Source organism: Typopeltis vanoorti, chromosome 8 (assembly GCF_054136105.1).
Source record: "Typopeltis vanoorti isolate ZY-2024b chromosome 8, IOZ_Tvanoo_1.0, whole genome shotgun sequence".
Classification (NCBI taxonomy): domain Eukaryota; kingdom Metazoa; phylum Arthropoda; class Arachnida; order Uropygi; family Thelyphonidae; genus Typopeltis; species Typopeltis vanoorti.
Window position 1 is genome coordinate 95,925,699 of NC_143556.1, and position 144,179 is coordinate 96,069,877.

At 34.7% G+C, this 144,179-nt stretch overlaps 1 protein-coding gene across 2 annotated transcripts; it reads right to left on the reverse strand.

Moving 5' to 3' along the window:
* Positions 1-293: 293 nt before the first annotated feature.
* LOC150104206 (receptor expression-enhancing protein 5-like) lies at positions 294-58,786 on the reverse strand. 2 transcript variants are annotated; one of them, XM_090396830.1, is made up of 5 exons: positions 58,661-58,786; positions 29,009-29,069; positions 23,583-23,721; positions 12,434-12,604; positions 294-547 (listed from the first exon to the last, which is right to left on the reverse strand). In XM_090396830.1, the coding sequence occupies exons 1-5, from the start codon at positions 58,671-58,673 to the stop codon at positions 533-535; spliced, it is 399 nt and encodes a 132-aa protein (XP_090252956.1). In that variant the 5' UTR covers positions 58,674-58,786; the 3' UTR covers positions 294-532. The 2 variants fall into 2 exon arrangements, with proteins under 2 accessions (XP_090252956.1, XP_090252957.1); XM_090396831.1 differs by having other exon boundaries at positions 294-559.
* Positions 58,787-144,179: the final 85,393 nt, after the last annotated feature.

Sequence of the window (144,179 nt, forward strand, 5' to 3'; positions counted from 1 at the left end):
TTTAGTGTTGAATACTATAGCTACTCCTTTTTTTTCCTGAGCTATTGCCTGAATATAATGTCTTATTTAAATCTCATAAAGATCTCACCTGTTTTTGTCTTGTTTGGATAACACCTATTATATCAATCTGGTTCTAATCCAATTCTTCTAACTAGTTCCATTTCTTTTCCATTGATGCTTATTATGCTGATAATGCCAATCTTGAACTCTGCTGATATTGCAAAAGAAACTAACTCAACCAAACTAAACAAAGCAAACAAAAATTTTAAATGAACAGTTTTCTTTTTCAAAACTCAGTTGAATATACATTTTATTTATATGTACAGGTCTCTTTGGCAAATAAGCATCAAATTCACAGTACTTATGCTTATGGATATTAGAATTCAATGGGAAAATTATTCAAAATTAAGCTTCGTATAACAAAATATTTTAACAGATATACTTTTATGACATTTTTAATGGTCAAGTACACAGTATAAGAATTCTTCATTTCTCTGATGAATCATATCATTTGTCATGTTTCTCTGTGGCCTCAGATTAAATTTTCCTAAAAGACATCCTAAAAGATATAAGTAACTAATCTTTTTATTCAAGCTCTAAATGATTATTTCTTAAAAAAACAAAAAAAAGTAAACACTGAATATGATTACTCTACATATAGTTCAAGTTATGACAATCACTATACACAAAAGTAAGGTGAAGAATAAAGCAAGAAAAAAAAAATAGCTTGCATTTAGCCCTTTCTCTACTTTGGCATGAAGTTTCATAGTTCAACTACTAGAGGTTATAGCAAAGAACATGCCATGATGTGAGAAGATCATTGGTAAAGTAAATGAGTTCTGACTCGGAAAACATTCCATTAAATGAATCTGTCAATGAAATTTGTTTATGGGGGGATGTGTAGACATCAGCTCCACACAAGTTTATGGCGTGTGTGCATTTTTTTTAAAAATTTTTTTTTCTACTATGTATACGTTGGTAAGTTACAGAGAAATTTACCATGGATAAGATACTGAGAATGCATTAATTAATCAGGAAAGTACGAGACCTTAACTAGACTGTTTTTACATCTCTCTCTCTCTCTCTTTTTTTTTCTTGATTTTTAATACAACAGTACCCATACACACATTCTTTTTCAATTGATAAAAACATGTCTTCTGCTTAATAAGCTTTCTGAACAGAAAATTAAGTCACCTAAATGACAGAAATGAAACTGTGGATCAAGCTCCAATGGATTATGCTTGGAAAATATGATTCTGTTCACTAAACTATACTCAAGAAGAAATTTTGTATCAAATTGCCACAGTACTGTCTCTGTATACAAGTAGCTTAGTTGTGAAGATAACTTTCCATGCAAACTTTTAAAAGTTTGCTCATGCTCTGGTAAAGATAAAAACAATAATGCCATTTCTTGTGATGTAATGTTCACTTTCTGATCCAATGAGAAAACACACAACTATCACTCAAAGTATTTTAATAATAAGAATGATACACACCATTTTGCTGTTTGTGTATGGAAATATCATATGCCATTGATTTAGCATTCAGACATCTTTACAGACCTAACTGCTACTAGTGTGACATTTTTCACAGCTTTCATCCAGAGGGTGGGTATCCTAATAGCAGAGCGATTTCTGATAATGTAGTCATTGGCTTGACTCTGTGCTGAAAGTTGGACTGCCACCATTTTTTTTTTTTCAATCTCCCATGGTCTGGGATGCAACCCTACCCATAATGTATGCCAATGCGTCTGAAGTGCACTATGGATCCTGAGATACTGGGACAAATTAGCAACTCTCATCCATTCACCCAAGGACAGCATCCCTCCTTTATCACATCCAAGAGTCTATGAAGTACGCTGCTCGTGTGATTAAGCTTACTATGGTCAAACAGGAACCGTGGACAACCGCATCAGTGAACATAATGGATACATCCGGCACTATCACTATGGCAAGTTGGGTCTAGCAGACTATGCTTTGGATACCCCTGCACACAGGATCAACTGGAAGGAAACAAAAGTACTGCACAGAAGCTTTTACAAGTCAGAGAGATTGTTCTTAGAAGCAACAACAGCCTTGAAACATACTCCAAATTTCAACAAATATGGCTGTATAAATTTGCCTAAGATTTGGGAGACAGTCATCTTAAGACATAAGTAGTACCTGCTTTCTCTCTTTTTTTTTTAGATAGAGGGTGCCTAATTAGGACTTTAGTCTTTGTTGCTGCTACAATTTTGTTAAACTAGTCCCTTTGTTATACCATGTTGTTGTCGTCTCGCATACTGTGACAAACTGTGTTTTGAGCTCTGAAAATGCTGGTTATAACACCATTGAAATATCAGTAATAAGTCAATAAATAATTATTCACTTATAATTCTGTGTTCGTCTGCACAGTTAGCCTAGTGGCTGTGCGCTTCGCAACCATATGCCTGGGAAAGGAGTGTCCTAGGTTTGATTCCTATCGGAGACGTGAAGAGCTAAAGGATCTTCCTCAGCCATAGCCAAGTTAGTTGGTCTTGGGCGTGGACAGTAGGGTTTTTCTCCCCAGTTTATCTGGGGTTTTTCATCCTGCAAAGCAGGCAAACCGGCTTTGAGAACTCAACACTACGGACATAGATACACCGGGGCTTAGGGCTGACCACCTTATCCTGTGAATGGTTTGAGGTCCGATGATTAATAAACCCTTGACACCGCAAGGTATAAGAGGGGGGGGGGGGGGGAAATGAGATGAGATGATCTGTTTTTTGATATATACAATCAAAACTAAACAACATGTACAATGAACACATAAGCCTTTTTACACGTTTGCCACCAAGCAGAACTGAGGTTTAACAAATAGTGGGTTTTGCCTGCCAGTGTTAAGACTTGGCAGTGATTGATGTGCCTGTGTGGTGCTCAGCAAAGAGACTCCTAGAAGATCCTAGAAATGATTGAAGTTTAGAGGTATGAGAAAGTGATTTTTTTTTTTTTCCCAATCTCCCATTGTCTGGGATGCAACCCTACCCATAATGCATGCCAATGTGTCTGAAGTGTACTATGGATCCTGAGATACTGGGGCAAATTGACCCCACTATCTCAGGATACGAGTTACTATACGAATTGCCAACCGGTTACACCAGTTGGCAACTCGTATAGGTAAACATGACCTCTCCATTGCTTCTGCCTTAGTATCACCACTCTGGGTCTGCCTCCCACTGACGAGACCTCAATAAAGGTCGAAACCGGTCTGGGTAGTGGCCCTTCCCTTAATGCATAGCAGTATACATGTCCGCAAGGAGATGTGCTTTGTATTTTGGGAGATACTGAGATGAGTGATGAGAGCTTGGTCCACCTTTGCTTCGAGTTGCCAAGGAATGTACCACCTTACCTCAGTCCTGAAGATATTTTCAGGCACAAACTTTGTTTGCTTACACTTAGATAAAGGATTAAACTAAATTTATTATAGTGTGATTAGTAGGGGCGTGAGGCTGATTTTTCTATCCTTACAGACAACCTCACTGCATGCCTCCCTAGCTGAATCAATGTTTTCTTCAGGGTTTGCCATCAACTCTCCAAGGTTTGGTTCTTGTTGTCAAACTCTTTTATTTTTTCTTTAATGATGTTTGTATATTTGAGTGTGCAGTTCACCACTGAAAGCTTCTCAACTTTAATTTGTTTTAAAACTTTCTTACACTCTTCTTTTCAATGTGAAATTCAATTTAATCCTGCTCAAAACCAGATAGCGATCACTTCCTATTTCAAATCCCCTGTATACTCATGTCCTGATACAGATGTTTTCCCAAGCGGGAAAACATTGCTATCAACAATAATATAGTCATTGAGACTTATTTCTTGAATCTTCTCTCCATGTGAATTTGTACATATTTTTATGTTGGAACATAGTATTAGTAATAACTAATCCATATCCTGAACTGAAATCCAACAGACATTTACCATTATTATTAGCTTTGAGCTATTCTGCAAATTTTACCAAAATATTTCTGTCTGGCAATCATTTCCTGTTCTGCTGTTTAGATCTCGAACAAGGACCAACTTTTTCTTTTTCATTGTATCAGCTGCCTTCTCTAATGCCTCATTTCCCAATTTCCCATTCTGATATTTGCCCAAATCTCTCTTTTCCCTAATTATTATTGCCTGCATATAACATTTCGTAATTGTTCCTTCTGCATGATTTGTTCCAGTAACTAACTACTGGGGTTTAACTGGGTGACATCCCAGCTGGCAAGATATTCTCTCGCTGAATGTTGTACCATCATGTTACATTGTGGTTTAAGCCAATAAGAATGCAATTTGGTCAGCTAAATTCCAAATTGCTAGCCCATCCTCGTTCGTTCAGTATCTGGGTTGTTACCGAACAGGGTGCACCATGAAAAGGTGAGGATTGGTGAGAAGGTTCAATGACCAGCACTTCTGACCTGGTTAGTTCTCTGCATTCCTTAAAAGGCTACATGAAGGTCTCCTCCCAATTATATAGCTTTGACCCATAAGCATCCCTTCACTTTATTATAAAAGGCAAGTAACTGCTGAAAGAAGAATGCCCTTTAACAAATCCATGCTATTACAGATGATATTACCCTCCTCAGCCCAATTTTGTATATGATTCTTTACTAATTTCTCCAAAACCTTAGCCACCACATGAGAAATACAAACTGGTCTATCTATAGTTTGATGCCTACATTCTAACACCACTCTTGTGCAATGGCACTATCTTATCCTACTTCAACTCATTAGAGACTTTCCTAGTAGCTAGCAATGAATTGCCAGGTCAATAGAGCTGTCAGTTCCTTAGCACATTTTCTCTCTCTCTTAAAGTATGCAGTGAAATCCCATCCAGCCCCAATGCCTTACTGACCAGAGTACTTGGTATTTGAAATACATTCTCCTCATGTCCTTCTTTGCAATATGTGCACTAACTAAAAATTTTTATCAACAATCACCACAAGTCTTCCAGGAATAAACCTACTTTTCCTAGATGAAATGCCTCAATGAACTAATTATTAAACAACTTCACTATAACATCTGCACTGGTCACTTTATATCCTTTTTCATGTAAGAGGGTTATTCACTGACAATCATTTTTCCTCCTACTGGCCATATAACAAAATTCATTGAACTATAGAGCTAATCTCTCCTTATATTCAATTTTCGTCTTCCTTACTAGTCACTTTCCTGGCCTGAATCTTATAATCCTCATGCAGCTGCTCTCCACTTCTCTCTCTCTTTATGCTTTTTCTGCAACCTCATTTTCATCTGCAGTCCATGTTTGTTTCAATCAGTCATCCACTTTACACCATTGTTTTATTGTTCTATCTTTTTCACTTGAGGAAGGTGTTTTTCATTACTGTTGATAATTATTTCTTCATAAGCCCACATATACTAGTTACATCTCTTACTTGGACTTCTTCCATCCATGAAATTGCCCTTAGCTTATTTCTAAGATTATTATAGTCACCTGCCTTCTAATTCCACATACAAAGGGGTCTGAAAGGTTCTCAGCCTCGACTATAGATGGCAACACTATCGGCAAGAGAGTACCTGATTTTTTTTTTTTTTTGTAAGTTGGTACATCTGTTATAAGCATCCATGTGAAATTGCAAGTCATTCTATCAAGTAGTTTGTTTTATACAGCTGTCTGCAGCAAAAATGTTGTCTGTATCCTTTGAAATGGATAAAATTGAGTATCATTCGGTTATAAAATTCTTTGTAAAAGAAGATTTAATGGCAAAAGAAATTCATTTGAAGTTCATAAAACTTTATAGGCACTCTTCCCCTTTGTTTTCAACAATTAAGAAAAAGCCAAGTTTAAAAGCTGGTACTTCTTCAAAACGGATCTTCTTCAAAGCTGGTACAGGTGGCTGTACCAGCCTTGAAGAAGATCCACATGAAGGACATCCAAAAAGTGTAACAACACCAGAAATCATTGATTGAGTGCATGATATGGTATTAGATGACCGGGAAGTCAAAGTGCATGAAATTGCTGAGACTATAGAAATTTCAAAAGAACATGTAAGATATATTTTGCATGAAGAATTGCAAATGAAAAAGCTTTGCACAAGATGGGTGCCGTGCTTCCTAACAGCAGATCAAAAACGCACTTCCATGAAAATCTCTGAACAGTGCATGGAGCATTTAACAAGAATAAAATTGATTTTGGATATCGATTTATTACTATAGATGAGACTTGGATTCAACATTACATACGAGAATCCAAACAGCAGTCAAAACAGTGGACAGAAGCCGGTTGTTTAGCACCAAAGAAGACAAAGTCGGTTCCATCAGCAGGAAAGGTCATGGCATCGGTGTTTTGAGATGCTAAAGGCATTTTGTTTATTAATTATCTTGAAAAGGGTAAAACAATAACTAGGGAATATTATTCCAATCTTTTAACCATACAAGATGAAAAACTTCATGAGAAAAGACCCGGTTTGCAGAAGAATAAAAATCACCTTTTATCAGGACAATGCACCTACCCAAAAACGTGTTTTGGCAATGGGAAAATTAAGGGATCTGCACTATGAATTGTTGGAACATCCACCCTATTCCCCAGATTTGGCTCCCTCTGACTTCTATCTCTTCCAAAACTAAAACTCTTCTTTGCTGGTCAGTGTTTTTTTTTTTCGAATCAAGAGGTGATTGCAGCTGTAGAGGGGTATTTTGCAGATCTTACTGAGAACCACTACAGAGATAGGATAATAGCAATGGAGCATCGCTGGAATAAATGTATTAGTCTTAAGGGAGATTATGTTGAAAAATAAATATAATTATGAAATTATAAATTCATTTTTTCATCGTTAGGCTGAGAACTTTTCAGACCACCCTCGTAAATTCCTTTCTCCTTGAAACTTCTACACGTCTGTTCAACATCCTGGTCAGGACTGCATTAGTAACTCTCTCTCAACAACAGGCAGAAAGATTGTAACTGAGATATCAATGAGCTCCTCTGATGCAAGGATCGAATCTAAAACACTCGATCCTCATGTTTCCTCTGCAACATGTTGTCTGAGACACTTGTCCCTCAAGAATTCCAGAAATTCCATTTCCCTACTGCAGTGTTTCCCAAACTTCTGGATGTCAGGGCCCCCTTTGCAAAAATTAAAATATTTCACGGTCCCCCTCGAAAAAAAATCGTAATAGAGAGATATATTATTATAATATTTATTGTATTTATATTCAATACAAAACATACACAGTGAATATTAATCGCAAAAATCAAATGCATATATTACATTTTTTGCCTCTTACCGTTTGGTTCTGAAGACAATGCGGGCTATTCTGGTAAAATATGAAATACTGCCCTTTTTTTTGAGTCTGTTTCTGCTTCTTCTGATTGTTCGTAGGAATTTTTTTATATTTTTTTTTTATCAGCCACTTATCCATCTCAGGGTTAAATTTTTTAACTTAGAATAGATCAAATAATCTATCGATCTAATATCACCACTTACCGATACTGGCACACCACAGACTGATAACATGAAATTAGTGAATATACCTGAATAAGGGAATCCCCGGACCAGGAATATTTTTCTCTTTTGTGACTTTTCTCCCTTTAAGGTAATTAAGCCTAACGCAAAACAGACAGCAAAGGCAGGTTATTAAAACGTGCATATGATTGGTGAGGTATTAACAAAAGATCGCGCAACCAAAAGATAAAAGCATAGCTGACAATTGAGTTGAAATGCTAACTCTCTTCAACCGAATTCCATATGTGAAACTGCCATAACATTCATTATATATATATATATATATATATATATATATATATTACTTAAGTTTTAAAAGAGGTAAACCGTGAGTAGACATAACTATACATAATAAATAACGGAAAAACTCCGTTATTTATTATGTATATATATTACTTAGTTTTAACACTTTTACGAATTTTAACACGTTCGGTTGAATTTTACTGCTGCCTTGGGAAATCGAACTCACACACATCTAATTAATAACAATAGTTTTTAGTTAGATACTGTGTTTGCCCATGCAACATATGGTTTTGTTTCAGTCTATACAACATAGTTTCTGTATGAGGGGACATGTGATTCATTTGCATAATTTGCCCTCTTTCCATCCCTTGGAATTCTACCAGAGCCAAGATTTAAATTAAAGAGCCTACTTGGAAGCATTGCTAGTTCCCTTGTACATTCGCACAAAACCCTAGCTGATATTCCATCCTCTATTTACATTGAGATTTGGCAATATTCTAACCTCTAATTCATCCACCTCTGTTCCCACATTAGTGTTTGTCACAAAGGTTAAAGCAGTAACACTTCACTAGGATGATATACCCTAGCAAAGTAGACAGTCAGTAATTTCGTGACCATCATCACTCATTAAGGTTAATCTTCCATAGTCATTCTTCCTTTTACTTGCCACATAACAAAAGAACTCTTTTGGATTTCCTTTGGCCTCCTTGGCTAGTTTCTTCTCGTAATCTGATTTTCCTTTCCTTACCATGCTGGTCATCTTTCTTTTTACATACCCTCCATAGCATTTTCTTCTTCTGAAAGCTTATGCTTAATGATATTACTCATCCATCTAATTATTACCCGATTAACCCTCCTTACTCTAGGTACACAATTTAATACTGCTTCCTCTAGATGATCCTTAACTATATCCGATGCACTGCTAACATCCTTACCCTGCAGTGTTTTATGCCATGGTACAGATTGAAGCTTTTTCCTAAGCATGTCATAATCACTTTCTTTATAGTTCCAGAAATACCCCTTCTTGATAGAATATTCCTCATGTTTTACAATCTTCCAAGTTTTAGAGTCTCCTTGGGAGATTGTTTTACAATCTCCTAAGTCCTTTCTTGACTTGGGAGATTGTAAAACATGAGGAATATGAGGAAACGAGAGATTGGGAGATTGTAGCCAAGGTGGTCACACCTTTGTTATGGATAGCTCTTCTGATCCTATGACCAAGTCCAATACTCTCCCACCCGTAGTCCTAGACATCACATGCTGCTTTAAGTAATTATCTCTTAGCAGGTGTATAAATTCTCTTTCCTTCTTGTCATGTGATCTTTCTTCTTTCCATTCTATATCTCCATATTTGAAGTTCCCCATAAAAATCACTCAACCTGTACTCAGATATCTGAGACTCTTACATATCAATAACACAGAACTCCTCCAACTGTCTACATTTCATGCACTCCCATATATCTTCCTTGCCATATTTTTAAATGACAGCAAGTGTACATGCCACATGTAAAGCTTGGTACAAAATCTTGTACTATGCATTGCAAAATTGATCATAAATGGTGGCATGCTGGGCGATAATGAATCGTAAGCAGAGGAATGGCAGCTGTGATAATTAAAAGAATAAAAATGTACAATACACAAAGAACACACTAATATACTGAAAAAAAAAGTATACTTCAAATTCAGCATTCCAAACACGGCACTCAATCACAACGAAACTAGACTAAAATTTACACTATTATATTGCTAATAATTAATATCCAAACTTTTTTTCTCAGACCATATGTAACAGGAACTGAACTGTTCACTACCTACTGGCAATCATCCTTGCAATAACAAAAAAAAGCTTAAATGCATGCTGTGAAATAAAACTTTAGTAGGTTTAATAAACTAGTTGTATGTCTAACTGCGAGTATGAGGACCATATTAAACAGTAAAACTGCAATGCAATAATGCTTTATTTAGTACAAAAAAGTACTGGTTTCATAAGCGACTTACTCTATATGTGGAAAAGGTGTTACATTAACTGTTTGAAAAACTAGAAATAATTACACAACAGTTGGGAGCTTCAAGAGTATAACAGAATGAAATTGAGTTTAAACTAATTAAACAATGTTCACATAAAGGAAAGAGAACTGTTGATGTTATCACATTCTTTAGCATAGCATGTCATAACTAAGGTTCAAGGATGTCAAATTTTTAATAAATGAACCAAACTTGGGTGCAGTAGTATCAAACATGGTTTTTGCTGCATGATGTCATAATGCAAAGCATTTCTAAGGAATCCCTGAATATTTCTTACACAACAATTATGAGCAATATAAGGAATTTCTGTTTTTGCCATAGCACCCAGTGGTTGGTGTTAGTTATGTGAAAGACAAATCCTGTTCTGTGTTCTCATTTCTTTTTAACATCCTTGACATGTTAAGATAAGTGAAATTCTCCAGGTGTCCTGTCTGGTCGATGTAGCAAATGCTGCAAAAGCAGTGAATTTTACAAACTCTCGGTTTTATTTTTAATTTATGGGCAGGTGTAGTGGCTTTGGAGGTTTAAAAACCTAAATCTTGTAAAGTAGGTGAAAGCTGTTTTAATGTCATAGCTACACAGCAGTGATGTGAATTTGTCAGTAAGATGGGGATGTAGGACAAGCATATCACACATCTTTAAATTAGCACAACAAACACAAGGGATAAGTAAATTAATTTAAAGAAACCTCTCATGGCACAAGTATCTCTTAAACAACAGTTATCACACTTTTGAATTCTTGCTTGTTGAACTTTGGAAGGGTGTCTAAAATTTTGTTGCTCATCTTAAGTCTATACCTGCTGAGAAGAAAGGATATGTTAGATTATAAAGTCCTTTGTTCCATTTATCCTTGAATTAAATTTACTGGAGATAGTGTTTATAGAAATTCAAGATGGAAAACTAATTTACATGAAAGTAAATTTTGTATGTAAAATTTTCACCTAAGTATCAAAGGCATCCTCCTTGTGTTAACAATGGAACACAAAATAAAATACAATAAAAGAATTAATTTTAAAAAAACCACTACAGCATAAGTAAGAGAGATTAGGAAATTACTGCCAGTCAATAAATTCCTAATTTAAAACAAAATAATAATAATAAAAAGATGATAAACTAAATAAAGAAAAATCAGGAATTTATAGAAGATTGATACAATAATATTTCTCATGAAATGTATAACCAAAGGCCATCTTTTTAAAATTAATTATTTTATTCCATTTTGTGTTAATATACTGAGGATGTCTTTGATAGTTGGGTAAAAATTTTATATTACCACATTTTTCGATAGATAACACACGTGTTATCTATACAAAAAAGTCTGAATTTGTTAAAAAATGAACATGCACGGTATACATTTGAAAGTTAATCAAATTTGAGAGGTAAATCAAATGTAATAACAAAACTAAAGTAGAAGTATTACTTTATTGAACATTACACTATTCAAATCTAAAAAATTCTTCATCAGACTCAATATTGAAAGAATCAATTGCGTTAAAAATTTCATTTAGTATTTCTTCAGCTTCCATTTCAGAAGATAGATACATCGTCATGTGCATAATCATTGGCACCAGACACCACTACATTCCCTTGTGCTTTAATGAAACCATTTCTTAAATTGTTAAAACACTTAAATTGTTTCTCTTCATAAATCCAAAAACCCAATTCTTTTTGATTCCTGCAACACACACACAAGACAGTAGATATTCTGATACCTTTAGCTCTTTCACTAACAACCCAATCAAACAGTTTTTTTTTCTATGGTTGGGCACAAGCACCTTCTCAGGACTGTTCAGCCTTTCGCCATTCACGAAACACTACTTTCTCCAACACTTAACAATCTACCAGCACCACGATTCCCTTTTTCCTTTGCTACTTCTACCACTTCAATCTTGAACTGTGCTCTGTAGGATTTTTTGGTGCATGCGTGTTATCTATACATCAAAAGGCATAATGAAAATGTTGCAGGTGCACGTTATCTATCGAAAAATACGGTAATTAAATTTACTTCTACATAAGTTTAAGTTTCCATCTTTAATTTTAAAAACATGACTGCTTATGTAGCTTTTTTAAAACAGTTATTATGGTTTTATGGAGATTTATCATACCTATCTTCTGTCAAGGATTGTGGTGAGAATAATGGTTGGCTTTCTGTACAATGAAAAATTCAGGCTTTTTTTGAAGATACTTCCAGGATGATGTCCAGGAAAGGTAATGTTTACATATTTTAAACTTTTTAGGATAGGTGCTATTGTTAAATCTTTAATCCTATAAATAAAGTGTAAAACAAAGACAAAATATAATAATATGGTCCGAATTAAAAACTTAGTACAAAATTAATGACAGAAAACTCATGTAAAAAGATTTTTTAATAGTATAATTTTCGCCCGTGTGTCACAGGCATCTTCAGTACATTTTAAGCTCAAATTAAACAATAACTGACAATTCCAAAAAGAGCCACCTAAGTAACTAGTGTAATTGTTTAATTTGAGCTTAAAATGTATTGAAGATGCCTGTGACACACAGGCAAAATTATACTATTAAAAAATCTTTTTATGTGAGTTTTCCATCATTAATTTTGTATTTATATGTCTACTCACGATACACAAGATGTCCTCCAAAGAAGTGATTAAAACATCTTTCTAAATTACTTACAAAATGTAATTTGCTAATTCAAAAACAATACAATAGTGAAATATAAATCCTTACCTGTTGGTGTACATAACCATGATCTTTAATCCTATATAAGTAATCTAAATACTGGCTGACATCACCATCAAAAATATCCCGTTCAAAATAAAATGGACGAATATAGTTTACATAGAGAAACAGTGATCCATTTCCTGGGCCGGGAAAACAACACCATGCCAAAAACATAAGCTATGAAAGAAAAGAATAATCAGCTAAACTTAAACGAAATTCCTATCCTTAAAACTTCATTCATAATGATATGTAAAGAATCTGAAATTTTCTTTCTAAGGAAAGTTCTGTGCAAACAAAATATATAGCAAATCATCTTAATAAAGCTAGTATCCTGTTATTAGTCAACATTTTAGCATAACATTGCAAATGATAACTATTAGTTATTTTAAGGTGATTCATGTGATGTTGATCTGTTAATACTGTGAAGAGTAACAAAAGATCAGCACTGCTTAACAATAATGATCAGAAGAGAATCAATTCCTGTGGATTAATCTACTCACTTATACACTGCTGACATCTGCCAGCCTGATTAGCTAAGTGGCCAGTATACTTGCTTTCCAATTAACAAGCTGTGAGATCAGAATCCAACCACAGGTATAAGAAAAACCTACAAACAACTTTCGGGTCCTGCAATGGGAAGCCCTCTATCTCCTCTTTGTGTGGACTTATTCATAGAAAACTTTGAAAAAGATGTCTTGTTCTACAAATCCTAAACCGTCACTTTGGTGAAGATATGTAGACGACATATTCATAATATGGAAACACAGTGTGGCTAAGTTACACGATTTTCTATTTTCTGTCATCTATTAATTTCCTCCACTATAAAATCAAATTCACTTTAGAACTTGAAAATGAAGGAAAATTACCTTTTCTAGACATTTCAATTACGAAAAAAGCAGATAAAGGCATTTCTCTTGGTGTGTATACTGTAAGCCAACTCAAACAGGTCATTATCTACATTTCTCTATTATAAAAAAAAAATGGCACAAAGAATACTATTCTCTAATCCCTCTCCACAACAGATCCATGACATTCATTACAGAGTTTCAGTTTCCATCCCTTTTATTGGTGAACTTTTGCTAAAAATTGCAAATCACCTGAAATCTCATGACATTAGAATGGCCTTCAAACCCATTATGACAGTATGAAATCCGTTATGCTCACCCAAGGACCACAACCCTTTCAACAAACATCCTGGAGTTTATAATATTCCACATTCTGGCTTTAATTACATAGGTCAAACATCGAGACGTTTAGAAATAAGACAAAAGGAGCAAATTGGAGATATCAATGACAACAGAGAAGACAGTTCAAGTCTGGCAATCCATTTCTCCCACACTCACCACAACAATGGGACAAGAGTTCCATGGCTGTACATAGAAGACAACTTCAATGTTGCAAACATCAAAGAGGAGTGCCTTGTACTACTCACAAGGCACTCCTAATAGAAATCAAGGAATGATTTTGTGGACATTTGGAAATCACTTATCAGATCTTTAAACACATTGGACTAAATTTTCTGCAAGCTATCAGGCACACCTGCTGAACAATGATCATATGCCAACTTCCATGCTCCATGTTTTTCTATTTTACTTGCATTTTTGTGCAACAGTTCCTACACATTCAATGTTTTTAGTTATGTAATGATTCATAGTTTAATGCTTGTTATATTTGTGTTCATCCTAACCCAGATGAAGCCACTAGCTTAAGTGGCAAAACTAGGAGGTTTTATGAAATTATTATGACCTATAAACCCAGTGTTAGTTATTTTTTATTACACAAGCATATATTTCTGTGAAAATCTTTAGGAAAACAAATGAATTTCATTAGCTGCTTTCATAGATGTGTCTGGGTATAGAGAAACATTTTTAGTAGCAATGCACCAAAGCAGAATTTGGCTGGATATTGAATATTCAGTTTGCATTTCAGCCAGAGCATACCGAATTAAATTTTTTAAATTCTGATTTAAATTTTACAAAAATTGCACTCAGGTATTTTTTTTTTAAATGTTCACGCTGAGCTATATTTTGCATGGCATGCATTTGGCATTGGCTCACTTGATTTTCTAAGATGTCCCTTTCACTGTAGGCAAGTTTTTATACATTGGCTAATGATATATACATTAAATTAAAGATGCCAAGAAATTACAGATAACCCTCGTATAATGCAGATATTAGGTTCCATAGAAATGGCGCGTTATATAAATCGCATTATACGAGACTTAGATCACATAGAAAAAGTAGGGTTAGGTTACAAAATCTTTTTTTTTTTTAAATTATATAAACAACAATGACATATCCAACAAAAACAATATTTTTATTTAATTCAGGTAATTCATGTAAGTTAAGAAAACAAACTATGAGACAAATATGTATTATAAAATTATAAAAATTACAAATTGTACATAAATTTCATTGCACATAATGCATAAATGTTTTACATCATTTGTATAATTCTCATTGCATACTTCGGCTGGTTTAGTCATCAAGAAGTCAGTAATAAGACTTTCCTTTCCACTATGCTGCAATTTTTTATTAAGTTCATAATATGGCGCTAAACAAATATCCAATTTTCTCGTGAATTTTCCCGAGCGCTCCATTGAGGGATCATTATCCGTAAAATAACTTCCTAACTTTCTTGCCAAAGTCCAATCCTTCTGCTAATTTCTTTAAACTGAATTATTTAACGGATTCATCACAATCAGGATCTTCGGAAGTTCCCCACCAATTGGTTCGACACCATCTATTAATTGTAGTTCCTCCTCATTTAAATCTGTTTCTCCATCAATTAATTCACTAATTTCATTTTCAACTATATCGCAAAAGCCCTCTCCACCAAAAATGTGTGCGATGTTTATTATAAGACGTAGCTTGGCATCCACTGGAGGTATGAAATTTTGTTCCAGAACGGCTTCAGGCCATTTTTTTTTTCCAGCAAGCATTCAGCGTAGAGGGTTGTAATTCCTCAATGGACAGAGAAATAATTTTTACATAATTCAATATTGAAAACTCTTTCCACGCTTGAGGCAGTGTCATGTTTGGATTAGATTCCATTTTTTCCAAAATTAATTGAAATATTCGCCGAATATAACGACTTAAATGTTGATATTATTCCTTGGTTGAATAAGTGAAGTAGTATTAGGCGCCAAAAAAGTTATTTTAATATTCGGATAGCTTAAATTTGTTGGATGGCCTGGTGAGTTATCTAAAATTCGTAGATTTTGAAGTCCATATTCTTTTTCTTTGTGCAATTTTCTACATCGGGTACAAAACACTTGAAAAACCAATTTTCAAACATGCTAGCTGTAACCCATGCCTTTTTGTTGGCCCGCCAATAAATAGGTAGGGTGGACTTGTCGAGCCCTTTCATCGCACGAGGATTTGCAGATCGGTTAATAAACATTGGTTTTGTCATGTAATCATCTGATGCATTACTACAAAACAGTAGAGTAATTCTATCTTTGGAAACTTTGAATTCATTTGAATCTTTCATTTTTCGAAATATAGGTGCATTTTGGCATTTTTTTCCAATATAACCCAGATTCATCTGCATTGAACACCTGGTCTGCACTGTAACCACCTTCTTTAATGATTTTTTAAAGTTCTGCTGGGTATTTCTGGGCAGCTTCAATATTTGCTGATGCTGATTCTCCCTGGATTTTAAGATTATACAAATAAAACCGCTTTTTAAAGTTTTTCCAACCCTTACTGGCACAAAGTCCATGCTGAGAGATTTCTTCTGAAGAATCTTGATCGAGTTCTTTTAAATGTTTATAAACTTTGAGAGCTTTTTGCTTAATAAGGTGTCCATCCAAAGGAATTTTCTTTTGAGTGCAATCTTCTATCCAAATCATTAGAGATTTCTCCATTTTTTTCTATTAGAATATCATGAACACGAGAAACGCGCTTTGCACTTACATTAACCCAACAATAACACTTTCTTGGATTTTATGTTCATTTTGTTTGATTGTTCGAATTGTTGATTCATTTAGATTCAGAGTCCTTGCAACAGCTCCTAGTTTTTTTCCAATTTTCAACCGATTCAAGATTTTAATTTTTTCTTCGAGAGAAATGAATTTCCTCTTAAATGTTGGTTTTTTCCCTTTCGTTGCAGTTTTAGGCCATTACGATAAAAATAAACTTTTACATAAAAAAAAGCATTAGATATGTATGTAACTCACCAGAAAATAAACTGCTCAGCTTGGGAATAGCACACATATGATTTTAAATGTACTTTCCTGGCAGAAAACGAAGCCAATTTTCAACAATAAACACTTTATACAGTAAACCTTAGATGGCGAACCTATGGCACGTCTGAGAATTTTGCTGGCATGTCAATGATTCACTGGTGATATCCTTTTATACGCTTTTAAATTATTCAAGTTTTTTTTTTAATTGTTACAATACATACAAGCTGAATTTTGTTTTACACAAGACAGCAGCTATAAAGACGTGCATATGATTGGTGCGGTATTAACAAAAGATCGTGTGACCCAAAGACAAAAGCAACCGACAAGTGTTGAGTTGAAATGCTAATTCTATTCAATCGAATTCCATAACATCTGAAACTGTCATAATAACATTCACTATTAGTTTTAACACATTCACGTCATTTATTGTTCCGATGGAACTTCTCTCATTACTGACTGGCTCAACTCAAACAAATGTTTCAACCCTTGGTTGAATTTTATGCCTTCTTGGCAGGCGAACTCACACATTCATTATATGGCATGTTTCAATTCTTGGTAATCTTTTATTTTAAGTTAGCCTTTGTGATCTGTCATAATGACATCGAGAATTTCAAATGCAATAAAATAAACACTTATTTCATAATTGAAAAATTGGACAATAGTTTTTAGTTAGATACTGTGTTTCAGTGCAACATATGGTTTTGCTTAAGTCTATACAGCATAGTTTCTATGAGAGGGGACGTGATTTATTAGCTAGTGCCGTTTTTATTACATCTGTCTCTAATTGCACTATTTGGAATGACACAGACTGCAAAAGCCTCTGTACAGTACCTTAGTCAGTGATACAATAAAACTAAATTCAATACTTAACTACTTGCGCGATACGGGCAGACACAAATTTAACGAAGATAAAATTTGATTTTTAAGTCCCCCGTGAAAAATATGAAAAAAAAAAATAAATAAAATAAATAAAGGGTTACTAGAAATTGTAGACTGCGTTATACGAGGGTTACCTGTATATTCTTGGTTTAATCCTTTATCCAAGTGTAAACAAAGTTTGGACGTAAAGTCACTTGACAACTGAGCTACTTGTATATGGAGGCTAATGACTTCACATCAATTGCTTTAGTATTTCATAATATAATGCACATCTCCTTACAGACATGTATAATGCTATGCATTATGAGAAGGGTCACTACCAGAACGGTTTTGACCTTTATTGAGGTCTCATGAGTAGGAGCCAGATCCAGAAGTGATACCACGTTTGAAGTAATACAGAAGTCATATTTCCATATACAAGTAGCCAAAAGGTGTCACACCTTATTACTAAAATACTCTGGATTAGATACAGAAGTAATGTATATAACCAAGTGAAAGTTCTTTCACTTGGTTATATACGATAAATTAAAGATGACAAGAAATTATATTCTTGGTTTAATCCTTTATCCAAGTGTAAGCAAACAAAGTTTGTGCATGAAGTCACTTCACATTAATTGCCTTAGTGTCCAGAGTATTTTAGTAATAACGTGCGACATCTTTTGGCTACTTGTATATGGAAATAAGTCTTCTGCATTACTTCAACCTTGGTATCACTTCTGGGTCTGGCTTCCACTGATGAGACCTCAATAAAGATCAAAACCGGTCTGGGTAGCGACCTTTCCCATAATGCATAGCATTATATATGTAATAAGGATATGTGCATTGCATTATGGGATAATAAGACAACTGATGCCAAGTTATCAGCCTGTATATACAAGTAGCCCAGTCGTGAAGTGACTTCACACACAAACTTTGTTTGCTTACAGTTGGATAAAGAATTAAACCAAGAATATAATTTCTTGGCATCTTTAATTTATAGTACAACCAAGTGAATAAAACTTTCAAAATCAACAAATGATATAACATCTCTTTACTTCTATCCCCTGCCCTAAAACAAAGCCCTTCAAGAAAGTCTCACATGCATAACAATAGTTCATAGGATGATAGGTAATTCATTGTTCACTAGGGTAACTTATTGTACTATCCCATAATAGCACAACTGTAAATTATTGGATATTTGTCTGACTAATAAATCTATTTACATTTATGCTTATTCTTTCCCTCAGATAGCCAGTTATTTGCAAAGAGTTCATAATTACTGATTTTTAAATTTAGAAATTTAGGTTTAATAATAATAAAATTACACACAATTCTAGAATTTGTCATAATGTTGGTGACTTATAATTTAAAAGCAACAAGTATTTTCCTTTCCGACATAAGTTCTGTTTTTCTGGAAAGCACACATAATGATACTCCATGTGCTCTAGTGATAATAAACTGAAACTGTAAGGTGATTTGTCCGGTATCCAGCACGAACATGTTAAAAATTGATTATACAAAAGGAATGAGAAAATATGCAATACGCAAAAATAAAATATGTGTGATAACATAGGGAGGACAGAAAAAGAAAATTAAACACCAAAATAAGAAACAACAAAGCATGGAATCAAGTAAGCTAGTGCATAATGAAAACCAGGTAAGTAACATTGATTGTAAAAAGAAGAATATTAAATAATATATTTCCATTTTACAATCAACGTGTTATTGATGAGTGGGTTACAACTTCAAGTTTTCCTGGAGAAGAGAAAAACAAAAGAAATCATAGTAAGAAAGAACAACTCAATGCTTATGACTGGTAATTAATTTACGGAATTAACAACGCATATAAAGTAAATTAATTAAAGATAACTTTAATGAATCACTTCTATATTTCGACAATGTCACATTGTCATATTCAGGAACATAAAGATATGGTATGTGCACTACAGGAACTAACAAAGCAAATGAGGAAGAAATTAAGACACTAATTTTGTTCCTTACCACTAGAATCAATGCTTATGAGAGAAGTATTAAAAAAATTGTTGGAAGCAGCAAGAGTGAAGAGTGAGAAAGTGAAAATCGATCGTAAGTATATTAAGTATATAAGTACCTAGATATGATAAAAATGAATTAAAGAGTATCAAAGTTCTTACACAGCTACGCATCAAGTTTTGCCATCATGGTAAAATTCGATGCATAGACCATGTAGAAGGAATAGAGGTGAGTTTTTGAGGAAAGAATGAATTTGTATAAGAAGGATGGCCTACACTTGAACATGTTTGGTATCAGGAGTCTTGAAAAATTGATAATTGGTATGAGATCTAACATAGAGAGTCAAGGAAACTAAAATATGATGGAAGGAATTGAGATTATGTGTGTAAGAGTGACAATGTCATGTAACTGTGTTAATGATGGGAACAGACTTTATCATGAAAATGATTATGAGAGAATAATTTGTGTTCATCTGGTTTGGACCTACGAAGCAAGTGGCTGTGGTATTCACTTGGGAAACAGCTACATTTATGAATGTTCAATTCAAAAAAGATTACATGATGAACTATAAAGCAAAAAAGTATGAACAACTGAGAAGTATGCTGGATTCTGCAGCACGGTATTGGTTGTTGAATGGGTAGGATATCGGCAGTGCATGGAAGCATTTAAAATACCTAAATAATGCATTATCAAAAGAATTGTGTTCCTAGAGTTCAAAGAATAAATAGGATAGGAGTGAAATGAATGTGTAATCTTATTAAGCTTATCAGTTATGAAAATGATAAGCAGCAGGCCAGAAGAATTAAAATGTTGTACAGAAAGCCAAGTCTGAATATGAAAAGAAACTGGCTCTGCAAGCTAAAGACAACCCAAAGACAATCATTATGCTGCAAGTAAAAGAAAGAATGAATATGAAAGAATAACTTGACTGAATGTAGATGGTGGGAGAGATGTAGAAGAACTGGTTGTTCAACTAATGAGCACCTATTTTGCTAAAAGCTATCACCTGGCATATGCAACATTCTGCATGCTGCTACCTTTTCAAATGGATGAAGAAACTCAGGTATGAGGAGGAGGTATTAGAGTTGTTGCACAAACTAAATAAGAATCTGACAATAGGGACCGATGGGATATCAGCACAGATATCCCATCTTTTCCCAGCTGAAAGAGTGTTTGGCTAAGCTGCCTATTCCTTTGACCAGACTATATAATTTTAGTCTCAGAACAGCGAAGATTCGCAGGAGTGGAAAGAATGTATGGTAATCCCATTGCACAAGGGTGGTGCAAACACTGATGTCTCCAATAGTTGACCCATCAGTATCTCTGGAGTGGGGATGAAGATTTTGGAAAAGTTGGTTAGGGCTTGCATACCAAAATGAATTGAAGAGAACCTATACTTTGCAATGAACAACAAGGGATTACTAAGGGAAGGTGATGTTTGAGTAACTTGCTCACATTCTATAATAAAGATACTGTTATCTAACTCAATGGAATGGATATACATCCTGATACTTTTGGACTTTGATAAGGGTTTTGACAGAATACAGCATGAAAGACTGTCACAATAAATTGGAGAATATGGGATTTGATTATAAAATATTAGCATGGATAAGAAGATGTTGACTGATATCAAAAAGTGGTATATAGAGGATGTCGGTCTGCAAGATTTAGAGGAACCAGTGGTATACCATAAGAATCAGAATGTCTCCTGTCAAATCCTTCCAAATGTCATTAATGTAAAGATCTGACAGGAGACATACATCTATTTGCTGATGATACAAAGAAAGGCAACACACACTCAGGAATGCCACTGATACGCAGTATTTGCAGAATGATTTGAGAAGGCTGGAAATGTGGGTATATGAAAATGGCTGTCAATTCAACATTAGTACAGAGTCATGCACGGTGTGATGAGATATCCAATGGAATATTATATTAATGGGATTATGCCAGAAGAAACTGGAATAGAGATCTTGGAGTTTTAGTAGATAGGAAGTTGAAGTTCATAAAGCAAAGAGGTACAACTCAGGGGGATAATTGGAATGGTGAAATGAACCTTGATATATAAAGATAAAGAAGTCATATCCAGAGGAGAGCAGTTTAGTTCATACATGATCCTTCCCTTAAAGACTCACTTCAACTTCTATCTCACAGACAAAATGCTTCAGCACTGCTTGCTCTATGGATACTTCCATGGCTGCTGCTCGAGCAAATGGTAATCATTATTCCTCTGCTTACAATTGGGCCTTTTAAAAAAAGAGCAGCATCTGCCTAACACCCACTTTTCATTGCAATTGTAAAACAAAAATGGCTTCTCCTCTTCCTCTTTTATTCCATCTAGCTCTGTCTTCTGGAACAGACTTCCTCATGAAGTTATTTCCAAACAACAACTGAAACTGTTCAAGAAAAATGTCAATAAACTTCTTTCTCAATCGCCACCTGATATCCTCAATCCTCTTCTTTCTCGACGTGCTTCTCACACAGCACTGATACGTTCTTACAGGTTGTTAAATTAAATAACATTACAGGTAATATTTCTGCAGCAGTGGTTAAGTTTATTAGGACTAGAGATGAAGTTTAGCTTGATGAATACAGGGTTCTCTATGAAAGTCAGTGTAGGTCTGACAAAAAGAAATTCGACTTTAGCAATTACTTTTTTTACTGAGTGGGGGAATTATCGATGCTATTTCATATGAACATTTGCCATGGAAATATTTATAGAATACAAATATTGCAGGAAACAAATGCCTGTGCAAAAGTGGAAGAAGTGAGTTGGTAAGAGATGGGTCATTAATCAATCTAATTGCTCATTTTGAGAGAGCTTAGGAATCCCACTGTAAATGCGAGAGCAGTTAATACAAAATTAACAGGATTTCCCTTTCAGTAGTTAGGCGGATTTGTGATTTGTATAAGATAAACAGCTGTTAGTTCAGAGGAGAAGTAATGTCTTTGAATGAAAGAGAAACCCTAGTTTTTTAGAAGCCAAGGAGGAAACAGTTGTGATGTGTTTATGCTAGAATGACTTGGCCATCCAGACTATCTTAGGATCTTCTGGATTAGTGTACATGCATATGAAAACAGTTTAATCAGGTTACAATGATGGAAACTAGGACTCATCCTGTCAGCCAGAAGTGCCCTAAGATTCGATCCCTTGGACAACTGCTCAGAGTCTGCCAGCTGAATATAAAAAGTATCAGCAAGGCTAAGAGTGAATGTCTTACTAGACTTCTTAATGACAACAGAATTGACATTGCCATTATACAAGAAACCCATGCAAGCAATGAGTCGAAACTATGCGAAAGCGTCTTCATTCTGGATTTCAATCTTATAAGGAGCAATATACCATCAAATGTATGGAGTAGCCACTATGCCCGAAATTCAGTTACTAAGGTCTCTTTCATTTCTGCTAGCTATGTTTCAAACATTACTGTTATTATAGAAGTTAATGCCATTAAAACAATTAATGTCTACAAGCCACCATCTACAAGCTGGCCTGATTAAGTTTTGCCAGCCTTAATGCACCCTGCTGTTTATATATATTGGAGACTTTAACAGTCATCATACCCAATGGTGTTATAGAGAAACGGATACAAATGGTGCCAAGTTAGCCAAGTGGGCAGAGGCAAACAACATACAGCTGATTTTCAATCCCAAGGATAATTGTTCTTTTAATTCAGCTAGATGGATTTTTGTTACAACCAATCAAAGGGGCCTCCCAATACAGACCAGCCATCATGTTTTAGGAAGATTCCCACACAGTCAACACTATCCTATCTTTATTGAGGTGGACCCTCAAAGCCCAATTACTGAAACTACATCAATGCAATGTTGGAATTTTACCAAGGCAAACTGGAACAGCTTCTCATCATATCTAGATAAGAATGTGTGCTGGATCCACTACAACTACTAAAGAGAAGAGGCTTGATGTCAGGATGATTCCAAGAAGGGAAATCTTGTCTGTTAATATGAGTGTTATCAAATGGTTCTTTTTTTTGTGAGAAATAAAATTTAAGTATTATATTTCATTTTTTTAAAGGTTCCAAAAATAACTTTTTCTAAAAAGGTTCATTATTTTATCAACTATTACCAATACAAACAATAATAAGAAAGAAATACCTTAGCACAAGAATATAAAGGAACCCAAAATAATAGTTTATCTGCAATTATTTCACATGCATGAAAGAGGCCAAACACAACCCAATATATTAGCCACAGAGTATCATCTACTTTGTCTGGCGTTTCTATGGCTTGAAGCCTAAAAATATATGCAATTACATAAATGACCATTTTGAATACATAAAAAGAAAAATAACAGCTAACATTATTCAATAACTAAAAAAAAAAAAAAAAAAAGATTATTTTGCAGCTTTGCACAATCAATTTATAAAAATACACCATTTTAAAATTAATATAACATACAATATCATCAACATGTAAAGGGATCTGATTTAAGAAGCTGAGCAAAACCATCATCAAATTCCTGATATGTACCCTCAAGAGGTATATAGGATATGATATTAAAAACTTACATAATTACTAACTTCCTATCTACAATTTTCCACCGAATTAATCTGTTACCTGTCAAGACTCCAACATTATCGGATCTTATATTTCTATCTTCTAAGGCACTTTTTACTGTATCAATTCACTCATATCTTGGCCTTCCTCTGGATCTTTTTCCTACCAACCTGGCAAAGAACATTTGTTTTACTAATCTTTCTTCTCTCATTCTGTTTAAGTGACCATACCACCTGAGATTAGCTTTACTAACACATTCCTGGATGCTAACAATGTTAAGTTCTTTCCTAATATCCTCATTTGTAATATGATATTGCCACTGATGCCATCTGTTCAAGCCTCTAATCTTTCTCAGGACTCTCATATCTGTCAAGTGTTTTACTTCTAACCCAGCTCTCAGATCCATAAGTTAAAATCAGTTTGAAACGCTGTTCTGTATACAGCTAATTTAGTGTTTTGATTTTTCTAATTTCTTTCTTATTCCACATAAGAATTTATTCGGTTGACTTCCTACCATACCAGCTTTGTTGATTCTTTTGTCTATTTCCATATTTCATTTACCATCTTCACTAAAAATCATGCCTAAGTAGTTGAAATATTTCACTTGTTCTATAGGTTCTCTATTGACAATGCAGTTGATATTTTCAATGCTTCTGCCTATTTTCAATGTCTTTGTCTTGTTATTGCTGATTTTCATACCATATCTATTACAACAGTTATTCAATTTAGTCAGGGAATCTTGCAGACTTGTACTGGATTTATTTAGAAGTATAACATCATCCACATAAAGTGAAGAGCTGACATTAACATCTCCAATTTTGATATCCGATTTAATGACATTTTCCTTCAGAATGTGATCCATATGGATAATGAATAACAGAGGAGATAATGTACATCCTTGTCTGATACCAGATTTAATATTAAACCATCTTCCTGTACTTCCTTCAATTCTAACCGCTGACTTACAATTCAAATAAAGGCTGAGTATTGCTTGATATAATGCCCCATTGACACATACAACTGTAGTGTTTTGAATAGCTTTTCTCTTGGCACCATGCCATATGCCTTTTCCAGATCCACAAAACTTAAATACAGATCTTTATATTTCCATGATTTCTCAACAATTCGTCGTAACATGAAAATTTGATCCTGACAACCTCTGTTTGGCCTGAATCCAGCTTGTTCTTCACCAAGCTTCCCTTCCACAATCCTTCTCAATCGTTCCTCAAGTATACTTGCATAAATCTTACCAGGAACACTCAGTAGGGAAACACCTCTGTAATTCTCACATTCAGTTTTATTTCCCTTTTTTTATATATGGGTACCATGAGAAGGATAAATTCCAATCATCTGGAATTTATCCCTCTGTCCAGGCCTTCTGAACTATACAGTGCAGCCACTGTAAGACTTTTATACCTCCATACTTCAACATTTCTGATTGAATATCATCTACTCCCACTGCCTTTCCACATTTCAGGCTTTTGATGACTTTTTCTACTTCGAGTATGGATATGTATTCTTGATTGCATGTCTGTTGAGTGTTTTTTACTACTATGCTCTCATCACTGCTTGTTTCATTTAGCAATTTTTTCAAAGTAATTACTCCATGCTTCAAGGATATCTTTTTCACCAGTTTTCATGTCAACTTTATCATCTCTAATTCCTTTTACAGAACTCTTTCCTCCATTTCTGAGCTTTTTCAACAGCCTCCAGAATATTTTGCCACCTTCTTCATATTTATTTTCTATGTTCTTATCAAAGTCTTCCCACGACTTTTGTTTAGTTAGTTTTACACAGTGTTTAGCTTTCTTACATTTGTCTCTGTATTCTCTAAGAGCATTTAGAGAATACAGAATACAACAAGCTGACTTATTGCCCAGGAACTTTTGATATGCTTTCTTCTTTTTCCTTCACTGCCTTTCTGGGGTTCTGATTTTCTATCCTTGCAGACAACCTCACCGCATGCTCTCTGGCTGAATCAATCAATGTTTTCTTCATGATTTGTCAGTAACTCCAAGGTTTGGTTCTTGCTCTCAAACCTCTTTCATTTTTTTCTTGAATAATGTTTGTCTACAGTTCACATCTGAGAGCCGCTTCTTTTATTTGCTTTAAAACTATCTTACATGTTCTTCTTTTCAGTATGAAATTCAATTTTATCCTGTTCAAGACTAAATGGTGATCACTTCCAATTTCAAATCCTCTGTAAACTCTACTGTCCTGCACCAGTGGAAAAACATTAGTATCAACAATAACATAGTCAACGAGACTTCTTATTCCTTGTCTCTTCTCTTCATGTAAATTTGTGCACATTTTTATGTTGGAACATTGTGTTAGTAATAACCAGTCTATGTCCTGAGCAGAAATCCAACAGGTATTTGCCATTATTATTAGCTTTGTTCTTTTCTCCAAATTTTCCCAAAATATTTTTGCATGTCTGATAATTATCAGTAGGAAATGATAATGATTATAATCATTATCATTTCCTACTCTGCTATTTAGATCCCCAACAAGGATCACCTTTTCCTTTTTCATCATGTCAGCCTCTAAAGCCTCAAAAAATTCCTCCACTTTCTACCTTAGTAGAACCATCTGTGAGACCATAGGCACAAATAAGCCTCATTGTCCAGTTCCCCATTCTGATATTTGCCCACATCACTTTACTTGATATTGCTTGCCATTCAAGAAGATTAGCCTCATATTTTGTGTTCAATACTATAGCTACACCTTCTTTTCCCTGATTGTCATTGCCTGAATATTAAATTTTGTATTTATTGCTCACAAAAATCTCACCAGAATTTGTCTTTTTTTTTTTTTTGTTTCAGTCACCCCTATTATGTCAATCTGGTACTTATCCAATTCCTAAGCTAGCTCCATTTCTTTGCCATTCAGGCGTCTTATGTTGATAGTATCAATTTTGAGCTCTGGTGATGAGTTGGGGTGTGTTTCTGGATTTGTTTCAGTAGCTCACTTTTCACTGTTCGCCCTGGGAGTAGCATATATCATAGGATAGAAGATAGGGTACAAGATATCAACATTCATAAAATGTATGATAGGTTTAAACCACCACTGTTCTTAAAAGTCACACTGTTATGTAATGACAGAAAAGTGATCTTACTGATATCAGAAGAATCTTTTGGCAATCCATTTCACTAATGCAGAATTCTCTTTAGAAGTGAAGTCAGCTACACAGAGCAGGAGAAATCATATAAAGCATTCACACATAACGAATTCTTCAAGTTTCACCATGAGCTTGGTGTAGATAAGAAATATTCTGTAAGTGCATATATTCTAAAAATTAACAGTAAAAACAGTTCATATTAAAAACTATCAATGATAATATGCGCGTCTTAAAGACTTCATGACTTATACACCAACTGACAGTTCACTCGTAAGAATCAACTTTGACATGGTAGGATTGCTGCATAGATGGGGGTTTAAAAGCAAGTTATAAAATTTTCTGATGGGACCCTTACTACTAATCCTTATAACAGGGATTAAATGAATTGCGATTAAAATTACTCAGGGCAATTTTCTCTGAGACCCTTCATTAACAGTAGCATTATATGCAGATATGCATATAATGCTACTGTTATTCAGTAGTTGGATAATGCACACAATGAAAATTATCACAGTCATAATAATTAAATCATAAATGTGCTTTTCATTGGAGATGGACTATGACAATGATACCATTTCCTTTAAAATCAAGAGATATGATACCCGTGCAAGACAACTAAGATGGATGTACTCCATAGCACATGCTTTTATCATGTCACTACTGTATGGTCCACTAGTTTTACTCTTTGCATCATAATGGTAATTGCGTTAAGTTCATAGCATCCCACTAAAAATGATCTTTGTGGAGATAACTAATTTCATATTCTTTATGGCATAGATATATGAATTGTTCCTCTACAAGAAACCCTTTATTCATAGTTACACAGTGATCATCATTTATTTTAATAAATTATGGAAACAACCAGCATGCTATAGCAATAACTTTAGTTTAATATACCAAAATAATCACCCGACATTTTGATCTTCATATCATGGTTGCATAAACATATATACATACAAAGAAACAAAGTACATTACAATACACATGGTATGCTTAGTCACACTAATTTGGTCAACTATTAACACTACTGGCTTGATCTCTGATGAAAAAAAAAAAAAGTATACCCAAACAATGCATTGCTTCAGCTGATAGTTTAATGCCACTGCCTCTAATTTTGTGAGTTCACCATGGATTTTTCTATCCTTGCAAACCTCAGCATGTGCCTTTCTGTATGAATGAATCAATGTTTTTTTCAGAGGGTATAGCACTTAATCTCCCAGTTGTGGTACTTGTTTTCCAACTTTCCCATTTTTTTTCTTCAGTAATATTTGTGTATTTAAGCCTATAGTGCATCTCTGAAAGCTGCTGAACTTTGACTATTTAAAATTTTCTTATATACTTTTTCTTCTTAACATTATAATCAATTTTATCCTGCTCAAAAATAAATCATATTTACATCCTACTATATATCTTCTATATACTCATATCTTGAACCAGTGTAAAGATATTGCTATCAACAATAGCAGTCAAGACTTTTCTTATTTCTTGTATCTTCTCTCCATATAAATTTATTCATTTTTATATTGGAATATGGTGTTAGTAATGATTACTCCATGTCCTGAACAGAAATCTGCAGGAGGTATTACCATTTTTTTAAACACAGCATTTAAGAATTCTTATGGTGTGATAAATGATAAGAATGTAGGGTGATAAGAAAGGATGTCCAACTTAAAATACCAGGTAGGCATTCTTTCTTTTAACTAAAAAGTTATAAACATGCTGTAACAGCCAATCATGACATGACTGACAGAAGAGTTAAGAATCCAAGTCATGTCAAGTTCTTGAACTATAAAAGTAACTAAGTATGGTATTGATGACAACATCATACTTGTCTGAAACAAATGTGTTAATAAAAATTGTTGAAGTGAAAATATAAAAGTAAAGCATAAAGCAAATAATTACTCACGAGTTAATTACTGGATAAATTATTCCAACAAGCACATATGGGACTGAATAAAAGAGCACACCTGTATATATTAAAAACAGTAATATGTTAAAAATTACAATACGATTTTTAAAATAATGCCTAAGTAATTTCTAAATGCCTAAATCACTTTAAAGTAATAATACATAAATTACATTAATTCACAAGAAAAACACAAGGAAATACACAAATAATATTTATTTAAAGCCATATATTTCAGCCTGAATGTTACATGCTGTTATCAGTGGCAACGATAGTTAATTACAAGGTAGAATGCAAACAATCAATTGATGTGAACAGTAGGACCACATGATGTTATACATAAAACATTGCAATGGTATAAATGAAGAAACACTATTATTAATTATTTAATATTTAATTATTAACTGTATTTAAAAAAAAAAAACTTTAGTGATGTGCAATTAGAATAAGTCTCTCCATATCATAGATAGTGAGAGGCAGTCATTCTAATTTAAGTTCAGATAGTGAAGTAAGGCCTCAGCACTTTCTTTAAACAAACATTCAAATTTATAGTGACACAGATGAAGTAAGATGTGTTTCAGAATACAGGATATTGTGGTCTGTATCTAGTGTGCTGTGCCAAGCCAAAGTTCTCAGATTTCCTGTTATTAGTGTAAGACTGGTATTCTTGTAGTCTCTTTTCTACTGAGTATCCAGTTTGTCCAAAGTAAGAATAAGAATGATGACAGTCACAAGGAACTTGGTAAAAACCAGGAAGAGCTAGATGATAACATTTATCTTTGGAAGATGGAAATCATAATGTTAATTTGTTAATATGAAGAAAACTAGCCACTAAACTGTATTTCTTAAGAATTCTGGAAATGGATTCTGAGATGCCAGAAATGTATGGGATTGAAACTCGACGTTGTGCCCTTGTTATTTGAACTAGGATTATAGGAATTAAAAAGCTGTTGTGTGGTTCTTTCTGAGAAACCATTGAGTTTCATATAGCACCTGATGTTTACGAGTTCTTCCTGTAAATTTTTCCTGTTGAAGCATACAACATATAGTGTGAGCAGCCATACCAAAGTTTTTAGAATTCCAGTCTTCTGGAATTCTAAAAGAATTGTTGAATGTAATGAGAGATGGTGAGCAGATTGATGTTGAATGTAATGTAGCATCCAGTGAAAGTGTGCTTTCAATAATTAGAAGTAATTTCAACTAATGGTGAGTGGAGGAGTAGGATATCTAAGAAGGATAACTTGTCTTTTTAGTAAATTGAATTCATGAATGTTGAATGCTTATATTAGATTAAAAAAAAAAAAAAAGTAGGTAATTTTTTTTTTCATTATGCGGCCAGATCACCAAAACATCATCTATATAATGAACCCAAAATGAAGGTTGAGGATGTATGGATGAGAACAGGATGTCTTCTAAACATTCTAAGTAGAAGTTTGCAAGAATGAGGAAGAGTGGACTTCCCATTGTGGTTCCTCCAACTTGAATGTAAAATTTATTTTTAAAATAAAATATCCACAGTCAATATTAGTGAAGTGATACAGTTTAGTGGCTAGTTTTCTTCATATTAACAAATTAACATTATGGTTTCCATCTTCCAAAGATAAATGTTATCATCTAGCTCTTCCTGGTTTTTACCAAGTTTCTTGTGACTGTCATCACTTCATGAGTGATGACAGTCAAGTACATTAGTGAAGAGAGATTTTATATCGAAGTTAACCATTAGATCAGTGAGTTGTAGAGAAACATTTTTCACACTATCTAGAAACTCTGATGAATTTTTTATGAATGAGCAGTAATTACCAATTTCAGCTTTCAATAGGCATGCTAAAATGTGGCTATTTGATAAGTAGGTGAATCTATACAATAGACAACTGGATGACGAGGAATGCTTCCCTGAATATCTTTCACATATCTGAGCGTGATAGACGTTGTCTATCACGCTCACGTGTAGGCATTTGGAACCGAAATCCTAAGGAATAGGTTGGTTAAAGTGCTGGTTTACCTGCTTGCGGGATGAAAAACCTCAGATAAACTGGGGGGGAGGGGGGGAACCTGCTGTCCACGCCCGAGACCAGCTCACTTGGCTATGGGTTCTAGCAAAATAAATTTTAAGCTTTTCTATAGCGTCTCCATCTTGGCTTGCCGTTCTTGGGATTGTGATTTCTGGAATTGGAATTGATCCCATAATAAGAATTTTTTTTTTTTTTTTATAATTTGCAGTATCCATAACTACTGTTTCCCATCGTCAGCTTTAGTATTAATAAGATGACTGTTGCATCTTAAGAATCGTAAAGCTTTCATTTCAGCTGAAGAGATATTTGTAAGTGAAAAAAATTGTTGCTTTGATTTTCAGCAAGAAACTTCCAAATGAAGTTTATTAGTATCCTCTCTAGAGAGAGAGTGAATAAATTTCGTTCTTAATGTTGAAAAGGAACTCAAAGTAAGGCATCTTTTTAGGAACTATGGCAAAATAATATCCTTTTGAAAGAATGAGGATTTCACTTTCAGTTAAAGGACATCATGAGATATTAACTACCCAATTTTCTGAAACAACATGAAGGGCACTTTGCTTAGTAACAAGAGCACTGAACTTATGATCTAAATGTCAGTGGTGTTTATTAAATGAACAGCGAAGAGATCACGTTGAGCATTGAGGATCGGTGGCAACACGATTCTGGAAATCAGAGATAAGATATTAATAGCTAATTCGTGTTTAGCAGCTCAAAGATGATAGTGAACAAGTGATAGGCTTGCATTGAAATTGATACTGTATGCACTGGGAGACCTGATGGTTTCTTTCAGCTTTATAAAGTTAAGAATAATCTTGAGATGTGGCATTTTTTGAGAAAGCTTATCTCACAGCTCACCTTGTAACACAGATAATTTTCCAATTTTACCAGTCTTCTTGGTTATTTCTTCTCCATGAATGATTTGTAATTGTTCTTTAAGAAATACTTGTGCCATGAGGTTTCTTTAATTCATATACACAAAGTAGTTACTTGTTTAAAGCTCAGGTTCATCCCATTTCCTAGATAAAGTGAAAAATGTTTTCATTCAATCCACTAAGATGATAGCAAACAAGCCTATCACTTGTTCACTATCATCTTTGAACTGCTAAACACATACTAGCTATTAATATACATCTTATCTCTGATTTCCAAAATCGTGTTGCCACCGATCCTCAATGCTCAACGTGATCTCTTCGCTGTTCTAAGCAATGTTGAATCTCTTCATTAATGTACCTTTTGAGGATACACTACATCTACTTTCAGATGCAGTTATCACTTATATGAGGTATAGTTATTATCATATGACTATACCTCAACAAAGGTCAGAAATAAATTAAATAAGGCCCAAATTCTTTAGGGATCTAACAATCATGCTAAATGTCTGTCAAAAGTCTAATCTAGTTGGAAGCAAACTTCAATATTTAACCTGGACTGGATGCAGCTAATACCACACAAACCATCGAGCAATCCATCTATCATTCCCATACTAAAAATGGAAGTGACTAGTGATGCCTAACGTTTAGCATGATATTTGATACATCCTGTCCATTTTGATTATTGCAATATATTCAGTCTTGATCAAAACATATTGATAGGTTGACTATCTTATTAACACATCCATGACAAGCAGTGGCTGCATGTGCTGAAACTGTCCACAGGAACTCCCTTAACCACATGTATGTCCCTTCTGCAATATATATATGTGCATCTTTATTTGCTGTACATAAATAGTCTGCTTTCTACACCTAATAGCTGATTATAAACAGTTGTTACCTCCCCTCCCATAGACAGCAGCATAGTGTTCTGTGGGAGGGGATGTTTTTCATTATGAAGGGTCATACCATTTGCTCTAATTACTAATTGTTGCTAAATATAAAATGATAAGCAAGGCTTTTATGAATATGGAGCTCTGTACAATAATGAACCATTTTGGGCTACAATTACTCTAAAATATAAACACTAGAAAAAAAAAAGATATTAATGAGAACAATGGTGTAAATATCATCAGCCTACCTTTGTGGTATTAACTCTTCTGGACAGCAAACCTTTGGAATTGAATGGTTTCCTCTGGTACTGAGATATATTTAAAGGTTTGTCAAAATACGAAGTTGAAAATATGCAAAAACCATGGTGTAAATAATGAATGTATTATCACAATAAAAAATAAATATAGTGAAGATTACAAGATGGGAATTAAAACAGCTGAAAATATAAAGCAATCCTAAAGCAAAATTAAAAAAGCAATTTTTTTTCTCTGAAGACAGCCATACTGAAATGATCATTCACTCCATAAATACATTCTCCCCATTTTTATTTAAGTCATTTCAAACAGCATTTAAATTGTATACATTTGTTTTATTATTATTTGAGATCTCTATGGAGTCAGATTCATCATGGGAGGCTCATCTAAAACAAAGTCTATCATACCATTCCTTAAACTCATTCACTATTTGTACTCTACCTTATCAGGCAATGCATTCCAAGGTCCATCCACTCTCCATGATTAAAAAGCTACTCCTCATCCTCTTACCACTTTCATTCATAACTTCCAGGGATGGCACCTTGTCCCTGCTCCTTCTTTCAAATCTACTATACAAAAGAACTCCATCTGTAACTACCTCTCAACAGTTTAAATGTCTCAATCATATCACCCCTCCTGTCGACCAAAACCCTGCAGTCTGCATATCCTCAGCTAACACTGTTCAGTCCAAACATCATTTCTGTAATCCATTTTTGCACCCTCTCTAAGCTTAATTTTCCCCTTAAAATCATGGCGACCAAATCTGAGAACAACAATCCATGTGTGGTCTGATCAGGGCTTTTCACAATGGAACCACAACCCATTCATCTTTGCTGTTTATTGTCCTTATCAGTATTTCAGCAATCTCCTTGGTTACCTTCACTACCTTTACAGCATGTCTCCTAAACTTCAAGTCTATCAATCACAACCTAAAGATCCCTTGTTTCTTCCACTTTCTCTAGCACAATTCCTCTAACTGAATATGCAGCTTCCCAGCTATGGATCCTAAACTTCAAGACCTTATATTTAGTTGCATTAAACTGATGCTCCCCCCCCCCTCAATTCATTTCCCATCATTCCTGCTTATTAATATCCTTTTGAAGGGTTACCACATTGGCACTATTACAAATAACCTTTCTCAGTTTCATATCATCTGCAAACAAGTGAATATTTCCATGCAATCCATTGACAGTATCAATGATATATAAAAGTTAAATCATATACTGTTGGAAGTTTTTTCACTTGGTTAGACTATAAATTACATATTTAGTTTAATTCTTTATCCAAGTGTAAGCAAACAAAGTTTGTGCCTGAAAATATCTTCAGGACTGGGGCAAGGTGGTACATCCATAGGCAAATCATAGCAAAGGTGGACCAGGCTCTCTCATCACTCCTTGTCTCAGTATCTCCCACAATGCAAAGCACATCTCCTTGCGGACATGTATGATGCAATGCATTAAGGGCTACTCCCAGACCGGTTTTGACCTTTATTGTGCTCTCGTCAGTGGGAGGCAGACCCAGAAGTGGTGATACTAAGGCAGAAGCAATGGAGAGGTCATATTCACTTATATGAGTTGCCAACAGGTGTACCACCTTCTTATTAAATTACTTCTATATTAATTATTAAATTAAATTACTTCTGGGTCTGCCTCCCACTGACGAGACCTCAAAAAAGTTCAAAACTGGTCTGGGCAGTGGCCCTTCCCTTAATGCACAGCATCATACATGTCCGCAAGGAGATGTGCTTTGCATTGTGGGAGATACTGAGACAAGGGGTGATGAGAGCTTAGTCCTCCTTTGCTACGAGTTGCCTACTGATGTACCACCTTGCTCCAGTCTTGAAGATATTTTCAGGCGCAAACTTTGTTTGCTTACACTTGGATAAAGGATTAAACTAAATTTGTTATAGTCTAACCAAGTGCAAAATAAACTTCCAAAACTAAATATGTAATTTATAGTTAAATCATATAGATCTCATTATTGGGTCCTGAGGGATCCTCACTTGTTACCTTGTCTCCTTGATATTCCTGTCGCATACACAACTCTGATATCTACCAGACAGCCAATTCCCAATTCAATTCACTAACCTCATATCCAAACCCATATACTATAACTAAATTATCAGCTTATCATGTAACACCCTGTCAAATGCCTCTGTAAAATTCCAAAATATGGCAGTATATGCCTTTCCCTTATCAATTTGCTCTTCTTACTGTATTATAAAAGACAATTAGGTTACTAAAACAAGAGTTTCCCTTAACAAATTCATGCTGATTATCAGAGATAACATTACCCTCATCTGCCCAATGTTGTACGATCTCATACTAATTTCTCCAAACTCTTAATAACTACAGAAGTAGTACAAACAGGCCTATAGTTTGACACTTCCATTCTACCACCACCATTATGCAAAGACAATAGTACCCTCCTTCCACCACTTGGGCACCTTCCCCATAGCCAGACTCTTATTGAAAATCCAAGTCAGTAGAGCGTTAGTTCCTTAGCACGTTCTTAAAACACGTGAAATGCAGAGAACTTGGTATTTGTAACACACTCTCCCCTTGCACTTCTAAATCTTGAACCCTCCCCATCCCTATAGCAACAAAGCCTTTTTTTTTTCCAGGATGAAATGACATAATAAAATGATCATTAAACAACTCTACTGTGTCTTCTGCATCAGTCATTTTACTCCCATTGTTATTCTTCACAATCATTTTTGCTCCTAATGGCTACATAATGGAAGAATTCCTTCAGATTTTCCTTCGATCTAAAGGCTAATCTCTTCTCATATTCAAGTTTTGCTTTCACACTAGTCACTTTCCTCACTGAATCTTACATTCCTCATGCAACTACTTTCAATCCCTCTCTTGATACTTTTTCCATAGTCTCCTTTTCATCTGCAGTTCCTGTTTGATATTATCTTCCACTTTACATTATATTATCATCCACATTACACCAAATCTTGCTGCCTTTTTTCAATTGGGGTATATACTTTTCCATTACTGCTAATAAATGTTTCTTCACTAGTTCCCATGCACTGGTGATATCTCTCCTTTCCAGTTCTTCCACCTATAGAACTGCCTCAAGCTGATTTCTAAGATTATTATAATCACTTGCCTTATAATCCACATAACTTCCTTTCTTCTTGAAAGTTTATTTTTCACTTGGTTAGAACTATAATAAATTTAGTTTAATCCTTTATCTAAATGTGAGCAAACAAAGTTTGCGCCTGAAAATATCTTCAGTACTGAGCTAAGGTGATGCAACACCAGGCAACTCGTTGCAAAGGTGGATGAAGCTATCATCACTACTATCTCAGTATCTTCCATAATGCAAAGCAGATCTCCTTGCAGACATGTATGCTGCTATTCTTGACATCTCTACTTATCCCACAAATCAAGATCACATGGTCACTCCTCCAACTGAGAGCAGGGATGACATTTCAAGTTATAATCAGTCCTCTGATGCCAGGACCAAACTCAAAACTCCTAAGCCTCTTGTTTATTTTGCTACATGTTGCCTGAGGCATTTATCCCTGCAGAATTACAGAAATTACTAAATTGTCAGCAAAGGTAGGTCGAATGGTAGAGCCTCTGCTACTAATGGCTCGCAAAAATGTTAAGCAAGTTTGAGCATGGTTAATAGTTGGAAGGGGTTCAATCATTCGATGCTGTTGGCACACTCTCCCTTGACGAGTATTTGAACTCCCTGAAGGTGTCACATAATAATAATTGTAGTAATCATAGCCAAAAACAGTTCATTATTAAGGGGGGTTTCATATTCATTAAAGCTTTGCATATCATATACTTAAGAGCTGCATGAACCACAGGTTCAATTATACTATGAAGTTGATAAACATTGTACACTATATTCAGTGATACAATAAAAGCTACTTTTTTTTTTTTTTTTTTCCTTTTGCAGTATAGTGCAGGGGTGTTCAACCTGTCGATCGCAGAGCGATTTTTGGTCAATCTCCTGTGTATTCCTCCTAACTTACAAATTTAATTAAAACTGAAAACATATTTTATTTATCATTATTTTGTATTATTTTTAATTCGCTTTAAGTGTAGTGCTATTGTTATTTATTTTTTGTTAAAATTGTCAAATCAGTAATTTTCTTATAAGTCCAGGTAAATGAATTAATTTGGATCAGTGGAAGTCAAATAGCGAGCCGAGTGAATATGATTATAAGTAAAGTGTAAAAACTCGATTGTAGCTTAAATATTAAATATTTCAAAGTGCATTACATAGATTTTTTTACTTAAGTTAAGTCCCATATGAATATTGTAAAAAAGTAAGCTTTGTTTGTCTCGGTATAGTTTGTATTAGATGTTTTTGTAAATAACTCTTTTGAAGCTAACTGTATATACTGCTTTAATAAGAATATGTTAGAGTCGCCGAAGCTGTACATGGCAGCATTAGAAAGATTGTTATTGAAACTTGTATGTATGAGAAAGGCTTGCAGGCCCTAAGTGTAAACATCTCCGAAGTCAGTCAGAAAGAGTTCAAACAACTTTCTGATGGCCGGCAACTTACAATCAAAAGAAAGCAAAGGAGAACAAAAGGCGTGCCAAACTTGAAACTTAAGATGAAAGACTCATACCGATTCTTTGGGGGTTGCCAAACTTCATGCGAGGTCTCAGAGGAGGCCTAATAAAAAGGGACTAAAGCAAGCAGAAGGGGTCCCGATTCCAGAATTGCTGTCAGAGAAGAGGCTGCCCGGTCCAAGAGTTGCCGTCAAAGATACTGCGCGGATCCACAATGCTTGAGAGAGGAGTTTCCAACTTCCAGAAAGGAGCTTCTCAGTTCGAGACGTCGCTAGAGAGAGAGACTACTTCTAGGCCACAGACAAGGTTTCAAATTGCCGAAAGGAAGAGTTCCAATTGTCGGAGAAAAGTTTCCAGGCAAGGTTAACGTCAGACAGTCAGCAGTGTGTTGCGTTTTCATTACAATTTGAACGATATTGCTCAGTTAATGACATTACAATCAAACGACTTCACTGATATTGCTCAGTTAATGGTATTTATTCGTATGGTATTTCAAGATTATTCAAATAAAGAAGAACTTTTGAAAATTATACCATTATTGGGAAGGACTAGGGGAGAAGACATTTTTTCAGCATTTGATGAATTTGTGAAACAACACAAACTTCCGCTTTTTAAACTTGTGTCTATTACTACTGATGGTGCTCTTGCAATGATAGGTAATAAATCAGGCTTCATTTCATTATGCAAAAACGATGACAAATATCCAGATTTTTTAACGTACCACTGTATTATTCACCAGCAAGTACTGTGTAGTAAAAGATTAAACACAAAAGATGTTTTGGATATTACATTTAAAATTGTCAATTCTGTTCGAGGAAAAGCCCTGCAACGGCGGTTGTTTAAATTACAGGCAGATGATGATAGGGAACTTCTGTTGTACAATAATGTTCAGTGGCTCAGCAGAAGTCAATTTTTAGAAAGATTTCTTGTATTAATTAATGATATAAAAAATTTTCTTGATGAAAAAGAAGATATTTATCCACAATTGAGTGATAAAAGATGGTTGTTACACTTATCATTTTTAGTAGATTTCTGTATGAAATTAAGCAATTTAAATTTAGAGTTACAAGGTAGAGATAAAAATTTAATTGACATGTTCAGTTCAATAAAAACTTTCCAATAATACTTACTTTTATTAAAGAAAAATATAAATGATTGCAAATTTAGACATCTCCCATATTTATTAAAATAGTTGAGGAAGAAATAAATTCAAGATTTAAAGATCTTAATAAAACTGAAAGTCAGCTACTGGAACAAATCTGAAAACAAACCCCAACTCAACATCACCAGAGTTAAAGATCGGTACTATCAACGTAAGAAGCCTGAATGGCAAAGAAATGGAGCTAGCTGAGGAATTAGATAAGTACCAGATCGACATAATAGGGGTGACTGAAACAAAAAAGACCAAAACTGGTGAGATCTTTCTGAGCAATAAATACAAAATGTTATATTCAGGCAATGACAATCAAGGAAAAGAAGAAGTAGCCATAGTATTCAACACAAAATACGAGGCTAATCTTCTTGAATGGCAGTCAGTCTCAAGTAGAGTAATGTGGGCAAATATGAGAATGGGGAACTGGACAATGAGACTTATTTGTGCCTATGGTCCCACAGAAGGTTCTACTAAAGTAGAAGTGGAGGAATTTTTTGAGGCTTTAGAAAAAGCAACTGACACAATGAAAAATGAAAAGTTGGTCCTTGTTGGGGATCTAAATAGCAGAGTAGCAAATGATTGTGAGACATACAAAAATATTTTGGGAAAATTTGGAGAAAAGAGCAAAGCTAATAATAATGGCAAATATCTGTTGGATTTCTGCTCAGGACATGGACTGGTTATTGCTAACACCATGTTCCAACATAAAAATGTCCACAAATTTACATGGAGAGAAGAGGCTAGGAATAAGAAAAGTCTCATTGACTATGTTATTGTTGATAGTGATGTTTTCTCCCTGGTGCAGGACACCAGAGTGTACAGAGGATTTGAAATTGGAAATGATCACTATTTAGTCTTGAGCAAGATAAAATTGAATTTCATATTGAAAAGAAAAACATGTAAGAAAGTTTTAAAGCGAATAAAAGTTGAGCAGCTCTCAGATGTGAACTGTAGACTAAAATACACAAAGATTATTGAAGAAAAAATGAAAGCGTTTGAGAACAGGAATCAAACCTTGGAGATTCAGTGGCAAACTCTGAAGAAAACATTGAGTGATTCTGCCAGAGAGGCATGTGGTGAGGTTGTCTGAGAGGATAAAAAAAATCAGAACTCTCTGGTGGACACAGGAAGTTAAAGAGGCAGTGAAGGAAAAGAAGAAAGCATATCAAAAGTTCCTGGCAAATAAGTCAGCTTTTACTATTACAGAATATAGAGACAAATGTAAGAAAGCTAAACAGTGTGTAAAACTAGCTAAACAAAAGTCATGCGAGGACTTTGGCAAGAATATAGAAAATAAATATCAAGAAGGTGGCAAAATATTCTGGAGGTTGTTGAAGAAGCTTACGAATAGAGGAAAGAGTGCTATAAATGGAGTTAGAGATGATAAAGGTGACATGAAAATGGGAGAAAAAGATATCCTTAAAGTATGGAGTAATTACTTTGAAAAACTGCTAAATGAAACAAGCAGTGATGACAGCACAGTGGTAAAAAACACTGACCAGGCATGCAGTCAGGAATACATATCCATACTTGAAGTAGAAAAAGCCATCAAAGTCTTGAAATGTGGAAAGGCAGCAGGAGTAGATGATATTCGACCAGAAATGCTGAAGTATGGTGGTATAAGAGTCTTGGCTGCACTGCATAGTTCAGAAAGCCTGGACAGAAGGACGAATTCCTGATGATTGGAGTAGAGCTCTCATAGTACCCATATATAAAAAGGGAAATAAAACTGCATGTGAGAATTACAGAGGTATTTCCCTACTGAGCATTCCTGGCAAGATCTATGCAAGTATACTTGAGAAACAGTTGAGAAGAATTGTGGAAGAAAAGCTTGGTGAAGAACAAGCTGGATTCAGGCCAAATAGAGGCTGTCAGGATCAGATATTCACTTTACGACAAATAGTCGAGAAAGCATGGGAATATAACAAAGATCTGTATTCAAGTTTTGTCGATTTGGAAAAGGCATGTGACAAGGTGCCAAGAGAAGCTATTCAATACGCTGCAGTTATATGGTCAATGGGGCATTATATCAAGCAATACTTAGTCTTTATTTGAATTGTAAGTCAGCAGTTAGAATTGAAGGAAGTACAGGAAGATGGTTTAATGTTAAATCTGGTGTGAGACAAGGATGTACATTATCCCCTCCGTTATTCATTATCTATATGGATCACATTATGAAGGAAAGTGGTATTAAACATGATATCAAAATTGGAGAAGTTAATGTCAGCTCTTTGCTTTATGTGGATGATGTCATACTTCTAAATAAATCTGCTACAAGTCTGCAAGATTCTCTGACTAAATTGAATAGCTGTTGTAATAGATATGGTATGAAGGTCAGCAATAAAAAGACAAAGACAATGAAAATAGGCAGAATCATTGAAAATGTCAACTGTATTGTGAATGGAGAACCTGTGGAACAAGTAAAACATTTCAGCTATTTAGGCACGATTTTTACTGAAGATGGTAAATTAAATATAGAAATAGACAACAGAATCAGCAAAGCTGGTATGGTGGGAAGTCAGTTGAATAAATTCATATGGAATAAAAGAGAAATTAGTCAGAACACTAAATTAGCTGTATATAAGACAGTGTTCAAACCAGTTTTAACTTATGGATCTGAGAGCTGGGTCAGAAGTAAAACACTTGACCAAAGACTAGAGACCACAGATATGAGAGTCCTGAGAAAGATTATAGGCATGAACAGATGGCATCAATGGCAATATCATATTAAAAACGAGGATATTAGGAAAGAACTTGACATTGTCAGCATCCAGGAATGCATTAGCAGAGCTAATCTCAGGTGGTATGGTCACTTAAACAGAATGGGCGAGGAAAGATTAGCAAAACAAGTGTTCTCTGCCAGGTTGGCAGCAAAACGACCCAGAGGAAGACCAAGATATAGGTGGATTGATACGGTACAAAGTGCCTTATAGACAATAGAAATATAAGATCTGATAATGTTGGAGTCTTGACAAGTAACAGACTGATTTGGAGGAAAATTGTAGATAGGAAATTAATAATGATGTAATTTTTTTCATGTAGTACTATCATATCCTGTACACCCCTTGAGGGTACATGGCAGGAATTTCATGATGATGATAAAACTGAAATGATTGTATCTTTTATCAATAATCCATTTCAAAAAACTTGAACATCCCAGAAATTTCAAATAAAATTAGTGGGCTGTTTGATATAAACCAAGCTGAAGTAGAACTTGAGATAATAAATATTCAGAATAGTTTACATTTAAAATCAATGAACAATGAAGTCATTTGGAAGTATGCATATGAAAAATCTATGAAAATATTGCAAGGTCCAAACAATGCCAAATTTCAAATCTCCATGTTTTCATGGAGACAATGCTACTGTCTGTTGCACAAGAATTGTTCAGCAAACATTACAGTAACTCCCACCATCTTTTGTGGCAATTACAAATCCTGGATCTGAACCCCATTGAGAATATATCGGACATGTCAGAAAAACAGATCCAGGAGCAAAATCCTCTTCTATCAAATCTGAACTAATTTAAGGACTATGTTCTGAATGCTTGGTATGCTGTAGATTATTATTATTATTATTATTATATAGGCACCACCACCATGGAGTCCGAAGACTAATCATGGGAGATCCAATCTATCATACCTCTCTTTGAACCCATTAACAAACAAAGTACTCACAACTGACTCTGGCAAACCATTTAACTCATTCACAACTTTCTGAGCAAAAAATATAGTCTTCACACCATTACTGACCACACCTTTATTCAACTTCCAGGGATGATCGCTTGTTCTGGTCCCTCTAGACAAGTGCTGAAACATTTTCCCTGCATCTATCATATAATACCCTTTAAGCAACTTAAATGTTTCTATCATATCCCCTCTTTATCTCCTATTAGCCAACTTCTGCAATCCACACACCCTCAGTCTATCCTCATAGGGAACATTCCACAGGCCACTTGCCTCTGAATCCTCTCCACCATTTCCTCATCCCCCAAAAAAACCCAAGTGATCAGACTTGAGCACAGTAATCCAGATGTGGGCTTATCAAGGCCTTGTAAAGAGGAATAACATATTCCTTATCCCTACATGTTTATATGTTCTGCAATAGTCAAGTAATCTTATGTGCTACCTTAGCAGTCTGTCCTCTAAATTTTAACTCTCTATCAACCACCACCCTCTAAATCTCTAGCTTTATCTATTTCCTGGAGTATATGCCATCAGTGTGATACATGACTTGTAATCTATTTTTCCAAAAATGCATAACTTTACATTTCTCTGCATTAAACTGAACCCATTATCTTTTGCCCATACTGACAGCCTATTTAAATTGTCCTGAAAGCTGTCCACATTGCCTTGATTAACTGTTACTCTACCTAATTTAATGTTTGCTGAACAATTCCTGTGCAACAGACAGTAGCATTGTCTCCATGAAAACATTCATCACCTGCTGGATAAAAAGTCAACATTGAAGGGTGGACTTAACTAGTAACAATGCTTAGATATTTCTTGGAGGATACCCAATCTTCCAGCAATATCAGGGGACCTGTTTGGTACCAAGAGAGCATTGCCCCACACCATGATACTACCTCCAGAACTCTGATCTGTGTTTACAAGACAAGATAGGTTCACTGCTTTATGGGGCTTCCACCAAAATCTCTTTGCCTACTGTCGTTACAGAACTAGATGTACTGTGACTTGTCGGAACATGACTTTTTTCCAGTCTTCAAGCATCCAGTCATGGTGTTCCCGACACCACTTAGATGAACTTTTCAGTTCTTTGCAGAAATCAATGTTTTTTGTATAGGATGCAACTGCCAATACCAATCCTCTTCAATTTCCGGTGCACAGTTCGGTGAGATATGGGCCAGGAACAAACTTCATTAAATGATTCGGTCAATTCCTGCACACAGGAAGTTCTGTCCTTACAAGCCTTCTTAGATGACAGCAATCTCATTCCTGACAATCTTCTTACGACCACAGTTACACCTCTTAGACAAGCAATGTGGGTTATTTTCTGATTGATTAAGCAATCATTCGGAATATCTAACCTTTTGACAAACCAGTGAGCTCTGCTGTTTTCCAAATCGTGGCTTCAGCCAGAAGGGCACCCACAATAAGCTCATTATTGAAATCCAAGAGATCCTTTATTTTTTGCATTGTGCTGAACACTATTTACAATTACTAACCAACACCACCATTCTTAAATAATTTCCCAGAACAAATGGTGATGCAAGTGACCAAGTATTTTACATATAGCTGTGTGAGTGACATTTACATCTATATTAAGGTTTCTGATTCAGTGAGTAGCATGTGTAATTCAAATATACCAACAAAATGTAGCATTTCTCCTCAATTACTGTTCTTTAATATATCCAAAAAACACATTCCTTTCCCCTAACTTCACTCAGAATTGGAGACAATCAAAAAACCCATCACGATATATGGCATGTCTGCCAATAAGCATATTTAAAATTGTGATGGGGTGAAGTGTTTTCTTTCACCCTGCCAGAAGGTCAAGGTGATGGCAAGAGATTTTCAATCATCCCCAATGTGAAAACGTGGTAACAGAAAACAGGTAAGGTCAGTTGAAAATTGCAGAGCAGGCAGAACTTAACTGTAACCCCAAAACAATTAGCAGTAATTAGCCTAAAGGTTTCAAATTCTTATAAGGTAGATCTTAACAATGCTGAAAAAGCAAAACAAATGTAAGCAGAAAACTTTGGAATTTTCTTAAAAATAAATACTACTACTTTTTGTCAACTCTCTTCTGCCATGAAGAAGTAAATGAGAGGATTGCTTTCCAAGAGTGAAGTGAACAAGGTGAGTAAGACTTTGGATATGCAGAGTAAGCAAGCAAGAAAGCTGATAGTGATAGTGCTGGTAATAGGAACAAATGATTTTCATTGGAAAGAAAGTTGTTTGGGATTACAGCTGAGGCAATTAAAACTATAAGGCCTGTGTAATTTGTCTGCAAACTACATGTATTATTCTGCCCAGTTTGTTTGTACTGAGGGATAAGAAGCATTGTGCAGAAGAAGAATGGATATCAAGAGGTTACAGAAGAAAGTCAAATATAACAAAGTGGCAAGAAAGGTAATCAGCATGCTACATTAGATATTATGGATGGACTGAGATGCTAGCAGGATGCTCTGTGAGGAGAAAGAAATGCAATTTGTGAATGTGTGGGATGAATTTGACAGATGGAACTGAATAAGAGTAATAAACTGCATATGAATGGTTAGATTTTAGTCAACTGAAGAGGCTGAGAAGAAGTGCAAAGCAATGATAGAAGAAACCAAGAGATCTGAAGTAAGAGATGATTGGAAGTGCAGGAAAGTAGTATAGAGTAGAAGACTGTAAAAGTGGTTGCAAACAGAGATGAGCAGTGCAAATGAGAAAACAGGAATGTGACAGGGAGATGGGGAGGGAATGAGGATGGACAAGGAGACAGAGAAGAAGGAAAGTGAATACTGGGTTCACTAGTGGATATGTATGAGGGTAGTCAACAAAGAAACAGAATAACTGGGATACAAGGAGAACACTGAATCTGAGGAAACATATGGCACACAGTTAGTAATAGGTAAGAATAGCCAAGAGCTGGTGTGCAGAAATCATGACTAAGAGATGGCATGGGTAGGACTATATCCAGAAATGAAATACTATGTTCATTTACAAATGACAGGAATCAGAAAATAAGAGGAATAAAATTGTTGCATTAATCAAGTTCATTTGCTCAAGAATTGTTCAATAAGTGAAACATGATGGATGAGGAATATACTATGACATAAAGAGGTATGATGCCTTGTGAGATAGGAAGGACAAGAAGTGAAGTGAGTGTTGTTGATGATAGCAGAAGAATTATGCTCATAAGGAGATGCAATAAGGATAGACTAACAGTTATTCTGAGGCAATATTTTGTGAGATAGAGGTGAGTAGGATCAAATATTTTTTTTTTTATATGGCTCCTGCCCATGAAAGGCTCCAATAAGTATATTTGTACTGTGGGTGGGATAAGGGTTTTTTTCCCATTTTTTTTTATTAATTTCAGATTTTGTATTTTTTTCCATTAATTTTTACACAGTTCGGAAACCCTACTCTAAAGCCCCAACATGGAATTTTTTCAAGCCACTTCAGATCTCCAATAAGTAGGGCGGTAGTCTCATATCAGGCAATGAAATTCATCTCTCAAACATCCATGGCAGGATTTGAACTCGCAGCCTATTGGCTGGAGAGTGGTTATGCTAACCACTCAGTCAACTGGGCCAGCAGTTGGACATTGTTACAGAACCTGGAAATGTGGAGGATAATAAGGAAATGTATAGCAACTTCACCTAGCATATAAGAAAAGGGTGATCAAAAAATGTCATTTCAGGGCAAATTAAATGAATTTCTCAGGTATTGGAGGAGCAGCTACCTTAAGAAGTATGTAATGGAGAACATGCAAGGATCAAAAATTGTCTTGGATTTGATCATCTCATCAGAAGATATTATGGTAAATGGGATGAAATCTCTCTCTCAAATTGATGTAACCATGAGATGATCATCTGGGTAGTATGACTAGCCACATGAGGATTGTAAGGAAAGTATACTCGTATATGTAGAATTATAAGGCTAGCAATAACAAAGCTCAAAAGACAGCATGTAGCTACAGGATTCACCACTGATTGAATACTAGTCAAGAACTATTCAAGAAGCTATATCTGAATATATTCTGAAGGTCAGTAGATTAAATATGCTTCATGTAAATTAGAGAAATGAAGAAATTAACCGCATGCAGTCTAGAAAAGGGCATTATGGAGGCAGCATAAAATGAAATGGATAAAAGGCTAAGAAAAATTAGGGAATTCTTTTGGTACATGGCCAGTGGAACAAAGAATGATATTAGATAGTGATAATGGTAACTACTGTACAGGATAATTCACCAAACTATTTCCTTTATGTGTGATATCATGCAATGCTTCAGTGCAAAGACGTATGTGTTTAAAAGGAATCTGTTAGTGAATTAACTGCAGCACCAACGTACTTGTTTAACAAGTCTTACAACAGGCCAAGTTCCAATTTGTAAGGAAGGAAAAACTGTTTCACTTCACAAATGAGGTGATAAAACTGAAGGCCATGAATATATATATATATATATTAATTCTCGTAGACAGGCTAATACGTTGGTTATGCATTATTAAAACACTTAAGGAATTGAACAACGTAGTTAAGGATATAAATTAAATTAAACTTTAATAAATATTTTCCGATATTTCGGCAATGTCACATTGCCATCTTCTAAAGGAACTTACAAAAAAAGTTACGTGCACGTAGGCACTACAACACAGAAACTGGGAATGAAGAGATGAAGCTATTGTTCTCCTAACAGTCCTGATGGTGCCCTCTAGCGGGCTAAGTAGGTGTTCTTAGCCGTTGAGCTGAAGGTCTGCTGATGTAGGCCTCCCAAATTTGGGGCAGTCGCATACAACCAAATTTGTTGAGGTTAGCATATAACCTCAACAAATTTGGTTGTATGCTACTGCCCCAAATTTGGGAGGCCTACATCAGCAGACCTTCAGCCCAACGGCCAAGAACACCTACTTAGCTCGCTAGAGGGCACCATCAGGACTGTTAGGAGAACAATAGCTTCATCTCTTCATTCCCAGTTTCTGTGTTGTAGTGCCTACGTGCACGTAACTTTTTTTGTAAGTTCCTTTAGAAGATGGCAATGTGACATTGCCGAAATATCGGAAAATATTTCTTAAAGTTTAATTTAATTTATATCCTTAACTACGTTGTTCAATTCCTTAAGTGTTTTAATAATATATATATTAATTATGCATATCAAGGATTTAGGCCTAGCATGGCCTGTTCCGGCCTTAGAAGTCATCGTTGAATTGTTTAAGAGGATGTCCCAAGCAATTTTATAAGCTAGGTTTAATCCTTTTTTCCCAAGCAAGCAAACAGACAAGTAAGTCAGGTTTGTGCCTGCATGTAGTGCAAGTCCGAGGCAACTCGTGGTAAAGGTAGAGTAAGCTCCAATCGCTTTCCTTAGTATTTTCCCCTAATGCAAAGCACATCCCCTTGCAGAGATGTATGATGCTATGCATTAAAGGCAATGGCCACTACCCAGACCGGTTTCGAATTACATTGAGGTCTCATCAGTGGGAGCCAGACCATAAAAATGCCAAGGGTGAAGTAATGCAGAGCTTATAAATTTTACCTAAACAAGTTGCCACAAGGTGCTTTTGACCTTATTAAATAAAAATTTCCAGATGAGAGTAAGATGTATTTAAAGTTTTTTAACTTGGGTATATATTATGCTAAAGATACCAAGCAATTTTATAAGCTAGGTTTTTTAATCCTTTTTCCCAAGTAAGCAAACAGACAAGTAAGTCAAGTTTGCAGCTGCTCTTAGCGCAACACTAGGCAACTCATGGTAAAGGTGGAGTAAGATCCAATCACTTTCCTTAGTATTTTCCCCTAATGCAAAGCACATCCCCTTGCGGAGATGTATGATGCTATGCATTAAAGGCAACGGCCACTACCCAGACCAGTTTCTTGCTATCTTTAACATAGTTTACCTAAGTTAAAAAACTTTCTACATCTTACTCTCATCCTGAGATTTTTATTTAATAAGGTCAAAGCACTTTGTGACAACTTATTTAGGTAAAATTTATAAGCTCTGCATTACTTCACCCTTGGCATTTTTATGGTCTGGCTCCCACTGATGAGACCTCAATATAGGTTGAATCCGGTCTGGATAGTGGCCCTTGCCTTTAATGCATAGCATCATACATCTCCGCAAAGGGGATGTGCTTTGCATTAGGGGAAAATACTAAGGAAAGTGATTGGATCTTACTCCACCTTTACCACGAGTTGCCTCAGACTTGCACTACGTGCAGGCGCAAACCTGACTTACTTGTCTGTTTGCTTACGTGGGAAAAAAAGGATTAAAACCTAGCTTATAAAATTGCTTGGTATCTTTAACATAGTATACCCAAGTTAAAAAACTTTCTACATATATATAGGCAATCTACAGGGTGATCAAAATTAAAGTATCCCTATTTAAAGCCTTGTGGAGTGCCATCCAATGATCCAAATGCTTCGAAACTTTGCAGAAATATTATGCATCATGCAGAAGGAATATAAGAGGGGAAAAAAGTTCCGAAATTCACCACCAGGGGCATTGTAAATACCAAATGCACGGAATTTGCATATCACACAACTCGGAAAGTGTCAGGAGGGTTCAAAAAGATAGACATGAGAGTTTTCTCTTCATTCTAGTTGTTAATATAATCCACAGTGATTGCACTAACCTTGCCTCAACGTGCTTTGCTAGCAAAGCAGCACTATCTAAACAATTGCAATGCTGTTGCAACACTATGAATTTTGTCGCCTGAACAAATATCGACAAAGTCTACTATCTCCACATGCTCTGCAACGAATGATTAGTCATTTTGAAGATATGAGATCGTTGGGAGTTAGACTTGGTAGAGATTGCAAACCAATCAGTTCACAACAAGTGAATGAAATTGCTACTTCTCTTGTGGAGCACAGCATGAATAACAGTACTGGTTCATGCAGTGCACATGTTGTATCAAGAAACATGGATGTGCCTTACATAATTGTCTGGAAAATTCCGCATTTTTACCTATTCAAGATAACCGTGACACAGGAGTTGCACCTGTAGGACTTTGAAAGTTGAATGACATTCTTTTGAACATTCCTTGCTCTAGTGGAGTTGGATGCTGCATGGCAGTGGATGATTTTGTGGGGAGATCAGGATCACTTTCTACTTTCACCTAAACAGAGTTATGAATACCCACAGTTGCTGGGTATATGGGCTATGCAAAACCATCATGCGATCTAACAAACTGCTTTGCATTTGCCCAAAGTTTACTGTCTGGAGCGAGTTTACAGCTCGGTTTATCATTAGACCATTCTTCTTTGAGGACATTCACCAGTCAGGTCCTGTGACCTGCTCAGTTACTGCCAAAAAGGTATCACAATATGATAAATAAGTTTACTGTGCCACAAATACAGCAGCACCTGTGCATGGATTCAGTCATTTTCATGCAGGATGAGGGAGTCCCTATTCAATTCATACATGAGGTTCTTTCAGAACATTTCATGGAAGCCAGAATGATCAGGCATTCATTTCCCATTACATGACTGCCTTCTTCACTGATCTAACTTTCTGTGACTTTTGGCTCTGGGGATTTCCTCAAAGACAGGGTTTATAGGGATCATCTTGATAATGTGCCAATGCTGAAAGACAGCATAATGCAACATCAGTCCTGACTAGTTGCATTGAGCCATTGAACACACTGTGCAAAAGGAGTTAGTGGCATACTGGGAGAGCAGCATATTGAACAGTACAGCTCGTGAATGCATAATACAAGCAAATAGAAATTGTTATTTATGCTTGTATCACTTTTCTCCTTCTTACACACACACAGAAAAATTACTACATCTACATATCGTCATATAGCACCCCCAGTTGGTGAATTTTGGAATTTTTTTCTCAGATATCACTTCCACATGATACACAAAGTATTCCCACAAAGTTTTGTTGCAGTAATTGGATTACTGGGTGACTCTCTACAAGGCCTTAAATAGGGATACTTTAATTCTGATCACCCTATATATATATATACAGGGTGTTCGGGATAAATTTGACAGTTTCGTAAGGAAAAAGAAAATCTTCTTTGTATCTATTAAATTTAATGAATTGACAAAAAAACATTACAGGCAGAGTTAATTACAATACTATCAACAAGATTTACTCAAAATAACCACCATTAGCATCGATCACAGCTTCAATTCTGCTTCGGAACCTCGAACAAGCTGATGCTACAGTCTCCCTGGGAAGGGCCGCAAAAACTGTTTTAATTTTATCCATTAACTGGGCTTTTGTATTACTGGAAGTGCGATTGGTGTCTTTTTCAACTGCGCCCCATACAAAATAATCCATGGGGTTAAGGTCTGGGGAGTTTGGAGGCCAAACATTTGGACTGGTGAAGTCGTAGAAATTTTCAGACAACCATTTTTGACTTTTCCCAGAGGTGTGGCAAGGGGCCGAATCCTGCTGCCATACATACGGCCTACCATTGGCTACCCTTGTTATCCAGGGCTTGACTACAGTTAGCAACTCCACGAACAAAGCCCGAATTCCAATGCCAGGGTTCTTCAACACCTGTTCCTGCAGATTTGCGAGGAATTCTGCTGTACGAACGCAATCAGATCGTCTGCTAGGGATCTTTCTTCTTGCTACATCCTCATAGTCACCATTGCAAGTCTCTAGTTCATGCCTGATTGTTTTTACTGTATTCAGGGAGCATTGGGCAGCAGTCGTAATATCCTTATTTTGATGGCGGGCACGAATCATCATGATACAAGTTATTCTCTTCCATGATTCAGGTGGGTTCCAGCTATCCATCCTTTCTGACATCTTGTATATGAATGAAGAAGGGTCCAAACTTTTAAATGAAGAGAAGTGTGTGTTAATACATGTAACTTACGGAAAAATATAATTAATTATAAATATGTCAAATTTATCCCGAACACCCTGTATATATATATATATATATATATATCTATCTAGAGTTATGGTGTTCAAGAGGTTGAAGAGCTATGATTCAGAACTGGATTGATAACATCAGCTTTCTCTGTAATTCAGCATAGGATTAAATTGAGATTGTTACATATTACAATGTAACAAATGGAAAAGGGATGCATATACAGAAGTACATTCAGATTTTGCAAAACCTCTGACAGATTACATGTTGGATAGGAGATCATCTGATAGGGATCAGCAACTTGTATATGGAAGTACACCATCCCAGACAAGGATAGTCACTAATGGAGTGCCTCTGTGGGTTTGTTTATCGGTCAGTGCTGTTTAACTTGTATGTTACTGTAACTGGGAAAGATCTAAATGGGTAGCTGTTTGCAGATGGTGTAGATTTCAAAAGAACTATAAAGAGCAGAGATGTAGATTTATAGGAAGATTTGAACAGACTGTACAAATGGGAAAATGAATGGAATTATTAGTTCAAAGTTATGTTTTAAACTTTGCAAACAAAGCAAAATTGAGAGGCAATGTATAAAATCAACAGGAATATATTACAGGAGTAAGAGATAAGGATCAGAGTGATGGCAGACAAGGACTTCATATTTAGGGAACATATCATTAAAACTGTGAGGACAGCAGAACAGATTATGACAATGTAGAGAACAATGACTTGAAGTAATGAGAAAGTTATGGTTCCCTCGTGCAAGGCTTTAGTTAGGTTATGTATGGAATTACTGTGGGCAAATTTCATTACTTATTTTCAAGGTAATGAATACACTGTGAAGGTTCCACAAAGAGTTCATTAAGGTATGGAAATTCAATTTTCAGAAGCCTAAGGATAAGAGGAAGAGGGGGATTGCCTGGAATTACAACAAAGTTTTGTTGCAGTAATGTTGCAGTAACTGTTGCCAAACAGATGGTATCACTGACTGTTGACCTGGAACAGCCAAATCAACAATCAGTGATACCATACTGAGATGGAAGTGCAGACAGTCAACTGCAAGTGCTACTGGCAGTGGACAACCCACCACACTCACCAAACATGACCATAGGGTACTGCATAAATGCTGCCAGAAAGTGGAGTTCTGGGCATCAACTTGAACACAAATCTGGTCAAAAACATTCAGAACCAAGATTCAAAACATAGGTGTCCATGGTTGGTAAGACTGCAATGTGCAAGCTCCACATTACCTGAACCAACATGCAGCATCATCTTCAATAGTGCAAAGAATGAGCATCAGATTAATACAGAAGAAATTATAAAAAGAGTGGATGTTAAGATGGGAAGAACAAGAAATGTCATCCCTGGAAGTAGTATAAAGATGTGGTGAAGAAGGGTTTTAGGAACAGATTTTTTATGTGGAGAGTTGTTAGTGAGTGGAATGCATTGCCTGAGTGCATTGTGAGTGCAGGTAGTGCAAATAAATTCAAAGCTCATTATGACAGACATATTGCTGGTTGAGTGGGCCTCTCACAATGAGTCTGTGGACTTCATGGAGGTTGCCAAATAATAATAATAAAATTTGAAACAGTTTGAAAACAAGACCTAAACCATGGAGTCTCAGTGAAACTCTAAAGATGATATTGATTGATTCAGCTAAGGGAGGTATGTGGTGAAGTTGTTTGTAAGGAGAAAAAAATAAGAACCCCATGTTCTTATTTTTTCAAAAAATAAGAACATGGAAAAATTTTTTTTTTTCCAAAGAAGCAGTTCTGTAAAAGAAGAAAGCATACCAAAAGTTCCTAGCAAATAAGGTCAGCAGATGCCCAAAAAGAATACACAGAAAAAAATGTAAAAAAGCTAAGCTATGTATAAAAGTAGTTAAACAAAAGTCATGGGAAGACTTTTTGGCAAGAATATATAAAATAAATATCAGGAAGGTGGCAAAATGTTCTGGATGCTTTGAAAAAGCTTAGAAATGGAGGAAAGAATACTGTATAAGGAATCAAAAATGATAAAGATAAGGATATCCTAGATGTCTGGAGTAATTACTCTGAAAGACTGCTAAACAAAACACGCAGTGTCCTTTCCTTTAGTGTTACGCTGTGATCAGCATTCATTTTAGATAAATTATGGACTCTACAACCGTATTATAAATAATAATTTTTAATTTCCCGACGTTTCGACCTTCATTATTGAGGTCATCATCTGGAGTGTACACACACATATGTATGGGTGTGTGTGTGTGTGTGTGTGTGTGTGTGCGCGCACAGAGAGACAAGCTAAATTACATTTCACACAATATGCTAGAGACAATGATTTGATCAACGGTTATTCTACTGGCTTGACCTCCAGTGAAAATAAAATTAATTTAAATAAATAAATGAAATAAAATAAAATAACTACATGAAAGCTATATTCTATTTAAGACGACATCAGAGAAACATTCTTTCATATAGATAGTTTTATTACGGTAAAAAATGATGTCCTAATTTAGCATGACAATTGTTATATTAAATTTAAGATCCTGGATTATCTATGGTCCTATTTATAATTAACACTTAAGGAGAAAAGTTAAGTGGGTAGAGTTAGAGTTAATTATAAATAGGGCCATAGTTAATCCAGGATCTTAAATCTAATATAAAAACTGTCATGTTAAATTAGGACATCATTTTTACTGTAATAAAACTATCTATATTAAAGAATGTTTCTCTGATGTGTCTTAAATAGAATATAGCTTTGATGTAGTTATTTTATTTTATTTCATTTATTTATTTTAATTTTATTTTATTTTAACTACAGGTCAGGCCAGTAGAATAACCATTGTTCAAATCATTGTCCCTTTAACATACTATGTGAAATGTAATTTAGCTTGTCTCTCTATATATGTATACACATGTATACTCCAGATGATGACTTTAATATGAAAGTCGAAACGTCAGATAAAAATTATTTACAACACCACAGTTGTAGAGTCCATAATTTATCTAAAATGAAAACAAGCAGTGACAAACCATACTAGAACATTTTCAAGAGGAATGCAAAGAAGAATACATACCAATATCAACTACTAAGAGTACATATCAATACTTGAGGTAGAAAAAGCCATCAAAACATTGAAATGTGGGAAGGCAGCTGGAATAGGTGATAATCGACCAGAACTGCTTCAAGTATGGAGGTATAAAAGTTTTGCAATGGCTACACTGCATAATTCAGAAGACCTCACCTGGTCAGAAAGTCAAATTCCAGATTACTGGAGAAGAGCTCTAATAGTTCCCATCTATAAAAAGGAAATAAAGCTGAATGCAAGAATTTATTATTATATCACACCTCCAGGGAGTCCAAAGACTCATTGAGGGAGGGCATCAACTCTACAACCCTTCGTCTCACTACTCCACCAACCTTCGTCATCTAACACCAATGCCATCTACCACCAACTACCACCACTAGTGCTTTCACAGACAATCGCAAACATCTTTGCCCACGAAGGGATTCGAACCAGCAGCCTTTTGGAGAGCGGATACGCTAACCACTCGGCCAACCAGGCCAGCCAGCGAGGAGAAATTACAGAGGAATTTCTCTACTAAGTGTTCCAGGTAAGATTTATGCAAAGATACTTGAAAAGAGGCTGAGAAAAATTGACGAAAAGAAACTTGAACAAGCTAGGTTCAGGCCAAACATGGGTTGTCAATCAACTATTTAGCCTTAAGTGCTGGTTTTAACTCATTATAAAGTTGAATGGAATAAATACAGCACATATAAATAATTAAACAACATGTCTAATCACCCTTATATTTCATCTCAGTCACCAAGACATTGTCAGGAAAACAATATTAAATTGCAAAACATAAACAAATTTGCACAAACACTAAGGAAAAGATCTATCAGTTCTATTCCTTGTTCTTGCAACTTATGGTCAAACTAAGAGATCTAACATCCTAGAAGAACATCAAAAATACATCTGTCACCATAAGTATGGCCAGTCAGGGCTTGCTAACCATGCCTTGGATACTTTGCACAGAATCAAATGGAAAAAAAACATACCATACCTCACCAAAAAAAAAATACAAATTTGAAAGACTTTTTAGTATCAGTAACAGAATTAAAAAACCTACCTAATATTAATATGGCTGTGTTAAAACTTACCAAGATTTGAGAAACTTTAATTCTCAGATCTCCTGCCCAACATAGCTAAGGTCAGCCAGCAGCATCCATATAGGGCACCTCTCACAGGATTTATGACTTTCAGTCTAATCTTTTCCACTTAGTGTTTGTGCAAGTTTGTGTGTTTTTGAAAATTTAATATTGTTTACTTCATGATGTCCCAGTGACCGAGTTGAAACATAGGAGTGATTAAATGTATTGTTTAATTATTTATATGTGCTGCATTTATTTCATTAAACCCCATAATGAGAGGTTGTCAAGATTTTCACTTTACGACAAATAGTTGAGAAATCATGGAAATAAAACAAGGATCTGTATTTAAATTTTGAAGATTTGGAAAAAGCATATGATAAGATGCCCAGAGAGAACTTTTCAAAACATTACAATTACATGGAGCAAATAGGGCCTTAGGTGCAGAGCAATACACAGTCTATATTTAAGTTTTAAGTCAGCAGCTAGTATTGAAGGAGATACAGGTTTGGTGTAAAATCAGGGACAAGACAAAGATGCATATCATCTCCACTCTGATTCATCATCTACATGGATCACAAACCAAGTTTATATTAAAATCACAAGTCAAGTTTTTAATAAAACTTACCAAGTTGTATTAAAACTTGGTAAGTTTTAATACAACCATATTAATATCGGTTGGTTTTTTAATTCTGTCACTGATTCTAAAAAGTTTTTCAATTTTTTTTGGTGAAGTATAGTATTTTATTTTTTCCCCTATTTGATTCTGTGAAAATTATCCAAGGCCAGCAAGCCCTGATGTTAGAATATTGGAATGTCAAACAAAGCAAGTCTCCAGGATTCATTAACTAAATTGAATAACAGCTGTAACAAATTTGGCATGAAAATCAGCAGTAAAAAGACCAAAACTATGAAAATAGGTAAGGGTATAGAAAACTTCAGTTGCATTCTGAATGGAGATCGTATACAACAAGTAAAATGTTTCAGGTATTTAGGCAGTTTTTAGCGAAGATGGCAAGTTAACATCTGGACATAGACAACAGATTACTGAAAGCTGGTATGGTGGGTAACCAACTGAATAAATTTATATGAAATAAGAAAGAAATCAGCCAAAACATCAAACTAGCAGTATTCAAACCAGTTTAACATTATGGATCTGAGAATTGGGTTAGAAATAAAGCACTTGATCAAAACCTATATTGAGGGTTGTGAGAAAATTAGGGGAGAACAAATGACATCAATGGCAGAATCATTAAAAATGAAGATATTAGAAAGGAACTTGGCATTTTCAGCATTCGAGAATTTGTAAGCAGACCTAATCTAAGATGATATGGTCACTTAAATAGAATGGATGAGGAAAGGTTAGCAAAACAGATGTTTGATGCCAAGATGGCTGGAAAGAGATCTAGAGGAAAACCAAGATATAGGTGGATTGATTCAGAAGTGCCTTAGAAGCACGAAAAGTTAGATACAACAATATTGAAGTGCTGATGAGTAATAGACTAGTTTGGAGGAAAATGGCATTGGTGTAATTGCAGTTCTTTATAGTTTTTGGGTTGAGTAATGGAGACAGAGTTGTAGAGTAGGTGCTCTCCCTCAATGAGTCCTTGGACTCCCTGGAGGTGTCACAAGAATAATAGTAATAATAATAAAAACTTGTGGATGGGAGATTAATAATAATGTAAACATAATAATGCAGTGCTGTCATAGTAGCCTGAGCACCCCTTGAGGGTACATATCAGGAAAGTGATGACACACGCACACCATCTGTCCCATAAGTTACTATATCACTGAATAACAATAATAAAAAAAATAAGTAATTACATGTGTTCACATCACTCACAAACCAAACAGCAATAATATTGCTATGAACACCATTATTCTCTGTGCACAAGACAGGATGATACATCACCAAGTCCACTGATTTATTTTTTCTTTAACATATTTCTTAATACATTTCTGGAGGTGATGTGAACAGCTTCCTTCAGTTCTTGAAAGTTTTTCCACTTTGTCATATGCACAGACTTTGTTTGCTTACACTTGGATAAAGGATTAAACCAAGAATATAATTAAATTTATCCCTTCAGTTCTATTGTTAAGTTCTACTGTTAACTTAAGTGACTTAATATTCTTTATTATCTAGGTTGGAGAATTTAGGAGACAATGTTGTATCAACATTGATACAATAATATTCTTACAAAATAAATAAAATAATAATATGAAAGCACAGATTACACACACCCTAGAAAGATATTAGTCCCTTAATGTAATAATGGGGGAAAAATCTAATTTGCTACTAAATTTAATCTATGCAAGTTTACAGAAATTAACATTACTAAAAATAATCAAGAATGTCTCTCTTTTTATTGAGGACATTCATACCTCACTTTTAAAGTTAGATATCATTAGATATCACTGCTTCAAAATATCAAAAACCACATTAAAACATCTTTAGTCACTCCAAGTCTCTTGTGTGTAGAGTGTACTTAATATATAACAGCATGAAATATCTTTTTAATTATATCTATAGTGATGGATATTCTTGGAATATACCAACAACACTTTGCAACGTCTATATTTCTGGAATACTGAACGTAATTTCCGTAATTTCATATACTTAACTGCAGCTAAATGTTTTTCAGTATAACTTTGGGTGCGGGGGGGGGGGTCTTTAAATGTATAACCAATTAACAATTTAACTAAAAGTTTAAAATGTTAAACTTTTAAAAATGCACTTAAAATGTGCTTATTTAAATGTATAACCAATTAACAATTTAACTAAAAGTTTAAAATGTTAAACTTTTAAAAATGCACTTAAAATGTGCTTAAAAAATTACTACTAGAGTATACAGTACTGGTAGTTACTAAGGTGAGGTTAATACAAATATACTGTGAAAGGAGGAAGAGAAAACCAGACTTAAAAGATGCATTTCTTACATCTATATATGGTCGATTAGCAAATATTAATTCCGGAAATTGCAAGGCGGAGGCTGCAAAAAGTACCCGATGAAATTAAAAGTTGTGTGCATATCTCTTGGGGCATTTCTCCCACACTTCACCTATTCCCCCTTACCCATCGAAATTCAATTAACTCACTTATGCTGTTACTACACATAAATTTTAAGACAAGTAAATCTGTATCTGAAGTGCCACTTCCTGTTTAAGAATTCATGTACTTAAAATCTAAGCGTGACAAAACTATTCCACGTGTTTGATTCCAATTATAAAACGATTAAATATACTGTATTACGTTTGTTTGTTTTAACTAAAAGAAGCTCGCTTCAAATTCTCACCTAGAGAAATCATGGCTGAAATATGAAATTAAAAATAGCAATAATAATAATTAGTCATCTCTAAGCAACCTTCGATAACTAATCAATAAGTACTAAATCTGTGTTGAAATACCCACAACATTGCGCCCCATCGTGGTCATGAAGGCGTTATTGATTTCAACGAGTAATGATGATTGATATTCAACCAGCATGAATGGCTAATAACATATTCAAAAAAAAAAAAAGCAGCGGAGGATTTGAACTTTAGTATGACTACGCTCAAATCTGGGAGATATTTAAGAAATGCTTGTTAGGATTTCAGCATATCACATTTCATAGATATAATTTCCAAATGGAATTCACTTATAACACTGTTACTCAGTTATAGCATTTATTGCAAATCTTTCATTTGCATTGGAGGTGACTAATAATAATAATAATAATAATAATAATAATAATAATAATAATAATAATATTATTATTATTATTATTATTATTATTATTATTATTAGGAACCTGTGGCCGCACGAAGGAAGACTTGGTTTCGAGTCTAGTCGGCGACTAGAGGAAATTTTTCTAAGCCTTTTTTCGACCGGTTCCCGAGTTAGTCGATCTCTGGCACGGGCAAGCAGGTTTTTCCTCCCGGAAACTCGGGTTTTTCGTCCTGTAAACTCAAGAAAATCGACCGTAGAACCCACATTATTTCAGACATTAAATATATTATGTTAGGGTTAGGGACCACGAGATGGCGGCACATTTGAGCCGTCTCTCTTCACATCTGTCTCTGATTGGCTACCAGTGGAGATTGAACTGCCCACTCAGTCTCCAAAAGTTAGATAGGGCTAAATGGCCTCGCCTACTCCCCGTATACGGGAATAAAAAGGCGTTAGCTGATTTTATTATTATTATTATTATATTATTATTAGAATTTGCAAATACTACATTATTATTACGTGACACCTCCAAGGAGTCAAAAGACTCACCATGAGAATAATTCATTACAGTCATAATTACAATCACATAATTCGTTAGAGACCTACTCAATGAAAAATGTGCATTTTTAATTAAATAATGAGCTGAATTTAAAAATACCCTACATGTTGCCTATAGATTTTTTTATAAATTTTAAAAAATGAAATAATATTGTATTGCATTGAATCTTTTGATGATAATTAAGAAAATTTACAGAAGATTTAATTAATTTTCTTCGAAATATTCCTTTCTGTCCACAGACAGAGTCCAGAATATCCATAATTAGAAACGTAGCAATCTTTCAGCATGGATAAATTTCATTATCTTTGGATTCTCGTGCTTGATATTCTAATAAATGATTTTGTCTTACTTGTAACTAACAGCACTCAGATTATTATTATTATTATTATTATTATTATTAATCCATCCAATACAATAATCCATCCAATACAATACAATAATTTAAATCCAATGTAGAAAATGAACCACATCTGTAGCACTTAGTGCTGAATTTTGTAAAAATTATAAGTTGGAATGTCACTCAAGATGATTATTGTATATGTGTAAATATTTTAGAAATCACTAAAAAAATTATTATTAAAAAAATATGTATATACTGTGTGTATATATATATATATATATATATATATATATATATAATCTCCACTGGTAGCCAATCAGAGAGTGGCTGGCCCAAGACTAAATTAGTAATAGTCTTGGGCCAGCCACTTTCTGTTAAGCAGTATCCAGTGAAGAGACGGCCAACAAGTGCCGCCATCTCGTAGTCGCTAAACCTAATGCAATATTTTTAATGTCTAAAATAGTGCAGGTTCTACTGTCTATTTTCTTGAGTTTAGGGGACAAAAAACCCACTCGCCCGTGCCAAAGATCGACTTACTCACTCGATCCAGTGGAACAAAGGCTTAGTAAACGTTCCTCTAGTCAGTGACTACAATAGAACTTGTGATGCTCTTCCTTCTGACGGTCTAGCGTCATGGATGGCACATGCCACTTCCACTGAGCTACACAGGCCTGTAATAAATAATAATAAAAAATAAAAATAAAGTCAGTTAACACCTTTTATTCCAGTATAGGGAGTAGGCAAAGCCGTTTTAGCCCTTTCTAACTTTTAGAGACTGAGTGGGTAGTTCAATCTCCACTGGTAGCCAATCACAGATAGTTGCCTAAGGGGTATCACTAATTTAATTGACACGCAGTGAAAAGACGGCTAACAAGTGTCGCCATCTCGTGGTCCCTAACCCTAACAATATTTTTAATGTCTGAAAATAGTGTGGGTTCAACGGTCGAATTTCTTCAGTTTAAAAGGCGAAAAACCCGAGTTTCCAGTAGAAAAAAAACTGCTTTCCCATGCCAGAGATCGAATAACTCGAGAATCGGTTGAAAGAAAGGGTTAGAAAATGTTCCTCTAGTCAGTGACTAGATTTGAAACAAAGTTTTCCTTCATGTGATGTGGAGTACAAGCACCACTTCCACTGAGCTACAGAGGCTCTTTAATAATAATAGTAATAATAATAATAATAGCATGATCACTGATCATAAATAATTATGATGATGCGAAGGTTTCTGTGGATTATCAATTCATAAGAAAGATTCCGGTAATTGGACCACATGTTTATTACGATAAATAACAATAATTTCTGGTATTCAATTTATTGAACAGTTAGACAACTGCATAGAATGAACTATTTTGAGTAATTTCTCATTTCGTTGTTTTAACTTTAAGTTACCTTTGACCCCTGAAGATGTAAGTCGTACTACTTACGAAACTTGTCGGGTTGTTTTTATTGTTATTTATCGTAATAAACATGTGGTCCAATTATCGGAATCTTTCTTATAATTATGATGATGATTCATGATCATAATATGATCATGAATCACTTTCCAAGAGAAAAAAATCCAGCTCACTCCCTTACTGATCATGCTCTCACTGAACGACCTCTAGCATCCTTACATTAGTCATGTTCTGAAATATGCCATTCCACATCGATCCTATAAAACCTCTAAGTAACTTGCATGTCTCTAACATATCCTTCTCTTATCTGCCAATCAATCAGCTTCTGTAACCCCAAAATTTTCAATATTTCCTCATATGGAGCATCACAGAGTCCTGCTACCATCTTAGTTACTCTCCTCTGAAACTTCATCACCTCATTCACATCTCCAAGAATCTCAGACGACCAGATTTGTGTGCAGTAATCCAGATGAGGCTTTATCAAAGCCTTATAAAGTGGAATAATAATCTTCTGTCTGCATATCAGGGTTCTTCAATAAGCAGGTAATCCTATCAGCTGTTTAACTATTTTGCATTCATCGAATAGAGGTAATAAGTATTTAAGCGCATAGTACAATCGCCTGGTAAGCCCTCAAAAGGGTTTTGACCAAGTAAACATAATTATTGCATTATTCTCGAAAGAAATTCTCATAATATTTTGAGAAACTTTCTGCTCTGTTTTCTCAATATATGTTTCATGTTTCAAAATCACCATTTATTATTATTACGTGTTACCTCAAAGAAGTCCGAGAATTCATTGCCAGGGTGGGGAACTCTACTACTACACAGATCTCGGCATCTCCCCTATTACTTAATTTCCCAAAATACACACGACAACCGGACTGTTACCATGAATGCTATCTACTGTCCATCACCACCACCACCAACAAGAACGCTGTTTTTGTCTGTAAATTGCGTAGGTTCTCATGGGCTATTTTCTTGTAAACTACATGAAAAACCTGAGTTTTCTGGAGGAAAAACCCTGCGATTTCCATATGAGATCGACTAACTCACCTTCAATTGAAAAAACACCATATAGTGAATCCTCTTGTCATGACAAGATTCGAAAGTAGGTCTTTTTCAATCGAAGGGCTCAATGTTCTGCTATTTTTCTAATTATGCTATAGATGTGCTCAAGTATTATTATTATATTTGGTTTCAGAGCTGATGAAAATTGCTTTGATTTTAACAAATCTAAATCGCACAAATGTTTCTTAAATAATAAAAATCTCGGTCATTCTTATTTATGAATTTGGTACTTTTTTTTCTAATTTTATGAATCCAAATGTGATGCAAAGCTTCTGTGTGAGGTTTTTTTTTAATATTTTTAATTTTAATTTTAATTATATATATATATATATATATATATATATATATTTGACTTAACTGTCTCATTCACATAAAAGGAACAGTATTTAGTTTACCTTTCTGCAAAGCTAGAAGGAAGCTTTAATTTTCACAACAATGCATTAATTATGTTGCAAAAATTACAATAACGATTATTTCACAAATCTCAGTACAACATTGACCCTTTAACTTCAGTTATTATAAATGCTATACTCCTATGTAGACCGTTCAGTCAATGAATAGATACCATAATGATGGCCAGTCGGGTAGTGAATCTTGTCTTCAGCCAAAATTCTAACTCCTTGAAGGTATGCAGTGTACATTTGGTTTCTGTGCTACAATCTCGCCTTCGTCCTTTTAATTCCTCCAACCATGCAGTTTTGCTATAATGCATTCATTGTCATCTGATTGCCAGCTGAATGTCCCCTTAAGACTTGCAATGCAGTCTAAAATTGAAAAGGAGTGATACTAGAAGAATCAGAATAGGCAAACTACATTCGTGTAGTATTCTCTTAGAGTTGGCACCCGAGGCATGAAGGTTAGTCTGGAATACTCAGTTAAAGCTAGTAGTAGAGAGTTACAGGGATTAATTTGTTTGTTTACCCATTTTATATTAAATGAAAACAGAATTTGAGAGGTATATGCTGCTTGGTCATTGCAAAATGAAACAAGGATGTCATTAATGTTGGCATTAACAGAAATGGTGTTACAAGAAAAAAATAAATATGCTAACACCTTTTGAATCCCCAAGCTTTTACAAAAATGAGCAGTTATCCCCCAACCTTAACCAATCAGAGAATAGCTAGTCCAAGACTATTAGTGATTTTAATTGGCATCCGGGTAGGATAGTACAGCAGATGACTGAATTCGTCTCATGGTCCCTACCTGTAACACTATATTATTATCTGAAATAGTGTGACTTTTAATGTCAAATTACTTGAGTTTACAGGATTAAAAAAATTAGAAAAGTAGAGTAGTAGAAAAAAAAAAGTAGAGTAGTAGGGGAGTAGAAAAGCGTGCTTTTCTACTCCATTCTTTCCACTAGAAAATCACTCTTGCGCATGTGAGATTTACTAACTCTGAATCAGATGGAAAAAAAGGCTAACTAAAAGCGTTTGTATAGTCAGCAATTATGATTGACCTTAGAGCGGTCTTTCTTCTTGTGCCAAGTGTAAAATCGTAAACGCTTTTTCCAAAGAGCTTCTTTCTTTATCTTTGATTATCAATTGTAACAATTATTTACATCATAATAAATCATACATGGATTATATACATATATAAAATATGTAAGAAATAATATTTTCAGATTGTAATTAGGCGATTACAAACGATAACTGATAAGTGTAGTTAATTAGATTTACTTCTATATATACAAACACTCAGTACCTTCATGTCGATTACATTGAATTTGGTTGTTTTCTTTTCTCTTTCTACTGGGTTAAGGCCTCAGTTTTTATCAAAATCAGCTAATGCCTTTTATTCAAGGAATAGGCAAGGCCGTGTTTTAGCCCTATCTAACATTTGGAGACTGAGTGGGCAGTTCAAACTTCACTGGTAGTCAATCAAAGATAGCTAGGCCAAGATTATCACTAATTTAAGCAGTATGCAGTGAAGCGACACCTCACAAGTGTCGTCATTTCGTGGTCCCTAACCCTAACACAATATTTTGAATGTCTGCAATAGCGTGGGTTCTACGGTCGATTTTATTGAGCTACGCAATGAAAACTCAAGTTTACAGGAAAAGCCTTTCTGGAAGAAAAAACCCACTTGCTCTTGTTAGAGACTGACAAGCTCAGGAACTGGTCGAAAAAAGGCTTAGAAAAAGTTCCTTTAGTCAGCGACTAGAATTGAACTCACGACGCTCTTTTTTCGGTAGGTGTAGTGCTGGGGGGAGTGTAAACACCACTTTCACTGAGCTACACAGGCTCTTGCCTCAGTGTTATACATATTATAAATAAATGAATAACCCTGTGTAGCTCAGTGGAAATGGCCTGTGCCGGCCATGGAACTAAACCGCCCTAAGAAAGTGTGCAGTAACTTCAGTTCTATTCTCCGAATAAAGAAACTTTTACTAAGCCTTTATTCCAGTGATTCCCGCTCGATGTTTTCTTCATCCTCTGTAGATCCATCATTCTGTTCATTGTGGGATGGAAGTGATAGAAAAGTTGAAAGCATTATTTCCAGAACAGCACTCCTCAATTTTCTTTCCACAATACACAGTGTATTGCAACAAAGTTAATGTTTACTAACTACACTGCTTGGAAGAAGTCAACACACACACACACACACACACACACACACACACACACACACACACACACACACACACACACACACACACACACACACACACACACACACACACACACACACACACACACACACACACACACACACACACACACACACACACACACACACACACATCATACTGTGAGAAATAAATAGCCACAGCGCTACGTTAATAAGATGTAGGACCTCCTTTTGCTTCGATGACTGCAGCAATCCTGAGGGGCATACGTTCCACAAGCTTACTATAGCGATCAATGAGGATTTTGGAACAGTCTTCCTGTAGGCATGTGACGAAGTCCTGGACTCTTGTGGAGCAGATGTCCCTTATCCTCACCCGACGCTCCAGTTCATCTCACAGATGTTCACTCGGAATGAAATCAGGGCTCTGTGGAGGCCAGTAAAGTGTGGTGACGTTCATTTCCAAAAACCACACAGTTATTACAGCAGTCTTATGAGACGGCTTGCTGAAAGAGAAGATTGTCAGTTCCATAGAAACGCCACAAAGTAGGAAGCATTGCATTGTAGAATGTTCAGATACTTCTCGGAGTTCAGTGTTCGTGTTTCACCATAAACAGCGGTACGAAATCAAACCAGGAAAACACAGGATCGCATCATCACACTGCTACTTCTGCTATCTTCAAGTTGAGAAACTGAAAAAAGTCCATTTGAGTCACGTTAGAGAAGTAAGGAGAGTGTTAGCATTGCAGATTGTTTGTGAGATTTAAATATCTGCACGTTGATCGTTCTGTGAGTGGGCACATTGTTCATTCCACAAGCCTCCAACTACTTTCATAAGTTTTGCAGCACGTGACTGATTCTTGTCAAAAAAACATTTGATTACCTCTAAGTAGCAATCGCTGCTAAAATCTCTCCTTCTAGAACGAATTCCTCCTCTAGAAGAATTCGATCAGTACGGTTTTGATATATATGCGATTTTTGAAAATAACCAAGCTCATCCAAAAACTTGAATGAGCTTGGCGATCTCCATTGTGCACCTTGTATTGCACTATGATTGTCAGACCAAAACACAGGAAAAGAATGAGCTGTTTGAACAAAATCGTTGCAATAATCGAATGTCAAATGACTTTTTCGTCATTTGGCATTCGTTTTTGAGATTTTTTTTGTTTGTTTTGTTTTGTTTTCTCAAGTCTTGATTTCGACCATATTTCAAGACTAAATTTCGACCATATCGACTCCTTATTCGCATTTCACTCATTTGCTAGCATTATCGTTATTAATCGTTGTGTTTACGTGCTAGCAAAGTGCGCACTTAGCACTTTGTCCGCCATTTCGGGAGTTTGAGATCATCCGCTTCAACGAACATCTTCCATACCTACACTATTCTCTTGAAACGGCTTAAATCATTGACATAATTGCGCTCGAAACAGACGCTGTGACCTTTCTGCAACTTGATATACATTAATTTTTCCATTCTCTGACTTCTGACGATGAAGACAAATATTGATTTGAAAAGTGAAACGTAAGTCGTAAGTATAAGGCATTATAACAATACTAAGTAAATACGAAAGTGAGGTAAATTTACTATTTATTTTTGATAATTTTTGATAGTAATTTATATCATATAATATATCGCAGCACATACATCACGCACTTTCAATTTAATTGTTGTTCGTTTTTATGTTTATCTCTTCCTACTGTATTGAAAATGGCTACGAAACAGCCGAAAATTCTACAAAAATAAATAATAAATTTACGTTAGTTGCGTATTTATTTATTTATTATTATTATGAAGATAAATACTATGTACGAAGGAAGTCCTTACAAAAAAGCAGCTTAAGACCAACCCGTTTTGGTTATCGAGGCACTCACTGTCACACACTATATATATATATACAGTATATATATATATATATAGGATCTGAAATTTTCGTTATCAAAAATGTTGCTACTCAGTGCTTTGCAAATTCTACTTACTTTTTATTTTCATAACTATCATAAACATTTTACGGTTTAATACAACTTTACATTTTTCATAAAGTTTATCCGTAATAGCTCATAAATTATGCAAAACGCATTCATCTAAAACTTTCTTAACTTAAAACACTCAAAATAAATGAATTGTACGAATATGGAATAATTGGAATGGAACTGTAATACAGTAATTACAAAAATAATGTAGTTAATCATATTACATTTACACATAATCTTAAATTGTCTTAAACTAGAAAAGCAGTCCTCTTTCTGGTTTGAAAACTATCTTCTCTGTATATATTTACAGAAACACTTTTAAAAAATTGGAAATTTCCCTAATGTTATAGTTTTTTTTTAGTACATTTTATATTTTATTATTTTATTTAGATTTTATTAAAATATATTTTAGCAAAGCTGTTTACCATTCCTTAACATAGTTCAGTTCCCGAAGACGATGCGACCTTTGTTATAGTTCAGTTCTCGCCACAGTTGTTTTAATAATCGGCCAGAACACGCCAATTCGCGATGCGAAATATATGTTGATTCACATATTGAAAAAATCTCCAAACAAGTGTACTAAAAATTACTTCACAGTAATTATCTACACCAGGAGAATGATAATTGATGATACAGTCATGTGGATTTTTTGAATCAGATTTTATTTTATACATTATAGTTTTCTCTGACTCATCTTCATATAAAGTTTCAATTTGTATGAGATGAATCTCCAAACATCTTAGAGTCAATATTAGATTAAATCACTTGGATATTTGAACTTCCTTTTGAATTGATATCATGGAAAGTCTTTTTTGAAATGGGTGTGGGGATTGGCTGCTAATTGCAAACCGACAGCAAACGACAGATTTTCAACTGAACACCCAAGTTGAAATCACAACCTTATGTGGAAAAGGGCAATGCGCTCGCTTTTCTGAGATTCTGAAAAACCAATATTGTAAGTTTTTCAATACAGAGTATGTAATATGATTACATGTGTACCTTACAACGAAATGTTGAAAACTTCTCTAATGTTATAGTTTTTTAGTACATTTTATCTTTGATATTTTATTATTATTTAATAAAATATATTTTATTAAAACATATTTTAGCAAAGCTGATTACCATTACTTAACCTAGCTCAGTTCCCGAAGAAGTGTTTTTGCACATCCATACATTTCATACTTCATTTCGTAGGACTATAACCAGTTTCAAAAGTTCTTTGAATGACCATCATTTTTTCCAGGAATTGTTATATGAAGGAGCTGGTGCATGTGTAGATTGTCGCTATGGAAAAAACAAAACTTTTCGTGTTTTTTTTTTTTTTTGGTCTGCAGGCAAATGAAAACTGGTGTAAGGCAAAACTAACTGTATGTAAAAAAAAAGTGTTATGGATTTTTTGAAGCAGATTTTATTTTATACAATGTAGTTTTCTATGACTCATCTTCATATAAAGTTTCAATATACAATACATTTACAGTAAAATACAGTAAACTTCAATATACAGTGCAGAAAATGAACAGGATGAATAACTGCAGCCATTCTTTCATGTTCCTAAACCCTAACCGATATTATTATCTAAAACAGCGCAAGCTCTATGGTCCATTTTCTGAGTAGAGGGGTTAAAACCCATATTTTCGCTTTTCACCGCAAAAGCCAATTGGTTAGCGTATCTGCTGTCCAGCCAAAAGGATGCTGGTTCGAATTCCGCCGTGGGAATGGATGTTTGTGATTGTCTGTGAAAATACTTCTGGGGGTGGTGGGCAGTAGATGACGTTGTTGTAGATGCGGTTTGCTGTAGTTAATGGATTGAGTGGTGGTGATGGAGAGTTTTAGAGTAGGTATCCTCCATCGATGAGTCTTTGGACTCCTTGAAGGTGTCTCGTAATAATAATAATAATAATAATAATAATAATAATAATAATAATAATAATAATAATAATAAGAAGAAGAAGAAGAAGAAGAAGAAGAAGAGAAAAAAAGGCTCGAAAGTTCCTTTGGTCAACGACCTCAGAATTAAACCTCTAATGGTATTTTCTTCTGGCAGTAACATGGAATGAAAAACATTATCACAAGACACGACGGAGGCAATTCCTTTTTAATAACATGTTTCTTAATTAAAATTTATTGTAATGCTTATGCAAAAAAGTATGTTAGATGAATAACGAATTGCCCCAGTTAGGACTAGCGAATAAAGAAAACACAATTTAATCAATCGATCCAATCAAATCGATAAGAAAGTATTTTCTTTGTGAATGATGACAATTATGGCCTTTCAGAAATTCAGTATTATTCCCAAAATAATACTAGGAGATAATTATATGCATTTTAATACTGGAGTTATTCTTGTCATTTCTCTTTCGACAGCATTGTTTTTATTTTTATTTTTAGAAACACTGTATCAGCCTATAAAATAAAACACACTACACCGCAAAAGATACCCAGGCCGCTTAACTGTTTCAGAGTCCTTTATTTTCACACATCCGATTGCGATGATGCACCATTGGCTGTGATTAATGTTATTCTGCCGGTCTCCGAAAGAACAATATAGCATTTGCTATTCATTTTTCTGGAAAGTACGAGGAATCCTGATACAAACTAAGAGGAGCCTGCTCATACTTCATCACCACTGCCAATACGCATAATAGAAGAGACACTGCTTCAACAAGGTAGGTAAGCTGTAATGTGTAGAAATTAAAGACGCAAATTCAGTCTTATCTTACGTGGAAGGAAATTTAATCAATGTGAAACTTTCGCCAAAACTATCAAAGCCATCTTCAGTACGCTAACAGTGGAACACAAAATAAAATATAATAAAAGAATTAATTTTTAAAAGCGTCATTACAGTGCATAGAGCCTTCATAGCTCAGTCAGTATGGTCAGCCAGTCTGATCCCTTTATTTTTATCTGATCCCTTTATCATACCAAAATGTCCATCTGTTCCTTTATCTATTAGACCTTTTTATGCTCTGATACTTATTTACTGTAAAAATTTGCCTCACTCAAGGCGAAGTAATCATTATTCAGAATGATGCCTGGTCTGCAGGCCCTTCCACAGAAATCAAGACTGCAGAGTTCGGTAATAAAGTTGTGGATTTGCGCTCAACTGTGAGTGTTGTTTGGATGGAAAGACCTAGATTCGAATGTCATCTAGAATGGGAAATGTTTTTCTTCACCTTCAGATGAAAAAAAAAAAAACTTTTATAAAGATTTATAACGTTCTTTTATATCTGAAGGTTAGTTCGCCGGTTACATACAATAGCGGTAGATTTTTCCCTCTTCGAAACTTTGCGGGTTTTGTTTTTTATCCTCCAAACAAGCAAACGGGCTGGAAGAACACAAGCAATGAACAGCCATGATACAAAGGCCTCATGGTCTTAATTGCTTCTGCATAATTCCCAACATCAGACTATGATAGAACCTCGCTGAAGTCGGTTAACTCTAAGCCACGGTTTATTTTCAGCATCCTATATTACTCCTATAGCAGTCATTCAGAATTCCGCCTTGAATGGTTATATAAGAAAAAAGGATGATTCAAATATTACTGTTAGTATTAGAGAAAACCGAAGTGTTGATATAATGTTTGAACCCAGCATATTTAGACCATTCATGGTTCATTGACGTTTGTATAATCTTCATGAAAACAATGGTGCTGTATAGAATGGAGGTTGAGCGAGTTTAATTTATTTTATTTTTAATAGAAGGTTCTTGAAGTATACCTCTTTTATTCAGCTGGTTGTGAGTTTATTATTATTCTTACATAAAAATTCAGGATAATATAAAAAGTTCATAAAAATCACTCCATACCTTAACTTTCGATAGTACATCTTCGCGTAGGATAGACCTTCAAATTAAGCTTTATTTTTTAATGATTTTTAATGATCCAGAGGCGAGTGACTAAGATGATAATAGGTCTATGGAATGAACCATATGAGAACAGGTTGAAGTCCACCCCCCCCCCCCCCCACCCCCCCCCCCCCCCACCCCCCCCCCCCCCCACCCCCCCCCCCCCCCACCCCCCCCCCCCCCCACCCCCCCCCCCCCCCACCCCCCCCCCCCCCCACCCCCCCCCCCCCCCACCCCCCCCCCCCCCCACCCCCCCCCCCCCCCACCCCCCCCCCCCCCCACCCCCCCCCCCCCCCACCCCCCCCCCCCCCCACCCCCCCCCCCCCCCACCCCCCCCCCCCCCCACCCCCCCCCCCCCCCACCCCCCCCCCCCCCCACCCCCCCCCCCCCCCACCCCCCCCCCCCCCCACCCCCCCCCCCCCCCACCCCCCCCCCCCCCCACCCCCCCCCCCCCCCACCCCCCCCCCCCCCCACCCCCCCCCCCCCCCACCCCCCCCCCCCCCCACCCCCCCCCCCCCCCACCCCCCCCCCCCCCCACCCCCCCCCCCCCCCACCCCCCCCCCCCCCCACCCCCCCCCCCCCCCACCCCCCCCCCCCCCCAATGAAATCTATGCTGTGTGTAGCTAACAGAATACAGCACTGTTATGAGATGGCATCTAATTATTTCAATTAACCGTGGTATAATCGGACAGGCTGATTGCAATAATTAATTAGAATCATATGTTTCGCAGTACACCACAGTGGCCAGTACGTTTAACTATTGATAGCAGATCTTAGAATATTGAGAGACATGTTGATCTATTAGTTCTATTTTTACCTTCTCAATCTTTTAACGAAAGTAAAAATTATTAGAAATAAAATCATGTTATAAGTAGTCAAAAGATTATAAATAAAATCATTTTATTACGTCAATTCAAACGAAATATATATGCACATTAACACATCCATTTCTGACTATTTCTAATTACGTATATCCAGCCACACAGGGCTGCTTCCAACGCCATCTTTCGATTTCTTCTAGAGCAATCTGTCAGACTTCACATATGAAGAATTGTTTGCCGCCCTTGTAGACATTCTCTCATCCAATCAGTGACACCTTCATCAGACATTGATCTTCCTAGACATTACTACTGGTTCAATATAGTGCCATACTTACCCATGATGCTCGCAACGCTTGCAATAAAATAGAAGCAGTAAGCGATTTCTTCAAGGACTCATTTCTGCCAACTAACAGAGACTCGAATCGGTTGTCATAAATATAATATTTAAATAATAACAAAATGTTTATTTAAGTTAAGGGATATTACATCCCATATTTTTCATAGCCGAATAAGAAACTCAAAGAGTTTCATGCCGAATATAGTAAATATATTCGGCAGTAAATATATGTTAACTTTCCCCATAATGTGAAACCCAGCTCCTAGGAGCTGGGTTTCACATTATGGGGAAATATCAAGAATAGTGATCTGAGCTTGCTCCATCCTTACCATGAGTTACCTCAGTGTTGCACTCCCTACAGGGTCAGTTGTAACACTATCCAGGTATTTGCTTACGCTCGAACTCGCTGAACTTTCTATATTTACTATATTCGGCATGAAACTCTTTGAGTTTCTTATTCGGCTATGAAACAATATGGGATGTAATATCCCTTAACTTAAATAAGCTTATGTCGCCGAATTGAAGCCTTTGGCTCTTCATATAATTAACAAAATGTTTCTTTATCTGAAGATCGAGAGTAAATAGTCAAATCCTTCAGTCTTATTTCTGATTGGTTCATCGTTCATTATCATTTTCTTAGTGATCCTCCCCTTTCCGTGTTTTTTTTTTTTTTTTTATTCCTGAATAAGTTAAAACAAACATTAGAAAATTATAAACAAAATAAGAAAAATAAAATAAAATTCAAATATCAAAAATTGAATGATTGAAACACAAACGAAACAACTTCTGGAGCTCTTTGATACTTTTTACTAAAGGCTTTGTGCATCAAGTACAAAAAGAAACTCATCTTAGAATTTCTCTCTCTCTATATATATATATAAGGACTTGACTTCGTTTTCAAGTTATCTAAAAAGACCAGAAGACAGCAAATCTAAGTTTGAACACGATAACAAATTATTAGTGTGGAATGACAACCATTGTTTGAATATCAGTTGTGAGAATATGACAATTATTATTATTATTATAATTTTTCTGTAAATAAACACTTGAAATTATTTGTAGTATCGTCAGTGTTTATTATTATTTTTCTATTTTTATGTTTATTATTATTGTTATTTGTTTTAGTATGCGAACAATACTTGCAAAGTTAGGCTAATACGAGGCGTGGCGGATTTCACATACTGTCCCATTAGCTGTCTCCTATTGAACTAGGGCTAGACAAAGTGTTATTGATTACAGTAATGGCGATTGTCCTCTTCGTGTTTGTGTGCCATGGAACAATAGTTATCACAAAGAGGACATCACATCACCTTCGGCAAGTGTTACAATACAACAGATCGTAGATAATTCGCTGTTATTTATTATACCGTTATCTTAGAACTAAAGTAATTAAATTTTCACCTTCAACGTCAAACGTTAAATACTTATTAGGATAATTAAGATTATCAGAATATAATATACAATAGAAATAGCCAACGCGCACACGCATCATGCACCATCAAGAAAGTGGAAAATGTGGGTAATCTTCCCGAATGTTACAAACCCTGGTAAGGGTGTTTGTCAAAGCTGTATGCAACTAGCTCTTGGCTCAAAGCAAATGACGCGCCATTGTTTCCAAGCATATTCAGAAAGAAATGTTTATGTATTGGTAGAGTTCGCTTTTGATTTTGAAGAATTTATTGATCACTAGCTACACCTCTTTTATTTATTATAATGTTTGTTATCGGTGCCTGTTAAATAATTTTAAACGTGCTCAGATTTTTAATATACCAGTCTACCATTATCACGCTATAAAACTTACTAAGTAAAGAAATCACTACCTTTACTTCTAAGAAAATAATTTGAAATACAGATTTCAGATATATTTTCGAAATTACATTCAAAGTTCCTCAACTGGAGAAACATTCTGGACTTTTTTTTTTTTAGTCGGCTTTCGATTTAGTCGACTTGTTAGCCTTTGGCACAAGCAAGCATTCCCCCCATAAACTCTAGTTTTTAACTGCACAACACACAAAAAAGGATCTTACAACTCGACCTTTTTTTTGATAATAATACCAGTTAGAGATGAGGAAAATGACAGGGATGCAGGTGCTGCTTGCCACACTCTCGCACCGAAGTCTTCGAAATCGTTGGTAGACATGAGCTCAACGATCGATGAAGACTGACTGCGTATCAATTTCCAAACGGTAGTTAAAGAAGTTCGGCTCAATGCGATCCGTATTGATAATGAATACTAGTGGAGATAATGTGCACCTTTATTACAAACTCTGTGGGAAATAAAAATGTATCACAGGATTTATTTATTCATTTATTCTAGCGATTTGAGAAACATTTCACATATTTATGACCCCAATTACTGTGAAACCGTCTAAGTTAAACAGAAAGGGGAGGTTTCTTCAATTCAACCAATTCCCAAATAGAGGCAGGGGGGGGGGCATTTTTGATTTCTGCATTCGAATCAGTTCCATTGCCGATGGTTTAAAATCTCCATTATTTTCTGCTTTTTTAAAAATAAATGTTTGGAATATTTCTAATTTTTCACATTTTTTAAACTTATTTTTCTCTTATTCTAATTGTTTACTATCTTTCTATTTCATTAGAATTTTTTGAGTGCGGTCGACAAGACTTTTTAATAATGTGTCCTTCTATTGGAAAGAAGGACAAATACAAATGCATTTCGTGGGGGGGGGGGGGAGAATTCAAATCTCGTCTAAAACGCGAAGAAATTTATGTTAGGTTTTCAACTGATGATGAATTAGCTAGATGGTTTTTTTTTTCTCCAAACACTTGGGTTTTTCATTCCATAAAACTGACAAACCATCCGAAGAAAGTGAAAGCCCAATACACTGATCTCACAGCCTTAGTTAGAGCCTCAGTAGCCCAGTCGGTATAGACGAAGCCCTTTGGTCGAAAAGACCTGGGTTCCATTCCCGTCAGTGACGTGAGGAACATTTATCTGGTCTCTTTCGATTAAAGGTGAGTTAGCTGGTCTCATACGGAGGTAGAGGGTTTTTTCCCTCCCGGAAACTAGGTTTTATCGTCCCTCAGAACAGGTCAACCGGCTCCGTGAACACAGGCTGCTACAGTCAAAAAATACATACTTAATCTCTCAGTAGGAGGGTTCAACTAGTCCTAAGGGGAAGTCAAAGAACGAGGGAACCCCCACACAAATAAATAAAGAGCCTTAGTTTCAATTTCAGCCACTTCACTCTATTTTAATAATTTGTATTTCTTCTATTTGGTCTTGTTTCCATCGAAACTTAAATTCTTAACCCTTTCTTTTCGTGTTTTCAGATGTCTAATTTTAATACTGCTGTATCTCCTTGTATTCATATTTCAACAAGGCGAATTAACTTTCTTATTCTATATTATCTGAATAGTTAAGTCATGGATTCAAATAAGCCACCCAATAATGAAACCAATAAGATTCACACCTTGGAATTAAAACTCGAAACGGATCAAACTCTATCAAAGTGAAAAATATCAATATATTTTAAATAATTAGTTTTGTAATGTAGTTTTGCTGCAGTGTTGGTAATATAGCATAAGGAGATCAAGCACAAATGAATAAGCTATCCATCGAATGCAATGGATATCTTATTCTTATTTATTCACATTATACATTAATGAATATTTAATGGCGGAGAAAACATTTATGAGTTGTACAACAATTTGCACTGAGGGTGGAATTCAACGAATTGTCCAAGTGTTTGATTGAAAGCAAAACCTAAGTTTGCATATTAAAATAATTTTAATTTCGAAAGTGAAATAAATGGGATGTTTGTATGTATATACTCTGACTGAGAGAATTCTGAAAGGATTAATATTAAGTTTTACGAAAAGTTACAGATATACAAGTCAGATACTTGAAACATCATAAGAGTTTTTTTCTCTGTGGAAAGAAAAGTTTAAAGAACCAACAATAATAGTCTATTACAATTATTGTATAAATATAAAATAATTGAAAAATAAGAATTAGAATATCAAGAAAGTGATAGCATATGGCTTAAACACACTATTTGGCCTAAATGCATGATAGGAAGAAGCCTCTATCGACATCGATGACGATATACGATGTATCCATCCAATGATCCACAGAACACATTTCTAAACGTTTTAAAAGCGAAATGTTTTTTTTTTTTGTTTTTTTTTCTGAGAAAGCTGATTAACCATTATTACTTATCAGGTGGAATGGATTAATTAAAATTTAAATAATGCTTTCTTTTTCATTGAAAAGCGTCATTTAAATGTTACTTGGCAAAAAGTTTGACCACAAAGAAATTTTCTGCAAAAATAGCCGAAAAAAATGATCACCAATGAATATCCAAATTTCTCCAAATTTGGTTCTGAGTGACAAAACTAAAATTTGTGTTGATAAAAGTGTGACTTCACATCGCTAAAGTTAGATAATTCGGGAGCCGTGATTTAAAGACGAAACATGGGACTTCTTTCAAGCTCCCTCAGGTCTCCATTGAGTAGGGTTGTGGTAATATATAAATATTATCGATAGTATGACAACAAACATAGAGAAAAAATGCATGTAATAGGCAATAAATATTGCTGGAAAGATTTTCAGCTTATGCGAAATATAAAAGGACACTTCCCTTGTATAAGGAAAAAAGGAGTGAAGAGATACACGTGCCAACATTTTTATTTTGTTATGATTAATGCATTTCAGAATAAAATCCGCTGAGAAAATACATTTCTTTATTATTCTTATTCAACATTAAGCTGGATGAATGATATTTTTCAAATCTTATTTCTTCCACGTGACATGATATCACCACAAGAATGTCATTTGGCTTCGTTTATATCGCCCCTGCTTGTAATGTTTCCAGTGTTCTGGCATACACAGTAAATCAGAAGTCCACATTTTTACCACGATATGTTAAACCCAGGGTTCTCTTGATAATGTCTGTCATCGACATCGCTGCGCCTTCGTGGTGTCTGACAAATGTATTGCATCCATCATGACGTTAATGGATTTTGAATGGGAGAGGTAGACTTGGTTAACTTTGCCGATTACTGCTAAGCCATCATTGTGAGGATCACTGAGTATTGTTGTCACAAATGCTTAGAAAACAGCGATTTATAATTCAACATTTAAGAACAATGATTGGTTATCACGATGTCCTACACAATCGACATTGCTTGCTTTCTGAGGTTTGGAATGTTTAGCACAGCATTTTCATTCAGCCATTCCAGTCATACTAACGACCATATTATGTGAAAGTTTGGATCGGAAATCTTCCATTCTGTTTTTACAAGTATTTTTCATCAGAATATGTATCGCATATTCCTTGCCTTAAAGTGTGGGATTCTGTGTAAGTAGAAACAATGTTTTCCAGTAATACGATAAGTGCAGCCTATGGGGTTCAGGTTAAGCAATTGCCGATTTAAAGATTAATGAAGTAATCAGATCTTCAAAAATTTAAAGTAATTGGGAATATATTAGCTGAAAGACTTTAGTAAGACCTTACATATTGAATACTAAGAAGAAACCTTGAAAAATCGCCATCCTTAGGAAGAAAGATTACTTAAAATTACGAAGTATCGTTGTCTTGGTGATATCTGTTCATATCATCAAATTCCTAATTAATATCACATTATCAGCACTTGCCAAAAAGTACCTGAAAGCAAATCTAGATACTATCAGTATCTATTCACTGAAATATTCACTAAGTACAGAAAGTTAAGAACCCTTTTGTTTCTTTGCACGGATAACAATATAATAATGCATCTAATTAGGTTGCATTATACTGGTTTCGATGGAACTTATTCTCAAACCAATACTCTTATTTTAAATGCAAATGTGCTGATTAAATTAAGTTTTGTCTACAATTCTATGATACGTAATTAATTTTTACCGTTTTATGCATTTAGTAAGGAGAAACAAAACGAATTCTGTAAAAGAGATGTCGAATTTGTAAAGAGTAGCTTCTCTCTATTCACACACACACACACACACACACATATATATATATATATATATGAATAGAGAGAAGCTACTCTTTAAACAAAACGAATTCTGTAAAAGTGATGTCGAATTTGTAAAGAGTAGCTTCTCTCTATTCACACACACACACACACACACACACACACACACACACACACATATATATATATATATGAATAGAGAGAAGCTACTCTTTACAAATTCGACATCTCTTTTACAGAATTCGTTTTGTTTCTCCTTACTAAATGCATAAAACGGTAAAAATTAATTACGTATCATAGAATTGTAGACAAAACTTAATTATATAATATATATATTATATAATTATATATATATATATATATATAATTGATTTAAATTATTATTAATTGATTAATATAACATAATACATTTCAATTAAATACACCTTTAAATTTTAAGAATATTAGTATAATTATTTAATTATTATTATTAATAATAATTTATTATATTATTTAAAATATTACCTTAATTTTTTTAAGTTGAGTTATTGAAAAGGAGACTGATACTCAGGTTCATTTGGTACTTCCTTGCGTTAATATTGGGTATACTTGATACATTCTATATACTTTGCAACCGTTCTAAAATTACTTAATGGAAATCTTTTAATACAATAGTGCAATTCTCTTTATTACATTCTCAATGGACGAACACCTTCCTAATGCCACTTCTTTCCTTATAGTAAATATTACTAACGATGACTTATAAGATAGCAATTATGCAATAAGCCAGGGATTCTCAACTATGGTACGCGTACCACTGGTTGTACGTGAGCGCCTTATTGGTACATCTAATATCTTGAATTAAATATAGTGGTACGCCACTGGAAAAAGGTTGAGAATCCCTGCAATAAGCTATTACGCCTTTCTTTGATAAGTAATTATTATGTTCGTTGCATTATTGTAATTAAATTAGTATGGAAATGACTATCATGAATGCTATTTTTCGGCCCCAGCTGTACGGATTTTAATGAAATTTAGTGTTTGCAATTCATATAGAAATTTTTGGAGCCTTCTTAATTTTCGTTTTAGTTTGTTCATCTACACCTACAAAATTTGTCAAAATGTTTCGCTATTATAAATAAATAATAACTCCTCTTTCATGAGGTATTTATTATAATTTGGAATTCAGCTAAATAAAACTCCTTAATTAAATATCAGTTTCAAACGCGCGTGATATTTGGAAAGTGAATTCCCTTGTGTCTCGGTTGGATTTGAATAAATTTGCATTTAAAATCCATATTAACATTTCTCCATTCACTTTAGCTTTGGTTAATTAGACCATGCTTAATGAAGAAAATTAGGCAAAAAAAAAAAGGAAAAAAATAATGTTTGCATCATTGCAATCATATTGAAACGTATCGACTTGCTCTTAGAATACAAAGCATGCTAATGTATGGAACAATAGGCTTAGTCATGTACGTATGTTTAAAGCTAACGCGATGTTCTGCAAATCATGCCGTGGTATTTCTCTAGGCTGGAATACGATACTCAGGTCACCAGGATTGAGACAAAAACACCACCCACCACGAAACAGCAACACTTTTCTAGATAATTGGCATTCAGTATTGGGTTCTGTAACAACAAAAAACACATTTGTTTTCTGAAAGATTATAAATGACGTTTCTCGCTACAAATAAAGTTTCCCATTACCACAATTTCGGGCTAGTTATTAAACTCCCCTCACTTGCAACAAATTTCTAAATGATTAATTGCGTTAATTTCTGAAGACGTTAAGTAAAGGTGAAATCGATAACAGCCGTCGTCCTCAAGTTCTCAAAAAAAAAAAAAAAAAAAAAAAAGTCCACTTATACTTTTGACAATGGTATGCCGGAAAACCCTTTAATGGCTTACGATGCTAAAAAGTAATTACGATTAAAACGCTTCCTTTAAATTCAGAATTGATTCGTTAGAAATAACACTGAAATCATTTAATTGCAAAGGACCAATTCAACATTGCATTTTTATGTCTTTGTGAAATTATCTTTCTAAAAATTGGTATGATCTAACTTTAAGGCATTGCGAAACTTTATTATCGTGAACTAGTCATGAGATAACGATATTTCATGATCGTTAGTACTACTGTTATGAGTGTCAGTTGTAGAAAGTGATTTGCTTCCAATACAGTGGAGTTTTTTTTTCTTCTTTCCTTCACTGTTCAGTAATCATCATAGAAATTGGAAACTATTCATTAAACTTCTGAACAAAATTTTCTGAGCAAAAATTAGTTATAGATGAAGCAACGAGGATATATTCCTCGTTGCTTCATTATATCGTGTATATAATAAAAATGTATTATATATATATATATATATTATTGTTGTCTATTAAGATATTTTAACGACTCGCATTAAACAAATTTAATCACCTTTGCACACAAAATAATAAACAAAATTGGTGTCAAAATAATTTTTTGTAATTTTTTTCTAATAAATAGGAAAAATTATCAAAATGTAAAATGCAATTTTTTTTTTTTGTTAAAACCGTTTTGTAAAGATCGATAATAAATATTTTTATGAAAATATTCTGGCAGCGCTGATAAAAACCAAACATTTTGTCCTGTATCGTCAGTGTTTAATATAGTTTCTTTCAAATGCTTTGCTATACGAACAAATTGCTAAACATCAAAAATATATTGCTGTTGTTAAAATGTTTTCTATTTTTTATTTTTTTTTTGTTGCAAAATCCTTGTTAATATATTTGCAACGATGTTTGTTAATATATTGTAGACATGCTTTTCAATAAGTTTTACTTAAGTTTTTACACATGTTTGTTAATATAAAAAATGTTTGTTGATGTAAAAGTGCTGATTATTGAAATATACATTCTTTTCATGTGTTTCAGATATAAAGTGTCGTAAATGAGATTGCCACAAAATATCTAGCATGATTTTCAAACAGCGGTATCTTGTCAATATTCTCGCAGCAAACAATAAATTTCATGGTTTTTGAGCATAAATATATTAAAAAATGATGCTTCAACATAATTTTCTTATGTTTATCTGTTGTTCGAAGTAATAAAATATGGGCATGTAAATCTTATTCATGCCTTTAGAGTAGCATTGAAATATATATATATGTGTGTGTGTGTGTGTGTGTGTGTGTGTGTGTGTGTGTGTGTGTGTGTGTGTGTGTTCAGTATTCCAATCCATAGAAAATTTGTGTGTCCATTTTTTCAAAAAAATGCAACAGTACGAATACACTTTCGGCAATTGGCTTTCGTTCAATATTTTGAAGGAAATCTGTTAGTTTTCGACTATAAGTAAAAAAATAAAATAAAATAAACTGAGCACTTTCATTGGCATGGCTTGATATGTACATCTGAATATGCGAAGAAAAACGGATGTATCCAGCAGTTATGCCAAAAAGGACGATGGAATAAAATGAGCAAGTATAGTTGGATTGCAAAGCAGGTCAAATGATATAATATGACATGACTAGAAAAATTCCAAGTCTTTGATTTTGTTCAATCTTTTTTACTAGAACCCACAACCCGTGTGCTTTGATCCATAAAGATGTGGGTTCGAACGTCTTCAGATGTGTTACCATGATAATATACTTGCTTATAGGAAGTCTGAAGTAGGAAAAAGAGCAGGTTTCCGGGAGGTCTAGCTTATCTAACTCTGATGTATTCATGTTTCCAACGTGCTATAACTTTGTAGGGATGGGATAATCATAACACCACTTGGCGTTGAAATATGTTTATATATATATATATATATATATATATATATATATAAACATATTTCATATAAACGTAATAAATCTCAATTTGAAAACATATAAACGTTTTCAAATTGAGATTTATTTGAAAACGCAAATTAATTTGTTATAATTCTCGGATTTTTAGTCAGTTTATATTAAAATGAATATATATATATATATATATATATATATATATATATATATATATATATATATATATATATATATATATATATATATATATATATATATATATATAAAAGGAAAAAGTAAATGGAAAATCGTGGATTTTTATTTTTTTTATATAAAACAATGTGTTATGCAAAACGTCTTGTAGACCATTAGGAATCAACAATGTTTATTCCTCTGAATTACAAAAGACACACACACACACACACACACACACGTGTGTGTGTGTGTGTGTCATGTTGATCATAACTTTCGATATTTTAGATAATTTTATTTAGGTAAGCAATTTTGTAGTTTAATTAACGACTAACTTGGTGGATAATCATTACTTTGAATTCAGTCTCATCTGGCAACTAAACTTATCATAATTCCTGATATGTAGGTAAAAATACACAATTTTACAACCATTTCTAATAATTCCTTTTGGTAACCTGCCTCCATTTCTCTATTAATATAATGCTTACCTACCAAAGAATATTAAAATGAACGATGAAAAAAATATATGTACTTTCCTAATGAAGAACAACTCCACCGAATAGGTGGATTGAATTCATTTATTCATTTTGTAAAAAATTAATTCATTTTAATAAATGCATATTCGCGCTACACGATCTTTAAAGAAATCAATGATGGGAAATGCAGCTCATAAGCAAGAAATTTCTTTCGTGAATGAAAATCATTAAAATACCCAATTAATTTTTGGAAAAACAGTTCTACTTACATGCTCGAGATGTATCTGTAACTCTGCATGGCGAATGATTAAATATTTATTTTTCCAGTCTTTTACTAAACATATTCAATATTTGTGAAAAAGAAATAAAGATTTGATGATCGCGTCAAAATATTTACATAATAATTCATTTATAGAGTTGATGAAATTCAATTTAAAGTAAACTCGGTTCTAGCTACATAAATTAGTTAAAGAGTATTAAAAACGTCGTTCCAAGAATGTTTTTGCTTATCTTTTGAAATTTAAATACTGAATAATATTTTATATAATATATTAACGGAGATGAATTCATTAATGTTATCATTATCGTATCGATTTAACTGTGTTCAAAGTAAAAGAGTTAAAAAGAAACATATAACGGCATAATTGAATCTTTGACTAGCAGATTCGGATCTAATCCTCTGAATGAGGCTCAAACTGTACTCATCTGCTAGTCAAAGTTTTCATATTCGGACCTTATAAGAATAGGAAAAGGTCCGAACACGAAACGATTAGAATTCTTCGTAAAATCTTAGATGTTCTTAATAGTTTTCTTAGCTTTTCTAGCTGTTTCATAAATATTCTTGGTTGCTTCTAGGGGTTCGTATGGAACTGTTGTTGTCCTTTTGTTGCAAATTCGTTGCATTTCAATCTTCAGATCTCTATATTTAATCAAATTGTAATGCACATTTTCTTTTACTCGGCTATTGCCAGGGTATAGTGGAGTAGAATAAACCACGCATTTTGTCGTTGTTCATTTACAGTTATACTGATATATTATGTTCCGGATGTCTATTCGAAGTTTTTCTTTGCATTTTCAATTTCGATAATTTTTAACTTATACTGCTTTTTTGAATCCACTACATTAACTATTTTTTCTTTTCTTTGTGAGCTTCATTTAGCATTTTTTTGTACTAACCTTGATCAACGTTCGATTTTCTTCTTCTGCTTTTAACCTGACTGGTAAAAGTCCAGGTTCTTCACGTTCTCTGGCTATGTATACCGATCTACATCACCACGTTGATGTAGATCGGTATACATAGGTACAGGAATGGCCCATGTATCGATTGTTGTTACATCGATGACTCCATTCAATTTAGACATCAGAACCTTTTGGACTGTTTTCAGATAGTTAGACGATGTTTTCTTTTTAGATATCTGAATAGAAAATGTCATCAGTCTCAAGAATTCCTAACTATTTGTAGGATTCATTCTGGGACAAGTTTTTAATTTTCCTTTCATCTGCAAATGTGATTCCTTTGCCTTCTGTTATTTGCCTCGAACTATATGGAAGAGACTATTGCATAATTAACAAGTGCAAATTCTATTAAAAATGTCTTCCCTGAAGATTCTGACTATTAAGCAGCAACTTAAGTTATTATCAAAGCGTTATTAGACTAGAGAGAATATGAAATGGAAACATACAGAATTCTGAACAATATTTGAACACTATGTGTTACTCTACTGTTATAGTTTCCTAAATATGAGTGATATATTATATGATCAGAGGGAAAAAAAGAAGTAAAAACTTTAATAACTACGAAAATGATAATATATTAATATATACAAAGCATTTTGAAAACGTCTATGTGGACAGGAGAATGACTTTTTCTTTTGAGTTATTATGAAGTAAATGCGTTAAAAATAGCTATATTGTACTGCGTACCGTGAATAGTTTGAAATTGTTACTAAGAAACTTTGAGTAATCCATAATGGAAGTTTCCAAGTGAAAATAAATTAACCTTTGTAAAGGAAATCAACGCAGAAAAAATTTCGAAGTCAACAGCGTGCAAAAATCAAACTGTAATAAAAATTCTTTTTTGTTCTGAAAGTAAAGAGGGAACCAGGAAGATTCCTTTCATAGTCGGTGACATTAGGAACAAAGAAAAAAATATGCCAATAATTTTAAAGCGACTGATTTAGGAATAAAGGTTTCCAGTTCAATGGATATGTCAGCAATTCGGCATGGAATCTCTTCTCGACGAATTTTAACAAGACGAAAGTAAATTCACCGTAAGTTACGAGATTGCTATAAAAGGTAATAAAAATGTCAAGAGATAAGGAAAGTATTGAAGGAACTAAATCTGCAAGACAGCTACGTCTCACAGCCACAATGGGTAAGCACGATGCGAGTGTTATATATTTTAACACATCAACATTGATATTCAGAGCTCCCTGCATGATCTCCGAGAAGCATTCTCTAAAAGACGTTTGCGAAATTTATGTGCGAATATATTTTTCGCTGAAAGCTATTCTCGTTGGATTTGTTTCGGGAAGAAAGCAAATTATGAACTGGATTCAAATCGTGCATACAAACTAATCGTTAGCAAAAGTAATATAACAATTTTGTGGCGTGCTTCATGCCGACATACACTGTAATTGGAGTAATTAGAATCGAAGGTAAGAATTTGTTAACGCCAAATCGTTATTTAAGATCAATTTTTTAGACTCACATCAAGCAAAAGGTAAAGTGGGAGGACCCTAAAATTAATTTGCTGATTGTGCCAAAACGGTTCACGCTGGTGGTGAATTGTTTCTCAATGGAGAATCCGATGAAGTGAAAATGGCAGTTTCCAATATAAGAGGACGCTAATGATCTGATGATAATGAGACCTCTTAAAGTCTTAAAAGGTCACTAACTGATTATAATATTAGAAAGTTTCGCTATTAACAGGTCAATGGTGCTAGTGTTATATTTGGTAGACTGAAAATACCGTTACGTGTGAAGTGTTTCTTAAATTCTCCTCCCATTATTTGAATTATATCATATTACTGCAGTCAACTCGCACAGCTCAAATAAAGTTTTCAAAGCTTTACTGTCTAAAACCGTGTTATTAAATGTTCAATATTTTCCTTCCAATTTTTTTAAGAGTCATCTTACGCGGTCGGGAAAAATAGGCCTAGTTCAACTTTAGTCTTTCTAATCGTCGAATTCTCTTGGAAGTTTGAAATAATTTATATATATATATATATATATATACACACACACACACACACACACACACACACATTTATCCTAAAATCTTGATCCTTTCTGCTTCAATACTAATCTTGCATTTAATATTGTTCAAATAAATTCAGTAATGTGATATAAAGGTAAGAACGAACTTAAAATATTTTGAGATGGGACTGTAAAATGACTGCATTTTTTTATTAATTCCTCATATCTATACAGAAATAAATGTTAACAAAGATTTTAAAAAACTCCTTGCATGACCAAATTTACGCAACAATCAGATCTGATCAGTATTATTTTCAGCATGTATCTTTTTTTATTATTTATTACAGAATAACTGCAATGTTTACATTTTATTACATTTGGAGTTTAATCATTAATTAACCTGAAACATTGTAATTTTTAATAATTTTTCTGGAATTTCTTCCCAATTATGAGACTAAAATCGTACTTGATATCTGTAGCACATAAAGATTTTTCACTTGCTTTTTTATTTGTTTTCGCAAATGTGAACTCAGATTGTAATAACTACGTCCTTTTCTTCTTCTTCTTCTTCTTATTATTATTATTATGATTATGATTATCGTACTACAGTTTTGAGTGCTGAAGAATGAGCACTCCTTAAAGGCGAGAATAGACATTCTCACACTGAAAGGACAGTTATTTGAATCTTCATTACTGATTACTTGCTTTACGTACAATTAGCAAACTTTGGTAGCCAACAACAAAATCAAAACAAACATTAATTAGTGTCTATATCTTTAGAACAATAGCATAAATAGAAGCTATTCTCACTATGCAAGAAGACGCTGTTGTTGTCATGGAAACCGGGAAGTACAAACGACGCCATATGTTAATTGATAAACAAATGAAATTTCCTTTTATTATATAGAGAGAAATTTGGGAAAATAATGATCAAATCAAACACGTTTCGAAACTCATTGACGGCAAGAGAGACGCATTCACTGACTGGCTTGTTAGATTTTTTAATACTCTATATCAGGCTAAACAGACTGATAAAAATATATAACTAAATATTCATATGTACATTATTGAAAGCAATACAATCAAATACAGCTTAAAGCACTTGAGATTAATCTAATTCATAAAATTTCTTTCACATTTTTACAACAGACGAGTAAAGTGGAAACTAAGACTCCTAGAAATAAGGCATACCTCAGCTGAACACCATTGTGTCATGGTAATGTGCGAAAAAAAATCAGCAACTGGCTCTGACTGCCTGTTTTGAAATAGCTAATGGCAACTCGACTTTTGTACTTCGAGCGCATGTTATTACAAAAATCTGAAAATCCACAACTGTTTTTTCGGTTATGAAGACTTAGCTGAAAAATATTTATACGAATATTTACTCTAAAGCTTGGAATATATTTTATTATTATCTTTTTTAGTTTTTAGTTATTGAAATATATGGAAAGATGACTACTAAAAATTCATATGACAGAGAACTCTATCCAGAGCAGAAGCGAATGCAACCATTTCATACTGTACATTAAGATGAATGTCTGTTTATTTGCTCGCTTGTTTTCTTTCTATCTGTATACGTGATATAAAAAAGTACAGCTTTTTGCTTACTATATGAAAAGTTTGCATCACCTACTCGTATCTTTCCATCCTAAATAATGCACGAATAATTTGATCCTCGTTAGGAGTGAAATGTGTGCAAGAGTGTTTGCCCCTGTAAATTCGTTTCTACGGCATAGCTCAAGCACAATCCGAGTATTGTATGAATACGCATATTAATAATCTTGAAATTTTGCAACGTTGCATTTTCTGTTGCGTTGCTGACAACGGAAATATGTAGACTATATTCCAATACAAAATTATGATCTTTGGTAATTTGATCTTTATAAATGTGTGTTTGTTTCATGCTATTATTTCATCCTTCGGTGTTTGGGTAACAGCGATAATAAACTCGGCAAAAGAAACCATTTCTGAGCATAAAATGAGGATTATTCAGCTTGAACTAAAATGATAGCTGGAGTAATACTTACGGACTTCGAAGGTGATCTCAGTACTTCTTCCTCGCTTGTGGTTATATAAACTGCAAAAATTGTGCGAAGACTGAAACTATCGAGTAATTTGGAGCAATGAATCTCGATAGTCTGTTTTCATCGAATAAAAGAGGCTAGGAATGCTGTCGACACATGCAACCATGAGGTTGCATTAATACAACTGCAAAGTTTGTGCTTAAAGAATGGGTCTACTGATTTTATTAGATACTATTAGGAAAGGAGAGAGAGAGAGAGAGAGAGAGAGAGATACCTTCGCCTTCTAAAGATCGGAGGTTCATTTCCTATGAAACTTTCCAGAAGCACGTGAAAATATCACATTTTTTTTAACTACATGCAACGCCTATTACATATTAGCTTCATGTGTAAGGAAGAGCTGAAGGGAAAAGAAGGGATCTATTCACGTACTTTTCTGAACAATTACAGGTTATTGTTTAGGAGGGAGGAAGGAGGAGTCAGGAGGTGCTCTAAACGGTGGCCAGTTTAGTAGAATACAATGCATGGAAATACCTATAAAACATAAGGCAATAACTAAAGCCCTATGAGATAGAGTGGAGTGATTCTTTGAGAGATGGATCATTAATTAACCAGATTGTCAAATTCTAAACAATGTCAAATATTCTTAGAGAGGATTTTGGTTCACTCCTCTAGATGCGTGAGCAGTATTGAATGGATTTGAGATTTATACAGTTTTCTAGATTTACACGTAGACTAAATGATGTGATTCTTTCCAAAGTGGGAGTGTGTTAGTATTAAAATTAAAAATATTAAATTAAAAAATGTAAAAGAATAATAAAAATATGAAATTTTTAAATGCTTTAATCTTTGTATATATCTTGGCCATTTCAATACTTTTGACAATATTGTGGGTATAACAGAGACCGATCTATAATACTTCAAAAGTGAATTATTTTGAAAAATATTATATCGTTTAAGAACTTTTTCTCTCCTTTAGCGTACATATCAGGATGTGATTTAATTCCAGCAAACAATCTATATTTATTGCTTGAACATTTACTACACACAGAATTTTGGGGTATCTTAAGCTTCATGACAGATGACAATATTTGAAGTAGGGAAACGAAGCGTAGTCGAGGCCTAATACAGGCCTTCTGTTCATTTCACACTGCACCAGAAGATATTCTATAAAATACGTTTTGACAGCAGGAGTATGTTTAATGGAAAATTATTCAAAAATTTTAAAGGAAATATATGATTAATTACTACCTCATTTTGATGTCAGTTTTAATTTTCCATTAAACTGCTCATTATTAGAAAAGGTAAACACCACGGTAAAATTCGAAGTTCACTGAAAATTTAAAGAGACATAAAAACCAGCAGTAATTAATCTTACTGTTATTACAAGAATAGTTAAGTGCTTACAGATACTAAACGTTGTCGTTAAAAACAGGTAATCGTTGACATAGTGAAGGGTTATTATTTCTAAACCTGACATACATGCAATTAGCAGTGTTTTTGCTCATGAACGTGTCACAGTTTAAAACGTACAAGTGTATAAAAACTTTTACTGAATTTTGTGTAACTAAAGCTGTAAGCCTTGATTAATAGACAAATTAACACGTATAGTGGCATTTGATTGGCAGACGATTATAGTTTTTTATTAGCAGAAATGCTTCTAGAAAGGCTGGAAAATGATATGATGTAGGATTTATAATAATATAATTATAATATAATAACATAATTATTATTATATTATTATATACTATATAAGTAGTAATATAAAGTATTAATATAATTACTTACAATTTAATATAATTTATAATAATGCAATATTTATTTTATACACCATTCATATTTTATGTTATTTGCAGTATTTGATGAACTGAAACATCCTTGAGAAATAGCTGTATAGCTGTATTTAGCTGTATTAGATTAGATGTTTATATGTTTTTATCGGTAGTGAAATATGTTTTTATCGGTAGTGAAATAACTCGAATAGTATGAAGAAATTGTTATTCCAAGTTCCAGATAGATTTTAAAGTGTTGCCTAATTTACTTTTTCAAAAATTTGTAGATGACAGTAATAAATATAATTGACATTTTCAAAAATTTGCAGATGACAGTAATAAATGTATAAATTGCATAAAACATAACGAACTGAATGCGACCTTCCCAATAGTCACAGTGTTCAAATGATTTTAACCTATATTTACTAAAATAAAGCGCCAAAAGGCTTCATTTCGGCGATGCGAAAGTTATAAAAATCAAGTTGATATTAAATCCAGCATTATTTCAAAGCCGAATGCAGACACTATGAAGGTTTGATAAACATAAGTTGACCATAGGACATACGGGAATACGCCCGCCCGCAGGCATTTACGAGTTGCCTTAGCGCGGACCACTTTAAAAAACATGCATGCTGTCCAGGCGTCCATATGTTTGCTTTCTAATTTGGTGTATTTTTTTAAAGGTTTCACTGGTCTAACAGCTGTTTCGATCTGGTTTGTTCTCGTCAGAGACTGGCAGAATCCTTAAGAGAGCAAAAACTTATGTTTACGAAACTTTCATAGTTGTACATTCGGCTTTGAAATAATGCTGGATCTAATATCCATTTGATTTTTATAATTGTAACATATATATTGTATATAACGCCTTTACTTATTGGAAAATCTTTTACTTTCACAACAGAAATTGGCAACCATTTTTCATTGATATTTGTTAGAAAGTTATTTTGAATATTTGTGCACCCAAAAAGTGTATTTAACAACACCAACAACAATATATATTTTTTAAAATCAATCAATAATAAAACTTACATTATAAAAGTATGTGAACATAGATACACTGTTCACATAATTACTCGTATATAATATTTATGATTTGATTTCAAGTTTCAGAATGTTATGAAACTGATTTTTAAATTCTAAAGTATCACACATTGACTATTTTTTTTACCTCAATCACTAAGCATGAGAAAATAAACAATAAACATAGTTCATTCTAGATTTTCTTGATTTTTTTTGAAGTTGTTGTTCAGTTGTACATTTTATTGTTTTACACTGCGCAAAGATTTTCTTTTGGATTTAGATATAAAGAAACCACAACTCACAATTTATGCTGTTAATGTGAGTTTTTTCCCACTACAAATTTCTGGATTTCTTTTTGAAGCATAGCGCTGAGGTATTATTGGAAAATATTTTTATATATTTATTTTATTATATATATATTTTTTTTTTGCTTTGAGTTGTTGAATAGTACGCTTTTATTCTAATATCATTGAAATTTCTGCAAGTTAAAATATTCTTATCGAATATGCATACTTCTTTGTGGTTGGCATTTATCTTCAATATTTTTTTTTTAGATGTAAAAGTGAATCTATGCCTTTTTTAAGCTAAAATTTTATCCACAAATCCTAAATTTTTCTCATACATATCTCCTTTTTTGTTTTGAATGATGGAAGTTTATCCATGAAAATGAATGGTTTACTTTACAGCATTTTTATTAGGACTCGCATCTGTTAAATAGCTTAAATATTCCAAAATTACATAAATAATCTACACCCAATTCGCAAATATGATATGTTTCATAATATAAAAATAGTTGTATGATAAGCAATATTTATTACAATAACTAATCAAGAAATCGAGATTTATTACTATATTTGAAAAATTTCGTCATTGTAAGGAATACTTCTTTAAAAATGATAGAATTATCTTAATAATAACTAAAAAAATAACTTAAAGATAGTTGGAATTCTTGAAAAGTTGGATCCTAGGAATCCCAGTTTTAAATTTCTAACAAGTCTCCGTCAGATTATTAGTGGATTTCAATGCAGACCTTACTTGGGGGAACTTCTGCTTCCTATGTTTGTTATTTTCCATGAAATATAATAAATCCCCAGCACACACACACACACACACACACACACACACACACACACACACACACACACACACACACACACACACACACACACACACACACACACACACACACATACACACACACACATTGATTGCGCCACTGCAGCCTTGTGAAGATTATACCAATTCCACCCACAGAAGGCAATACATTCGATTGGCAAAGTAGTAGAATTAGATAATCCATGTCTCTACTCTATACGGACTAATTATGGATCTGTCTCAAAGTGTCCAATATATTATCAGGAATAGTTTCAAATCGTGTGGTGTAAATCATTTACCACGAATAGCACTAGCAGCTACCATCAACTGAATTCTTATGTTGAAATTCATTGCTATATGTGGTACACGCTAAACCATTTAACAGCTTTTGAAATGAACATGAGTTAGCTTGGCTATTAGGAAGTACAAGAGCTTTTCCTTCTCTCAAACACTGGGTTTTCTGTTAATTAGATGAGTCATACATCCGATTTTGCATTGTATAACAATGCAAAATCGGATCGGATGTATGACTCATGTGATTAACAGAAGTAATATATTGAACTCATGACAATAGTTCTCTACATCTCGACCAGGATTCCTTTCATGACCAGAGCACACTTCTTCTCTGATGATGATGATGATGATGATATGGAAAATTTCTGCAACAATAGTCTTCAAGGAATAAAGATCCTTTGGAACAATTTACACGTATTCTACTTCCTAAATTTAGTCTTCTTCATCTCATCAAAAAACCATTAGCATATTTTGAAAATACACAGTTTTCTTTCTGGTTGATTGATTAGGAATATACCACAGCAACAAAGATTATGAGAGTAAAACATCATGTCTATTAAATGAATATATTCTACGGTGGTTGTCTCTTTTACAGGATGGAACTCTGCACTTCAGCATGCATTTTGATTTTCTATTTTCTTGGCCAGTTTGCAAGTACAAAGGTTAACACAGTCAAAAACGGTGTTATCCATTATTAAATTATGCATATTATGTAATTCTGAATTATGACGTTTTAAATATAAATATTAATTAGAATTTGCTTTCACGACGCAAATTCTCTCTAAGAGAACATAATTCACTTTGTAAGCATAAATATTAAGAATAGAAATGACTTTGCACAAATTAAATATTTACTTTTTAGGGAGTATGTTTGCCTCATTACTCCTGTACTTAGCGAGTCGCAAAGAAAAGTATCACTAATTTGTTTTTCGCAGTTTAAGACATATATTTTGACACGATGTTGTGGATAAGTTTATAAAATCTTAAAAGTCAGTTTGAACAAGCTTTGTAATGAACTAAAATCGAGCTTAATTATAACATATTCTTAATTATGACATTATTTATTTTTGGTTAAGAGAGCTAATCATGTGTCAAATGTATTCTCTGTGTTCGGAAATTCCTATGTTTTCTTGCAGAATTGGCTGTAGTAGTGGTAATTAGGAGCATTACCGCAAATGTCTCCAAGGATTTCATTCTTATTCTATGCGTCATTAAACAAATGCAGGCATACAGAGATAACATATTCGTAAAGTCCCAGATGGTTGCTTCTTCTCATTAAATAATAGACACGTTTTAATATTAATGCGTTCAGAATTATAGGGTTTAAGTGCTGTTATCAGTTTTTTTTTAAATAAATATTTTTCTTCATTATTCTGCAAATGTTATTTCAAATGAATTTTACTCTTTCCATTATGTACTTTTCCAGTAATGATTATTTTGTTTATTTAACTATTACGAGATTTTTTCTTGGAAGGTTTATTTCCGTTTTTCTTTCGGATGGCCAAAGCATTGAATTGTTAAAGAGTTCAGAGAAAAATAAGAATATCATAATAGAAAGTAATGAGGGACGAAATTTCATTGTAAAGGTTGTTCCGTAGTGTGAACTTCCATGGTTTTTGTAATAAATGAAGTGAGAATTTTCTTCTTCTTTTCGATTCAATGCAGTCTTAAGTCAATAATGTAGTTAAGAATTAAGTTAGTATGGTAGTCTTAAGTCAAGAATTAATGAACAGCATTTAATGATAGCTAACAATGAAGTTAAAAACTGATGCTGCTAGCTTATAATAAACATAACATAAAGAAACAAATGCTTGTTTTAACCTCCATGGAAATATAGACGGATTCCAGCGACCTTTTCACCTTTTGAAGCAACAAACGAAGTCCACCTTTTTGAGATGAAACTTATTTCTCTCTTCATGTTTTCTTCGATGGAATCAACGGCTTTAAATCTGATTTCTTTCATAGAAATGCAACTTAGAATAGAAATAAGCTGGAGAAAGACATAATTCATCTTCTGTTCTTTGAGAAAGTATCTAAAGTTGCCTCAAGTAACTTATTGATTATCTGTGACAATTCTCAGAAAGAATTTTTCTGATAAGCATTTATAAATCTTTTGTTCACAGAAATCGTTGATATTATCGAAAAAAGTCAAACAATTAAATGGAAAACTGGACTGACCAATGTGGCGATGATGAAAAATGATGGACAGAGGTCCTCTCTCTCTCTCTCTCTCTCTCTCTCTCTCTTTCATTTGCACCTTATATATTACGTTGACATACCGATTAAATAATGAATTGCATACAATTATTATCCCTCTTCATTTGACTTGTAGTTCAACAGAATAATTTAATATTGTAAATCCAAAAAATTCAGTTTAATAAGTTTACACGTTAAATAAATCGATTTATAACAATCGATGTTTGCTATTAAAGGATAAACAAAACATATTTTTAAGTGTATAATCCTAGTTCAGAAAAAAATAACTTCGAACGTCATTTTAAGGAATATAGCTGAATTGGTAGCACACGGTATTGATTTTGTGGACTTTGAGAGCAATGAATCTAAGCTTTATTGCTCTGAGGCCATTTCCGTCAATCTACAACCGGCAAACCTTAACAAAGGAAGATCTTGTGTATTGCCACCAGCCAGGGCAGTTAAGAAACTAAAAAAAAACGAAGAAATCTAAAGATTGACTATTCTTGATAACCTTTATTAATCCATTCTATTGGTGGTATTTTCTCCCCCCCCCCTTTTTTTTTTTTATAAAAGATGAGCTTGCGTCTCCTTATTTGCCGTCTTACGATCAGGAAGAAGAAAGTAAAAAAAAAGCTTATTTTTTCCAGCTTAATTGCCAGCAGTTTTTATATTTTTTCCCTTCATAGTTAGTTCTTTTTTACATGAAAATAATTTTTTGCATCGCTTAATCACTTTAATTTATTGATTTTTATTTCGCTTATCATAATTTAAAACTTGAGCTTTTTTTTTTTTTTAACTGCCTTGTATGTGCTTTCCATTTGCTTTACTACCAATTTTTATAATAGTGTTTCCTTTATCGGGACGTACTTGAATAAGAAGCCTTGAATTAGCAGGAATGTAGTGTTGAAAAAAAAATTAATAGATCAAGAACTGATTTTTAACAGCGAGTGTTGTGTCGGTTAGCGTAAAAATACTTCGGCTTCCGTAATTGTTAGCTACCCACTTGCAATGCGACCACTGAAAGCTCATTATAATCTGACAAGATATAGTTTGCATGTTCAATATTCTATTATGAAATTATGAGTCTTCCCAGCGACTTGTGCTTGTTGCTAACTCATTGAATCTTATTGTCATGAAATCGTTATTATTATTCTCATTTAATCTGGTGGGAAATGGCTGAAAATTTAATTTACTGGTACAAATAAATTGACCACCTTGCATCAATTGCGATGTGCTTTTAGCCAAGCCGACTCCGTATTAGTGAGGTCAGCTCGTTATATATATGATGTCATCAACACCAACCGGGCTGCAACAGGCGCTCTAACTATAGACCCTTTTTATGGATTAATTGTATTTAAAAAAAAAAAATTGGTAAAACCAGGCATAGACCACAGATATAGTAACACTGGCTTCTTATCTTTAGCTGCTTTGATGATTAATGACCAGTAGCATTCTTAAATAGTTCTGTGGAACATATGGTGATGCCAATGACACATACACAGCGTACGTGACGTTTACGTACATCTGCATAAGTTGTTAATTTAACCCTCTGTCGTATATATATATATTTAATGTATTCGAATTGAATCGAAAACAACTTTGAAATGAGTCCTTATAAGGACTGGCTTAAAGGGGCGAAGCAAGAATGCTTTTCATCTTCCCTTATCTGTAGAGGACAGTGTAATGATAAGGTGTCATTGAACTATTAAAGCTCTGATCATGGTAGGAGGGTAACAATAGCCTAGCCTCAGTTAGAACTTTATGGGCTACAGCATTGCCATCCATTACCGTCCCAGGGTAATTTCTTCTTCATTAATCCTTTAAAATGACAATTGATAATTGACATTTATGTCTTTAGGGGTGAAGCAAAATGCTTTTCATATTCCCTGCTATCTGTTGTGGTTACAGTGAGGGTAAAATGTACGAGCAGTTTGCTCGCCCTGAATGGGCATGGAGATTAAGCATCGTTATGGGAGGCTAATATAGCTTTTGGTCTTCTATATTTGAATATGTCCGTTGGCTCGTATGCTGCAGCTTGCTGAACCAAATCGTTGGGATGTGTGGACGTCTTTAGGAAAAACTTGGATGCTAAGGATTGTGGAAAAGAGAAAATATAGGGAATATTGTGTCTCTATGGAGATGATGGTTTTTAACATACCACGGGGCGTTCAGAATCATTCTCAAGCACTTGTTCTGCACTCGCTGTATTTTGAAGATGCTAGCATTAGAGGTGTGGCTCCAGGCCGGAGAAGCATAGGTGATTATAGGACGAATCGTTATCTGGTATAGTTGCAATTTGATTCTGTTGCTGAGTTTGCTATTTCTATTAATCAGCGGATAGATCTGAGCTTTGGCTTTAGATGCCTTTGCGCACGCAGACTTGATGTGTTGGTTGAAAGATAGCTTTTTGTCGAGAATCACACCCAGGTAATTTGCTTCTGTCTGCCAGGGAATTTTAGTATTGAATAGTAACACATCCCCTGCAGGAGACATAGGCCCTTTATGAGAAAAGAACGGCTGAGCTTTTCAGGGGGTTGACTTCCAATCTCCACTTAGAGAACCAACCCTCCAGCTTCAGAAGGTTTTCCTGAAGCTTTCTGGTAATGAAATAGGGTCTGAGAGATCTGGTTAGTATTGCCATATCGTCCGCATACAGGGCCAAAATGGAACGCATCGGATTGTGTGGGATGTCTGACATGTACTCAGAAAACAGCAATGGAGCCAGTAGAGATCCCTGCGGCACTTCAGCAAAGATATGGCGCTGGGACGATGTAGAACCGCTGATTTTAACTCGCATTGATCTATTCTGAAGAAATGAATGGATTAGATGAACCATTTTTAGTGAGGTACCGGCTGAAATAAGTTTGTGTATGAGTCCAAAATGCCAGATTTTGTCAAATGCTTTGGATAGGTCCAGGAAAACAGGTCCTGTGCACTGCCGCCAGTTGTAACTGGTGGTGATGTATTCGACAATTCTGTGGATTTGCTGGGTAGTACTATGGTGTTGCCGAAAACCAAACTGTTCTTTAGGGAGGATGTTTAGTCATTTACTGAAGTTTGGAGTCGTGAGAGGATGACTTTCTCCGCAACCTTGCCCAGATTGGAGATGAGACTGATTGGACATTTACCGCAAAGACCCACATTTTGCGGTAAATGTGGGTCTTTGCCTGGCTTATGTATAGCAATTACATCAGCCAGTTTCCAGGTGGAAGGAAACTACTAAAGTCTTAAGATTGCATTTATTATACTGGTCAGGTGCACTACAGCTTTTCGAGGCAGCAGCGTGATCATCATGTTTGAGATGCCGCCTGGCCGAGGAGCTTTATTGTTCTTAAGTTTTTTAATAATATCTTATAATTCAACAGGTGATGCAGTTGCAATATGGTCAGCACTGGTATCTGGGATATTTAATGCATGCCTGACCTGTCTGTAGATTTTGTACAAGTGATTGAAGTTTAAGTTGTTATAAGAAGTTTTGCACTGCTCATCAAAATTTTTTAGTATGGCTTCTGCCTGATCTGTGTGGACTAGGCCCTGCTTTGAGATTATGGGGGAGGAATCTGTTCTTGTCCTGAGGAACGCGAGTATTACGAAATCTCTTCCTAGCTCTGTTCTTCTCTCTGATCTGGTCCATAATATCCTCAGGTAAACGAACAGGCTTGGGAACAGGTTTGTGGAAGGTTGCAACCGCTATAGCGGACTTAATCTGTTGGGTGAAGCTAGTCACTGCAGATTCCACATCTTCTAGTGTGCATATGTGAGGGACGGGTCCAATTTGATCCCTAAGTGCTTTAGACAGTCTCTCCCACGATATGCCTGAATGAGAGGGAGGAGACAGGCATTCTTGTTCTCCCAATTGCAGTAGAATTGGGTTGTAATCCGACGACAGCTCGTTTAGTGATTTAAGGCTGTACTGTACTTTAATGTCTTGCAGGATAGCTATATCCCGGATGTCAGCAGTGCCTGACGTACTGAGATGAATTGGTTCGGTAGGTCCAGCCACAATAGCATAGTTGATTCTGTGTAGCTAGAAAGTATGCGACCATTTTTATTGGTAGTTTTACTGTTCCAAACGACCGGTCCTTTTACTCCAAGGATGGCATCCAGATCTGAGGTTAATAATGTCTTTAATGGAGGGTTGTAAGCGGAAAAATTTTTTAGGTTTCCAATTAAGTTTGTGAGGACATTAATTCCTGTGATTTCGAGGTTAGTGGTTGTAGGGGTGGTTATTGAATGATGACTGAAATAGTTTTTGATAAGGGTGGCTGTATCTCCACCTCTATACCCAAGTCTGTCGTTTCTATAAATCTGATACCCTCTGATGTTTAGGGTGTTAGCAGGCCTCAGGTGAGTTTCATTGATTAGTAATATATCTGGGTTGTATCTATTATTGAATTCCTGGATTTCTAACAGTTTATTTTTGATACCGTTGGCATTCCAAGCAATAATCCCAAGATAATTTGGGGCGATTTTTTTCCTATGCATCAAAGAGTGCAGATAATATGGATTGGGTTTGCTGTAAGAATCTTTTTGTAACACTGATGGATTTGAGTTGCTGAAATCCTGCAGCATGTTTGCAAGAGAAGAGGTGATAATAGCTGATAGATTCGAATGTGGATTTTTCAGGTTCTGGGTTTGTACTATCTGTTTGGAGCAGACCACATCAGCATATGTTCTCGCTTGATGTTGAAGATTAATTTTCTTAAGGGGCTTAGTTAATGATGGGCGAGCACCTGGTGTCCTGATCTCACTCTTGGAGGACTGAGGAGCCTGAGCTTCAGGAACTCTCGCACTAGATGACGAAGTAGACCGATGATCTGGATCTCTCCATCTGTTTCTGGGGTGATGTATACACCCTCTATAATTAGCAGGGTGAGGACCCCACAATTAGCGCACTTAGCCGGGGTGGAGTTTGGCTTGGCGCAGGTGTTTGTGGGGTGATTCTCGCCACATTTTAGGCATCTGAACTGAGCTTTGAATAGCTTTTGGGCATGGCACAATTTTTGGCATCTGTGGCACTGCCCAGAAGATGCTTTCTTTCTCAATGGTTCTGGGGTGATTTTAAGTCCACAGATTGATTTTAGATTATAGATGTCTTTGTAAATGTTATGAATTTCTACTAAGACTAAAGGCATAGGTGTCTTATTTAATCTAAACATTCTAGTGACCTTTATGAGAGGTAGATCCTGTAAGTTAAGGTCAGTAACTATTTCATCCGTGTAAATATCCTCGGAGACTCCTCGTAGGACCACTTTCAGATTTTTTTCGGAGGCAAGTGAAAATGTGTGATATTGAGTTCCTCTTGCGTCCATTTCCTTTGTAAGATTTCTATAATCAGCCACCGTGGTGGGCTGAATTTTTATGCCTTCGTCTACATTTTTAGCAGATCTATAACTTATTTGTAAGTTAGCCATGATGTTGTCCATCTCTACTTTTCCCTTAGGATAATCGGTGGCACCTTTTCATTGGGGGAGGCAAAGGGATCTGTAATGGGAACGTCTTCATCCATACCAACATCATTTGTTGGCTCAGCAGCGAGAGGTTTTCTCTTCTTACAAGCGTGGATTTCTCCTTTATCAGAAGGATTAGAGGTCAGAAGGAAAAACGCAACTAGATTGCGTTTTTCCTCCATTTGAGGAGAGTCTTCATTTTCCTCAACGTCGACTTCAGGTGAAGAATATAAGTTTAAGTAGCCAGGCCAATCCCGTTCAAACTTTTTGAGAAGCTTTTTAATAAAAGTGAGTGCTAGCCTTTTATCGAGTGACTCGATAATGATGTCGGGGTCGATCATGCTAGTAGGGCATGTCAGCTTGAACTTCTTTTGGAGTTTATCAATAATTACAAGAATCGGCTCTTTATCGAGTAAATCAGTGAATACGTCTAGGTCAGGTACGCTCATATCGTTTTAACTGCGTATGAGCGTTAGTAAAAATCCCGCAGGTCTAAAGACCTGCCAGCAGAAATTTTTATAGAATATCCCGCAGCCGCAAAGGACTGCCAGCAATACCAAGCGTAGGCTAAAGGAATCAATAGCAATTAAATTGCATCTAATCAAAGTCTTACCTTGATATTTCACAAAATGAAGAACTCAAACTTACACCAATACAAACGGCAACCTAATAACCCCTTTAAAATGAGTCCTCATAAGGACTGGCTTAAAGGGGAAAAGCAAGAATGCTTTTCATCTTCCCCGTAATCTGTAGAGGACATTGTAGGGATAAGGTGTTATTGAGCTACTAAAGCACTGATCATGGCAGCAGGGTAACAGCAATAGCCGAGCCTCAGTTAGAACTTCATTGGCTAAGGCATTGCCATCCATTACCCTCCAAGGGTATTGGATTGAATGAATCAATCACCGCATCTCACCGTCGATTGATTCCCCTTTAAAATGAGCGTTGTAAAGGCAAAATATATTTTTTATTTATTTAATTTATTTATAGGTGTGAGAAGTGTACTGGCTTTTAGTTTTTGTTGTTTAATAAATTTGCAAGATCTTATGGTTAAAAAAATTATAAATTAAGGAAATATATTAAACTTGCCAAAATTTGTTAGTTCTTTTAACTGTAAATCCAGCATTTTAACTCATACTCCCAATTCGTAAAATATTCGAGTACATTTGCCGAAGTATCTGCACACATAAAATATTTAAGTTGAAATATTTAAATCTCATTTGTTATTAAATAAAATAAGTCACGAATAAGATTTAAATGTTTTTCAACATAATTCTTTTATAAATCTCTAAACTGTAATAACACATAAATAACATATTCTTGTACACATACCGGCCATTGAATTAGAAACTTCGCAGAAATCAGTGGTTTAGGCATGCGACTGACAACCAATCGTCTTTAATTCCTGCACAGTGAGATACGAGTCACGAACAGCCTTCATTAAATACTTCGGTCAATGGCTGCACACAAGAAGTTCTGTTTATCCGTACAAGCCTTCTCAGACGATGGCAATCTCGTTTCTGACAGACTGTCTTAGACCACAGTTACGCCTCTTAGCTCGCAATGTTGGTTATTTATCCACTGATTAAACACTCGGGATATCTCACCTTTTGAGAAACCAGTCAGCACTGCTGTTTTCCAAATCGTGGCTCCAGCCAGACGTGCACCCAGAATAATCCCTTTATCAAACTCCGAAAGATCCTTAGTTTTAACGATTAATGAAAAGCAGCATTCTTAAATAGTTTTATGGAACATATGGTGACGCCAATGACATATACAACAGCGTAAGTGACGTTTTACGTACATCTGCATAAAAGTTGTTAATTCGGTGACCAGTATGTGTGGATGTCAACGTATAAAAATACTGCGCGATATTTTTAATAGCTATTTTTCATTTCCAGTTAGTTATAGGCTAACTAGCAATGAAACATTGCTATGAAATTAGGAAAGGAGTTTTATTTACGAATATTTTAGATTATATAAGAGGAAATTGAAAAGAAGAGTCAATTTGAATGAAAAAATTTACACATCATGCCGAAAAGTACTTTCGAGGTCATCATACCACGCAGATAAACATGCCTCAACATTTTTTACAAACTTCTAATGCTTACTCAGTCTCATACACTTGAAAAAAAATACACCATCTCCTATTCCAGACTGCACCGTGAAGAAACGGTTCTGAAGAACCATGAGTAAAGGGATCAGTATCGTCGAGGTGTACAAAACATTGTCAATGTATGGAGAAAAGTATGGAAGTTAAAGAAACTTGCACAAATGAGTAGAAGAAAGATTTAACAATATTCTCTGTTAGCAGATAACCTTCCTCACAGGCTCAGTTGTTTCGATTCAAACTTGAAATCAAAGGAATTACAGATCCTTGGTTGTCGTAGAAACCCAATAGCAATCTATTTTGGACTGCAGTTAGCTGCTCTATGAATCTATTTAACAGATGTTTGGAAATACGAGGAGACATTATTGAAAATAATCCTATAGTTCTTGCATTTTAATTTCCTGGATTTAATGAAAAATAAATCTGTTGATTAACTCTAGTATAATCTTTAAAAAAAAATAATGCTTTGCATTCTAATAAGATCTGCAGCGATAATAAAACTGCTAAATCAGATAAAATCAATAAATGAAACAGAAAAACTTTACATAGCACAATAACTCTGAGAATCAAGAAAATAATTTTCTTCTTTCTAGCTTGGTTGTTTTATTTTAATGTGATTTTTTTCTTCCACAACTGTTTGTGTTGTTCCATTTACTGTACTAAAGTTTATCAGCTTATTTCTGCCTTGCTTTTCGTGCATGTTGTTTTTAATGAATGCCTAACACTGCTATCGCTATTAGTATGTACAATGGGAACAGTGAGCTCCAAGAGGACTCTACAGTTTGGGATTAACTCGGTAATCCTTCCTTTTATAGATCAGGAAACCAAAAAGAAAGGAAAAAAAATTGATTATATTAGTCAATGCATACATTTTAGACAATACGTTTTTACAAATAGCATCATACGAATGTGGTCGACTACCGAGATCGTGTCAGAAATCCCCGCTTGTGAGATTTATTTTGTGATTATAATTAAACGCTGTTCTTTTAATATGCATATTAAGTGTTTGTATACGAAGTACTTGGCAAGCGTCATTAACATGAAAAGGCTGAGATCATTACAACGCACAAGAGTAATTTGCTTATGAATTATTAATCGTGAATTCTACTCCCTTTTCTTGGCATTTTTATTTGAAAAAAAAAACTACTGCTTGAAGAAACATTTTTTAGGTTTATTTATTTTTTCAGTTTTTGGAGAAATGATTCGATATTAGGAATATAGGAAGGAATTAAAATGAAAACAAGGTGTAAACTTTTATCCGCCAGTTTTATTTGTTATTCATTGTAATGATATTTTTGTTGAAAAAGTTTTGGTTCGATTCCGGTAGCATTTCGATTTTTTTTGTAATCTCAGTTTTTCCATTTAAAATTTTGTATCTCCTAATGAGTATTTAGGTTCTCTTACACTTACACTTTTTTTAATTGTTGTTCATTGACAATAATCATTCTTGGAGAGATTGACTGTTAATAACAAAGACATGATTTTTTATTATTATTTTTTCTCTGATTTTGGCTCCGTTATAGAATGATATATATATGAAGAAAGAAGTGCGCCGGTACTTTGATCACTAATTAATTCAATAGTTTATAAAATTGGCGATTTTTGTTTCAAACGTTTTTTTTTTTTTTTTTTGTTTCAGACAATTAAGAAGCAGTATGCAGCACAACGCTATTTTAGCTATAGAACTCGGAGTGTAGAGATAGATGTAACTTCTTAAATATTTGTATGAGTAATCTACTCATAAGCGAATTAAGAACATATACGATTATATTTATTTACATTTTGTATTATTAGTTACCTCTTTTCCGCTGGTGGAATCATATTTTTTCACATAATTCAAAAGGTCTAATTCACTTTTGAATTATTTTCAGTTTGTCAATGCGTCAATTTAAACTTATTATTTAGGATTTTATTGATTTAAATGGGGAAGAAAGAAATATAAAATATTTTATTTTATCTGAATAAAGTATAATGCAACAGATGTTTTATAGGGATTAGAATTAAGGGATTTTAATTAAACTGTGAGTAAATAGCGAGTTTTTAAGAAATTGCAGAAAATAAAATCAATACTCTTCCTCTTCTGGGTTCAGGTTATTGCATCTCTCTACTTCCACGCAAATGGTTTTGGGAGAACCACAGAAGTGACAGAAGAACGGAGTCGATTGCTACTGAAGCAGAAGATGTGTCTACATCTAGCATAGCGGAATGCCGTCAGAGACGCTGTGATCACGAAGGACTCTTACATCGCCACTGGATGCATATTATACTATGTCGGAAGGCGCATTGTAACTGTCAGTGCTATCCATTCAACGCTCAGCAATTATTTTGATGTACTTTTGAAACGATGGCTGTAAAGTAAAATATCGATGAACGTATATGTATACAATGAGCGTATAATAGAGGAGGAGAATCAAAATATTACGTAAACAAGTTTTTTTTTTCCCTTTTTTTAAAATATAAAAACTTTTTTTAAAAGATAAAAACATTTTATTTTATTAATTTAATGACCACATGAATTGGAGCAAAAGTCTCTATAGTTTGAGAAAGGATCTTTTGTTTTCCCTATTAAAATATAAAAATAAAATACTCCCTTCATAGTTTTACTAACTAATTATAAATTTCTAAATATTATAGCGAATTTTTTAAAATAAAACGATATAAACCCTGATAAGAATTTTCCCCCAAAATATACCCATTTCATTCGATTATTCAGATATTTTTTAAGAAAAATAATCTGCAATATAGGCATTAGCTGTATTTTGCTTGAAACGAATGTAAATGGGAAAGCCGAACTATTTCAGTAATTGAAATCCGTATGATAATGATGTTTCGATTAATTTTGCCAACGAAGTCCTATCACAATCGAAATGCAGCTAGCTACGCTTATACAATTAATTCAAATATTGGAGATAGTCGCAGACCTAGTGACGTATCATTGATGACCTGCTGCATTCTACATAGAACGAACGTAATAATTGTATGCATCCGGTTAGCGATAACTGAAATGGATTTCTGAAAACTTTCAACCATAGTGAGAGATGGAACTTTTTGAGTTTGGGGGGAAGGGGAGGTAAACTGTTGTTTTAATAGATAATTAAGCAGCTCAACAAATTCAGATTCCGAGTTCCTATCGATATCATACAATATTTGAGAATATGCTTCCCAGTTGCCGATTTTATAACTTTTAAAATTAAGCCTACAGGCGAATCCTTCTGATGCATACAAGTTGCTACGCTAACGAATTCTTAATTGTAATTTTTTCGCTGATATTTAATTCATCCATAACGTAAGTTAGCATATCTTTGGCTTTTAGTCTTCTAAATCTTCTTTGCTCTTTTATTTCGTACGTGTCTGTCCAAAAATGAAAACTTTTAATGTGTTTAATGGGTTGTAACGTTCATTCTTTTTAATGCATACGTACCTTTAAAGAGAAAAGCCAGAATGTAAGAAATATCCATTAAGCATCTCTCTCTCTCTCTCTCTCTAGTAAGACTTTTACATTTCTTATATCCATCAAGCAGAAACTTAATAGTCAGAAGAAGAATTATAAAAAAACATTCGTACACTGTTCGCATGAGGGTGGATGGCTCCTAACAGCGAAATCTTAAAGAAACATAAGGCTAATCTAAGTGTTTGCAGTCAGGCTATACTTTTTCAACGTGTTGGTGTGCAGTTGGAGAAATCCGTTTTGTATAGAGAACAATAATCTCAGGCAACCCTAATGGGAGTTTGACACGAGATAAGGAAATTTCCGAAAGAAACATTTCCTTGAAGTTGTAGCATTTTTAGTTTGAACAACCAAGATTATTTAGTTTTCTGGAGAAAATGGTTCTCCTAATGATTTACCAAGCAGGTTTTGACCACAGAATTCCACATCCTTCGTGGTGCTATAAGGAGATAATCAGAGCAGTGTGTATTTTGTATACGAAAATTAATTGCTTGAAGCTAATTGCTGTATTCGAATGAGCGAGAGGAAAAAAAACCATGAAATCGAATTAGCAACTTGCACCGCTGCAGGGACGAAACAATTTCGTGGTTCCTAAATATCATGCGGTGCATATTAATATACTTGTTAATAATGTAATTTAAACTCCTAAACTTTGGTTATTTTAGGGTGATTATTAAAGGCTTAGTAAGGGATCTGACCCCTGCGGGACGAAGACACAGCATTCTTAGAGTACGTTAACAACAGCTGTCTACTATAGTCTGTTCACGTAGCGGAGACTGAGTGTAAGCAATAGCAGTCACATGCAGACAAAAATACCTCATTCTGATTGGCTGTAATCTGAACTGCTGAAAGAAAGAGAAGCTGGCAACTTTTATAACAGTAATCACATGATTTAACTTCCCCTGTGCTCTAGGGTATATCATCCGTTTCACCAAAGTTAGCTAAATTTTCAAGCAATTTAAAACCCGCACTCCTTTTACTCTCCTTCCCAAACTCTTTTCCTTACTCGATACATCGAAACCTGACAACCTAAAGTATCCAGGAATTTATCTTCTTTGGTGTAACTGCAATGTTCCCTATTTTGGTCAGACGGAGAAATCCATTGAGTTGCGCATGAAAGAACATGCGCAACTCAATGAAAGAAAGTATCTAATCACGTTCTTAATTCTGATAAACCTGATGATGATGATTCTATCACTCATTCAGTGACTTGAACAATTTAAAAACATTTTTAGATGCTATGATGAGATTGAGAGAATTGTGGAATCAACAGAAATTGTCATCAATCTGTTCCATCTCAATATTAACCTTAGCTCTAATCTATCTGATTTTCACTTTTCAGCTGTCCAGCATGTTCCCCCCCCACCCGAACTAGTAGGCCCAAAACACTGACAAATCGGAATCTACGAACTCTCAAGCGTGTTGTCACAATAAATTATCAGTCAGCCTGCCTTAGCAACCATTGTAAACAACTTCCATATAAGCTATTGAATGGATGCCAGTGGCAGAACTATTCGTCGGGGGGCGTTTGTCCTTGGGTTTCATGGTCGTGATGCGGATCCCAAGTCCTTGCTGATACCTGCCAATGGTCCTGTGGAGCGATTAATCTGGATACACGATCTGTCAATCTGGTGGACGTTTTTGTATCTGGCGGATGCCTGGTGAACGATACTTACAGGAGTATCTTGTATCGATCCTGAAATTTGGAGATGGTAGCATAATGGTCTAGGGTTCTTTTTCCTAGTTTGGACTTGTTGGTTTTGGTATTCGAATCTTTAAGTGCTGTCCAAAATGCCCACTATGGCATTTTGGACAATTCCCTTCTTTCCACACTGTGGCGACAGTTTAGAATAGATCCTTTCCTGTATCAGTACGATAATGCATGTGCTCACAAAGCAAGACCTTAGCTGCATGGTTTGAAGACATGGAGGTGGAAGAACTAAACTGGCCAGCCCAAAGTCCCGACCTCTACCCTATTGAACATTTTTGGGATGAGCTGGAACGTGCCAGACCTATTCGCCTAACTAACACTCGTAAGCTGTTCACCATACTATAGGAGCAATGGAAACCAATTTCAGCAGCAGTTTTTACCAGAACTTATTGGAAAGTCTATGCCGAAGGGTATTGGTTGTAACAGCAGCGAAAGAAGGCCCGACTTCGTATTGACAGAAACCCTGTAGCGAAGGGAAATACAAACAGTTGCTATTAATCGCGATACACGATCTGCTAATCCTATGGACGTGTTTGTATCTGGCGGATGCCTGGTGAACGATACTTACAGGAGTGTCTTGTATCGACCCTGAAATTTGGAGATGGTAGCATAATGGTCTAGGGTTCTTTTTCCTCGTTTGTACTGGTCCGTTGGTTTTAGTATTCGGATCTTTAAGTGCTGATGCCCACTATGGCATTTTGGACAATATATATATATATATATATATATATATATGTTAAAGATACCAAGCAATTTTATAAGCTAGGTTTTTTAAAAAGCACATTTCCGGAAGGAAATGTGCTTTGCATTAGGGGAAAATTCTAAGGAAAGTGATCAGAGCTTGCTCAACCTTGACCACGAGTTGCCTAGTGTTGCACTACGTGCAGCCGCAAACTTGACTTACTTGTCCGTTTGATTATTTGGATAAAGGTTTAAAAAACCTAGCTTATAAGCTTGGTATCTTTAACATAATATATACCCAAGATAAAAAACTTTCTACATATATATATATATATATATATATATATATATATATATATATATATATATATATATATATATATATATATATATATATATATATATATATATATATATATATGTTTTTTTTTTGGGAAATGTTTCTGGTAGGAAAAAGTGAAATTGCAAGTGCATGCAGTATACGGATATTTATCGACTCTGGCTTTCTTTACGAATAGGTTTTCAATATAAAAAGAATTATATGTCAGTTGCGAGTAGTTTTCTGATGGTGCAGCATTAAGATTTGAAGTCTGACACTTCCTCCCGTTGACATATTTCGTCAATGGAAAAATAGTAATAAGAAAATGTCCACCTTGATATCTTTCACAAGAATAGAAATATAAATTGAACCTTCCGACAGATCAGAAGCGACATCTAAAATAATCGTTCCCTTAAAAATGTCAAGTAGCTCTAGTAATATAAGTAGCTTATATTTTATAAATATTATGCAGTATCTTCTGTTTACAGTAAAATTTAATCCTATATATTCCGAATCTATCCGGTTTCGTGAAAATAAGTTTTTTATGGAGAAACTGGATCTCATATCTGAATCCAGTGTACAGGTTTTTTCCAAAATAAGCCTTTTTCAGAAATAGCTTCTTTTTCAAAGAGGTTTATTTTATTTTATTTTTCAGAAATAAGCCTTGTTTGAGAAATAAATCTTTTCATTTGAAACGAAATAAACTTATTCTTTCGAGAAATAATCTTTTTCCCCCAAAATCTTCCCTCCTTAATGAAATTTAATGAAGAATTCTTCCCAAAAGTGAGACGAGTAGAATGAATCCAATTCCTTTGACAATGGACCTCCCTGAACCCCTAACTGGATGATTTCTGAAGTAAATCTGGTAAAATGATTGTTCTTATCTTGATCCAAAGTGGATGCAATATACTGATTGAATACTGATGCGATGATGACCAAATATTTCGATTTTTACTTCACAAAATGATCAAGCCTGTTTCCAGTCAATTAGACCGTTTGGGAAATAGGCTTAACACAGGCATTAACACAGGCCGGTGTTGTCGGGCATGGAGAATGTTCTCACGGACATCACAAGATCACTCATCTACCCTAAACACACTTCGGCTGCTAATTCGTACTGTTTTTGACCAGGTATTTTCCCATATGATGGCAGTGATTCCTGATGAATCTGTTCTCTTTCAGCAAGACAACACCTTGTGTCACGAGTCTTGCATTGCGCGATCATGGTTCGAAAAGCATGCCCAAGCATTCGCTGTTCTCCCCAACCACAGAACTCTCCTAATTTGAATCCCGTCGAACATTTGTAGGATCATGTGAAACGCATCATCTGCCAGTAGGCACCATCGCCTCGCTCGGTCTCTGATGTCAGAAATGTTATTCTCTATTCATGGTCGAGAAACCCTAAGTATACCTTTCATGGTCTTTGGGGAGTCAATGCCAACAACGTTTTCTAGTACAAAGGTGGACACACACGCTACTGATGTGTGTCCACGTGAGTGTATTTATTTTATCTTCCCTGAAATATTTCCACATAGTGTCCGCAAAATAATTATAAAATATGAAACACACCATATGCATTGCAATTAAAAACGGTACTATTCAAACTCTGTCAAGATTGTTCATATTCTAAGTCGGTTTATTACGCTTCAAACCATACTAATAAAAATTCAGAGGAGGATTTAAAGTGCTTGTTAGTCTACATGTCTTAAGATTTATAGATTCATGAATTAAATGCGTTGAAATACGAGTAGAATCCTTTTAACTGATATACGTTCTTTGAAAATCCTCAATAACTACATATAAAGAAATCCCAAAGTATTATTGCTGTGTGATGGAATAATTTTTACAACTGCATTATTTTGCGTACTTGAAGTAAAATAGAATTTTTTTGAATTTTGAATTATTTGGTCGATTTTAAATTTCTTCTTCTGTACGACGGAGTTTTAAGTATATTAAATTGGTTATTAGTCATATAGTAACACGATACAGACCATAGCATATATTCTCATACGTTGTACTTATGTCAATAGTTACCACAGCTGTTTCATTTACATACTAAAAGATTTTCCTTGTTGGTGGCAGCTGGTTAATATCCTGTATATAAATATTGAACAGGCTCGAAGCGAAGACTGTTCCATAAGAGTATTATGCAGGTCAATAGTAGCTCTTAAGTTAGCTGTGAGCTGACTTATCTGCAAGGCAAAAAAAAAATAAAATTTAAAAATTAAAAAAAAAATAATAATTTCTGCATAGTCTTGTGGTTATTGCACATATTAACATACAATGCACTACGGCTAAACACAGAAAAAAAATAATAAACGGCGGGCTAATTTATATATATATATATATATATATATATATATATATATATATATATATATATATAATATTGCGTATTCCTGTAATATGGGATTTGATAACTGCTTATAATAAGAGCTAAGCAAAAAAAAAAAAACTTTCTACTGAAGGGTTGATAAAAATATAACGTAATTTTATGGGTTTCGGAATATAGCTATAAAGATATAGTGATCATTATATGTAAGTTAGATCTTGTTGAACGTTACTTAAATAAACTACTTAAAAAGTAATGGAATGGTCCTTATACACTAAGTTAATTTTCCTTTTAGATTACCCGAACTACTTACGGTTAATAATTTTAGACCTTAAAATCACCACTACAAAACACCTCCTAACAGTAATATAAAATCGTTATTTGATGAGTAAAGCATTTATCTACATATGAATAGAATAAGAGATTATTATTTATAAATTAAAATGGATATTAAATATTTTTTTTAATTATTAAATGTGACTTCTGATTAAAACTATTATTATATTTTTAGACTTTTAATTTTATTAACATAGCAAACAAATTATTACGTATACACCAATGATATATTTTGCTATTTCAATGTTTTTCGTATGAGAGTGACCTCCTGGGGTGTACCTCCTCTTTTGCCATTCTTAACTGATTAGTGACTGCGTAGCTGTCGTTATGATCGGACGTATTCCTTTAGACTCTGCCTAGTTGAATTTTATTTATATAAGGTTTTTCAGGAAGCTCGAATTGCACTGGAACTAACGCAGTTCGAGACCTACTATCCCCCCCACAGTAAGAAATATGCAGAGGTCTGATGGCCAGTAGGCCCCACCCTCAATGAGGAACTGTGGTGGATGAATGGTATTTTAGGGAGGTAAGTCTCTTCACCGTGTCCAAGTAAGTTCCCGAAACTCCTTTTTCCTTGTTTTTAGGATAGTCACTTGTAATAAACTAACTTTTTGCTGGTAGACGGGATTAGCCTAGTGGACTCTCAAAGTCTACAGGATCACTCGGGAAACCCGAGCAACTGCTTTCCATATGACGAGCTCAACTTCAAGCAGCTATTGGCAATCTTTAAACATGTAGGAGGCCTGCAGCAGAGTAAATAGCCAAGAAAGGTAGCAATCCACCAAACTGAAGAGGTTGAAACAGAGGACTCTCAATCCTCTGGTTCTGCAGCTGGTGATCCCTTCTTGTGCTTCTTTCTGCTGACAACCAGACTATCAGGTTGTCAGCAGAAAGAAGCACAAGGAGGGATCACCAGCTGCAGAACCTGAAATAATACCTCAACCCTTGGTTAGAACAACTCCAATGGACTTAACAGCACAACCTAATGAAAGAATAGAGACCGACTCCACAACCCAAAGAGAGGATTCCACCAGTAATTTTAAGAACAAAAAAAAAAATGGTCTTTAATTACAGAGACGATGAAGAACGCAAATATCAAATTTACATCATCCAAGAGTACAGATGAAGGAATCCGAATTCAACCAGAAAGAACTTCAGACTACCGCCAGCTCACCAGACTTATGGATGAATTGAAAGTTCCATATCACACATTTTTCAGCTTAAGAGTGAAAAAAATCTAAAAGTGGTCATCAGAGGTCTGGCTGAAACCATACCAGCTGAAGAAATAGCTATTGACCTCAGATCACAAGGCCTAGATTCAATTAAGATATCGTGCATGTACCGAGCAGACAAGCGCCCCATGCCTCTGGTCTTGGTCGAGATCAGTAAAGACCATAGAGAAATTTACGACCTTAAAATAGTCTGCAGCTTAGTCATCAAGACCGAACCTCTCAGAAGAAAGGCTTCAGCTGGTCAATGCCATCGCTGCCAAAAGTATGGGCATGCACAAAAGCTATGTAATGTGGATTACAAGTGCATCAAGTGCAGTGACAACCATCCCTCGCACACTTGCGTCAAAACCACGAACCGCGTCCGCTAAGTGTGCGAACTGTGGCGGCCCACACCCAGCCAACTACAAGGGATGTTCACTCCACCCATCCAACCTGCAGAAGGCTAGAGAGGCACTATCCCCGCCCAATCAAAATCGAACTACACCAGACATCAGAACGCGGGCTGTTACTCCCGAGAAATTATAGGCATCTGCGGTCTCTACTAGCAACAAACCGGCATCTTGCAACCAAACCTCCGCAGCAATCCTAGCTGCTACTCTAGGAGAGATGTTAACGTCGTTTAGCAAAACAAACCCCCAATCAGGCCAGCACCAATAAATTCCTCAAAAACACACGTCATCTTCTCCATGATTAATGGGTAACACGGTTACCATAGCTAACTCAATACAGGTTGCTTATTGGAATGCTAACGGACTAAACAACAACTTCCTAGAACTAAAAGAATTTGCTGAAAGATATAAGATAGACATCCTTGTAGTCAACGAGACGCATATTCCGCCTTGCCACAACCCCAAAATAAGGTACTACACTACTTAGGACAGATAGATTCAATGCCAGAGGGGGAGGAACGGCTATATTTGTTAAAAAAAGAATAAGATACAATGAGATCAAGAAAACAACAACTACAAACCTGGAAGAAACTGGAATTCAAATACATACCAACAACACAGGTAGTTTAAAACTATATTCAGTCTACAACCCGGGAGACCTAAACACAAAACATCCTGTGTGGAACAGTAGAAACACCAATAATAATGAGAAGAGCCTACACAAATTCGCTATGACAAGAAACATCGCCATAGTAGGTCCTGTTGAACCAACACACTACGGACCACTGGGCAAACCTGACGTGCTGGATATAGCCATATTCAGGAACACCCCACACCAATTCCAGTTACAGGTTATTAATAATCTTAGCTCCGACCACAATGCAGTTCTACTTAGTCTAGGCGGAGAAGCAGAAACCATCTCTGGACAATCCTACACAAATCTCAAGAAGCTTAACACAACTCTCTGCAACATCGCAGGCCCTGTTCCAACCATCTCCTCACCCAAAGAAGTAGACACAGCGAACAATAAATTGGAAAGCACAATCCAAACTGGTCTTGCAACAGCCTCCACTGTTACCGCTACAGCTCAAACTAACATGCTCCCAGAAGAGATTCTAAAGCTTATCCGCAACAAAAACAGGATTAGACTCGATACCATGCAACGCTATCACCAAGGATAAACAAGAGCTTAACAGGGCAAAACCTAGTCCGATATGCAATCAAAGACCATAAGAATCAACTATGGGAGAGGAAACTAAGCTCCTTAAACACTGTAGATAACTCATTATGGAAAATAACTAAAGCCCTTCGCTGCGATCACCCCAACATACAACCAATCCATGGAGAAAGAGGTATAGTCTACCGAGATGATGAAAAAGCAGAAGCTTTTGCAGACACCCTGGAGCTGCAATTTCAACCAAACTACACTCATGCGGACTTGCGCTTCATTGAAAAAATCCACAGGCCAGTATGCTATGCACTTCATCATACCACCAGCCGTGACAACACAAGCTATACTACACCAAATGAAATATACCAAATCATCAAGAACCTCAATAACAGAAAAGCACCAGGTCCTGGTCAGATTTCAAAAGAAATTATAAAAGCACTCCCCTCACGAAACAATACTGCATCTAGTGGCTATCATCAATGCGATGCTAAGACTCAACTACTTCCCCACTCGCTGGAAGCAGGCAGATATAATCCTCTTCCACAAACCGGGGAAAGCACCTCAGTTTCCCCCAGATTTACAGAACGCCTACAAAACGAAATGGACAATCTAGGCCTAATCCCAAAAGAGCAATTTGGTTTTCGAACTGGTCACTGCACAACTCAACAAATCCACAGACTTATAGAATACATAACTATCGGATTTAATTGGAAACAACATACAGGTGCAATCTTCCTGGATTTGGTGAAAGCCTTCGATAAAGTGCTGCACAAAGGCCTAATCCACAAACAAACTAATAACTGCAAATTATTCACTAAACCTCATCCAAATCATAGACTCTTACCTGAAAGACCGAAAATTTCAAGTGTCCCGCAAGGCTCCCTATTATCGCCGCTACTCTTCAATATTTTTATCTCAGACGTCCCAAGCACAACATCAACCATCATGGCTTTCTATGCAGATGACATGGCGATACTGACCAGATCGCTCAGACCATACCCAGCCACACAACGACTACAAAAAGCAGCAAAGAATCTTGAAAAATGGTTTCGGAAATGGAGAATTGATGTCAATGCAGACAAAAGCACGGCCATACTATTTACAGGAAGAAAGCAGACCATCATGGAGCAGTCACGATGTTCAATACTGATATCCCATGGCAAAAAGAAGTGCAATACATGGGAATCAAACTAGATAACCATCTCAGCTTCAACTCCCACATCTCTCATGCCTGCAATAAAGCAATGTAAGCAATAGCTCAACTCTACCCTCTACTCAACCGTAGAAGCAAAGTCAGTCCAGAAAACAAATTAAGAATATACAAAGCAATCATCAGATCCATACTTATGGTTCATCAGCGTGGAGCCACACCTCCCCTAGCAATATGAAAAGATTATAAATAATCCAAACCAAATGCCTCAGAATGATCTTTGATGCCCCGTGGTTTATAAGGAACACTATCCTCCACCAAGACGGAAACCTGCCTGACATACCTACGTTTCTCCTCCAGATAGCAACCAAGTACTTTGCTCAGGCATCACTCCATCCCAACCTACTCATTCGTGAGTGATTAGATTACGATAAAAAAGAGAGATGGAAACATAAACACCCAAAGGCGGCCCTGATCACAGAGTGAAATATTTCTACACAGACCTGATTAGGGCAAGCCAAGTGCTCAAAACTTTCTTTCTTTAAACAATTAAAAAAAAATACCGATTGCGGGATAAAAATACAAGGGGTTGATGTCCATCCAGCCATAGAAGTTAGAAGTTAGTTTTTCGTATGAGTCAATCAGTGATCTAGAATGATTATGAATAGTAGAGTGATTTTGCGAAAAAAAGATGGCGGCTCGCTTGTTAGTGTTGTGATCAATTGAGTCATTGTGTTGTTAATTAGTGAGAAGGTGATGATTGTGTGGAGTGACCGGCAAGTGATATTTGTTGTAAATGTGTCCTGAACACCACGCCATTATATATCAGTGCTCCTAACCAAAAAAATTCAGTCTTGCATAAGTGCCGGTAAGGCTTCAACTGAACGGTAAGCGTTTTTTTTTTTCTCCCTTCAACTTTAGATACTTCACATTGATAGTCATGGAAAAACAGCTAAATAAGACAATATTCGAGGAGGTATATAGAGAATTTATAAGACTAGGTGAACTACTTAACATCAATTGGCCGGGAAAAGTGAAACTTTTCGACACGTTTCCCCCCGGAAAGTGTCACAGACCTTGTCGCAGAAGATCAGTTAGAATCGATGCCTTCTACTCCTTCAGACTTTGTAGAAGTGCACGCACGCAAAAAGCGAAGAACAACAGAAGAACCGCACAATGACAATAATGAAATGGAACAGGATGCTCAGGATTCGGACGCCGCTATTTCTCCAAAGAAAAGGTGCCTTCGATCATCCTTAGAGAAAAGCAGAAATAGGCAGCTTTGAGATCCACAATGTCCAATCTGCACATTGGCTTCATTAAAGCCAAAACATGGATGAAGGCATAAAGATCCAGTCAGCAACAGTGACAGACTATAGAAGGTTGACCAAAGAACTGGACGACAGAGGCATCCAGTATCATACCTTTGCGCTCAGCTCGGAAAAAACTTGAAAGTGGTCCTTCGTGGTGTCTGTGAAGACATTGACAATGCAGAAATAGCTGCTGACCTTAATTCTCAGGATCTGCCTCCAGTGAAGGTCAGCAGAATGTACAAAGCAGACAAGACTCCCATGCCATTAGTCCTAGTAGCGATTCATAAAATTTATAAAAATATCTACAACTTAAAAACAGTCTGTGGTCTCATTGTCACACCAGAACCACTCCGGAAAAGATCATCTTCTGGGCAGTGGCACAGGTGCCAGAAGTTTGGCCATGCCCAGAATCTATGTAGAGCAGAATATAGATGTTTGAAATGTGGGGACACCCACCCAACCAATACCTGCACAAAGCCGAGGATCACCTCGGCCAAATGTGCCAACTGCGGTGGCCCTCATCCTGCGAACTACAAAGGATGTACTCAGCACCCAAAGAACAGACGGATGGAGGCAGTCAATCAGCCCTCCTCCTACAGTATAAGAACACCAGAGGCCCAGGCATCAAAACCGGAGACTCAGCGGCCACAGTCGGAGACCTCCAATAAAAGAGACACCCAAAAGCAAACAAGAAGTTATGCCGATGTGACCCCTACAAATAGACCAATACAAGAACAAAATAAACCAATAGCACCTAAAAATCTAACAGCTGTTATTACGGCATCACTAGCAAACATACTACAAGATTTCAGCCTGTCAAACCCTACTGCAACCTCCACTAAAAGCTTCCTTCGTGAAACGGAGGTCATCCTCATAGTTCTCATAAATGAATAGTAACAAACTCATTCCAGCATCTCTTCAGATCGTTGCTTGGAATGCAAATGGCCTCAAAACAAAATTCTGTAACTCCGAGATTTCACATATAGGTATCAACCAGATGTTATATTAATCAGTGAAACTCATTTAAGATCCTCAGCCAATCCTAAAATAAGGGGTTATCGCCTATACAGAAATGATAGATTACTCTACAGAGGCGGCGGCACTGCCATATTCATTAAAAATTACATTAAGTACCTTGAGATCACAGGCGTGTAAGTAGTCACCAGCTCCACTGGCAGATTGAAAATCTACTCAGCTAACAAACCTCCCCAAAAATCTCTACTACACTCTGACCTAAATGCCATCTTAGGCGTCAGAGTGCCCACCATTATAGCCGTGGTTCTGAACTCCAAGCACCCTGCATGGAATTGCACAACCACCAACAAGGATGGTTGCATCCTTTCCAATTATTTAGGATCAAGCAATTTTATTGTGGCAGGCCCCACCCAACCAACTCATCTCAGTACGTTTGGCACTGCTGACATCCTGAATATAGCTATCCTGCAGGATATCAAACTTCAATACAGCATTATATCTATGGATGAACTATCATCCGATCACAACCCAATTCTACTACAGCTGGGAAAACAAGAATATTTGTCTCCTCCTCCTCACTCCTACATAGCATGGGAAAGACTGTCAACAGCACTGAAGGATTATATTGGACCGGTTACTCACATACGCACTAAAGAAGTAGAAACTGCAGTTACAAATCTCACACAACAAATTAATTCTGCTATAACGGTAGCTACCGCCTACAAATCTGCCGGCAAGCCAGATCGTTTGTCTGAAGACATCATGAACTTGATCCTAGACAAAAACGGAGCTAGGAAAAGATTCCGTAACACATGTGCACCACAAGATAAAACAGCTTTAAACAGATTAAATGGGGCAGTAAGAGATGCACTCAAAGCTCATAGAGACCAAGTATAGGAAGAAAAGTTATCCTCCATTTCACCTACTGATCACTCCCTCTGGGGACTACTGAAAAATATCAGAAACAAAGACAGATCTCTTCCCCCAATATTCTTTAACCAGGGTCTTGCTCACACAGATGTAGACAAAGCAGAAATTATAGCAAACAATTTGGAAGAGCAATGCAGGCCTTCGTATGACAACCTTGACTTTGACCACATATATAAGATTCAGAGCAAGGCCCGACACTCACTCAAACTTCCTGACACCAGCACTGACCATATTGCACCAACATCACCTGCTGAGATATATGACATTATTAAAAAATTAAAGAACAAAAAAGCTCCTGGGCCAGACGGCATTACTAATTGGGTGATCAAACGTCTGCCCCGAAAAGCAGTAGTGCACCTGACCACAATTATAAATGTAATCCTAAGTCTTCATTATTTTCCTTCCACCTGGAAACTTGCCGATGTAATTCCTATACATAAGCCAGGCAAGGATCCTCACCTGCCTCAAAATTATCGTCCAATCAGTCTCATCTCAAATCTGGATAAGGTTGCAGAGAAGGTCATCCTCTCACGACTCCAAACCTCAGTAAATGACCTAAACATCCTCCATAAAGAGCAGTTCGGCTTTCGGCAATACCACAGTACTACTCACCAAATCCACAGAATTGTGGAATACATTACTACCAGCTACAACTGGCGTCAATACACCGGAGCTGTTTTCCTTGACCTATCCAAAGCATTTGACAAAATATGGCACTTTGGATTGCTACATAAATTTATCTCAGCTGGTATCTCAATTTCATTGAGTTATTTAGTTATGATTTAGTTAGTTCATATCTGCATAACAGGACCATGCAAGTCAAGATTAATGGCACTACCTCATCTCAGCGACCCATCTTGGGTGGAGTGCCACAGGGATCACTATTGGCTCCATTGCTATTCTCTGTATACATGTCAGATATCCCGCACAACCCAATGACATCCATCATGACCCTGTATGCAGATGACACAGCATTATTTGTCAGATCTCTTCGACCACATTTCGTTACTAGAAAACTTCAAGAAAATCTTCTAAAATTAAAAAGATGGTTCTCCAAATGGAGGCTGCAAGTAAATCCCCTAAAAAGTTCAGCTATTCTCTTCACGAAAAAGGTCGATATCTCCTGTAGGAGACATCTTATTATTCAACACCAAAATTCCCTGGCAGACGGAAACAAATTACTTTGGTATCGTTCTCGACAAAAAAATTAACTTTTAACCAACACATCAAGGCTACATGTACAAAGGCATCGCTCAGATCTACTCCCTAATAAACAGAAGCAGCAAGCTAAATATCAGAATTAAACTGCTTTTATACCAGCTGACGATTCGTCCTATAGTTACTTATGCTTCTCCAGCCTGGAGCCACACCTCCACTACAAATATTATCAAATTGCAACGGGTTCAGAACAAATGCTTGAGAATGATCCTAAACGCCCCATGGTTCGTCAGAAATCATCAATTTCACCGAGATACAAATATTCCTTATATCTTCTCCTTCCTACAAACTTCAGCTGCAAAGTTCTTCCTAAAGACGTTCACTCATCCCAATGATCTAGTTCAGCAAGCTGTAGCCTATGAGCCTACAGATACATTCAAACACAAAAGAACAAAAGCCATTTTAACTTCTTTCAGTGATGTACGTGTATAATCTCCATGCCCATTCTGGGCGAGCAAACTGCTCATAATATTTTCCCTCACTGTGACCGTAAAAGACAACGGGGAATATGAAAAGCTTTTCGCTTCACCCCTTAAGTCATAAATGTCAATTGTTTTTCGTATGATGAACGGTTTAAACTGTTCTATCTCATTGGTAAATTGCTGAGGTATTATATCTACCCTATATATATAAAATGATAAGCCATTTTATGTAACGTTTTTGTGTCACGTTTTTTGTCAAGTTATTTGAAATAAAATGATAAGCCTTTTTATGTAATGTTTTTTGTCAAGTTATTTGAAACGTTTTGAAACTCAGGGGGCTACCCTGAGTGAAGTCTTCAAAATTCGAGTCATCAGAATTCAAGGAGAACTGGTTTACCAGTCCGGAAGGGGAGGGGGGGCGCCGTAGGTGCCAGGTATTATATTATATTATATTATATTATATTATATTATATTATATTATATTATATTATATTATATTATATTATATTATATTATATTATATTATATACTATAGTGTAATGTTATATAACAATATTATATAGTATTATATATAATACTATATATATTATAATATATATAGTATTATAAATATAAATACAGCATATGAATTATATGGGAAAATTTTAAACTGAAGACTTACCACTATTGCTGATTGTTATTGGAGAAATGAGTTAGATTTAGGAAGGGCCGAGGTTGTGTATTCGCACTAGAACTAGTAAAAAAAAAAGATTAGGAAGACGCCCTTCACAAACGTTATAGAATATATAGAAGTCCGAGGCTATCGAAAACAGTAACAGCTATATATATATATAATAAATTTTTTAACTTGGGGATATTGTATATTAGGATAACCAAGTTATTTTATAAACTTGGTTATTTTAACTCCTAATCCCAAGTATGCAAACAATTAAGTTTGCGCCTGAAACAAAGTTCAAGTCTAAAGATGGTGCAAAACCAGGGCAACTCACTGTAAAGATGGGTAAAGCTCTGATCACTATTCTTAGTATTTTCCCGTAATGTAAAGCACATCTCACTAGAAGATGTATACTGCAATGCATTATGGGTGGGGTCACTACCCAGACCGGTTTCAACCTTTTTTGAGGTCTCCTCAGTGAGTAGCTAGACCCTAAATACCAAGATTCCTTATCCTTATATAAGGACTGGCTTAAAGGGGCGAAGCAAGAATGCTTTTCATCTTCCCCGCTATCTGTATAGAACAGTGTATGGATAAGGTGTTATTGAGCTATTAAAGCTCTGATCATGGCAGGAGAGTAACAGCAATAGCCGAGCCTCAGTTAGAACTTAATTGGCTACAGCATTGCCATATTTAAAGGAAAAGCCGTCTCTAAAAATTGGACGATCCCTAGGCCACTCAATCGTGGGCGAAAGACCGTCCATCTCAGCGTTGGCTCCACTCAGTGATGGCCTTCCACCCACACGCCACCACCTAGCAGAACCGCTCAGATTCCGAAGAAAATCATTCACCGACAAAGCCCCTCAGCGGGACGTGGGGGAGAACACTTTCTCCGGAGACTCAAATTGCTCCATTCAGGCAAAAACCTTAAGAGAGCGAACTCAAAACTCTCGAATCTCAGCGCCCCTGGGGGATAACAGCAACAGCCGAACCTCAGTTAAACTTCATTGGTACAGCATTGCCATCCATTACCCTCCAAGTTATTTTATAAACTTGGTTATTTTAACTCCTAATCCCAAGTATGCAAACAATTAAGTTTGCTCCTGAAACAAAGTTCAAGTCTAAAGATGGTGCAACACCAGGGCAACTCATTGTAAAATTTTATATTACTATAAAAAATCATATTGAATGAATCAATCACCGCATCTCACGGTCGATTGTTCCATCAATTTAGTCCTTATAAGGACTGGCTTAAAGGGGCAAAGCAAGAATGCTTTTCATCTTCCCCGTTATCTGTAGAGGACAGTGTAGGGATAAGGTGTTATTGAGCTATTAAAGCTCTGATCACGGCAGGAGGGTAACAGCAATAGCCGAGCCTCAGTTAGAACATTGGCTACAGCATTGCCATCCATTACCCTCCAAGGGAGATTTTATTATTCATTCAATCCCTCCATCAATTTATAGTAATACGGAGCCTTATCAACATTACCTATAGAAGTTGCAACAAGGTATTTTTATTTTTAATAAAAGTCTCTGGAGAAGGTATATATGTAATAAATTTTTTAACTTGAGGATATTGTATATTAGGATAACCAAGTTATTTTATAAACTTGGTTATTTTAACTCCTAATTCCAACCATTATTTAATCAATATCCCCAAGTTAAAAAATTTATTACATCTATATCTCCTCCAGAGATTTTTATTAAAAATTAAAACACCTTGTTGCAACTTCTATAGGTAAAGTTGATAAGGCTCTATATTACTATAACCTTGGTATTTAGGGTCTAGCTACTCACCGAGGAGACCTCAAAAAAGGTTGAAACCGGTGTGGGTAGTGACCCCACTCATATGCATTGCAGTATACATCTTCTAGTGAGATGTGCTTTACATTATGGGAAAATACTAAGAATAGTGAACTTTGTTTCAGGCGCAAACTTAATTGTTTGCATACTTGGGATTAGGAGTTAAAATAACGAAGTTTATAAAATAACTTGGATATCCTGCTATACAATATTCCCAGGCTAAAAAAGTTATTACATCTCTTTCTTCTCCAGAGATTTTTATTAAAAATAAAAACACCTTGTTGCATCTTCTATAGGTAAAGTTGATAAGACTTGATTTTTTTTTTCCAGCCTTCTTCAGGTATTTATAAAGGAAAAGAATACTAATAAACAATGAATTATCTAAACAAACTGGAAATTACAGGTACAAATTGCCTCACATAATCGATACATAAAAACGTTGTATTTTTAAGTTGTTCCAACTGGCGTGCCATTGTTTATTGCAATTGTGCGTGCAGGTTCACGTGAACGCCAATATTGAACAACTGCAGTATGGCTATCTGGGATGTTATAACTTAAATTGTTGTTTAAGTGGACCGGGTTCAGCAGGATTTCCCTTGATTCTACAATTTTCCTCTCAAACTCATCATCACAGCGAAAGATATTTTCTGATCTATTCCAGCAAACGGAGTGGCTTTGTTGGTCATCATTAGGATTATTTGAAAAAAGAACATGACTGGATAACGCAGTTGCATGAGATCTAGAAAATAATAACTCCTTACCTTTCTTGGATGTTATGCTTACACGATGCTCTGAAAGATTAAAAATCTCTATGTACAGAAAACCTGCGCATACCAATAGATATCTGCATAATCTTTCTCATCATTTTCCACCACAAAAACTTGGAACTATATCTACCTTAGGACACAGAGCACGTTCTCTCTTAAATGAACAAGATGAACTACAAAAAGAAATGAATCACCTCACTCTTATTTTTAAACAAAATGGATACTCTGAAAAAACAATTAAGAAATTTCTTCTGGATCCTCCTAGGCAGTGCACAACAGAGACTATTAATTTTAAAGGTAGCATCTCCATTCCATACATTAGCACAGTCTCCAAAAAATAGCTAAAGTCCTTAAAAATATAATATCAGGACCTTCTTCACCACACTTCCTAAAATCCGTTCTCTAATCAGCCATCCAAAACCTACTCATCACAACCTTAAGTACCCTGGAGTATATAAATTGTGGTGCGATTGCAATATCCCATACTTTGGACAAACTAACAAATCTATTGAACAGCGCATAGAAGAGCATGAGAGAGACATCTCTTACAAAAGATCTCATGCAACTGCGTTATCCAGTCATGTTCTTTTTTCAAATAATCCTAATGATCACCAACAAAGCCACTCCGTTTGCTGGAATAGATCAGAAAATATCTTTCGCTGTGATGATGAGTTTGAGAGGAAAATTGTAGAATCAATGGAAATCCTGCTGAACCCGGTCCACTTAAACAACAATTTAAGTTATAACATCCCAGATAGCCATGCTGCAGTTGTTCAATATTGGCGTTCACGTGAACTTGCACGCACAATTGCAATAAACAATGGCACGCCAGTTGGAACAACTTAAAAATACAACGTTTTTATGTATCGATTATGTGAGGCAATTTGTACCTGTAATTTCCAGTTTGTTTAGATAATTCAATGTTTATTAGTATTCTTTTCCTTTATAAATACCTGAAGAAGGCTGCTATATGCCGAAACTAGTAGTATTTATCATTAAAACCTTTATATGTTATCTCGGTTTTATAGTCATTAAATCTATATTTTTTTCATATATATAATATAATATATATATATATATATATATATAATATAATATATATATATATATATATATATATATATATATATATTATATTATTATATAATATATATATAATACACCATCTTTAGACTTGAACTTTGTTTCAGGCGCAATCTTAATTGTTTGCAGACTTGGGATTAGGAGTTAAAATAACTAAGTTTATAAAATAACTTGGTTATCCTAATATACAATATTCTCAGGCTAAAAAATTTATTATATCTATTTCTTCTCCAGAGATTTTTATTAAAAATTAAAACACCTTGTTGCATCTTCTATAGGTAAAGTTGATAAGGCTTCGAATTACTATTATTATATATTATATTACTGGTGGGTGCGATAACATCCAATATCCTTGGACTCTTGTGATTATTATATATTATATTACTGGTGGGTGCGATAACATCCAATATCCTTGGAGGGTAATGGATGGCAATGCTGTAACTAATGAAGTTCTAACTGAGGCTACCCTCCTGCCATGATCAGAGCTTTAATAGCTCAATAACACGTTATCCCTACACTGTCCTCTACAGATAACGGGGAAGATGAAAAGTATTCTTGCTTCGCCCCTTTAAGCAAGTCCTTATAAGGACTATTATATTACTAGAGTTGTTGGAAAGTTGAACAATCGACCGTGAGATGCGGTGATTGATTCATTCAATCCAATACCCTTGAACGGTAATGAATGGCAATGCTGTATCCAATGAAGTCATAACTGAGGCTCGGCTATTGCTGTTACCCTCCTGCCATGATCAGAGCTTTAATAGCTCAATAACACCCTATCCCTACACTGTCCTCCACAGATATAACGGGGAAGATGAAAAGCAATCTTGCTTCGCCCCTTTCAGCCAGTCCTAATATAAGAATAAGGAACCTTGGTATTTAGGGTCTAGCTACTCACTAAGGAGACCTCAAAAAAGGTTGAAACCGGTCTGGGTAGTGACCCCATCCATAATGCATTGCAGTATACATCTTCTAGTGAGATGTGCCTTACATTATGGGAAATTACTAAGAATAGTGATCAGAGCTTTACCCACCTTTACAATGAGTTGCCCTGGTGTTGCACCATCTTTAGATATAACAATACTTTTTATTTTCGAATGATAATCATTCAAAAATCAGAGATTCCTTCACTATTTACATAACTAACTAGTGAATACAGTTTATGAATTTCCCTAAAGAAATCTGAAACTATGACATTCTAAGGTAAATATTCCATATCTACTAAAATAATAATTGAAAACTAAACCCAAGAACAAGTAACACATTTTCAATATTTAGAGGGTGATATAATATAAATAATGGTGTAGTTAATATATAACATCATTTTAAGCAGTCTCTAGTACTCTAATACCAATAGCAAAAGACTAAAAAATGTAAAAAACAACAACAAAACAATTATAATTTTATAAAGTCGTGACAATACCAACATCCAACAATACCTCATGGTTTTCAGAAAGTTGGATAGAGAGAGGGAAAAAAAGGATAAGAATAGAATACAAACATATAAAATTACATTTCTTAGAATAGTTAAAGGATGCACAAGAATGGAGAGAATACGAAATGATGAAATAAGAAGGAATTGCAAGTACAGGAAGTAAAGTTTACAAAAAAGGAACACCAAACGATGAAAAAAGATGTACAAAGAATGGAAGAAGACGGAAGGCTACCAAAGGAATTAATAAAGTATAAACCTAAAGACATATTAGAAGAGAATAAAATATACACCTTTAGATGCCAGAGCAGGCTTTTAGCCTATATCTTGAAAGAAGAACTATCTACTTTATTTATGGTATTTGCGAAATCCTATAAATGATCGGTATTGTATATGAGTACTGTGGGCCAAGAGTGAAATAATTCGGAAACACTGTGCTATTGAGGCCAAACATGGTCTGTATAGAACTTTTACTTCTATACTTTTTCTTCTAATAAGCAGGATAGCAGTCTCAAACCGGTGATGTAAACTGCGTACTACCCAAAGGCATTCACAACTATGAATGCCCTTGATGGGGACTGGATCCAATGGCGCCTGTTGATTTTAGAGCGAAAACTGTATTCACTTGGCCAACCAGAACAGTAGCCATTCAGAGATTTGCTTGTTTTGTGATTAAGAGAATTAGTTATATTTTGTGAAAATCAGAGACGTTACTAAAATTTAATATTTAATTCCGAGAAAAAAATTACCTGGAGTTCTATACAATCGGGTATATCAATCCTTAACGACAGAATCAAAAGTTAGGGAAAAAAAAGTTCAACTGACCGATCGTTACAATTCAAACTATTTTGGGGTCGCACCGTAACATGTCCATTTATGTACAGAACACAACGCAAGACGTTACTGTCTATAAGGGGGTAGCAAAAATGCTTTTATAATCCCTGCTATCTGATAAGGTTACTGTGTAGGAGAAAGTTTATGAGCTAAGTGCTCTGCCCGTGTGGGTGCGAGTTAAAAATCTTCGTTAGGAATTAGGATGGCCTTAGGTCTCCTATATTTGGAGAAAACTGTTTCGTAATGATTTGATGCTTGTTGTTTTAGTTCATTAATATGTATTAATGAACTAATACATATTGGTTGCACCAATATGTATTAGTTCATATTGGTGCAATTTGAGAAATAAAACGAGAATAAAAAAAATAAGTATATAAAACGTCAGACTAGAATATTATATGCTAGGTTTCCAATATTATCATATTTTATATTTCATCTTATAAAGCCATGCTAACTGTATCAATTCACGTAGATCTTTATTTTCCTCAGGAATGTTTCCCCTAGTCATAATAATGTTAAATACCTATTTTTCTAATCTTTACTCTCTCTCCTTCTTGAATGCTAACAATGTCAAATTCCATATATTTACTTTAATATAATCAGCTTGCGTATAACATATGCTGATGACATCAAAATGGATACGATGTTAACCGTAGGAAATAAAATGCAGAAAACATGAGCGATGATTCAACTGCTGTGTTAGCAAGAGATGTCCCCTTCCGCCTCTTCTCCTCTTAACGTTTTTTAACTACTGTTTAGCATCTTTTAGAATAATTAATTGTGATGTGAACAATAAAACCTTACTATATTTTGTTTACAAGTTCTATATCGAATGAAGCATCATTCTCTTTTCATCTTATATTTTTTTGTTAAGTAGAAATCTTTTAATGTTTCCGGTTCACTTTGTACTAAACTATTAAAATAAAAATAATAACTACTTTATTCTCTTCATTTATTATATTTTCAAAACTGAAGTTTAAATCTGACAATGCAAATATGTAATAAATATGTGACGTGCATTTATATTTATTTACGAGTAATTATTATTATTTCTTTCCTTAAAATTATTTCTAACTATTATTGCGAGTTTCACTTGAGTGACAAGGCTTTTAATTTAGCAAGCGATTTAAAGTCTTTGAACTTCAGTCTAAGGCATTTCTCCTAACGGATGATATCTTGATTTTTTCAGTTTATTGGCAGCAAATTTTCGTTTTTTTCAGAAGCAACGTCAGTGATTGTTGTGCTGTGATATCACATATATTAATTCCCATCACGATGTTCAGAGAGGGTTTTTATTTTTCATCTAAGAATGAAGCGAATTAGAAATATCTTAAGATCTAAATGCTGATATATGTATTTCGAAACCAATTCCCATGATCTTATCTTCCTTGGTGAATACATCGTTTATTTTCTTCCTGAAACATACGGGTTTCCATTTATGACTAGATTTCTTTAACTATTCTCCTGGAATCTCACTTGTACAAAATCAATGAGCTTCAACTGATATTAAAAATTTGGTAGCTTGTCAAGGAATATTAAATGATTGAAAAAGATTAGCAAATTCTAAAACAGGTTTGAATCCAAATATTTTAGTCTATAAAACATTTACAATTAACACAATTAAAATTACGATTTCTTGGAATATGTGAATAAGCAGTCATGCAAATTTTTCAGTAGCCGATAAAGGATGTCATTTGTGCTTCTTTCGCGTAAAGAAATAATTCATCTTACAATCTTACGATAGTTAATTTTACAGTGAGTTTAAAAGTTTGTCAAGTTTTGACTTTTTTTTTTATAATGCCAGCTCGACATTACTGGTGGCACTGTGCTGTTTATTACGTGAAGTAAAACTAAGTTCAACTGGAAATTTGTCAAAGCACGCGGCAAAAGCTCTGATAATTGAAGAGGAACTGAAGAATTCACTGCGAGAGTGCGTTACAAATCTGGTAAAAAGTCACAGCGAAGACTTAAGGCTATTTCACAGTGCTGCCTTGGAGATTGTGATGGAAACTTTTACAACAGCTTCCAGCTATACGGAAGTTCATTATAAAAGCCATTCACGATCTCAAGTATTAAGAAGTCAGCATAGGAAACTAGCGTGGAAGAAAAGAAAAGACTTAAGAGAAAGATGAAGCAACCAAGCAAAAATCTTTCATATGATAAGAGATAAAAAAAAATGTGTGTGTGCTGTTTTTACACAGTGAAGAATTAAAAAGAACATTTCCGTGTTTAGTCGGAATAGTTAAATACACGGTGTGCACATTTTCCAGTAACCCAAAGGGATAAAAATATAATTTTAGAACATTTATTAAATAATCAGGGATAACAGGTAGTTAATGGGTGCGTGTTGCTATGGTTTTGTGAACTCGTTTGCATAGAATGTTGTGATGTAATAATCCTTCCTATACTGATTACTGTTGCCAATTCAGACATGCGCACACTTGGATTCAGTGTATGTTGGAATTCCGCAGAAAATAAATCGCAGAGTTGAGTTGAGTCATTTGAAATTGAAGCCGAAGTAACTAAAGCTGTGAATCCAGTTATGACTGTTAATGGCACGAGGTTTTCTTGTCTTTGTGTAATGAAATACTGGGGTTTGGGGAAAAGGAAAATTCTTTTTACCTTCAAATAACCTGTTTTCAGTTGATGATTATTAGTGTCCAAGCATCTTAACGTCAACAGGCATTCCGAGCTTGTTCAATATGTTGGTTATCTTGCAAGAGAAAAACTAGAAAAACTCTCTTATTACTCGTTGTGATGGTTTATTTATACTAAATTTTAAACCTTACAAAAGTTCTTTGCTCTTGAGATGATTTGAACTATCCGAAGTTTTTTCTCATAAAGTAAAATGACTAACTTCTGAAACTCCACAGCAACTTCTGGAAATAATTTTGCACATCTTGGCTTTAAATAGTTTTACATTTTTATGTAGAAACAAACAAACAAAACCAAACAAGTGAAAGAGGAAGCTATTGGATCTCAAGATACTAGTAAGGAATTGAAAAACAGAGAGAATATTCTGTATGAGTTTGAGAGGTTTCCATCGACTTTCACAACATACACGATGTTGTGAAATGTCTTCAGAAGTGTCTGTTTCCTTTTTCACTCCAAATACTTAGCGAGAACCAGTTTGTTTTCGAATATATGTTTTCTCCTTTCTTCCTAATTATAAAACTCATAGAAAAATCTACATCTTAATCGTAGATACAAAGAGAAACGGAAAAATTAATACGTATATAAAAATGCGTACGCAAACCATTATTTTTTTTGAAGACTTTTGTAATAATCTAATATGGAATATTTAAAGGTGTATTTTTGAAATGATTATAAACCTTAAATAATTTTCGATATTTAAAAATATTTGTTGATAATTAAAATTACTTTATAATAATATTACAGATAACATTTTTTTTAAAAAAAATTAAATAAATTGCATTGAAAATGTGCTTAAGAGGTGTATGATGACGTTACATCCTCGGTCTCAAATAAGCAACATTTTTTCTTAACACAGAAAGGAGAATTAACAAAAGAAAATTAGTAATTTAAATATCGTCATTCAATATAACTCCATCAAATATATCATCTAGTGGTCACTGTTTCCAGCAAATCGACGCCAGAAAGCTGTTGCATGAAACATCGGTGATAACGTCGTTACTACCATGTAATACCGTCATCCAATTCCGATTGAAAGGGATTACAACGCCATCATTTCCTATAGGTTTAGACTGGGATTATCTTCCTTGTTTGTCATAATCTGCCTTGGTGCTGGTCTTTCTTGACTTCGGCCTATCTCTTCAGCAACGCCTTTAGAAAATGAAGGAAAACTATTAGACATTACTTTTGGGAAACTGATTTTTGAATCTTTGAAGTAAGTGTAAGTAATCATTATCCAAAATCATGAAGATTTAAGATAATAGTTGCTGGTGAAGGATTTGGAGAAACTCTAGTTATCTACAACGAATCCTTAAACGCCGATTTATATGTTCGTACTCCTGGGAGGAAGACGTCACGCTTAATGGAACCCAAATTCAGTTCTCTCTCTCTCTCTCTCTCTCTGGGTCCCTGATTAAGTATTTATAGGCATTTTCAGGATTTATAGGCTTTCTCTTCCTTTTCTATTCCATCACGCGAAGTTACTTCATGTCCTAGACCGGATCGAACCCTGGTCTTTCCAACCAAATGGTATTATTAATAATGAGTGAGCTACAGAGCTTCTCTTGTTTCTCAGAAAAATATACAAAACAGTAAATTACAAGACTCTAATATTTAACACATTGCAACTATTTGTAGCTTCCTACCTCATTATATTTTTCTTTTGCTTCAGGCGTTATTTCATGGAAAGGATCCTGACTTTAGGATGATGAACAAACCATCAAAAAACATAGATTGCGTTAGGAAGAAGGAAATTCAATTAAATCCATTTACTAATGATTGATGTCTCATCTGGTGAATATAACACGCCTGCAACTGAACTGGAACCCATGATTATTTTCCCAGTTGGGGGGGGGGAAGTGGATTGGTTGTCTTATTTTAAGCAAACATTTATTTAATATGGGTCTAATTTGTAACCAATGAAGACAGCAAATGTTAAGGAAAACTAAATATCTTCTTAAACCTTTGAGATTTGAAGCTATTGAATTTTAATTTCTTTATATCATCTTGAAACGTAATCTTAAGTTTAAAAATCAATTTAAAAAATATAAATATATATCGCTCTTATGACAGTTGCTCAAAATGACTTGTGTTTTATTTCTTCTTGGACACACGTTATCCAGTATCATGTTAATTACTTGCGACTCTTTCTCAGTCAGTGATTGGTCGTTTTGAATATAGTCTTTAATATCCATAATTCTTCGATGAGTGCATTCCAAAATTACGAGTGTTATTCACTTCATCTTAAGTAAATTTGGTTTCAACTCTAAATTAAGGATTCCTGTACTCATTACTAGAAACCAAACGATCTGGTTTCTAATAATGTCGCTATGCTTCGCTAAAAATTGTCGATTACGTATAATGCGCTTGACAAATATACACTGCACTCAACAGAGATTCTCGTATTTACATTAGAAAAAAACTGTAAATTAAGTAGATACTAGCACTTGGTGTTTGAAAACGTAGCCGAAACTGTACAGAAAAAGCGCATAGTAAACAGAGTTAACCCAAGGAACACTGTTGACAACCTCTGAATATTGCAAAAACTAGCATGCATAACTCGAACACGATGAGTGAGTAGTCAGTCAGTGCTTCAGTTATTAGCATTCTAAACAGGAAATAATATCTGTTCATTCCTATAGAATCAAGCTCAGGTTAATATAAACATCCCCCCCATCCTTAACTCATTTAAGTAATCAACTCTAAGAGTCGGAAGGATTTGACTTCTTATCCTCTAATTGTTCTCATATGATAATAGGTTGAAAACTTTCATTGTTTAGGTGCTTTTGTTAATTTTTTACGCGCTTTTCTGTTCATTTCTTAGAGCAATTAATGCCAATAAGACGTAAGCTCACAACTTAGTTGTCTTGAATATCCGACAATTGGGGCTAAAGTTGTACACAGATTGAAATTTACATTCGACAGACTTCTTGATAAATAAATAAAATAAATATTCCTCTATAGATATGTGAAAATGACGTTTGCTTCGATAGTGATAGCCCAAAGGAAGATACTTCGATTTAGTCCAGCTCAGAGGGCTTTTTCTAGACCTTTTTTTGGGCGGACCACCGAGTCAATCAATCTTTGACACAAGCAAGTAGGGTGTCCTTCTGGAAATCATGAATTTTAACCTCAAAATTGCTCGTAGATCACACACTATTTCAGATCCAGTATATACCATGAGGATATGATCTCTCTCTCTCCCCCTGAAATCTTTAATTCACCGATAACTTGAATTTTCTATCAGTGATGGCCAAAAGGTTGAGATTAGCTGCTGACGGATCTTAAAATAGTTAGCACTTCGCTGAATTCATTTGGGAATCTTCTTTCTACGAAAAAATAAAAATTAAGTATGGCTTTTTTTTAGAATATTTTGAAAATAACAAAGTTAGGGTTGCAACATCTTCTTTGTTATTATTATTATTATTATTATTTATTTTTATTATTTTTTTTTTTTTTTTGGCCATGCAAAATAAAATATATCTAAGTGATTTTTTTTAGCGTACTATTTTTGGTCAATCGAAAAAAAGAAATGAAGAAAAAATATTAGAATTAAAGAAATTTATCTGTGAAAGAATTGTTTATTTCTTGACTAAGTTATGAAAGTGAAAAAAAAAAGAAAAAAAGTCGTGTAAGTCGTACATGTAGTAAATTAGTTTTAGTACATATCGGAAAATGATTGTGTCCCGTATTGCTTCTGTTATTTCCCATTGTCAATTACAGTTATTGAAAGTAATTAAAATAGCTTGCTCTGTTGCATTCTTGTGCCATTTGGGGTATTCAGAAAATCATTAGAGCATTTTCGACTGACATTACGACTATCGGAATGTGACACTGGAACAATTTGTTTCTGTCGTTTGTCAGCGAATGATTGTCAAGTCATTTGACGATCAAAAATATACTTTCAGTGGACAGTTTCGCCATCGATTGTTGGCCACGTGCGTCACCTTTAGTTCAATTATCATTATTCAATATGAGTTCATGTGATCCTAACTCTTGTTTGAAACCTTAATATTCCACTTCCTAGTTATTATATTAATGATCACGTGATAATTATGCAATGTAAATTACTAATTCACTGAATAACTAATCGATGAGTTTCCCTTTGCAAGGTTCGTTACAGATCAGAGCTTCTTAAACTGTTGGTCGCGATCCTAAATGGGGTCGCGTAACAGAATGTGGGGGAGGGGGGTTCGCGAAAAATTTGGCAACAGCAAAAGGTTTCTGAACGCGCAACAACAAAAAATTAATTCAAGTTCGAGGCTATTGTTTGTAATTCTTTATGTAAATAGTAAAATTATATGTATACCAACGAATTGTTTTAAAATAAATTTCTTTATGATTTATTATCTGTCAATATTTGATTTTTATACCTATTTTATATACCTATATAGCGGGGATCGCGAGTGGAAAAAGTTTAAGAAGCGCTGTTGTAGATTATACAAAAAGGAAAGTAAATAAAAATCTCAATGTACGCAGAAATGTGCCTTTCAATTTGTTTATAAGTAATGACAATCAGCTGACTAAAAAAAAAAAAAACATAAGGGTTTTGTTGTGCTTGTACTTTTAATTTATAATAAACAAAGAAATCCAATAATGAAATATAACAATCTATTTATTTTCTTTAATTCTACTTATTTTCCAGAACTGTCTGTATTTCTCTTCGTTTAGGGTTAACGAATGGTATTATTGCATATTTACCATTACGAATCAATATTGTGATGACAAACTGTGCTGAGTAAATGATACCCTACTGCTACCGAATTTTTTGTGTTGTTTTCGTATTCTGTTCACTGATATCATCTGTGCATTTATAAAAGCCTCGCAAAAGGCACAGGATGCATAGTAGATGTTAATTAAGGTGATACTTTGCAAGAAAAACACTAATTTTACTTTAATGCACTGTTTTTATAGCTTAATATATATTCATGGCAATTTAGTGAAACTATTTCCTTAGCATTACCTGGAAGGCTGCGATATTAGAAAGCATCCCCCCCCCTCCCTCTCTGGAAACGAAAAGTGGTTTTAATATCTCATATTTTCTCCCATCCAACAGTTAATTATTTTCTTTAAAAATGCCAAAGGCACGAAATAAAATTCTTTCAATACTCCTTTTCAAGATGTCTGTTTGTTTATCATGCAAAGTACAATTTATTTCATGGAATATTTTGGATACTTTATCATTTTGAAGGAAGGTGAAGTTACCTCTTTTGTCTTCGTATTTTATGCAGTTATCCATCTTGGTCAAGCTACCAATTGAGGAAGAAAAGAAACCGTATTGGAACTTTAATCTCCCTTGCCAACCAATGGGTTAGGATAAGTCAGCGAAGAAAAGTAGGAGAGAGAGAGAGAGAGAGAGAGATTCTTCTGAAAAGAATCGATCACTCGGGTCGATATTGCCATAGTATTGGTTTCGCGATTTTGTATGACAATAAACAGCCAAAGATCAGCAAACTCCACAACTTGCCTCCCGTCTTTTGTGCTTCTGTTTGCAATGGAAAATATACAGACCGCCACGAGATATATTTGCAGTGCTGTTGCTCACTCTCTCTCTCTCTCTCTCTCTCTCTCTCTCTTTCTCTCAATTCCATAGCTATGAAGATAAGATAGAATTTAAAGTGTCATCAACTGATTGCAACACTGGAAATTTTTAGTTTAATGTATTTTTCACTAAATAAGGTACTAATATTCTCTCTCTATCTCATAAATAATTAATACGAAGAGACACCTTTTTTCATATAGAATTTCATATTTCTATAATTATTGAGTTTATCTTTTGTATCTTAACATTTTGTCGATATCAAAGAAAAAAAAATTAATAGTATAACCAGTGTTATTGACGTAGTATTCTACAGAGATTATAAGAATATTATGATAACTATATTTTACGTTTCTTTAGGACATTTTATGCACAGAAAAAAAGTGGGAATATATAGAAATATTAAGTGTTATTTGATTACAGTATTTACAAACAAAGAAAGCTATTTTTATAAAATCATAAAATATCAAAAACAAGTATTTTTATTTGTAAATAAATTATCCTGTTAATTTTAAAAAATATTTCCCTAATATAAATTTTCGTCAAACACCAAAAAAAAAAGGAATGTCTTATATTTGTTTATTATGATATATCATAGATAATTAATAGAGTTCTACGTTTGTCGATATTTTTATCGCCTTAAGACTTTTGGAAAACTTTTGAACAATAATATTTCAACTAATACACTATTAGTTGTAAAACTATTTTCCTTCTGCAGGGTTCTACTTACCTGCAGTCATCATTTGATTAATTTTTGTACGTTTTTTATTTCCTTGCTACTTGCAACAACCAAAATTCTTAAACGCTAAGGACCATTTTCCTTTTCTTTTGAACTCTCTTAAGTTTCTCGTTATTTCTTTGATCTTATTAATCTTCCTTTATACATAGTTTTTCTTATTGCAATTACGTCATAAAAATTTCAAAATAGAAAAAACTAATTTAATAAAAGCAGTTACATTTTATTCTGTTAACTTTTTAATTTTTTTTTGTCCATTAAGTTTAAACTTACCAGGAAGGATTCATTTATATTTTTAATTAGATTAAAAAAATGTCACGTAGTGTTGCTTTTATTATAATGAGTAGAAGAAAATTTTTTACAATCATCGGTCAAATTTAAAGGAGAGAAATATGTGAGTATTTTTGTTCCTGGTGAATATATAACAACTAACATCCAGGCTAATTAATCAGCTGACTTTATTCATTGCAATGTTAAACAACTCTGATTGTTCTGCTTTATGGAAAAATGTGATTACTAAAGTTATAAAATATATAACGTTACAAAATGGAGAATTGTTGTAAATACTACGTTCGTTTTACCTCAAATACCCTGACTTATCGACCTAATTCACTACTTCATCCGAGATTGATACTTTTGGGATAATCATTGTTGACATCTTTTTTATGTCCACTGAAATGTGTCATAGAGAACAGCACTATTGGGCATAAATCATTAGTTTAAAATGATCCTCTTGCTCTGAAAGGTTTAATTATATTAAAAACATTAGGAGATTAGTGAAGGTCTTTAGTGTTGAACTTCGGAGAAGTTGAACACTGAAACCATCCATTTCACTACTTTTCAAATGAAATATTCAGTCTAAAATTAATTTGGAAGTGTACAATACGTTTTTTACTAACTGAAAGTAAATATTTCAACTATTTTCTCACTTTGCAAATCTTTCTTAACCCCTCCCCCCAATAGAAAAATCCATAAGTATCGATATCTTGGGACCGTACAGTATGCCATCAATAAAATATTCTCAACCCTCATCCAAAACGTCTAGTATAATGTTACTTTACGGCTGATGTATGCTTTATAGTTATTTTCATTACATTAGTTCGCATATTCAGTGAAGTGTTACTTCACTGCCCTCTAACGCGTTCTAAAATATGAATAGAATGCAAAAATAAAACAGATGGGGGGGTTAGTACTGAACAGACCAGCAGAGGGCTATAAACACAGTGCTTTTCTCTATAGATAGTTAAAGAAGTGTCCATGCGCGCTATTCAAAGGTGTGCGTCTATTCCTACAACATAATGAGCATGGAGATTCAAAGTTATGTTTTAAAATGGTCTCAATTGTTTAGAATATTCTTTTTGATACATAATATATCAATACGTCTCTTTCCATTCGAATGAGAGATTTAAAGTTAATTTAATAACAGAGGTAGCACCGAAACCTTTGAGTTATTTCTCTCATTAATAATCACGATGGACATCTTATGCACTTTTGTTACCTTCAGGAGCTTTGCGTCTACAGTTTAAGAGGTCATATCACTGGGTAAGAATTTGAAGTATAAAGAAAGTCATTCTTTTTATTTGCATCTTATTTGCATCGGATTAAAATTTCAAAAAAAAAATTATAATAAGCTTAATAATTTTTTCATGAAATTCTCCAGTTAATTCATCACGACTAAGAAGTTCTTTCTTCGTCTTCTGTTACTTCTTATGTGTCTCCTTACTTGTTGGTTCCTTAGAATTTCTTTGATTTCAAAGAGGCCTTGCAAAAAATGTTGTTTACTTGGCTGTACTTATTCTTTTCATTCGCCAAAAAACATTCTGCAGTGTTGGAAAAAAAAGATACAGATAACCCTTTTTTGAGAATGTTTTGCTAGTTTTTATTACGTTAAGAAAGATCTTGCTGATTAAGTTTTCTCATTCGTATCGTACAATCATCCTTCAAAAATGCGAAAAGTTGCTCTTGAAAAACGAGATTTTCTGTTCGATCTTTTTTATTGATCTTTTTATTTTTTTTTCTGTACTCGAATTTTCTAAGGTTTATCTCCTTGAATATTTTCATGCTCTCAAACACTTGCATATTAAGAATCTAGTTACTGTTAGATTAGAATTTTTGAAAATGGTAATATAGAAATCTACAAACTCCCTTATTATTTCTAAGGGGATAGGTGGAACTGTTTTAACCGTAATTTACTTTTAGAAATCGGTAGGTAGCTAGTCTCTACTCATAGTCGCCGGCAGGTTGATGGCTACTGACAATTTCAGCACATTGGGCAGAAAGTAAGGCATATAATCAATGCCTTACAAAGATTAACGTCTTTGTTAATCATAACTGGTATATCACTCTCGGAAATAGTGGGAGTTCTACAGAGAGATTTAAATTTCGGATTAAAACCCGACTTTACCAGTGGGAAAAATCTCCATATAGCGAATAACTTGAGAACCGGCTGAAGATCGTTTCTCCATTCAACTAGAACTGAACCTATTACAATCTTTGTTGTGATCGTCCGAAATCAAAATTGAAATTATAATATTTATAGAATATATTATAGGAAGGACAATTGTATCACGTGCATGTCTTCGAAATAAAAGACCGAAAACAAAATCCCATCTTCGAAAGAAGACTAACAAGAAAGGAACCCAAAGTTTTGGAACCAGATAATAATATTAAATCAACTTGTGATATGTGTTAAGGAAGTCTAAAAAGTATTTAAAAGGTTCATTATTTAGAAATGGTAAGAGTTTTTGGTTATTTTGAAGAAAATTAATTTGCGTTAGTATTTTTGCATCAATTACTGTCATTAACGAGAGTACTTTCCTTACTATCAGTGCGTAATTGTCCCAGTCTAGTCGCTCAAAAAAAAAAAAAAAAAAAAAAAGAAAGAAAAAAAAAGGAGTTATTTTGATAAAAATCGAAGTACAGTAAAATGTCAATTACCCGAGGTAATTGGGTGAAGCTAGAGACCGGCTAATTATAAAATGCGGTTAATCCAAATTACATTGGGTTAAAATAAAACCTATAAAAACATAAGATAAGCATTCTTGTGGTATGTAAATACAAAACTGAATATTTTTAAACTTATTTAGATAGATAGCCCGTGATTTTTTTTTCTTTGTAGCATTATTATTATTATTATTTGCTCTATATGTCTACGAATATATATAATTCAATGTTATTTAAAATACAAAGTAATGAATTCTGTTATTTTACAAATCCACCTACATAAAGAATTTTTTTTTTAAAAAAGTAAATTTGTATGTATGACAGACCACAGTTAATCCGAACCAACGGTTAACTGAGCCTCGGATAATCGGCGTTTTACTATATCAGGTAAGAAAAATTGCATTCAGATGCTTTGTAGAGTTTAGAAAAGCAATAATTTAGAACACAATACTTCATACTTCTGTCTATATTATCATGGTATAAAAAATTAAGCCGGTGGGATTTTCAACCTTTATAAAGTTCTTAAATCTTTTCAAATAAAGTCAATCCGTTTCATATTGAACTCATGGAAAGTAGAGTTTTTCTCACCCCAATTAATGTATATAATGTAAGTGCATTATATGCCAACCTTGCTGTTACCCTCCTGCCATGATCAGAGCTTTAATAGGTCAATAACACCTTATCTCTACACTATCCTCTACAGATAACGGGGAAGATGAAAAGCATTCTTGCTTCGCCCCTTTAAGCCAGTCCTTATAAGGACTATAAGAACAGCTTCCATTAATCGCCTTACACACTTGGTCACCTTCTGTCTATCATCTTTCCTACAGATTTATTATGTTTGTCACATATCAAATTTGTACAGTAAATTCTCTAAACCTCTTTGAAATCGAACTTGCGAATTCAAAACTTCATTTCATTCAATATTTCCATCATTGCTGTTCATTCCTGAAAGATCAATAAACGACCTTTAACATATCTATGAATTTTGATTTATTTTAGTAAAAAAAATTTAAATTTTAAATTGGTATATCGACCAAAATACTAACAGAACGCCTGAAAGGGCGTTCTGTTAGTATTTTCATCATCAAAATTCGGAGGTACATCTTCCAGATGAACAAGTCGGATTTCGACAAGATCGAAGTGCAGTGCAATAAATACTCTCACTAAGACTAATAGCAGAGAAAGCTCGAAGAAAGAACAAAAAAACATATTACTGTTTCGTGGACTTCCAAAAAGCATTTGATAATATTGACTAAAATATAATATGGGCTGTCTTGGAATCCTATGGTGTGGACAATAAATTGATCCTCCTGCTGAAAGATATAAACAGATATAACATGGGCTGTCTTGGAATCCTATGGTGTGGACAATAAATTGATCCGCCTGCTGAAAGATATAAACAGTCAAGCACAAACAAAAATCGGAATAGCATGTGAGACTGGATATTGGTTTGCCACTAGTCAAGGCACATGACAAGGGAACCCAATATCACCAATCATCTTCATCACACATCGGGGAAGAACACTGGATAAGATTAAAGAAGAAGGTAGAGGCATTTCAATAAATGGCATGAGAATAAACTACCTCTGCTTTGCAGATGACATCGTCCTGTTTAAAAAAGACGCAGCAAGGCTGGAACAGCCATTGCAAACACTATACACAGAAGGAAAAAGATATGGACTAAATGTCAACTTTGAAAAAACTAAAACAATGATATTCAGACAACAGGAGTTACTGAACAGAGTTCCGATAGACAGATTTCAACTGGAAAATGTGGAACACTTCACATATCTTGGATACCACATGCGCATGACTTGGACCCCAAAGAAGAGATAAAAATTAGAATAGCCAGAGCGACAACTATTTTAAAAGCCATGGAAAAAATATGGAAGAGCCGAGCTACAAAGATGCAAACTAAACTGCACATTGTAGAAAGCTGTATCTTCAGCAGCATGCTCTATAGGTGCGAAGCCTGGGTACTCCTGAGAGAATCTGAAAGGAGGATATTGGCATTTGAGAGGAAGTGCTATAGAAAGATCTTGAGAATAAGCTGGATACAGAAAGTGGACAATGAGGAAAGCTATAGACGAATACAACCAAAAGAAAACCCGATCCAGAATATAATCAAAAGGAAACTATGAGAGAAAATTAAAAACGTTGCACTTTGAAATGATTGAAATAAAGTACAAAAGAGGAAGACCAAACAGGGAATGGGGCGATGACATTGTCAAGTGGTGCGGAAACTCTATACACAAACTGAGTCATCTTGCAACAGAATGCAATGGAATCATATCCAATGCCCGTAGGTGGCAGCAGACACCTACGGGCATTGGACCCATGGTTGTTGATGATGATGATGATATGTGTCCTATAATTGCAGTTTGCAGGATTGCTTACTGATATTTCCTATGAAATAACTGCCATTAATAAGAAAGGAAATTGTCAAAATGATCAATTTTCCTTCAGTTGCTGTTTTTTTTTTTTTTTTTTTTGATTGTTGTTGTTGTTGTTGTACTTGACAGAAGAAAATAACATTTTTGAAAGGAATATTAAGTAAGAAAGAACTCGCGGAAAGAGTTTAGGAAAAAAATTGCAATGAATTATTTAATATGTGTTTTTAGAAAGGAAAAGAAATATTGTAACTGAAAGAACCGGCTTTTTTTTAACAGACTAAATCAAAAAGCAACATATGAACACTGCTCAGCCTTTGGCAGCCGAAAGAAACACTTTTTATAGTAATAAGTACGTTATGATAATGATTTGTGACCAAAACTATTTCAAAGCGATGGTTCAAGTTCCTAAATAGCCTTTTAAAACTTCAAGGAAATATAGAACAGTCAACTAGACGCCCCGAAAATAAATAAATACATAAGTGAAACATGCGTAAACCTTCCTAGAGCTATACTTTTTCTATATGAATTGTCAGTTCAAATGATTATCATAAGATTATAACTTATAAATGGAGTAACATGAGATGGGCATGCGATTAAAGCAAAGATTAGAAATGCAAAATAAACCTGGTAATTGATCAGTTAGCTATGAACCAAGTTCCTTTCTAATCATAAAGAATAGAAATCCACACTATTAAAGAAACTCCTTGTTTTGGGTACGCGGGTTCCTACAGAAAAGTTTCCTTTGGTGTTTGAATTGCATGAAATGTCAAATGATCATGAAGTCTGCTCTCTTACGGGTGTAGTAATGCCTGCAGAACGTGCATTAAGGAATTATATTCTTTGAATTTCTCATACTGTGTTAGCAAAGATTTATTTTTATATTCATTTATTTTTTCTTCCGATACAGTAACATTGCCTTTCTTTTCCTTGTTAGTGTTTTATATTAATAGGTTTTTAAATTTATGCCAGTTATGAAAAAAATGACTATTGTATTACAATGGAAAATAATTATCTCTTAGTATTGCGATCTTTATGATATTTTGTATGTATAAGCTAGTTTGGTGCCAGGGAAAATTGAATAAACCAACATAACAGTTAGAATTTGTTAATGTTGGAAATATTTCAATATTTTTTCTTAAAAAATTAAATTTTGTATAAAATTAGATGATATATTAAATATTTGTTTTAAAAGTTTTAGATTAACTTAAAATATTTTGAAAATTAAAAAAAAGAAGATAATTTTAATACTACCAATTAAAAGTATACTAGTTGAAATATAAATTGAATGCGCTTAGGCATATAATTTTGAATTGTACGTTTTAAATAACGTACAATTCAGCTATACTTGTTAGTGAAATTTAAAATAAATAAGGTACAGTTTAGCTAATGCTGGTAAGTGAAATATCTAATGCTTATTGGGTAAGACAAGAAGGTGATTAGATCTCGATACTGGTGTATTCCTTTCTCAAATATAAATTCTTTCTACAGGCAGCTCTTGGAAGACATCTATTATTCTTAGTTTTATTTACTTCCTGGCACTACTTGTAAATAATCCCAATCTATACTTAATTATTACATGAAAGAATAGATTATGAAACGAAGGATTTCTTAGTTATGATTTACGCGAACCAGATAACAAAAAAGTGTTTAGTGTTCATTACTAATCTCGTAAATGGGAAATACAGTTAGAAATTCCATTTCTAAAATCTACTTATTCAATTTTTAAATGAATTTCATTCTAATTCGATACATTATGTTTGCATTTCTATAAACTAAAGAATATGAAGAGAAAGCAGTAGTCGTCTAGACATTTATAAATGTATCAGAAATCTTTTTATATCACCGTGCAAAGGATATTCAGAAACTGCTCTTTTATAAAGTTGAATTTTGCTCCCTAAACTTCGACGTAGATGTCACTATGAACAGCTGACCTAGTTTCGTCTGTTAAGTATGCATTTAAATTTAGGCCGAATAGCAAAAGGTATTTGAAGTAGAATTGCAAATGAACCGCACACATTCTAGTTCACTACCTTAACGTGAATTCGCTAATCGATTTTGTATGAAAATGAATAGAGTACATTAGAATTACAGTTCAGCACACGGAATGAAACACATAAGGCTTGCAAAGAAAGCTATAAAACCTAGCACTGTATTTTATTAAACACATTTCAATGAGTAAATTGATTCAGATTAAATTATAATGCTACGGATATCTATACGTCAGCTGTTGTGCCAAAATGTACTTAGATTGCGAGATCAGCGCATGCGCACATACGGACGAATAAATCTTAAACTGATTTTTCTTTCTAACTTATCATCGTGGCATAACTTTGAATGCAAAATTTTCTCCAAACCGAGGGTTTCTTTATGATTAGTAGAAGCATGTATTCTCTAAAGCAGATACCTGATTCCAACGCTTTACAAATTTAAAATTCAAAATACATATTTGCGTAAACTTAGCACGTAAACTAGACTATGTATTGGAAGACACGATAGCACACATCGAATCATTAAATATACAGCAAATAATGAGGTTGCAGTCTTCTGAGTAGTCAAGTGACTGTACCGCTATCGTAATAAATCGATAAGCTATCTGTTACACCTCATTTCTTGTAACAAGTGCAAGTTATAAATCCATCTATATTTCAAAATGAAATACATATGTGTGAAAAAAAAAAGAAGTCCTTGCATAAAATGCATTTATGTAGTATATCAATTTCATAATCATTGGTGATAAAACAAGTAATAAAATTTATACTTAATTATATGTTTTTAAAATGAAAAAAAAAAGATTTCAGTGACTGAAGCGTCGGCGTGGTTGGTTGAGTGGATAGCGTACCCGCTTTGCAACCAACAGGTTGTGGGTTTAAACTCCACCATGGATGTTTGTGATTGTCTTACCAGTTATGTGTATGGAAAGGGAGTTGCGACCCTACCACTTCTAAAAATCTAAGCCGAGACTTTAACTTCCAAAACCTATGAGGTGCAGGAATGAGCATACGCATAATACTGAACAGTTTTAAGGGGATGACACATGCACAGATCCTTAAGTACAAGTTTGGTAATATCTGCGTTAGTAGATACATTAATAAAAAATAATAAACTACTCAGAATATATACTCCCTCCAGATGGATGTAAGTTTCTTTTCTACACAATATGATATTACATTCCTCATTTGATGCGGTCACTTTCATATTAAACGTCCTTGTGGGCAAATCATCGACAAAGTCCATTCCATTAACCCAAAGAGATGTCAGATGGTCTTGAATCTATTGCTATTTAGATCTTTCATTATTTTGTTAGTTTCTATAACTTCTTGATGTAGAGCTTGGCGATCCATTGGATCAGTCGGATATCCGTTTCCGGAAATATAGTGGTTTAGTGAGAGTATCATCTTTTTCTAGAGTCAAAAAGTGATACTCTCACTAAACGACCAATTTCTTTATCTGTTACTAGCGTTCTCGATTCTTGGCTAATCGCTTCCGGCATCCAGATCATCAATGTTAACTTCCGGTGGTATTCGTACTTTGATAAGGAAATAGCACACTTACTCATCGTTTGAGAACAGCAAGAGGATTTCGACCACTATACCTTAGGACAGTGCTTCCCAAACTTATGGATGCCGAGGCTCCCTTTGAAAAAATGAAAATATTTCACGGCCCCCATCGGAAAAAAAAATCGTAATACAGATATATTATTATAATATTTATTGTATTTATATTGTAATGTATTTATATTTATATTTATTATATTTATATTTATTGTCTTTGTATTGTAATCTTTTTGTGTTTCTTATCAATACCTTTGAAATGAAACTTATAAGCATATATTTACTAATATTTATTAATCGCCGAAATACGTAAGAAGCAAAATTTGTGAACCAACACCAATGTGCGATTTTTTCCATTAAAATATAAAAAGGAACAAAAAAGAAATAAAAAAATAATAAAAAATAAACACGTTTCTTTTAAGATTAAAAAATAATCTACTTAGTCTAAAAACATTTTAAATTTGTTTTCATTATTTCACGCTCTCCCCTCAACAAAACTTACGGTCCCCAAGGGCCGCGGCCCACAGTTTGGGAAGCACTGCCTTAGTAGATGCTCCCGACACAGCAGATTTTTTCAGTAGAATATTAAACCTTATTACATATTGGTAGTCTTAAAAATAGTTGTTGGATGGATGTAGTGATGACAGTGTTCTGAGCTATTCTTAATAGAAATCTAAACAAAAATCAAGGAATGATTCTGAAAGACATCTGGAAA

Coding starts and splice junctions, on each gene's coding strand:
- LOC150104206 (XM_090396830.1), bottom strand. Junction 23,722..29,008: donor ATTTATCCAGTAATTAACTC/GTGAGTAATTAT, acceptor ATATATTTTTAG/GCTTCAAGCCATAGAAACGC. Junction 12,605..23,582: donor CTTTATATTCTTGTGCTAAG/GTATTTCTTTCT, acceptor TTTCTTTCATAG/CTTATGTTTTTGGCATGGTG.